At 40.2% G+C, this 130581-nt stretch overlaps 1 protein-coding gene across 3 annotated transcripts; it reads left to right on the top strand.

The window, feature by feature from the left end:
- Nucleotides 1-9826: 9826 nt before the first annotated feature.
- BMPR2 (bone morphogenetic protein receptor type 2) lies at nt 9827-114362 on the top strand. Of its 3 annotated transcripts, XM_061456088.1 has the most exons (14): nt 9827-10898; nt 65087-65260; nt 66273-66452; nt 92944-93054; nt 93594-93685; nt 95726-95956; nt 99812-99926; nt 102522-102682; nt 104417-104564; nt 105516-105652; nt 109309-109481; nt 110554-111833; nt 113192-113272; nt 113535-113668. In XM_061456088.1, the coding sequence occupies exons 1-13, from the start codon at nt 10823-10825 to the stop codon at nt 113239-113241; spliced, it is 2928 nt and encodes a 975-aa protein (XP_061312072.1). In that variant the 5' UTR covers nt 9827-10822; the 3' UTR covers nt 113242-113272; nt 113535-113668. The 3 variants fall into 3 exon arrangements, with proteins under 3 accessions (XP_061312072.1, XP_061312065.1, XP_061312055.1); XM_061456081.1 differs by lacking the exon at nt 113192-113272 and having other exon boundaries at nt 113538-114362; XM_061456071.1 differs by lacking the exon at nt 113192-113272 and having other exon boundaries at nt 9829-10898; nt 113535-114362.
- Nucleotides 114363-130581: the final 16219 nt, after the last annotated feature.

Here is a 130581-nt window from a genome sequence, read left to right as displayed (position 1 = left end):
GGGGGCATTTGAAGCAGGGTTTTGTGCTCAGCAGCCCTCTGCCCAGCTCTGCCCTCTCCTACTGGGTGGGCAGGGAGCCCTGGCCCAGTGCTGCGCCATTCAGGGGTGTGACCAAATGGCTGGGAGGGCTTAGAGGTGCTCATGTTTTCTGCGTGCTGGGGTGGCCCAAGGCAGCGTGTGCCCTGTGAGCCCACACCCTGCCCAAGGACCGTGCGCATGGACATGACCCTAAGGGGGAAGCTGAGGGAGAGCTGAGGGCTCGTCACCCTTAGGACAAGCTGCTGCCTTGGGGGTGAAGGTGAGGCTGAAACCATTGGAAGGGGCTGTGGAAGTTGCTGGGGAGGGTGAAGGCTGTGAGAGAGGTGGGCTGGGATCAGAGGAGGGGAGGATGGGGCCTGCTTCAAAGGGGGTTCATGGGACACTGGAGTGGGGATTGCTCGGTGGCCAGAGAGAGTTGGGGGATGACTGACAGGGCTGCCAGCAGGTCACATCTGCATGCTGTCCTCCCTGCTGCTTTTTCCATCCTACACCTCTGTGGCATGCCCTGTCTTCAGCCCTTCCAGGCAGATAGCTCCATTGACAGCCTCATATCCCAGGTAATTTGAAAGGTCTGCTCTTCACTATTGCTACCCTGACTTCCCTTCGCAGGTACAGATGGGAGATCCCCTGGAGAGGACTCCCAGGCAGGCAGACCAGCACCTTCTTGTTAAGGCAAAATTGTGGGATTCCTGCTCTACTCTCATTTGCTTATACCTCTGATGGGAGCACTGGTGGGGACAGTGTCTCACAGCAACTCTACTACTGTACAAATACCTGTCTCCCAGTACAATGATAACCTACAGGGAGGTTTGGTCACAGATATTAAAGGTCTGAGTTTAGCATCCTCCTTTTTATTAAGCAGTAAATGCAAATTCCAACCCTCTCCTGTAAATTCTGACCTCCTCCTTTCCCTCCCTAGCTCCCCTCTTTCCTACCTACAACTTTTCTCCTCTTTCTGTGCCACATTTACTTCTGTGTCTGTGCTTCTGCCTGCCCTCACTTCACACCCCTTCCACTGTGAATACGAGAGCTTCAGCAATGTCATGGGGGCAGAGGTACAGGGGGGATGGTTTTTCCTTTGCTGAACCCAGGACATTTTTGCTAAGTGAAAGCTCTCCAAGGTTGAGGGGATGGTTCAAGTAAATGAATAGAAAAGTGAAAGTGAAAACAATGTTAGAGAGGAGAAGCCCTGCTCAGATGCTGATTTTACCAAGCTCAGTGAGGGGCAGGGGAAAGGCAGGGAGGGGAAAAGCAACATGCAAAACATGGCAGGTATTTTGTGTCAAATAGTGGTGGTGGGGGGGGGGAGGTGAAAGGGAAAAATTCCTTCAGACTTACGAAACATAAAGTACCTCATGTGGCATTTCCTTCTGCACGATTGTTCCTCCTGCTTTGGATGAACTTTCATCTGTAGAAAAACTACAAACGCTTTGCTATAGAAACAAAGCACAATCTTCCCGTTAGCAGTCTCTGCCACTTGTCCCTCCATTCTCATTTATGTCTGCACCTTTGAATGTAAAACTTCAAGCAGAGATTGTTTCACAGAGGCCGAGGGCTGTCTGTGCCCCCCAAGCCACATATGCAACACTTGCACAGCCCATTTTGTGCTCTGGTAATGGCTTCTTGCAGCCTGGTTCTCATTTGTGAATCAAAGCTCTTTAGACCTCTGCAATTTCAAATGACCATAGCTCGTGTGGGGTGAAGGGAGCAACTGTGCCCTCAATGCTTACCATGTGCCTGAGCAGCTCAGTATTGCTGCCAGCGGCTGGCATTAGTGGTCTGGTCTGAATCACTTCAACAAGAGGATTTCTGATGATGTTACGGGGAAGCAGTTAGCTGGGTTTATGTTTCCAAATGGATCCATGAGAGTCAAGCAGGCCGTGCAGAGATACTGACTCATTTCTTGGTCTGAAGGAACATTTTTCACAGACAAAAATAAGTTTCAAAATTGTCAGGCACCAGATGTCATGTTAGAGGCAGAAGCATAAGGGACAGGAATCTCCTGTTTGGTTAGGAAAAGGTAATCATTTTATCTTTCTCCAGGTGATGCTCCTGAAGTTGGATCCACGCAGAAGAGTGCTGAGCAGGCACACTCTGAGCAGCACCTTCCTCTGGGAATGATGGCTCCGAGAGAGGTCAGACCTCTGCCATCAGGCTTGCAGTGGCAGCAAGCCCGAAGTTAAAAGATGCTTCAGGTCTAACTCTAGTCCCACTGTTTTTTGCCTTTGCAAGAGAAGACAAAAGCTTCCCAAGAAGAAGCTCTGCTGTTCGGTTCATATTTGATGCATCCTCTCTCATTGTAAAGGGGAACTTGGTAAGAAGCCTGAACAAAGCTTTTCCCCTGACACCACTGCTGACTCCTTGAAAAGGAAATAGTGAGAAACCAAGGAGCCAGGTAACAGCAAAGGCTGAGGGTTGCACTGTCCCTGCTGAAAGACATGAAGAGAAGGGGATATGTACCCTCTTATGCTGAATGACTGCCCAAACCAGCAGCCTCAGAGAACCATGGCTGCAAAGGAGCTGCCAAAAATAGGATGAAAAAAGGTAGGAAACAAATGCAACTCTGACTGTGCCCTTGTCCCCACCAGTCATGCAGGCTTGGCAGGCAGCAACAAAGTCAGAGCCATTCAAGGTATACGATGTGTTCTCAGGGGAGTGGAATAACACTGAGGCTTCACACCTCCAGGGCCTGGTGTCACCCAGGGGCAAATGGTGCCACTGCTACCACCACTCAGGATGTTTGGAGAGCAGTTAAATGCATGGCTGGTTGGCCACTGGAATTTGTCTTTTAAAATAACAAGTAATGCCTGCATTTTGTAGACACTGCTTCTCTCCTTTGGATGAACATCTGGCATTTGTCACACTGGTGTGAAGTTCAAGGATGGTTAGCGATGAGCACACACACAGGCTGCTTCCTCCAGACCTCCACCAAGGCTTTATCAGAGGCTTTCATTTTGTTCTCATTTTTACTAGCTTCCTGCTAGAGTATTGAGCCAATTGGAGAAATATTTTTAGGTCTAATCATCTGTGAGAAATCAAAGAACTGAGAGAAAAAGGTGGCTTTGAAAACCAACCGCGCTTGCACTGCCAATGAGCTCGTGAAGTGAGTGATTAAAAAATACCCCGAACAACAACAGGGTAAAAAAAAGCCCATCCAAAAACAAGGAAAAAGGAAGGTATGAGTAGGAGGAGAGTGTTGGCGATTCTAGGAGCTCTGTTCCCAGCTGCCTGTCGTGAGTGTGAGAAGGCTCAGGTAGCTCTCAGGAATGAAACCCTGCAGGTCTGTGCGATGACATACCCCTCTGCCATGGACCAGAAGATGATTCCAACACAGTTCATTACATTTCTATTTCTGACTAAGTCCATTGTTGGATTTAATGAATAAGTGATGTTTTGAGCTGGTAAACACCCTGCAGCAAATTTCCCATTTTATGTAGTGATGAACAAGCCAAAAGATTCAGGCAAGCTGTAAGTGGCCTTTAACATATGATTTCAGACTTAATTCAAAGTGGGAGGTGATCCTCAGAGCTAGCTTGAAAGTTTCTCTCACCTCCACCCCCAAAATGCAGATAAGGTTTTCACAGACTAAGCAGTGTTATCTCTAAAACAAGACGGTGACTGCTACAAATGTTGTTGGTAGTTCATTATCACAGGGAAATATCATGTATTATGAAATGTAAAAATGTCTGTTAACTATTTCACTGCAAACCCTTTTAGATACAAAATATTTCCTTTGTGTGTTTATCTCACAGTATGCACCTTACTCTTCCTGTTCCCTGAGAAGGCCAGCTTGGATAGGGCTTTGGATAGCAACCTGGTCTAGTGGAAGGTGTCCCTGCCAATGGCAGTGGGGCTGGAACTGGATAGTCTTTACGGTCCCATCCAACCCAAAATGTTCTGTGATTCTATGAGTACTGAATGCTTACCTGTCCCACACTTACCTGCTTCCATTTCCAGGCTTGACCCTCACATCTTTGATCATGCAATTACAGGCTTCCCATAGGAAACCACTCACTATACCAAAACCAGGAAATGTGAGACCGGCGCAAAAGAAAAGAACTTTAGTATCAAAACAAATCTATCCAGGGACTGCCACAAAAGCAGTGCATTTAATTTTTGCATTAAATGAATTAAAAGTCTCCCATCAAAAGGTAAACAGCTTCCACAAAACTTCTCTTTTGATATAGCATAAGCATGTCAAGGACTATCATTACTTCATTGCAAAGTATGGTTCACCTTGCAGTAGACTACACAGCAACATGGCAGAGTTAGAAAATCCCAGGTCTGAAAACACTTACTAGCTCATACTCACAAACGCTGATTTTTTTCAAAGGCTTGACAGTTGTGCTGTTTTCTGTGCTTCAGAGACAAAGAAAAATGAAGTGATAACAGCCCTCAGATGGACTTTTATGAGTCTAAAGGCCAAAAGTAATGTCTGGCACAGATTATTTAACTGGACTAAAGGAGAAAAGAATTCCCTCTGAGGCAGGGAATTCAATTTACCGTTTCCTTAAGGCTGTTGGTAGAAATGGGAGCGTGAGAGCTTGCTCTGGTATGTGATGCCACAGGAGGTTTTGCCAGTCTTGCATGTTGGCAGGGCAGACTGACCTGACGCCATAGATAGCGCTTTTCCTGCCTGTCAGAAAGAACAGAAAGGAATTGACTTTCCATCACAAAGGACTCTTCCAGGGCTTCAGTCACAGTTTGGTGTCTCTTTGTCCTTCTTTTGCAGAACCTGTCTTCCCAAGATGAAACCAAGCCCTGGAAAAGGACCAGAAACTGACAGTAATTCAGACAAGGTGAAAATGATGGTGGTTGGTTGTGGGAAGGCTCTGAAGGGCAGGGTGTCTTTCCCTATTCCCAAGGAAACATGTGCATACTGAAGAAAGGTACTTCTGGGTGCAGATTGCTTCCAAAGTCCCTGGAGGATTTACCATCTTTCTTTCTGTGTACCATGTGCCCACTTCCCTGTAACTATGGTCTTTCCACAGCCACCCTCACTATCCTGACCTCTAACTCCAACGGGACTTACAGGGGTGTGTTAATGTCTCTGTGCAACACCCCAGATTGGACACTGATGGGAAAATCTATATAAAATAAGTAACTGAATACTTCCGAGGGTAACGACATCTGCGTGTGATTACTTGTTTGGCTGCACTAGCTGAAGCGTTAGCTGCTAACTCAGCAGACTAAGTTGACAGGACTGTCTTTTCAGTTCGTTCTGGCTGCAGTTCAGGTTGTTAATAATAATCTAGAGAGCTATATAAGGCTCGGATGCTGGCTATCAGAAACCACCTTTCTCTCCATGCACTGTTACAGGAGGTGAGATTGGGGAGATGATCTTGCTGACAGTTCCCTAATTTAGCAATGAGTGGCAAGCATGTGCAGTAGAGACCTGTACCAAATCCATTATTTATTAAGCTGTTACTTAAGATACAGAATAGGTGCATTTATTTGTAGGAAAGTCTGCAAACATCTTGATTGCTGTTCTAACATATGTTTATGCATCAGAGTTAATGCTATGGAGATGCTTTGTTTTTAAACTGGGAACAAAATATCCCCTAAAAGCTAAACATCAGGCCACGTTATTATCCTTTTTCCCCAGTGCTTGTGAGAGTGCTGGGAGAACACTCGGCCAAGCTGATGGGCAGCCAAATATAATTTATGGCTTGTTTTAAACTGATTTGTTAACTTCATGAAAGGCCCTGTCAAAAAGAGCAGTCCCCTGAGCCCTAACGATGATAATAGCTATATTGCATCAGCGCTGAAAAACTCTTGGATAACAGTGAACCTATCCTGAGAAATCTTCTTAAAGTGCCTGAACATTGCATTTTCTAAAAAGAAATGCGGCTAAAGCTATTGTTTGGTAGTTCATTTTTGTCGTCTTCATCCTTTGTTGTTTTTATTTTCCACTCACTGGAATACTCTCCTGGAAGCATGAAGAGTTTTCCATGTTCCAGCTAATTAAAAATAAAGATGCATATTGTTTAGAGGAGATGCTAACAATAATATCTTTAATTTCACTTATGTACAGAGTTGAATTTGCAAGTGGGATCAACATGTTTGCGTCTGCATCAGTATGACTGACAGCAGGAAACATCTCAGATGCCTATCAGCCTTATTTCTCATCTCAGTGTCTCGCTTAGGCACACTGTGTGCTGTGTGTGGCTGTGTTGTTCCAAGCTCCCTTATGCAAGAGCAAGACACATGTGCCCTGACATGGACTTGGTGCACATCACACTCACATCTTAGGTGCTTGCGCTACCATACCCCAGCTCTTCTGCCACTGTCCTCCTTGCCCCTGTCCCATGACTGCCCTCCTGGCCCAGTCTTGCCCCTGCCTGGCTGCGACAACAGGTAACACAGCTGCAAAAGAGCATCAACTCTGTCAAGTCTTCTCTCCTCATTCCACTTTTTAACAGTTTTGTCTTCATTGAGTTCAGTTTTGTTTTTTCACTGGATGAAGTTCTTCCTGGTGGAACTGCAGTGCTTCAGCCAGAATATTTTCTTTTAAAATTTGGTAATAGATACATAGAATGGTTTGGGTTGGAAAGTACCTTAAGATCATCTAGTCCAACCTGACTGCTATGGGCAGGGATGCCTTGCACTACACCATGTTACCCAAGGCTCTGTCCAGCCTGGCCTTGAACACTGCCAGGGATGGAGCATTTACTACTTCTTTGGGCAACCCCTTCTAGGGCCTCACCATCCTCACAGTAAAGAACTTCTTCCTTATATCTAAACTAAACTTCTCCTGTTTAAGTTGAAACCCACTGCCTCTTGTCCCATTGCTACAATCCGTGATGAAGAGTCCTTCTCCAGCATCTTTGTAGGCCTACAATCCCTGATTTTACAGGTCTTCTCATCTCTCCCCTACTCTTACCTGAACCCATGCCCCATTTACTCCAGTGCAGCTCTGCAAGTTTTCATGATCCTGAGTATTTTTCTGACTTGAAATAGTCTTGACATTGCTAAATATTAGGCTAGTGAAATCCTAGCTTACAGATAAAATGATAGAATTATAAATATGCTCTTGTCCAAGCACATAACAATGACTGAGTCTGAATGTGACAGTTTAGATGTCTGGTTTCCTCCCACCACCGTGGGAAAAGGAAGCTGCTTCTGTGCTTAGACAGCAGCGATTACTTCCTACATCTGTGTGGTGAAGAGGGGGTCAGCCCCTCCTCGGCTCTGCAGCTCCAGAGAAACAGGGGTGCAGTGGCTCTGGCTCTGCAACCTGGCACCTATGTGTGTCCAGGGGCCCTTTGCAGACACACACTGGCCCTTGAAGGCTTTCAGTTACAAAGCTTAAAATAGGTTAGGGAAGGAGGAGAAAGAAAGTCTTGCAAACTGCTGGGACTGCAAGACTGGGAGATCAGCCCAAGCTCAGGCAAAGCAAGTCCACAGCCCTATGGCCTTCACAAGGGTGTTTTCTTGATCAGGGTCTGTGTTTTTGTGAAACTGAGGGAAAATAATTGTATAAAAATGGCATGTCCTGTTCCTCCTTTCTAGGAAAGCACAGAACAAAAATACAATCCAGTTTGCAGACAGTGAGAAAAAAAAAACAACCCAACTATGTATTTTAAGGCAGAATTTCTGTTTTGTACAATTTCTTGTGGAGAAGAATTCCCAGTATTAATAAACGAGCCCAAACTGGAACCATTAAAACAAGTGAGACTTCTGTCATTTACTTCAGGCTTAGCAGGTTTTGATACACGTCATAAACAATTACAGTAATTTTCTTTTACCATCTAAACAGTGAAAGTGCTGTGCAACCCACACAGCTAGGTTCTTGTTTTCTGTGAGCAAAGTAGATCTCGCTTCCTTTCTTGGTAGGTACAGCTGGGCAGAAGTTGCATAGTTCGATGTCTTTGCTGAACCAGGAAAGAACACTGGATTTTGGACCCACAAAAAATACTCAATGTTGGGGTTTTTTTCCTCTCTTGGAGGTAAACTATTGTTTGTTGTTCATTGTGCTTATTTTTTCTCTTTTAAAGGTTATTTTTTGACCGTTTGCGTTCCACAAACATCAGGAAGGATACTGTGGTTAACATGTGGTTGCAGTGCTGGAAAGGGGCAATACAAATTACAATCTCAGATTCTATGTTTTATTGTCTCTCACCAATAATCACATTAGACCTGCACAGACTGAATGTAAAGATATTGTAACAAACTTTTAAAGCATTTTATAACAATCAGCCACATAAACTCAGTTTGAATGTTGAACTGCGTCTACAGGCAAAACATCACAATGACAAAAAAACCTATTGGAATTTAGTAATTCTATTGATGCAAGAATCACATTACATCTATTTCACCTGTTGTGGCTTGTAAAGAGGAATGGAGTTATGCAGAAACCTTTTATTATCATTAAAATTGTAACTCAGATTTGCAACTACACTATTTTATGTAGTGGCTTTTAATATTCTGAGGATGGAACTGGATTTTTGTGTCCCTTGTACCCCAATCTTGAAAATAGCGTGGGAATTCAGGTATAGGGAAACACTTCCCATAACTGACCCTTTGGAGAAGGCTGAACAGGAAGGTACCTTCTCGTGTGCAGGATATTGTTAAGAAGCTTTTTCTATGCTACACCCAGTGAAACTTGTTTGAAAGAGCCTTGCTAGGCCAGAACATCAGATGCTGCATACCAGTCACAGCTCTTCAATCAGCCAGTCAGCTGCTAGCCTCAATTCTCTCTTTGGTCCTGTGCAATACAGCAAAGGTTAAAGCATAGGAAACGCTCAGCGGGGTAACTTTATCTTTGTTTTGAAATCATATAATCTCTTCAAGAAGCAGATATACCTGGGAGAGTCAGGCAGAGCTGTTTGAGCTGGGGAGACTTGCCTGGGTGCAGTGAGGAGCAGGGATTATTGCCAGTGCTTGTAGTGGAGCTCAGAAGGGATGATCCCAGCAGGGCCAGTCAGGATAGGGCTCGGAACAGCCTGGTCTAGTGGAGGGTGTCAATGCTTGTGGCACGGGGTTGGAATTACGAGATCTTCAAAGGTCCCTTCCAGCCCAAACCATTCTGTGATCACTTGGAGGAGTGGACAAGGCAGCAGCTTTGGGGTTTCTGAAACGAAGGCCACGGTGTCCAAAGGTGATGCAGTCTCGGGGCCTGCAAGGAACTGTTTTGTTGGTTTTTGTTTTTCCTTTTATTTTTTTGTTAAAGGCGGGTTTGTGATCCTGGAGCTCACAATTCCCGGCTGACAGGCTCAGACGTTTATTCCGCAGGCTGCTCGGGGATTGCCGCCCGCGGCCTTCCCGGGAAAGGCTGTCGGGAGCGTTCACTCGTGCCAGGCAGGGGGAGGCCGGGCCTATCTCATTAAGCCACCCCTCGCCTTCGGCTTTCCTACTTATGTCGGTGCCCTCTGCCTTACCGGCACCGGCCCAGCAGGCCGTGGGCCGCCGCCCCCACCCACAATATGGCGCGTCGGGCCGGGTCGAGTCCCCCCACCACCTTGTCCCTGCCAGCCCTTCTGTCCACGAGGGCCCCACTCTACCTACCTGGAGGCCCACCTCTATGGTCAGGGGCGCGGCGGCAGGGGGCGGGCGCTGCCCGGCCCCTCCATGTGACGGCCGCGGCGGGGCGGGGCCTGTCCGGCGGGGGACGCGGCGGGCCGGGCCGGGCTGGCGGTTGGAGCGACTCCCCTTTGTGTCTGGAGCCGACGGGGCCGCTGGTGCTGTTGGGGCGGGCCGGCGGGAGGGGGAGCGAGCCGCGGCGGGGCGGTGGCAGCGGACCTCCGGCCCTCGGCACCCGCCCGCAGCCGGCGACTGGCAGGGGAAGGAGGCGGAGCGGCGCGGAGCTGGCAGCGCGGAGGGGCTGAGCCTTTCCTCGGGCGAGCGGAGACTTGAGGGGTTAGAGGAGGCCGGGCTAGGCCGGGGGGCTGCCTGGCGCTGTGGAAACTCGGGGAGGGAGGCGGAGGAGCGGGAACGCCGTCCCCCGACGCGGGGAAGGGCCTCGGCCGCGCTCCCGCCCGCGGAGGGCAGCCGGGTGCCCTCGCAGCTGGAGTCGCCGAGGAGGGGCCTCGCTCCCGCAGCCCCGCGATCCGGGCCCCACCTTTGTCGGGGTGACCGGCGGTGGCGTCGCTTCTGTGGCGGGGGGCGCGCGGTGGAGCCCGCCCGGCGCGGGAGGCAGATGGGCCGGGATGCAGGCGCAGCACTCGCCGTGAGAGCGGATCCGATCGCGCCTCGCCTCGGAGGGACTGAGGGTATCGCCGCCGCCTTCCCGGGAGCGTGAGGCAGAGAGCAGGGGCGGTGAGAAGACAGAGACCTTTAACGGGATGGGACGCGGCTTTACCGTGAGCCCGTAGAGCCTGTCGTGACCGTGCCCCGGTCAGCCGGCGAGGGCTGCTCTGACTGACATTGCTGTAGACGCGGGCTCGCGTCTGGATATGTTTCCTCCTCAACCGGGCTGTTTCTTCGATATCGTGAAGCTGCGTGGGAAATAAGCCTGGTTCCCAGTTCGGTCGGGAGCGTGCAGCCGTTCCCCGGCGGGGGGACATGCCTCGGGGCTGGGAGGCAGGAGCAGGCGCTTCCCCTGGGTCCGCGGAGCCGTGCCGACTCCCCAGGCATGAAGGCAGGCGGGTGTAATGGAGTAAGAGCGAAGACGGCTCCTCTCATCTGCCATTTGCCTTTCCAGACGGGATTGTAAACCGAGAGAGTTGAGGAAGGCTGTGCGAAAGAAGGAGGAAATTCCTCTCGTCGGGTTCCCACCCCCCCTTTCTTTTATTTCTTTTAATTTTTTTCCCTCGTCCTGCCTCGAACCTCGGCTTCCCCAGGTATGACTGCTTCACTGCAGCACCTTGTGCTGGTGCTCCTGCTCTCCAGTGCCACCCTGCTGCTCAGCACTGCGGCTGGTAAGTAGCCAGTGGGTGTAACGAACTGGCCATTTTGGCAGAGGGAGATGGGGGTGGGGTCGGCTGGTATTCGGGCACATCTGGGTCTCCTTATAAAGTGGTGTGCATCTATTCCAGCCCGATAAAGTTTTCGAAATCCCGGTATATGTTAAGCGTCTCGGAGAATAAAACCTGCTTTATTGTGTAAATGACCCGCATTCAAGACGTATGCTTTGCCTAAATCTGCATCTCTTGTCTAAGAACTTATTTCAATTTTGGAAAAATACATAATCTTTTTGTTTTGCATACCTCGCCCTTTGTAAGGTAATGCAGGAATTTTTAATATATATTTTAATCGTCAGCAGAACTGTGCCCGTTTTGCTGTGGGATCTTTGGGCACAGCCATTTTTAATTTTATCACCATTGGTGCTTTTAGGGGCCTTAAACATGTGCTGCAGTTTTATACCATTTCCTTTTCTTGGAAGAGGGATCTGAAGCAGAAATGTGGGTATTCCTATCACAATTATAGAACGGTAATACAAGACTCCATTGAGGAATGTTGAAAGGTCTTGAAGAGTATTCTTTTTCTAAAAAAGAAGTTGGAAGCATGCATGTTAAGAGCGTCCTTATTCATATTTTTGGACACTCTAGCCTATTTTTAATTTTGCTCGGAAGCTCAGTGTCGGCTATGTAGGATGTTTGGCCGTGATACTGCAGGAGAGATGTGTATTTGTCTGGCATCCTTTGGTTTTCTGTCATGGTGACAAGATTAGCATGTTGGAGCCTTCTGAGTGTTACCCAGCTTTGTTAGGCACTAATACCGATTGCTCTTTAAAGTGTGAATTTCCCAGCAGTTTTGGGAGACTCTTAGGACTTTCGTGTCTTTTTACTAATCGGGATCTAATTTTTTTTTTAGTGTTATTTTTGTAATCTAATGTGCATAATTCATAAATGAATCTTTGTAAGAAAATTGCTGCATCTTGCTAAGATGACCCACCAAGCTGATGGCAGTTTCCATCAGTGAGGTCTTAAACTGGAATTATTTGTCAAAGTTGAAGATACTTGGTGTCATTAGGAAAATCCTGTAAATTATACATGTTTAGGCAGTTTCTTCATCCCTCTGACTGGATAGTTCCTGATTTTCTTGCTTTGCTTTTTAAGAGGTTTCTCTCAGGAAGATATTTAAATGAAAAGATTGATGCTGCCTGTATCATCCTGACCTTTGACTGCCATTATTTTAGTCGGATGTCTGCAGCGTCTCTCTGTGGTAGTTTCTGTGGAGTGGTTTCTTTTTTTCTTTTTTTTTTATTTCCTTTTTTTTCCCTTTTTTTTCCTGGAGGAAGGGACTTTTGAAGGTCAAAAATCTCAGGATTAAAGCACATATTAATTAAAATGCTCAGTATCTCAACTCTTCTTTCAGATATGATTTTTAACAAGTGTAGGCTTTTTTTCCCCTTTGTGAAAAGTCTGGTGAGTTAGTGATTTCTCTGCCCTGCTGGAGAAGGGTTTCTAAAGGAGCAAGTAGGGATTTGAACCAGGCCAAGGGCTGGGCAGGTGTGGTACGAGCCCATTTGCACGATTTTGACAATCCACCTCAATCCTGACCTGGCAACAGTATTCTTGGTGCTTCAGTTCTGGTTTTCCCTTGTTAAAAGGGTATTAATGATGCCAGCTTGTTTGTTGTTTTGTGACTAGGAATGTAATTTCCCACTATGATTTATTTCTTAATTGTTAAATTTTAACAATCCACATGTTAAAAAAGCCTTGCTCATAATCCTCTGTAAAAGTAATTACACGAATGATTTAAGCTTTAGTTAAAGTAACTAATGGTTGATTTTAAGTTTACACTGTATTTCAGAAAAAAATATGTCTATACATGGGGAAGCTACACTAATGTGTAATTCTGCCCTTTTATGTTCATGAAAGAGCCAACACTCTTTCTTCTCTTCCCCTCCCCCAGAGTATGAACTATATGCTCCCATCAGAGTGAAAATGCTGCCTTTGTAGCTTTGAAACCCCCTACCAATTCTTACTTCTGATTAGTGAATGGATACTGTATCTCAGCAGTGTATAGAATTGAGTGTTTATAAATGCAAAGTCATGACATCAGAGGGGAAAGTATTTTCATAACAGGTTTGTAAATTTCTGTCTGGAGGAGAATATCTGGACCTCCCTGGGGAGAGAGCTCCACGAAGACCTGGGCTTATTATGGGCAGGAAAGGAAAGATGATGACAAAAAAAAAATCTGAACAGTGAGGCTTAGATGACAGTTTGACTCATAATCTGGAATAGAAATGAAGAAAAAGAAGGTGGTTCTTCCTTCACATTTGTAATTGAAGATGCAATAAAGAACTAGCTCTGGATTCAGAATTATTTCATGATTATTAAGGGGGAAGTATTATTGGCTTCCTCCATAAAATCCAGGTCTTAATAAGTATCTGGTAGCTCTGTACTTAGATCATATATTAGGTTTTGTAAAGAGAAACACTACAGTGAGAATATTTTACCAATACTAATTTTAGGTAAAAATTTGAGGGGGTTAAAAAATTATATTGGGGGAAAAAAAAGGTGTGTGCTACTTTGTTCTTTATTTTTCAAATTACTTGAAATGCCTCTTTCTAGATATTCCTTTTAAAACTATGAGACATATTTACATGCCCTTATATTTTAGAGGATTCATATTAATTCAGTGTTACTTGTACCTGAGGGTTGTACCTGAAGCGATGGTTGGTGAACCTTTCAGCTGTTTCCCAGTATTGCTAAAGAATTTTGTTTGGGTGTTTGTGTAGACTTGATATTAAAGATACAATCTTTCCCTGCTTCACTCGATTGCCTTGTGTGATATGCAGTACTAAACCACTTTTCCTTCTTTATACATACCCAGGGTAGACAGCATTCCATTGTCTAATGTGTAAATTGTTTGCGGAAAGTATGAAGTGAAAATTAAAGCAAACAGAATATGCTTTTATGTTTGGGAATCTTTTCATAAGTCTCTATCTGCGTGGCTCAGCAGGGCCTCAAGATTTTCAGTGTGAATGGAATTAGATAGAGGTTGAAGTATTTTTTTTAATGATATTTTAATTATTAATTGAAATGAGTGAACTGAAGCATCTTTATCCAATTCTGTCTTGCCACTTAAAGTTACTTTCGTATCTCAACATAATTAATTTGAAATATGAATTGTGTGACATGAGGGAAAGCCTCCTTTGGCTATTCAACTAGGATTTTCTAGTTCACCGTTTTGAATTAGTAATTGACTTTTTGTATCTTGCATATTAAACAGGGTTGTTGGGGGCTTTTTTTAACCGCACCCCAGTTTCTGCTTCTCATTCAGATGTAATATAAAATTTAAACTTGTTTTTCTGTTTGACTTGGGAGCTGTCTCAGAAATACTAGCCTAGCAGATGGAAACAGACTGTTTGCTTGAGGAACACGACTGGTATGCTTAATGGATAACCACACATACAAGTGCAGCCTGTATGCCAGACTAGGGCTTCGTTAACTGTGTGGTTGTGTAAAGAAATAGTGTGGCTCTGAAAGCGCAGGATTCTGCACAGAGCCATTTACCCCACTGAGAAGAGCCTTTTTTCCATTAGGTAAACCAGCCTGTATGAACCTCTCTGATATTTCATCTAAGCTCTTCCAGTTTCCAAGCAAACCTCCGTACTTCTGTACTGCACTGTGCAGTGTAGGCACAACCTGTGAGGAAGTGGAAGCTACACTTATCCAATGGCCAAGGAGCCCAAATTTCAAGCCCTGACACATGGCACAGGTACCTCTCTTCAGTATGAATGGTTTTACCCTCAAAAGAATCAGGGTTGGCTAAATTGTCAGCCTATGCTTCTCTGATGAAGGAAGGCAAAATTCACTTCACCTTGGACAAAAAGGGAAGCAGAGCTGTGTTTCTTATAATTCTTATGGTGAACTTTGTATAAAGTGGTTGTTTTGATAACATCTCTCTAGCATGTATTATGATCTCTAAAAAACCTTCTGTTGACCATTACACCATTGTGCCCCCGCCTTTTTATGTTCCTAAAGTATTTCTCAATAGTCTGTATAGTTGGTGCCATTGTTTGCTTGGCAGTTGCCACCTTCCCCTGCTTTTCTCCCCAGAGGAATGAGAATGTTGGTACGTTAGGTTTCTTCGGTTTCTTCAGAAATGTTTTATTGCTACCAATAGAGTGCGTGGCTTACTGTCACTGGAGCTGTATTGTGTTTTGGACTCAGTCTGGCTGCACCATGAATATGTGCTGTCATTTTCAGAGCAGAATCTAATTTCCCCAGCCAGGGCTGTAAATGATGTGTAAAGTTTCATTTGGAACAAAGTGTTTATGCCCTGAATAAAACAGCCTTGGTGTTGGGTATGACTGGCATCTGTGCATAGCTTACAAGCAGTTTTAAGCATTTATTTTATTAAGCTTGTAGACTTGGTGGAACTGCTCACTGCTTGAATTTGAATTAAAAGTAAGTGAAATGGAAGAACTGTTCTCCAAACACAAACGTTTCAGTACTCAAACTGATTTTTGTGGGGTCCTTTTTTTCTGGTTGATACTGTTCTGGGCTTGTTTTTTCTTTCTCTGAACCATAAATTCACAGAAGTGTAAGACTGGAAGTGATTTCTGTTTCCTCTGTGGTCTGGTTGCATAAGTACAGATAACAGTGTTTGCCTAACATCTCTAAAATCTCCAGTGAAGAGGGATTTCGCGGTCTGTCTAGGTAGTTTGTCCTGTTATAGTGCTTAATGATCATGTTTTTCATAATACAACAGTAGTAGGGTTTTTTTTTTCCCTTCTATTCTAATGCTAGATTGTTTAAGATACACCTAAAGTAATATGTGGCAATGCATCTGGACACGTAGTGTGGAGTACACACGCAGACACTTGGCAGGGAACATCAGTCTGATAAGTTTGTGTGTTGAAGGCTAGTGTCTCAAACTTGGCTATAGGAATTTGCAGTGGGAAGCTTGAGGTGATGATCAATGCTTTAAAATGAAATTTTTGCAATTTAAAAACTTGTGCTCTTCCTAAAATTTTGATTACTGACGGTACCCTCCTGCTGGTGGTTGCAGAGCTGGAAGCTGGTCTGAGCGGCAGGAGTGGAGTCTGATAGCTGAGGTTGGTCTGGGTGTGTGACCAGGAGGAAGAAAGGCTAGCAAGACAGGAGAGATTGGAAAGGATGAAGGATTCAATCTGGCTTGCAGTGGGATGAAAACCAAGGCGTGTTAGAGAGCCAGAGAGAGATAGTGTGTTAACTTTGTCAGACTTCTTTGCAGTTATGTGGTGGAATGAAGCTTTTGTGCTGGGGGAAAGAAAGAAAGAATAGTTGTGGGTAGCAGTTTTGGAGATTTTTGTGTTCTGTCTTATGAGAATGAATGAGACCTCTAGTCATTTAGATAAGGCCTTCATTCTTCTTGTTTTGCTTCATTCTCCTGAGTTTGGAAACCACAAGGTCTTTGGGTGGTGATGGCATTTTATTCCAAGTCATCATTCTTGGGTTTGCAGCAAAATCACATATTTTGTTTTGAAGTGTCTACCTTCTGCAACTTTCAGTACTTTGTGTTTTTTCTTTTGTTTCTTATTTCTGTGAGAGAGGAAGGGAAAAAATAGGCACTTTGGACACAGAAGACTGTCATTGCCATCTGTGAACCCTTCCATCTCCACCGTTAACTTTTGAATCTGCTGGCCAATTTCTGCCATATGTGAAAGATGCTATCTTTCACATCTCTCCAGAGATTAATTTGCTACTGTTTTAATGCAAATTAGGAACTGAATAGAGGAGACCATTTCAAGGTAGAGGTTTCCCAAGGGGGAAACAGAGCAGAACTCAGACCAGGTAATTCCCTTTGCTTAGAAGTGGCTGCCAGGGATCCTGGCAAGTATGCTGGTGCATACACTGCTCTGGACAAGGCACAGTATATTTAGTCTTCTGTTCACTTTGCGTGCCGCAAGAGATTTCGGGGAGAACTGGGCATCCCTTCTGTGCGATGGGTGGGAGTTGGGTAAGAAGTATGGGAGAAGGGGCACATTTATAGGCAATAGCCTGCTGGGTGTGGAACAGCTAATGTTTCTGAGACGAGGTAGTGGGCAATCTTTTAAACTGAACTTCCAAAACAATGTGCAAATCACTTTACTGGATGGCTGTCATCCATTTACGACTTCACAGTGTGTATGAGTAACTTGGAGTTTATGGTATGCGTTATTTTTCACACTTTCAAAACTGGATTTAATTGACTATCGTGATATAAACTTACTTTAGTTCAGATATCCCATACATTAAAGTTCCTTATGATCTTCTTTCAGCAGTGGTGTAATATACGCTTTTCCTGTGGTCCCTTTGACTGTTTTGTTACATACTGTATTTGCTTGAATCTGTGAGGCGCATTAAAATAATTTTATTATTTGTGTTAAGCAGTACTAGTGGAAAGGCAACCTTCTGGGTTGGAGTAAATGGCAGACAGTGACACAGCTAGTGGTATAGTGAACCTCTGAGCTGCTGTACTGTTACCAGCAAGCGGGTTAGGTAGCTGCACAGCAGCTTACTATTACATTTAGCCAAAAGCTGATACTCCATTTATACTCCTTGTTCTGCTATATATACTTTTCTGTTTTGAGTTGTAAGCAGAATGAGAAAATATGGTAAGAGGCTTTTTTTTTGAGATGCCTGTAAGTATAGTATGTCATATATGTTAATTGGGCTCCTTAAGTTATACAGGAGAGAATGCAGTACTTAATATCAAAGTATCTGGTGTTGGCAGTGTCATCTGCAGCTCATCATTCATGACATGAAGTACATTTCCCTCTGCATAAGTCACAAAGGTCAGCTTCACCTGGTGTGAGAAGTGTTAACGTAGTTCAGTGACAAGAATGACTGACTAAACATATTCTGCTCCTCTTGCTTTTGCCTTATCAGACTTAGTTTGGCTTGGTTTCTGTTAAAAGTGAAATGATTTATTTCTGCAATCAGAGGGCATGGGTACAAATATTTGGAGCAAAACTCCTAGACCATCCTTACTGGAGAATCTTACTTAGGTTTTCCAAGAAGTGAAACTAATCCACAATCCATTGCTATTTTGAAATTTGTGAAGAGTTGACAAACATCTGAAGAAAAATAATGGGTCGTGTTACTGTTCCAGCTATTTTCTATAGTAATGATTATATTAAATGATCTTACAGGGGTCTGTTTAGTTGTCCACTTCTAAAAGATGTTTGCCTTTGTTAGTCATGGTGTGGTTCTATTGTAGTTAGTTTGTTTCTTAATCTACTTGAAAATGAATCCTTCCTTCTGATGCTATCCTTCAGAGAGAAGTCAATAAATCTGTTGGGGGCTTTGTGTTCCTGTGCCTTCTAAGTTGCAAAAATCTTTGTGTGGTCATGCTATGCAGTTGAACTTTGCCAGTCCTTTTGTTTGTTTAAAACCTAAACAGTAGACGTTATTTTTCTGTATTTATTTGCAGGCAAGGGAACTTCTTAACTGAAGATTAGGTAGGTTTGTGATCACCAGTTATTAAATATAAATTGTCATTAGATTTAGCTGTCTGATACATGATATGTAGAGCCAATATAGTAATCTGAAGAAAACTAAGACTGTAGTAGGGAAATTACAGCACCTATCTTCTTAGTTAGAGTGTGGTGCTGCCATATATATGCAAAGCAGGCACTTAGCCCAAGAACAATCTTTCTGTATGAAAATAATTTCAGTTGCAATCACAGAAGGATAAAAGGAACCTTGTAATGAAGTTTGTCTGGATGCCACCATGGTGTTGGTGTCTTATGTCTGCATGTTTAAAGTTCCTTGCCTTTATTTCTAGCTGTAATGGCCTAGGTCTGGGAGCTGCAGCTGAAGCAGCTGCCATGATTGAAATAGCCAAACAGGCTTGGGCTGTGCCAGCTGTAACAGGAGACAAGCGCTGGGTCCAGGGCACACACTCCTGTCTCACAGGGCTTGCTGCTGGTATTTGAGTAGGACTCGGCTGAGAAGTGGAAGAACTTGTTCCAGCCTTTTGCGCTATTCTTACTCTGCTTTGCAGGCTGGGATGAGTGACTCAGTGAATCTAAATGAGTGAAAAAAAGATGTGGAAACAGTAGTGTAAATCATTCCTCATGCCCACTGTAGCAGTGTTTGGATCTCTCTCTAAACTTTTTTTTATATAGAACATAATGCAAATCCCTAATTCTAGTGTGTGTTGCATAGATACAGTGAAGATGACTTGTGATACATATGTGTGTATGTATACATGTGTGAGCATACCAATCTGCCTCACTGTTAAAGCCTAATATTTTAATATTAGCAAATTAGCTGTTTGCCTGGTGTTCTCAATTTCCAAGAAGTCCTTATAAACAGCTTATTTTGTGTGACTGGTAAACTTTATACTTATTAATTACATCCAGATTCTACCAGAACCTGTTAAATAATTTCTCTTTTAGTTATACGAAGATGAATCTGGCCTAATTAAATTTTAGTTAAATTTAGTCTGTAGTAGTTAATGCTGTTGCAGCAGAACACAATTATTTGGCCACAGTTGTTTAACATTGTTTTAGCTAAGAATTCAAAATCTAGTCAATGTTTTTTTCCTGATTTTTTTTTTTTTTTTTCCCAGTACAAACTTAGAGTATCTTAAATGGCAAATAGAGAGACTTTCTTTGCTTTTATTGTTTCCTGTCAGAGAAGTAGTACCATTAATGAAGCTGTCAGCAAATTTAGCTTCCCTTATTTTAAGAAGTAGTGGAATAGAATGTTTGTGTGCAAAACAAATGAAACCCTAATTACTATTTTACTTTTCTGTATGCAGACTATATAATGCTACCCAGAATTGAAGATGCAGCCTTTGGGCACAGGAATATGCAGTCCACATGTGACACAACATAGTAAATGAATTAAAAATGGGGAGAAAGTGTGTAAAATAAGGAAGAATAGTGATACAATAATAATATAATAAATCCATGGTTTCACTTTGAGAATGCTAGAATTCTTTTTTTTCTCCCTTTCCCATGTGCAGAAAAGAAAAAATAAAAAGGCAGTGAGGTCCTAAAGTTCAAAGACACTTGAATAATAACTAGTGCTACAATATATGAGACTAGCAAGCATATTCTTAGCATAAGTCGCTTCGCTGAGGAAATCTAGAGGAGTTAAAGACGGAATGCAGTAAAAGGGATGTCAGATTGGGTCCTGCTGAGGAATGGAAGGGTTAAATGTGAAAGCAGCTATTCAGATGTCATGTACTTTGAAGCAGTCATCAAAACAAAGTCCTTCATCTTGAAGCAAGCGTATGTCTGCAAAAGAAGGCAGATACTGTCAAAGTGATATCATGGACAACAACTTGATTTTCTCAGCTGGTTTCAGAAGGGTGGGAGAAGGGTTAGTAACAAAAGAGCTGAGCTGAGAACATAATAAGGTATGCAGAGGAATAAAGAATGGGCTTTTAACATGGTGTAAGCAAAACTGTGAAAAGAGTCGGTGATCCAATAATCGGGGAAGAAGAGAGGCAGAAAAGTCAAAAAGCACCACGGTTAGTTAAGATTCTTATTAAAATTGGGGAACCAGTTGAGAAGAATGGTGAATTATGTGTAGCACACAGAGCAATTTGCGTGACACTTACTTCTTCTGTATGTTCTGATAAAGAAGGAAGCTTGCACTAGCTGAGAAAGCATCTGGAATTGCCAGTAAATCCAGAATATGTCCCCAGGAATTGTGTCTGAACTGCATGGTGCGTAGCTAGTATCTGTCAAAATAGCAGCACGAATTTGCACTCGAACTTCTGGGAGTGTTTTGAAACCAATGAAAACTAAAATTTTAACTTAAAAAAAACCATGTGGCAAATAATGCAGAATTTTACTTAGTGTATTTTCATACAAAGAACCTGAATAATCCACAGTTGTACTCACTGAAATAAGAATTTGTGAAGAATCAGTGCTTTTTATGATTTCATCTCCTTGCATTTGGTTAGATTTAACCTTCCATAAAATTGTTATTAAATATTTGTGAAAATCAGTGCAGTGTCTTAGGTAATGCTTAGTGTAAGTGATTGAATGGCTATGGAGTTTTACAAATAGTACTTAAGTGTTAACGTTGCTTTACTGCTAACAAGAAGAGATACAGCTCCTCTTTGCTGGCAGGTTTCATGTATTTGTCGTGCATATCGTATCTTTTCTGCCAACTTCAAATCTTAAAATGTAGTTAAACCCATGTTTTTCAGACACCAGGGTTTGACGTACATTTAATGACGCTGTTATATATCACTTCCAGTCTTCCTGCAATATGTTCATGCATATAATGCAAAATAAAAACCAAACAAAAGACATCGACAGCCTTTAGCCAGGCTTCTAATTAAAGTTAATTGTAAATACTGAACTTCTTACTGTCTCAGCTAACTTATTTCCTGTATCTGATTACTGAGGGGAAAATGAAAATTTAGGTGAATGTTCTGTATTTAAATGGAAATATACACAAGTCACTTTTCCCTTTCTGTGCTGACATGATGCCAGTTATGAGCCTCTCAGCATTGCTTTTCTCACATGTTTTTGTCTACATGCTGTAAGCTTAAAACCAGAATCAGTGTGGGACAATGAAGTTCAGTACAGTTCTATTTTCAAATGCTTATTATACAAGATACTGGTGAAATCTCGCCACCCTTTTTTAGTATCCAAGTGCTTGGAGTACTTTATTCATTTGTACAGATTTACATTTCGGGTGTTTTAGTGAGACTGTCAGAGAAGTAAACCTATTGCAATGTCCCCGCTTCTGCAGACAAAAGTAGACATCTTGGCTGGATGTTTACCAGTGTTATTACAGGACAAGATATTTGTGTCTTGATTCTTTTCCTAGATTTGCCCACCCTTCTCTACCCTTGGGTTTATTACTCTTTATAGGATGGTTAGAATAAGGATGTAATGAATTTACCTTTATGTTACCAACATGTTGCTTTCAGCATGTAATTGCAACCAGTTAAAAATAATCTAGGAATGTCATATACACACTGTTATTACTTCTAGCTGAAATGTATAATAACAAATTAGGATGACGTATGCGATGGAATCTGATAGTAAATTCCTTTGTGGCAATTACATAAAGCAGTTAGTTTCAGCTCTTAATTGATAACACCAGGGCTTGCTTCACTTCACTTCCGTGAGGTGTGGGAATACAAGGTGCAGAGGTAACTGCATTCCATCAAGTTTCAGTCTAGACAGGCACTAGAGCATCATTCATCCTGTACCAAACAAGGAAGGCTAATCACCTTCTTAAAAGTGACCTTGCAGCTAAAGAATGTGCTGTGGTGGGCACATAGAAAGGCAAGTCAAGAGCTCGATGCGATCACCAGCACTAGTTAGTAGAGTTAAGGGTCCTGACTTGCCAGGATGCTGGCTGGATTGCAGAATGTTGATTTCTTCTCATTTCATGGGGGAGTTGGTTTTGAAAGGAATTGTTTAATGAAGTGCTGTGAAGTTAATTATATTTGATTGAAGGAAAAGCTTGTTATCTGGTTGAGGTGGGAGGAAGTTTAAAGTACACTTTTATAGCTATAAGTATTAGGAAACACTATTAGAGACTCCTCTCCCTCCTTTAACTGAAGAGTAGTAGTGAGCTTTGATTGTACAAATGACATTTCCAAGGAAAGGGCTTGTTTTTTTTAAAGGGGATGTGTCACTTCTGAGACATGTAAAGATTGAAAGGTAAAGTGTGATGTAGCACAAGCTGAGCCCAGTTTAATTAGTTCTGAGGGATTTGTTAGCTTGATTTCTCTGTAGACACTACCAGCATTAGGTGGGGAGAACTTCCAAGGGGAAGAATTGTGGAGCTATTGAAGAAAGTGTGGAAAGGTATTTTCAAGTTTCCTTGGGGATATGAGAACAAGCAGTGAGTGGCAGGTGCCCCTGATAGCACAGGAGGCACAAGCAGTGAGATGCATCTTGACAGTTTGAGGATAAATGTTAAGAACTCATGAACAAAGAGATGGAACAGGATCAGTTCAGATGGAAACTTAATAGCCTGTCAGCTGCTTTGCTTTGATTGCCTGTGTGCATGCTTCTAACCTGCAATAAGTGTAAGATAGCTATTGGAAAGAAGTTGGGAGTGTACACCTGCAATGTTGCTGCAATAAAAGTAAATTCCCACTTTAAGTTGAGGTTTTATATTACCTGGCTTTGTGGACTTTGCTCCTTCTCCCTCCCTTATCAGTTGTTCTGCTTGAACAGGAGAGGATAGTCCTTCTGCAGTTGAAGATCCAAGTGGATCTTAGAGAAGGGAAGCCTCAAGTGCCAAGGATGGGCATGATTCTTTAGTTTTGTTTTCACTAGGAAAGCCAGAATTACCCAAAACCAGAGCATTAAAAGCAAACATGGAACAAATTACATATAATAATGATTTTTTTTTTTTTAATTTTATATATCTTACATGTCAGACCTTAATTCAGCTGCTTTGTGCATAATTTTGACAGTTCTCAAAGTATTTTTCTCTGCAGGATCTCTGCCTCATTTGTGGAAAAAGGGACAATTTCAAGTTCTTGCAGAGCGTAGACTTTTGCAGTTGCAGATTTTCCTGCTTCTCTCTTCCCCTTGGATGCTGTATCTCCTAATTCAGAAGTGGTTCTTCATGTGTGCTTTTTTCATTATGTTCTTCCTCCTTCATTTTTACTTATTCCCCTTACTCCAGTGATCATAAAAATACATTTTTATTTCCATTTTAACACTGCTGTCTTAGCGCATTTCTTCATTTTAATGAAATGAGTTGTATCATGTTACTAAAGAGAGATCTTTGATAAGTGCTTAGATCAACTGGGATGCGTACAAGAAGTGGAGAAGACTGAAGTTTATTCTTCCCTAAAGGAATGCTTAGCTTTCCGCACTCTTCTGACACACTCTCTAAAAGTGGGGCCCTTTTATTTTTCTGCCTTTGTTGTCTTGCAGAACACAAACTCTGAGAATCATGATAGACAGATGACAGATCTTCTGTGAATGTATAATCGTTTCTGGGGAAAATGCGGTGGGGTGAGATTAGAGGCAGCAAAGGGCAGTTGCTGCATACATAAACTTGGCTCAGTATAGCCCATGAGAGGTGGCTCATCTACTGAACTTCTTTTAGACGTGCATGAGCTTGAGTGAATAATTGAGGAAGTGATTTTAGATACATATTTAAATAATGCTTTCGGAAGACTCATATGGAGTTTTGGTTAGGATTAGGGGAGGGGGACAATTAGGGTAAAATTGTGCAAAAATCGGGCTATTCCAAGTCTTTGGGGAATATACAGGTTCCATGCCACAGATTTCCAAACTGTTTCTCTTACAGTGCATTTTATTAGAGGGCTCCAGGGCTTCTCAAAGGCAAGCTGGTAATACAGTTTTTTCACTATGTGTAGAAGAAAAGCATAATCGTTCTCAGCGTTGTCAACTACTGTATGGCAGGGAAGTGAGGGTGTGACAGTTCAAAACCAAAATCAACAGATCCCCTTGGGAGATCCGTATCTAGTTATTAGTGTGATAGCAGATACCTTTCCTTGTAGTTCTGCTAGAATTATTTTGAATTCTCATCTTTGTGTTTAGAATTGTATTGTGCAAGACTGATGAGATCAGCTTTGAAAGTTAGCTTAGAATGGCTGTAGCCTTTGCTTGCTCTGCCCTTCCTAGCCTTCCGGTTTTTATTCACCAAATGTATACAAATGTGAATAGAAAGACTGTCCTCATCTCAAATGTCTCCATCTGAGGAAAAAAGAGTTCCTCTTTCCTGTCACATACCTGGCATATGGTAGCATTTGTCCAGTTCTGCTAAGGAGCGCAGAATGTTTCTTTTAGCATATGATAATAAACCTCTCATAGCTTTAAAATAAAAAGAATTAAGATGGAGTCAGAGTTAACTAGGTCTTCAGCAGTGATACTTCTAGGGAGAAGCTCTTAAATTCCTCTAATGATCCACCAAATACTTGCTTTTGGTCATCAGGAGCTGACAAATCATACAGTGCTGCCTGTCTCTACAGATTTCTGTACTTGAGTTAAATTGTTTCAAGTGCAAATGATCACACCAAGTAGCTGTGCTTAAGGAGCACTGTCAAAATAAGTTTATGCCAGAGCTGCGTCCTCTTTGTACTTACTAGTGTAAGCATCAGCAGCATTGAACACCAGCAGTCTAAATCTGGATCCTCTGGCTGGCCTGCTGGTTCGTGTTCGGGGCCTTACCTAACTCAGGCTTGTTATTTCTTTGTGGAACAGAAGTAGATGTGTTCAAAGGTAAAGTTGCCTGCTACCCTTCAGGGCAGAAGTTAGTTTGGAAGTAGTATTCAGCTTTTGCTTTGAACCTGTGAAAATATTGAAGACGGTGCATTGTTGCAAGTGGCAAGTCCAGATACTTTGTAGAAGCAGCTGAGGGAAAAGGAAATAGTTCTGGCTGCTACATAAGATGAAGAAAGGAAATGGGAGCCTCCCTCAAGTGCAGCCACTAAGCAAAATAGTTAAAAATAGCTGCTTTTCCCTTCTAAGCAATTATCTAAGTTGCCATAAATGTTGTTGATTCCTGGGAGCTGGAGACAAGTCTTGTTCCTTGGATTTTCTGTTCTGAGGCACCAGTTGTGTTTTGAGAACTTGTGCTGCGCAAACGGCTGGTTGTTGCAGTATGGATATTTAAAAGAGAATATCACTAGGGCCTAACTGTGATTGTAATGAAAAGCAGCAGAGTAGTTACAAACTATGTAGACAGTGGATGGAAGGAGGACCATAGTGAAATGATGTATTTTGCTGTTGCTAACTTGCCACCAGCAAAGAGGTGGCATGCTAACTGGCTCCTGATCTGTTGTTACCCACTTCACTGTTTTGGGTTTCTTTCATTGTGATCCCAAACTGATGTTTTTCAAACGAAAGCTGGTTATGATTGCATAGTACTTGGAGAGAAGAGTTGTGAAAAGTGGTGATTTTATTGCAAAACACACAGTTATTAGATATACCAATTTTTAAATGGAATTTTGTTTTCAGAATGTTTAGAAATGCATTTGTTAATTTCTTACCAGCGTTAACTGCTCTGTTTCAATTCTATACAAATAGTTTCAAAGAAAAAAACATTTTCATTTGAAATATATTTTGGAGTGGTTTACCTTGCATTTTACTTCACTGCTGTTTGAATTCTGCTTAGTTAAACTGATTTTTTTTTTATCATCATTCCTGACCTCTCAATTGCTTTGACTTGTTACCCCAAGCAGGTCACAGATTCCAAATGTCGGTTCTTTTGTATCATCCCCTAATCCTTTTTGTCTGTTTGATTGAGCTGCTCCTGTGAAGTTTAATAAATAGCTAAGACGGCTGAACAAGTGACTAATAGGTTTTTTTAGTGATGTGTACAATTGCCCAACTATGTGAATGCATTTTAATGATTCAGCAAAACCGTGGTGCTTATTTGGTAGGTACATGGAAGATGTTCCTTATTTAAGATGAAAGTGAATTTCTAATCTTAAGATGCACCTATATTTAAATGAGCAAATCCAAGTGTCTGTACTTTGAAATGCTTGCACTGCATTTCTTAGAAGCAGCAGTAGACTAGAACATTCTCTATGTAACCTTTTCTTTTGACAGTGAGTATCCTTGTTTTTTTTTATTGCGAGAAGTAACAAAGTGTAGGGGGCCCGCGCACATTGCTGAAATCTCATTACTCTTATTTCCCTTTTTCATCTTTGTGATTTTCCTTTGTGTGTTTTCACTTTTTTTTTTCTCTCTCCTGTCAAATGTTCTCCAAGTGCCTGTTCTGCCTGCGCAGGAGAAAAGTAATTTGAGCCTTAGCATTATCCAGCTATGTTGCTGGAATGTTTTGCTGTCTGATACTAGTAGATGTAAAATTACTTGCAGCTCTGCCTAGCCTGTAGATTTTTAAGAAACTTTTAGACAAAGGACATTTAAACAAGTATGTGAAACTCTAAGAGTGTTTGGTGAATTTTAAACTGCACATACTCTGATGAAACTTCAAGGTAATTGTAGCTACTTTTTTCTTGTAATCAACTGATTTCCATTCCCTTCCTATTTCTTAACAGCCATTATTTTTGCTGATACTGACCTTGGTAAGTTTTCTTAAGGCTCGTTTTGTGTGAGAGAGGGAGAGCAGGGTGATTTTGGTCTTAAAATTAGTGACATTGGAATTAGGAGACAACTTTTTAAGCCATCTTTAGACAGCTGGAATTTTTAGCTTCAAAATTCCAAAGAGGAGGATGTAGTTGTCCAACATTACGCTATTGCCATATTAAAACCATTATGAATGGACTATGGACACTGAACTATAGTTCTTTTACTGTGGGAGAAATTTGCTAATTAGGTGCAGATTTCAAACTGTAGTAATGAAAAAGTACAGTAGAACTAAAAATATTGAAATCTGTTGCATACAAATGAATAGTGGATGAAGATAGAAGAATGTATGTTATAGTACTGGCTCATAGATGAGGGGAGATGTGTAACAAAAGGTTATTTCAGTAATTTACTGCTTTGAAGCACAAGAAATGTGCAAGAATAATGATAATGTAATTGGAGATAAACTTTTTTCCTTCCTAATTTTCCTCTGTGGATGAATGCTGAAGATCTAGGCACTAGACTGGTGTGAAGAAAGTTCTCCTCATAAGAACTATGCAATAATGACCTCTTTAACCATATGAAACAACCCCCAAACACCAAGTTTGAGTTAGTTGCTGGAAAAGGTTGAACAGACAAGGGTTGTTTCCTGCTTCAAGTCCTTGTAGATTTCTTGCTAAATCTAAGCAGTTAACTTTTGATGGTAGCCTGACATGTGCACACAGTTTGTACATAATTACCTGTCTCTGCCATAGTATGAACATGTTCCTTCTTTCAGCTCTGTTTTCCTTGTACGTAGTTTTTGTTTGCTATGAAACACAAGAATCTGCAGAGAACCATTTACAGAATCACAGGATGGTTGGGGTCAGAAGGGACCTCTGGAGATCATCTAGTCCAACCTCCTTGCTAAAGCAGGTTCACCTAGAGCAGGTTGCACAGGATTGTGTCCAAGCATGTTCTGAGGATCTCCAGAGAAGGAGTATCCACAACTGCTCTGGGCAGCCTGTTGCAGTGCGCCATCAGCTTCAAAGTAAAGAAGTTTTTCCTCGTATTCAGATGGGACTTCCTATGTTTCAGTTGGTGCTCGTTGCCCCTTATCCTGTCTTTGGGCACCACTGACAAGAGCTTGCGCCTTCCTGTTAACACCCGCCCTTTACATATTTGACCTGCTGGTCACAGTCTTCTTAATGCAGCCCATTGGCCTTCTTGGCCTCAAGGGCACATGGCTGGCTCATGGAAAACTTGTTGTCTTCCAGGACCCCCAGGTTCTTTTCTGCAGAGCTGCTTTGTAATAGGTCAACCCCTAAGCTGTACTGGTGCATGGGGTTATTCCTCCTCAGGTGCAACTCCCTACCTACACTTGCCTTTGAACTGCTTTAGGTTCCTCTCTGCATTTACTGAATAAAATTGTATCTTATAATTTTTGTTTCTTGATGTAATTCACTAAATACTGCTGAATACAAATATAAGCTAGCTGAAGTAGCTAAATTGTCTCTTGAAATCAGACATTTGAAGCATTGGGATCTCTCTGCTCAGTTAAATATTCAGACTCCATGTGGTCCTTTCTCATGTGAAAGATTAAGCCTTGCCAGGGATGGGCACTTTCTTGATAAAACATCTGTAAGCTTTTGTTTCCTTTCAAACAAATATTCCCTGCTAGTGCTATCCTCACGGATTCTCCAGAATAATAGAATTCTTAGTCGCTGTTATTCTGAGTGCCAGATAAGAAGCAGGGAATATATCCTGGTGAGATGGGACTGTGTTACCTACTAATTTTTCTGATGAGGAATTGAGGCACAAAGTATGGTTTACCTCAGATTGTCTTTGGTGAAATGGTGCTTGAGTTCTGCCATTCCAGGCTTATCCTGTAGCCAGTGCATAATTCTTGTGTCCCCAGTTCTGCCCAAATTATTTCATCCTGTGGGATAAGAAGTTACTTTAGTTTCATTTGGAAATTACTGCTCGTCTTGTTGGGAAATTGTTTGGTTCCACAAATGTGCACAGCTAGAAACTACAGAGCCTGTACATGTTTGCAAAGACTTTCTCCCCGGTAGTGTTGCACCTTCTTCCTTAATGCTGATTCTCCTTATACCACATTTCATATTAGTTCTTTGGATGAATTAGAGGAGCATTTAATGATCTTAACGTTTTGAGATTTAAGTCCAAGGATTAACAGGAAAGAGATGACCAAGAGTTCTAAGGAAGAAGAGAGGAAAAACTGAGAAATCAGACTTACAGGCTGTCTTGCATCCAGGTAGCCTGGTGAGAGCTCTCACAAGCTGCCTGCAATAAGGGTATGGAAGCAATTAATTCCAAAGGAAAAAAAAAATAGAAGAGAAAAACCTTAAACCTTTATATATTGAACACAAGTTACCATTTTAGAAAAAAATTGCTGCGTGCTTTGAACCTAGCAGTTGATTTCCTACTGTTTTTTTTGATGCAGTAATATTTTGTCCTAAGCACAACATTGTGACCAGAATCACAGAATAAATGCCGGGGACCTAGAGGGTGAGAGAAGTTAAAAAAAAAAGGCAAGCTGGCTCTACAGAGCAGAGTTACTCTTAAGTATAGACATTTATATACTTTTATATATGTATAAAAATATATAAAAGAATATATATAAATATATACACTTATATATATAAAAATATATATTCTTTAGCATAGGCATTTCCAATCTCTCTTTGCTCTGTTTTAGTTGCATCTTTTCCATGCCTTTTGATCTTTGCATTTGGTTTTGACCTCCTTTGTTTTGCCACTTCTCCGAGCAGTGGCACCACTGCTGCTTTCTCCACTGGCCTATGTTCTGTCTTCTCTCTGCTTTTCACATACTCTTAATATTTTGGTTTCTTCCTGTTTTGTGTGCTTCCCTGGCAAGAGCAGGGAGCTTAGGAGGGAGTCGTGCTTTTAGTTCCAGTTCTAGAGAGTAGGTGCTTGGTGCTGGAGGAGGAGCTGAACGTAAGGTAACCTCAGCTCACTCATAAAGCAGCTGAGCACATTTTTACCTGCCTATGGAAGAAGCACGTGCGAGAACCCAATGTCCTAGAGAGACTATAGAGCATGTTCAGTGCTGCTGGTTTGTGAAAAATGGAGTTTCCAAACTAGCAGCCTCCTGTGAAGTTTTTCGGAGGCCTGTAATTTTGGTACTTTGTCAAGAAAATGAGCAATCCTCCCTCTATTCCCCTTCCACTTCCCCAGAAGAAAAAAAAGAGCTAGCCCGCAAACCAACCAGGAGCCACACCCGTGGTAGAGGCAGCTCGTCTGCCACTTCTTAAATTCAGCTTCTTCCAGTTTTAGAACTTGTCAACAGAATACTTTCAAAAAGTATTTTAATACAGACTTTGCAAGCTGTTTTCTTTTCTAGTCTTATTCTCAGGCGTGACAGCAGCATTTTAGCAGACTCTGTTTTTTACTTCTGTGTAAAACAGTAGAACACTTGCTGCATGAAATCTGTGTCCACACTGATAGTTTGGGAAATGTCTTAAGCAACCAAAAATAGAGTTCTTCTGAGATGTGTCAGATCCTTAATTACAGGCAGAATTCCAGGCTTGCTTATAATAAATGTAATTATTCCCTCCCCTCTCAATTTAAATTAGAAGTAAGTAAATATAAATAACGTCAACCCAACTGTCCCTCAGTGCTGCCCTTAATTGGCTAACATTGAAAAGATGGTTAGCAGTGCAATTAGTTGAGAAGAAGTCCTAAAACTTGAATTTCAGGTTATATATATGAGCTTACTGAGCTGAAACAATGTGAAGATAAACTAGAACACGAATACTTGTGGTGATGGTCAGTTTAACAAAACCAAATCATGATAAAAGGCCAATGACAAATCAGACCTGGCGTGTTAATGCAAATATGTGTAACCTATTTGATGTGAATTGCCATCAGGTCTTCCAGTGTTTTGCAATTTTGATAAAAACTTTTCTTCTGCTTGAATTTGTTTTGTAACATTTGTAATAAATTTTCTAAAAATCCCAAACAAACAAATCCAAAACAATGCTCGGTAAAATAATTTCATGGTGTTTGCAGGGAGAGATCTGTAACTCCTGACAAAAATCTTTTTGAAGATAAGCAAGCACTCTGTTATCTAATGATAGAGAATTCACATCGCTGCTGTGTTCTGCAACTTGTCCTCACTCCTGGTGCTTCTCAAAGAAGTCACTGGCTGTGACTGCTCTGTCTTGCTTTCTGTTCTCTAAGCAGAAGGACATGTATTTAGGGAGGTGTTTGTAATGGATCGATTTGCAAGTTACACATATTTGTGCAGAGCATAAACTTCTTCAGAGCTGCACGTGCTCTGTGAGTTTTACAGTTTTGCTTGCAAATAACAACCTTACATCCCAGTGGAGGGAGATTTTTGCATTCTCTCTCTGGGACTGCTCCAGTGACACGAACTGTATTTGATGACTAGTTTTACATGTGAAAGATGTTAAAAGGCCTGTACAGGAGGAGTAAAAGTTTGTCATAATTCCTTTTGTGAAGACAGTTTTTAATGGCTTATGCAGGTGAAGGTGTGTGGTTGGCTGGTGTGGATGAGGTACCTACTTGCCCCTCCATATTTTTAAGAGCCTGCATGTGGCAGTTTAGTTTTCCAAGAGGTTTGATGTTTCTTAATTGACTTGAGCCTGTCTTCTCTGGGTACGGGACATGATGGCTCTTAGAAGGAATGCGAGAGACTGGCTCAAAGATATGGGGAAAAATCATTGTGGAGTGTCCCCTCCCCTTGCTTTATCAGTGTACTCCATTTGAAGCTTACAGTAGCTGTGTTGAAGTATTTACTCTTCTTGCAGGGGAGTTTCATCCCCATCTTGATGAAACATATTTGGGGGTTCCTGCAGCAAGCAGAGACCTGCTCAGAGCCTGCCAGACCCTGCCTATGGGCCACTGACAGGGCTTTGGCTGCTGGGAGAATTCTGGTAAGTGGTTATTTTGACACTCATGTTTTATATTCCCTGATACTGCAGTTCCAGTCACTGCTTATGATGAAATCATGTAACCAGTAAATTATTTGCAGAGGCAGGGCTAGATTGGCAGAGGTGTCCTCATTGTGAAGTGAAAGCTCCCTAAAGCATCGAAACAATAGAGAGTAGAATTGGAGCAGAATTTAAATGAAGTAAAGATTTTGTGGCAGCCAGCCAGAAGGCCAGATTGGGTTTTCTGTAGTACTGGCTGGGTTTGTCTTCATAATCTGATAATGAAGCCCTGGAAGCTTGTAGAGCTTTCTGCTTTTGTCTATAAGGTGGCTAAAATGTGTGATTGTTATAGCATCTTCTAATAATTGCTGCTATGGTTTTGCATATCAAGAACTTGGAAGACATTCACAGATCCTCTTAAGTAATATTAGCAAGGCTGGGAGGCAAGGTCGCTTCGAGTCAAGCTCCTTCAGAAACTGGGTATGCTGACCACTCTTCATATGGCTGAAGTAATATGTTTGAAACAACTACACCAACAAAACTACAGTCTCGCCTCTCCGCCTCCAAACCTGTTCCCACCCTGTGCACCCTGGGCAGAAACCTTACTGAGAACAGACTTGTTAGGAGATTAAAAAGTTGTGTTGTGACTCTCATGCGTGGATTACATGGGCCTCCCAAGAGCCCTGCTCAGTCCCTATCTACATCTGAACAGAACATGAGGCAGAGGTAGGTAGCTGTCTTAGACTGGTATAAGGGAGAAACCCAGCAGAAGAAACAACTGTATTTTAAGGGAAATTACAGAAGAACCTCAATTTCGGTATCTCATTCTTGCTGCTTTCAAATATTCAGTTACCAGCAACTTCAGTTTGTTACCTAGTATTATCTGTACTGGCTTTAGGTATGTCAGTACATCTTTATAAACAGTCTGTGGAAGTTTCTAGGTTTGCAATTGAAGTTAACTTCGAGATCAAATGTTTAATAGTATTTATTACTATAACTTACTTGTCTGTTTTTACAGGTTTACAGAGATTATGGGTATGATGCACTTTCAGAAGTTTTGTGAATCTGAGAGAAATTAATTTTGAAGGTAGATTCCCCCCTTCCTTCCCTAAAATGGCTACTGAATCCTGCAAACAAACTCTTCCGGACCTCTCTGTGAACAGTATAGATAATATATAGCATAGTATATATACAGATAGTATATATAAACTCTATAAACAGTAAGAGGTATCTTGCCTTGTTTTCTAACCCTTAACTGTTTAGTGTGGTTTCTTCATGATTGCATTAAAAGCAAGCCATTATTCCACACAAAACAGTTGTCATCAGAGCTAGTATATATACCACTGAAAGAGTATTTTTTCTGACTTGTCATGGCTTATATTTTAGGTAAGACTAGACAGTAAATTTTTGAACAGTTCTATGTAACTTATCCTTCTGTGAATGAATTAACTTTGTCATACTTAACAGCTCCATCAGAGCAGTGTTCATGGAATGTACAAAATAGTGCATCATAGCTAGAAAACACTGTAAATCCTTACAGCTACAGATAGTCATCTGGTGAGACACAATCTCTGCATTTCAGTGTCTGAGAAATGTAACCTTTGTTTCTAATGGTCTTGTAGAAGATAGGGCAAAATGAAAACTTCAGGACTGATACATAAGCTAGGCAGCTAACTGGAAGCAAAGGTTATTTTTTGACTTGTCATTAACCTGTTGTAGAATGGTGCTTGCTGGGGTCAGTGCTAGCATCGTAGTTTGCAAAAGATGTTACACTGTTACCGTTCATACCATTTTTGTTTTAGTGAGCAGTTTGGGTTGGTAGAGCACTGTTCATTGTTACCTTGAAAATCAAGCAGCTCATGAGATAGTCTGTTCCTCTATTCCAGTATGCAGTTCTAGCTGTACTTACTCTAGCTGCCCGTCTTTCAGGTAGATCAGTTTTATCCAAAAATATGTTTCTCTCCTCCCTCCCCCCCCCCCCTTATTTTTCCCCATTTCAGGGCAAATAGAAGTAATTTCTCTATGGATATGTATTTAATGTGGATTTAAATATGTAACCATGAATATAGAACTTGATTTTTTCATAGGATTGATTTCTTTTTTTTTTTAGGAATTGTCTGCAAGTAATGATAGCTGAGATTTGGTCAGTAGGTGCCCTTTGAGGTATTGAGAGGCAGAAGAGTACTTACAGTTCTTTTCTTACTTGTCCCCAGTTATTTGTTGCATTCTGGCAAGGGTCTTCAGGAGCCAAAAGAGACTGCAGTTCCCGGAGCTGATGATTTAGTTATCCTTCTACAGCAGTAATTCATTAGGATATCTGTTTCTCCCAGCTTCTTTCCTTCTCATAGCTATGTATTCCTTTGTCTCGCTTGTACTCATCTGGAACCCCTCATTAAGCAGCTTTAGGTCACTAACCTGGCAGAAACTTTGTGTGTTCGTGGGGCTACTGACCTAGTTTTCTGCCAGACTGGTGAGTTACAGCAGCTCGTGGGCGCTCCTGCTGTGGGTCAGCTCCAACTCTTGTTAAATAGTGAGAGTGTGCAGTGCTTTTGTACCCTGCTTTGAAATATTCCATGTTACTGGCAATTATTCTGAGAGAGAAATTCGGCTCTGCGTGTTCACTGTATTTATTCAGGAACTTTGGGGCTGTTAGATGTTGAAACAGTATCTGTGTATGCACTTGGATTCTGCAAGTGGCTCAGTTCCTTAATAATAACACACATCTATATACTATTTTAGGTTTAAAGAGCCTGTGACTCTTCCTTCTGCTGCAGAATGTACTGTATTTCTTCTTTCACGTTCTTGGACCAAAGTTTCATAGCTGCCTATATAAACTCCTTAAAATACACATCAGACTGATGGACATAACTTATATCTGTTTGTAAAGCGTGATTCTTCTGGATATGAGGTGAATGATTGTAACAATGTAGAGTATTATATTATAAATGAACGCTTCAAATGTGAAACTTTATTTAGAATCTTGTAAAATAATTCAGTATTTGTAATGTGCAAAGTAGTTTACAAGGTGTAAGCAGATGAAAGAAATGCATAGTGTGCAAGATCCAGGGGTTAGTTAAGTTCATAAGGTACAAATGTTTAAAGCTTAAAGAAGAAGGTGCATCAGCTGCTCTGCATTTTTCCTGTAACAGCAGATCTTCAAATCTGAATTTCCTTCATCTGTGGTTACAGTCATCTGCCTTCCAAGGTGAAGTATCCGCCTGCTTATCTTTTCATGTTTTAATAACCATTTACATTAGGTAGATTGGAAAGATGTTCTGAGTGATCAAACACCTTTTTATCTTTCATTATTGCCAAGTTCATTCTCATAAAACTAAGGTTATTTTTGTTGTGATACAGTGCAATTGTCTTGGTAATCTGTCTTTATACATCAGCTCTGTTTGAAACTCTCCCTCTCTGCATTGCCTTTACCTTATCTTAGAGGAAGACCTGAGATGTTTGCATTGGACTACAGCACAAGTAGTCTTGGATTTCATGGCTTGTGTATAAGGAAAGTCAAGTCTGATTATTGGAACACTTGAAATTCCAAAGTCCCCTGGTATTTGTCCAGGTCATTAGGAATGAAGTTACTCAAGGTCAGCACAAAGAAGGAAGTAACAGATTTACTGCTAAGAAATGGCTTGGAAATATCTGTGCAAAGTAATTACACCAGGAAACTGTATGAGAGTAGGAAGTCTGAAAAGGCCAAAAACTGGTGAGTTACAAGACTTGGGGAGAATCCAGGCACCTGTGACTAGCAGGACCCATCACTGTTTGTTTTTTTTTCTCTTCAACTTGAATAATTGTTGCCCAATAATCCGCATCTAATTTTAGGTATTTTGGTGTGGATTTGTTTTCTTTCCCCCCACAAATTTTTGTTTTCAATCACATAATTATGAAAAATTTCTCTACTTTTTACTTGGCTTTTAGGGGTTTCTAGAGGATTGTCAGAGATGAGTGTAAAATGGTTTTCAGGAGGGAAATTGCATTGCAAGTAAATAATCCTATTAAATTTTAATGCAGAGAGTGTATGGGTGTCTAATTTCTATGGGACAGCTTCTATCATTCATAGTTACTGAAATAATGAATGTTTTCTCTGTAGTTTATTTAAAGGGATTTTCAGAGAACTGCTTTGCATATTCTGTCAAAGTATATGCAAATTGACTACCCATAAGTCCATTCACTGAGCTATCAAAAATGTATTAAAGCACTTCAAAAGAATTGAGCCAAGTGAAGGGTTTTTTTTTCTCCTAAAGTGCTATCAGTAACCTAGCAGACTCTTCCTATTTCTCCTTTCTTAAAGGAATTTGGAATGTCTTCATCTATTGTTTAGAGGTACTTGGAAATAGGTTGACATGAAATAGGTGGTGTTGCCTTTCAGCTCCACAGAGGTCGAAGAATGAAATGCTGCGGAATTTACTTTGCAAAGGTTTAGTAATTTTACTTTTGTTTGTACCATTCTGTACTGTAATCAGCACAAAGGTTGCAGTTTAAACATCTATAAAATTCCCATAAAACCAACTCTGACAATTAAGTCAATGCTTTTAAGAGTAACTTCCCCATGAAAAAGTTCTTGATTTTTAATTCTTGGGAATGTGGATGGTATCACATAGTGGGATACTGAAACAATCAGCTAACAGTGACAGTTCACTCTGTTCTCTAACACTCCTGTCAGCGTTTGGTGAGCACAGGTTTCTATTTCAGTGATCTGACCGCTGACTCCACAGTATTGGTTTCTTTGCATTTGTAGAATTGTTATTAGCATGTTTGATCTGCTTTTGAAGGAAGCACTTAGGCTGGGGTGGCAATTGAAGTGGATATAAACCTTGACCTGCGAGGAAGCACCTTTCTTGACTTCCACCTGCCTTCAGCATGTCCCGTTAGGCAGCCGGCCTCACCTTCTCTCCCCTCCTGGCACCAGTGCTTCAGTGTGTAGTGAGACCCTTCGGAGATCTGAATATTCAAAACTAACCTCCCCCTGCTCCCCCAGTTTGTTCTTCCCCCAGATTGTCTCTCTGAATTGATTCCCTGTGCAGTTTCATGAGTGTCGGCGCTGGTTCAAGAGAAAAGGCAGTAAGTAAGGGAGGGGAAAAGCTGAAATGGTGCTAATCCTACTTCAGTTTGGTTTAAGAGGCAGTGTAATGGCCTCAGGAGAGAAAGAGAGAATTATTCCTGGATTACTGAATAACAGGGTTGTCTAGATTTATTGAGCAGCTGATGAGAAAAACTCTTTGTCTAACCACAAGTGGTCCATGGAGCACTAGAGAGTCAGTAGTTCAGAACTGATGTGTAAAAACCATATTAAACAATTTAAAACTGCATTGCCTCAATTAAAAGCTTGGCTTGAGAGTGGATGTTTTGGGAACTTGATGTCTAAAGAGAGAGATTTTTTTTTCATCTTCTCCTCATTGGTAGTTTCCTTGATTTATAGGAGAAGGAGGCTTGTTTAGGGCACTGTATTGTGCTTTTCGGTGAGCTTTGGGACAAGGGAAAAGGAACTGAATAGGTTTGAGCTGGTTGTGTATGATATACTGGCTTAAGATCTTTTGAATTTCTGGAGTGATTTTTTTTATTTTAATAAACTCTGCTTCTGTCACTGGATAAATAGCAAGTGGTGTGAATGCATCCGTATTGGTTTTTCTTGGTTTTTACCCTGTCGTTTTATTTTAAAATACCCATTTCTACTTGAGAAGCATTGCTTTGTGATGCACCCTAGCCCTTCTCTTTTGTTTCATGTGGGCCTCCCTAGAATGCTTATATGCTAATCCCTGGCAGCAGGAGGGTAAAGGCTTTTTAAACTTTTCAGTTTTCTGAGCCTTTGGTTACTTAAGATAATAAGAAAATGTAAATAATAAAGGTATGTAAATGATGTGCATAATTACTTGCTAAGAAGTATACTGCAGATATAAAGTGACTATTAGACTACTAATAATAAAGCGGGAGAGATAAGTAAAGATAGTAGGAGGCATTGGAACAACAAACTTGCAGAGCTCTGTCGAACTTTCTAGCTCTACTGAATTGTATTTGATGTCTTTTAAAAGTGTTAGGTGATGAAAAAAGCTGTTCTAAAAAGCTGCTTGTTTAAATCAAATGGTCAGTTAAATTTTATATAAGCTTATACTTAACCTATTTATAATTTAAAGATTTCCTGCTGGAGAAGATCGTTCTGACTCTTATTTTTTCCTTCCTCCCCCTCCCCCTTCATCTGTTGCTCCTTTTTGGATTATTTGGTAAAGTGATAGCTGCCTTATGGGCACAAGCTGTTACTCTGCGGTTTTGCATCATGTTTGGATAAGCTGTAAGCATTACATGGAGAAGAATGTGCAAGTAATATCTTAAAACCCTGAGATTTTAAGAAAGTCATTTGCATGTGTACAAAGAAAATAAGGGACTAATACAGACTTACTTGATTTTTAGAGATACTGGTGTGAAATAGAAAAAGGTGAAGGAAATAAGGACTATTGTCTAATCACTGTATTTATGATCTATTACGAACTTGCCTAAATATCGTGTTCAAAATCATAATTCCTTGGGGCACATACAGTGGAAACTTAACAAATCCTTAATGTTAAGCACAAAGGTAAGGATATGCTTATGTTCTGCTGAATACTTGTCTTGAATGTTAAGCCGAACTAAGACGTTTATCTTGTGTTCATAAAAAATGGCTGGGTTTTGCATAAAGTCAGATTTTTCTTGGTACTTAATTGTGCCTGCATAAAGTAATGCTTTATAATGGACTTTTATACAGTTGGAGAAGTATTTTTATTTTTAATATGACATGGTAAACGCATGTTTTTGGTAGTGAATTACAGACATTTTTAACAGCAGCTTACATGTACTAAGGCTATAATTGTCTATTGCAACCCTAGAAAAAGATGTCTGTCTTTTCAAGATAGAAAGAGGTCATTGCTAGCAAAATGTTTTATTGTTGTTGTTTTTAATGTAAGCTGCATTTCATGCCATTGCTTTCCTGAAAAGAACATTGATTAATGAAATTAAAGGGTATTGATTTGCAATTAAAATTTTAGATTGCTTGACATCCATATTTGCAGTTTAGTTGGATAGAGCCTATTGCTGCCTTTCTATGAAAGTTGTGATTTGCTAGAATTGATTTCTTTTTAAAGATGGTGATACACATGTGCAGGATATAATAGGATGATAAAAATGAGAAATACTCTATGTATATCTGTGGAAGAAAACTTCTAGAGATTTTTCCACACAAAATGCTGTAATCTCAGAGAGTCCTGAGCTGTTGATGTTCAGAAAACTGTACCGGAAAATATTATATGTTTGTGTGTCTTAACATCTGAAACTGGTCAGTATTGGAAGTCATCCAAAAAACATATGCAGTGTAAGTATAGGGTTTCAAAAAATACTCTGTTACTGGCACCAAGTGAATAGCTGGAGGGAAACTAATATAACAGCCTGAAACCTTTTCATACCCTGAGCAGTCAGCTAGCTGAAATGCGTTTTAACCAGTGGGATAATCCTTGTAAATTATATGCATTGGGTCACTGGGAAAAACCTTCTGTCTCCTGCTGAAAATAAAGGTCTTCTGATTATTTTGACCATACGTTAGGAATGCTGAGCCGTCAGTGCTGCACGTTTTCCCTGTCTACTTCCTGTTAAACGTTACACAATGGATTCATGCTACAAAAGAGTGGCGATGCAAATAAATAAGTGCAATTTTCAAAAGCACACAGTTGCCTTGTGAAGAATGAAGACATGGAAGGTGAATGGTCTTAACCTCAAGCCTCAGCCACTGTGGTTCTTTGGTGTGTTGTCACGTAGGCACTGGGTGCCATCCTGCCTGCAGTGGGGGAGGTCCAGTTTCCTCGCAGCTCCTTCGCTCTGCTGCTGCTGATCCTGCTGCTTTTCTGCTTCATTACCCTGATGTGGGCATTGTTGATGCCTTTTCACTCTCAGTCCCTCAGTCTGATTCAAAGGCTACTTTAGTGTATCTAAAGGAAAAGGTCTTTCACCTCCTTCTCTCTCAAAATATAGCCTGCATAGCAAATATTCAGTGGTGTGAGTATGGAACTTTGTTCAGCTGCACCGTTACAAAGGCAGATTTAAATGAAATCCGGACTAAAATTTTAGTCCAGTTTGGTGAGAAAATGATAAATGGAATAACAGGCTTTTCATGGTAGCAGCTTGCTAAATTAAAGGTTGCTGGATATTGTTAAGAAGAGCTAAGATTTTCGTCTCCTCCATGCTGTTAATTATGCAGAATCAGTGTCTCTTCTCAGATATCCTTACATACAAATCCTTATTTTTGCATGTCATAGGTGTTAATTTGTATATATTTAATAATCTAAAATAAACCAAGTGAAATTATGATGTTAGTGCACACCTTTTCTGCAATACTGTGTGGTGAGTTGCTAATTCAAGTTAAAATTAGCGACATCTAATACACTAAATCATTAGCAATATCTGATACGCTAGAACCACATAAATGTGGTTTTACATTTCAGCTGATAGCAGTGTTATGCACGAGCTGAAATATAATTTATGATTAATGTAGGAATAGATTGTCACAGCAGTGGAACCTAGACAGTGCTTTACCACTTTGGGTGGATGGACCTGTTATCTGCTGCCTTTCTGTGTTGTTTCTCTCGAACCCTTTGCCGTCCCTTCTTGTACTCTTATTCATGCTTCTTCGTTCGTTGTCTGGATTTCCCAAACCCTGTTTGTGCAGTTACTGCTGTTTTTAATTAAATGTTTTGCCCTTGCAAAAATTACCCAAATGCAGTGCTTCACTTGAGAACGTGCTATGAAATGCCTTTCATAAGAAGAAAAGTTGTCTTGCCAAGTGTCAGTTGGGAGAAATCTACATCCCTTTTCCATCTCTCCCAGCAGTGGGGAGACATTAGGCTTTATCTAAATCATTTATATTGACTTCACTTCGTGCTTGTAAAAGCTCATTCACGTCTTTTATTAGGTACAGTCTCTTGCTGTATTTATGTAATAACAATGTGAAACACATGAATCTGGTTCCCTTGTTCAGCTGTACATGATCAGGCAGCAACCCTCTCCCTTACCTTTGGGAAAGGCTTGCTCCATTTGGACAGGGCTTGCCTGGGTGGGGAGAGTAGTGCCAGTCCTAACCTAGGATTTACTTGGTATGTTCATTAGATATTCCAAACAGAATGTCTTTTAATGTAAGCTTTGAAGAGTAAGTGCCTTCGCTAAATACAGTATACTTACTGCACATATATAATTTATCTGTGTAAAACAAAAATCTTGGGCTGAGAACTGCTTTCAACATGGGATGGAAGAAGGAAATACCAGTGGTAAAGGGAGTAAACTTCTTACATGTTAGTTTTGGACTTGGACAGTGCTGGCATTCAGCCCTAGGAGATGGGATTGTTAGTTCATTGCTGTTAATTTGCTAACCTTAAACTTTTCAGGTGGAATTTAGCTGCCAGTGGGATCTGAATGCATGGTTTCACTCAGGGTACCTCCTGTGTGCAAGTGATCTTTTGAAAGGAAATATTTTAGGCCTTATTAGCAAGGATTTAGGTTATACCCTGTAATGTGATAGTAGGTCAAACTCAAATTACAATTTTAATAATGTTTGCAACTTAATGTAGAGAAAAGTGATACTTTTTATTAAAAAAAATAACCCCCTAACCCAAACAGGAAAAGGTCCCTCCATAACTAAATGAGGAAGAGCACTTTCTGTGTGTTGTTAATTATATTCTGCCTTTTTTAACTTGAGCTGAATGTAGAGCAGCTGGGAAGCAGAGATACTGCTATTGTATACTTAGATTGTAGTCAGTCAGAAAAGGAAATCATGCAAAATACACGTGTGAAGTATGAAAATTATTGTAATTTAAAAAATGTGGCAGAATGAGTGGTCATTACATTCTGAAGCAAATTCTGTCAAGTGGTGTCACTGATGTGTTACTGTGGTATTTCTTTAGTTGAGAACTTTGGTACTTGTTCAAAGGAAGAATCTCCTCCTGTGTTGTAGAACTTGGCTCCTGTCATAGTGATTTTTCTTACTAGTGATGCTTAGAAAATAAATCAGAATTTAACTACTACTAATATATATATGTATTAATTTCCAAATACTAAATATGTAGCTGGATTTCTAACAATTTAAATTAGAAGGGCTAAGGACTTCTTTTGAATCAAATGTTAGCTGGCTTGAATGGCATTATATGTAAACTTTGTTAATTATTGTGATGTTTTAGCACTCGCTCTTCTTGGGGAAGAGCCGAAATGATATTGGATTAGCGGGGACATACGATATTCCAGAATGCCTGTTTGTCCCTTTATTTTGGGAGTAAAAGCTGTGCTGTCAGGCGCAGCTTTGCCCGCTGTTCTTGTCTATTTGATGAAGGCTGTTTGCGGTGCTGGAGAGGCGTCTGCAGTGCCAGGGAGTTGCCAGGACCTCATTAAGTGCAGCTTGGACCAGAGCCAGGCATTCAGGGCAGGGGAGCCTCGGCGTTTTCTCTTGCAGTAAAGAGAAGCAGTTCAGAAAGGGAGGGGAAGAAAGAAAAGGCTGCTTCACCCATCAACTGCTGTGTTTTATATTGCTAAAGGGGTTAGCTAAGTTCTTGGAAATAAACTTTAGGCCGTAACTTCTGTTGTCTGCTGTGAAAATTGAATGTGTTCCCTCCTGTCCCTCGCTTCTCTCCTTTGCGTGAGACACAGTAACAGTAACAGGATGTTCAAAGGTCTCTGTACTCTTAGTAGAAGTGACTGCTCTTGTGCTGTATTCTAAATCAGTTGAGAAATAATCTATGTTACAAATGTAAACATTGCCACCTCAGAAAAATATGATGTAGTTTTCACATTTCTTCTGTTTTGTGAGCTGTAAATTATTTCCTAAAAAGAAATATTTCAGTCCATTCATTTTCTTAAATTAGAAATTATTGAAATAATTTCTATAAGGCATAAAGCTGTCTTTTCACTAGTATTGAAAGTATAGTCTTTATATCAGTTATAGCAAAAACTTCAAGTAATTTGTCACTTTTCTGTAATGCTCAGTAGCTGAGGCGTGGTGTTCCAGGAGATGACAAAACTTGAGCACCTTTCTGAAGAGAAGTTCTGCTACCCAGAAGGATTTTCAGCTCTGTTGCCAATTTTTCCTTCTGCATTTACTCTGTGATTTTGAACCGGATAAGATGTAAGAGTTTCTAAAAAACACAGTAGGTCTGAGAAGCACCAATATAAAAAGCTTTTCGTTTAAGTGCTACCTGGCTGAATGTTTTCAACCTGTGCCCTGAGATATCTAAGACAACCCAGCATAATTTAGTGCAGCTGAGCCATTGTAATGTGAATTGGTTTCAGCAGTGGATTGGATGAGTGGGTTACACGGGTGTGTCTGGATCTGTCTCTTCTTTCTCTTGTATTTTACCCCAAAGTGCCCAAAAAACTTGCAGGGAGGGTGGCAGAGAGAAGCATGAAAATGAGTTACAACCTGCTGCCAGTTTGCTCATCTTAGCTGACTTGTTCTGCAGATTTGCAAAACCAACTCTTTTCCAGACTTTTCTTTAGAAGTTACACTCTCCTCATCAGTTTAGCAGTTTATTTAGGAAAGTGATGGCATTCTTAGCACAGCTGGGGAAACCTCTTCTACCTGAGAAATAAATGGTGGCTTTTGTTGATGGTTGTACTGGGTATCTGGCAAAATTTATACAGTGCTGCTCTCTGTTTTGAGAACAGAACCTGATAATGAGTCAGAATATTCATAAAACCAACCCATGGCCCCTCAGACTCCCCAGGATTTGCGATTTCAGCAAAACCCCTTTGTGGAGATGCAGTAGACAGACTGTCATGCAATTTACTGGTTGAGGCCTGTAGTTAGGTTTTTGTATAGCAGGGAGTAGGTTTTGAAGGTATTTGTTACTGTTTTTCAGACGCTGGGATTATTTAAGTTCATGGAAATGCTATTGAATGAGATAAATTGTAGTGAAGGAGACTATATGGTGAAACACTGCTGTTTGTACAGCTGCAGATCGGCTAATAGGGACATAAAGAAGCAGGCCAGAGTGGGGATCTGAAAAGTCCTATATTGTCTGAAAACTGCCTGTATCCTTAGTTAGCTGAGCTGACTATGAAGGAGGGAGGCAGCCTGTCCCATACTATGTTGTTAATCACTTTCTTGGGAGCAGGGCAAAGCAAGCAGCAGTACTGCTGAGTGGTTACAGTTAGCTTTTAAAACAACAATTTGTTTTACAATGCAGATAAATTGCCTGTGTTGTCTGAAAGAAAATGTGCTTCTTGTTTGCTTTTTCAAAGGGATTTAGCATTACTGTAAGGATTGCACAAACTGATACTGAGTCAGTGCAGTGGTACTGGCTTTCGCTTGTATGTCTTAGGAATACGGGGAGAAAGAAGAGAGGAATGAACACTGTGTGTGTCAGCTGGCATGTCTCTTTGGTAGTTTAGAAGGTTGTAGCTTTCCTTGACATGATGTAAATCATGCTGCAAGGCCTCAGAGCCATTTTTTGTGACTTGGGGACCTCATGCTGGTGCTGCATGCCATCTTTATACCTAAAAGTAGCTGGGATAGTTAGAAGGAAGTACTTTCATTAAATTTCATTAAAGCACTTTGTGCTTTTTTCCCCAAATATCCACAAGTGAGAAATTATTTCCTTGAACATGTTTAGATAGCCCAAAAAGAAAAAAAAAAGTTTTAAAGATTCTGTATAATTACGAGCTGAATCATCCCTAGTTAAAGTTAGGCAGACACATATATGTGGCATTTTTCTCTGCCTTGATGGCATGCCAGAACTGTGTAATCAAATTTGCATGTCTGGATTTGCGTTTAGTAACTAAAGCTCCATGTATGTAATTTAGAAAATAGTTTTTGTTTAGATACTCTAATCTTAAACCATTAGATAATGGTTTAAAAAATGCTTCTTGATATTCTTCTTGGTCTCTCTTAGTTGCTTGCAGGTTAAATATTGGTACTGCTTGAACTTTTTCTCAGACCTGAACTTCGTTACATAGGACATGCATTGGAAATTGCAGACACTCCCTCACTTATGGGGTTTAAAAATGAAAAATTACTATTCATGAAAAATGATTAGATGTTCCTTCTTACACATTTGTCAAATGACAGTGGCAACTTAAACCTTTTTCTCGCACTTTTCCACACTAGTGACTGTCAGATTCCTCCCTGCAATAGATGGACTTCATAGGGACTCCAGGTAATTGGCAGCTGAGATTATGTTGACTGTTAAGATCCAGGGCTCTAGAACGGAAATAAAGATGTGCATTCTATCTGGTACTTTTCCAATATGGCCTGGACAGCACTGGCTAATAACTTGGCCTGTGTTTCCCTCCATTATTTATTTTCTTTTCAGAAAGAGAATGCATACTGTCCCCATTTTCCTATTCTTGATTTCTTTGGGAGGTGTGCCAAAGAAGCATGAGTATTTGGGGTCAGCTAGGAAATGGTTTTTCTTCCACTCATAAGAACTAAGCCATCTGTCAGCTATAGCAGAAACTTGCGATAAGAACTAGAGACAGCATTCTTTGATGTATTGGTATTTGTTTTCATTTTTGTGAATTGGAGGACAAAGGGCTGAATCTCCAGGGCGTAATGATGTTACTAGTACATAACCATAGTGCTATTTGAAAATCAAGGCTTGCAAGAATCCTGTAAACGCTGACTTCTGTACTGCCATAAGCAATGGTAAACTGCTTGCCTTTCCTTGCACAACACTCGTTCAGGTCAGGAAGGTGCAATAAACATTGGAAGTTTATCTTGGAATTGAGGAATGGCTTCTGCAAACTCAATCAGGGATTAGACAAGAGCTGGATAAATGTCTTCTTAATTATTTTTCAGAGTAGGGGCAAAGCCAGAGAATTTATCAGGAGTTTTCATTGTTTTTTTCTTCTATGTGTTTTTGGCAGTGGGAATACAATGGAGAACTGATGCATTTTGATGGAATATTAATTTTTCCTTGAACATTATGATAGCAGTTATAATTCGTAGTGGCACTGAAATGACCTTGTGGTTGTTCTTGCCTCCACAATGCTGAATTTCATGCCGAACAGTGGAACCAATGACAAAAATTCACAATGATCTGTCACACATCACTGGTTTGCTGTTTAAAAGCTATAAACCAATGTGATATCTTTATTCCAGTCTTTATTCCAGTCCTGTGTCTCTTCCAGGTTGATAGGCAGCAGGTATAGTGAAAATGTTACATAATACTCTGGATGTGTAGTGAGTTAAAGAGCTGAGCTACGAGAGAAATCTCCTGTGGAGGGTGGAATTCTGACTCTGCCGTAGTATGTGGCAAAACTGCCACTGGCTTTAATGAGGTCAACCCTTGGGCTGTAAAGGGACTTGAATAAATACCTTGCGTAATTTCTTTTCTTGTTCTGGTGATATTTCACAGGCATTTCGGTGCAGACGTCAAGATACTGATTGGTTTATTTGTTTTCAGAACTGCAAAAATAGGTGAATTTATCCTTAGTCTGTGTGGTCTTTTCAAGAGCAAATTCTGTGGCAGATGTCCCTGCTAGTCTTTGGAGGCTTTGTAGGAGAGAGAGGCTCCTTGTAAAAAGCAAGATAGACATGGCATTTTGTTCCATCTGGAATCTGAGTGTGTTGCATCAAGGAAGCTTCAAGAGCTGCAGTTGCTATAGTGATGCTTGCAGTGATGTTTTTCAGTGCTTATTTGCTTTGAACACGTACAAAAAGTAAAGCTTAAGAAAATAAAAATTGACAGCCTCAGAATCATTTAGCTTTAAATGGTGGCTTGCGTGGACTCTTTTAAATCAATTTATGCATATGAAGAAAACTGTATAAAATGTAAAGAATGTCTGTTCTGTTCATCCTACTGCCAAGAGTAAGTTTCGGTTTTTAATAGACAAGATTCTTGATTTTTTAAGATGCTTGTGTCAGCGTATGCTTCAGCAGAAGGCGATGGGGGTTTGAATGTGTAGATCCCATAGGATTCCGTTGTTTGTAATGCTTTATAAGCAGACGCTGCTGTGAGAAGCTTATGTCTGATTTTAGATTAAAACACAGCAAGACACTGCATGTTGCACTGCTTCCTTTTCCTCCCCTGTTCCACTGCAACTGGTCTTGGTTGGGAAGCCAGTTGGCTCTGCTGAAGAGGAGGAGAGGGACCACCACAGTGTTTCTCAGCTTCTGCCCTGACATCTTCTCTGGCTCTAATGCTGCTATTTAGCACTTGACTGGAATTTAACAACTTCCATACAATTTAAGTAAAGTGTGAATAGTTACATGTGTGTACTAAGAAGTTATAGAAGTGAGAAATGTGGATTAGATCTGGTGATGGGACAAGCTCTGGCAGAATTGGGAGCATCATGCTTGCCAGACGTCCTCTGAGAGCTGCTGTGCTGGTATTAAGTAGGAGGCTCTTTTAAGTAATCTTTTCTTTCAGTTGTAAAATCTCCTGTGTCTAATAAGCACCTTTTCTTCCATTGGAGCAATTCTGGTGTCTCTGGCCTTTACCCAGCATGCTTTCATTGAACTCTTAAGAAATTAGTATCCATGAGGTCTTTATTTTTCTGTCAAATTTGGTTGAAAATAGCAAGTGGGAAGTGTTTTATGAGCTTTTTGCTCTCCTGCCATCTGGTGTCTCTGGGTTATAGAGCAGACCTGGTTAAGAAGAGGACTGCCAAATTTTTTGGGCAGGTTAGAAACAAACCAGTACAGGAGGAATCTCCATTGCCATCATTCTTGCTCCAGTGCTGTGCCCATCTGCTGGTTAACTCACATGGGCCCAAGCTCTTCTGGTTTTCTTTGTGGATTTGGCTAGCAAGGGTCTTCTACAGCGTGTGCTTGTGCCAGTCCTATTACTGTAGCCCTGCAAGGTCTCTCGAATGTCCTCACCTTCTTTCCTCCTAACTCTGGAGTTACACAACTGCTATCCCATGAAATGAATGAATTATTTCCCCTGGATAAGGACTTTGAGAGGCACTTTGTAGTAATAGGCAAGATGACAGTAACTAGGGTATTCTTCATCTTTCTTACTATATTTGATACACACTGAGATGCATGCATGAGTTGGTTCCTGTCTCTGTTTATAGTCAGAATAAAGACACAGTGTAATGACTTGGGTCAAGAAATGCCAAAGTGTGGCGGTCAGGTCAGAGAATGAAGAATTGTGAAGAAGCAATGGACCTGCATATTGTGTCAGCGTAGTGCATGTGTTAGTATGGGGGTTTCACTGGTATATTTTGAATGGTTAAAGAAAGGGGAACTAATTTCTTCACTGTGGACATTTATTTTGGGTTGAGATCAATTTCAGCGTAAGTATGGATGAAGAGAGTGACGGTGGTACCTGACAGCTGCTCATAGGTGCTGTACATACAGACTGACCTAGAAAAAGGTGTATTGGTGCTTATGGGAGAAACTGGCTTCTGCTGTCAAATGCATCATGGGGGAATTAGGCAAGGAAGTGATAAGCAGATTGAAATAAATCAGTGAGAGACTGAATGCTGTAGGACTTTGAAAGGCAAGACGGGAAGTACAATGAAGTTAAGTATTAAGGGGAGAAATAGCAAGACAGAGAACCTTACTGCTTGAGGGATGCAAAAGGGACATCAGAGGGAACATAAAAATCAACTCTGCCCTGGAGGAAACCTACCTATGTCTTTAAATGTTTTGGGACAGATTCTGCACTCACTGTTTCAGTAGCTTTCTGAGTTCAAATACTATCATTATAATGATGGTATTTTACAAGTAAACTCAGTGTATTCAGAGATTGCTGAATTTCATCGTACTTGTCTGTATTTTTCAGTTACAAGTTAATTTTGCAAAGCCTGTGAACAGTCATGTCTTGTTAACATTCTGTAATGTTGAAGATAACCTCGAACCTGATTTTCATATAGAAAAAACAGTTCCTTTTGTTTAGGACTTTATTTACATTTTTCCTTTGCTTCCTTATTTGGCTTTGTGTTGAATTGGAAGAACTTCAGCTGAAGGGAATGGTGGCTGTCTGCTGAAAGACTTACTTCAGACATAGAGAAATCAATGAATGATTTCTCTACTCATTGGGTAGAGAAGGCTTAGTCATGACTGAATTAAATTCCTCTTTTCTTCATCGCTGGAACGCTCCTTTCCGTTTGCAACTGGTGATCACTGGCTTGTCGTCACTGACGGCAACAGTTGCACATTTTTCCTGTTGGAGTTTATTCATTTGCCTTTGCTGTTACCCTACAAAGATAACCTGGTGTGGATTTTTGTTTTCTTGTTTTGTGTTCTGTTCTTTTTACAGAGAAGAGACTTGCATGCCTGCTAACATTTTCATTATTTTACTCCCAAATTTGCATTGATACCTGTGTCACACATCCTTACGGTCCAGTGCTCTCAGAGAGCATTTATATCATACTAGTTAGAGGTGGGGGGGACAGGAGAAAGGATTAATGAAGTAGACCATGAGCTGCTATTTTACTTCCGTTGTGAAGTCCAACTGATTCTGATTTTGAGAGCATCATCACTTTAATTTCTGTTAGTTTTTTCTGGTCCGTGAATAATACAGTGACTGGGTAACATTAAAACCCACATCAGTCAAAGTATTTCCTGTTTTCTTGTCCTCATAGTCCTTGGCAACCTGCAACTATCATTTAGAAAAAACAAGATGTAATGGAAAATAAAGCTTTTAAAAATAAAGAAGCCAAAGATGGTGTGGATGAACTTGGGTGTAGGCCCTCTTAGCAATCGTTAGTTGAGTTGATGGATAGGGAGGAGGATTTCAAGAGCTTTTGTATAGGGGTGAAAAAAGCTTGCAAATCTGAGAGGTTTACCTTTCAGTATTATGAGATAGAGACAGCAAGCAAGATTTGGAGAGTAACCATATTGTAAACAAAGAAGCTGAGGATAAAACTATAGTAAGCTTCTTTTCTTTAACAACTCTGCCTCATTCAGACACAGCATTTGAAAACTGTGAATGGGTGGTGTTTCATCTTCTACAGAGGATGTTCAAAGACCTTTAAATCCCTGGAAGGTGAGGGAAAGAAGGCAAACTAGAGAAGAAGCAAGTAGGGGAGGAATAATGTATCTAATCTAAAAGCTTTCTGGAAAGCCATGTTTTGAATAACGTGCATATTTATGCTTCTGTACTTACCCCTAGGCAGTTGGTCCTCTCTTGAGTGGCTGTGAAATTCTGATTTTGGCTTCCTCTTAGAGAGGCCATATCAATAGCTAGGAACTACAATCAAGATGATCCTGTTTTTCTCCCTGTACAGGAATCCTAGGATCCAACATATAATTTCAAATGACGTAGACCAAGCCAGTGTTAGTCAAACCAAACCATATGCAGCAAAAAATACCACGTCCATGGTTCTTATAATGAGATACAGCCTCTACTCTGTCTGCTGAAATTACTTCTTTTGCCAGCTACTAGAGGGGTGACCTCAATTGCTTACTAGTCTTGGGTTTGCTTCAGCATCATCTGAAAGGAGTGGTTTTACCGGATGAATGAATCACTACTATTATTTCCTTCCACATCTGAATTTTCTTTATAGTTAATAAATCTTGAATTTCCTATATCATATATCAAGTTAGAGTGATGCAAACATTCTCCCATTACCAGTAGCGCAACTTGTAAAGGTATTGAAAGAAGACAATGCTGAAGTATTAGTAGATGCTAGTAGAAAACTAAAGATGTTTCCTGTTTTTTTTTGTTAGCAGTGCTGTAAACACTTCACTCTCTTGTTAAATGCTGCGTTCTGCTCCTTTCCTGTTTGGTAGTAGCTCAGTCTCCAGTCAGAAAAATAATTCTTTCTCATAGCCTTAAGAAGGAAAGTGTTTGGGAAAAACAAACAATTTGAACACTCTCTATTATTAAAGACACTGCTTTTATTGAGGGCTATTGGAAGTTTATTTTTTTGTGAATTCTTCTACACATGAACTGAAAAGCTATTTGAAAATATTTTTAATATAAACCTGTAACTTCTAAATTGTTCAATTTTTCTCTTTCCATGGTTTTATCCTAGCATCTGATAAGATGTAAATTTTGGCATGGGTTTAGTTTTAGTAAGACTTGGAGAGAGGACCGAAAAGTCCAACCTTCGCTGCTCAGTATCCTTAGCTCTGAATGGCAGGCAGTCTTCTGTAATTCTCTTCACTTCTTCATTTCATCAGCTTTTACTGTAAATGTAGTTTATAACTCAAGATTTTCTAAAACTTCAATGTGATTTATATTCCATAAGTTTCTTAATTTTTCTTTGTTTCATAAATAAAATGAGTTAATATATTATCCTGCTATACCCTTCTCTCTGGCAACAGTGGAGTATTCCTGAAAGCACTTTCCAAGTAAGCTAGCTGTCTACTGTCTATGATAATCAGCTGTAATGGCACATAGGCAGCTGGTTTGCTAATCCTTTGATTGCAGTATTAGTTTGTCTCAGAGGCTGAAAACCTGTCTGATCCTGCAAACGTGTTTAGTGAATATTGTAGAATAAATCATATCTTGCCTTAAGACTCTAAAACACATATTCATGTTATGAGTTGTGTATTTTCGCTATGCTCCTGGGTTTTTCCCTTTCTTGATATCTGTTTACGTTAAAAGAAAAAGCCCACATGCCCGTTCTAAAACTGTTCAGCAAAAAAAAATTGAACTTAAATTCGTTTAACATTGGCAGGATTTGTCTTCTAATCACTAGAAATTGTTCTTATCTGGCTTATCACCATGTCAAGTAATTCAGGCATGGATCAGGATCTCTTATTTAGGGAAAGATTGCAAGTAAGATTTGCCCTATACAAATCTATTTAAAAGAATGGAAAACACACTTTTTATCTATGTGTATCATATCTAAAATGCCCAGTATTCTGTACAACACTGTATTTTTGAAAGAAACGTTACTTTAATAATGCATGTGCGAACAGGAGCTTTTCCATGTTAAAATTTAATTTTCATAAATTAGAGCCAGTTTGCTAGAAAATAAGTACTTGAGTTAATAAACCTGATCTGAATTCCTTTAACTTGCTATTTAAATGTTTACTGCAAGCTATATTACTTTCTATTGATTCTAGTTGAAATTAGATTTACTTTATTTAGTTCATAAATGATACTGTGTCAGCTACAACTGAGAATGTTTCTTGATCATAAGGGTGTTTTTTTTTTTCTCCAGACACCTAAACCAGCTCGCTACTATTTGTTCAGTGTCCCTGTAATAAATGCACGTAACACTTTGTGCTTTTGAAAGACAAAGTATTTCACAAAAGGCGAAAGCGCAGAGGAAAAAGCCTTTTTACTAGTAAATTCTGCCATTGTGAAGCCTCTATTTTTTTTTTTTCTTTGTTGGATGAGATTTGTCTTTGTTCCTTCCTTATTATTCCCAAATGTCAAGATGCTATTTATGCTTATTTCCTGCCATTGAAGCATGTCTAATTCAGAAAAAAGTGTGAACTCAAAATCATGAGAGTAAAGTGTACAGGGGGAAGCCCCCTGTGCACTGTGATTTTGTTCTCACCCCTGGAACAGCTGGTTGGTGGGTTAGGCTTGCTAGTGACCTGAAGAACCTGATGTTTTCTGCTCATACTACCTGTTTTGTCTTGTGAGATGTTTTAACCTGTGCTATCTGGCATATATATATTGGGTGAGGAGTTAAGATGGTCTTCCAAGCATAATTGTAGTCATCATCTTCACTTGTGTGATGCAAAATGTTAAGCAAGTTGATTACAAGTCTTTGCTTTGAGTGTCTGTATTTTGGGAGTGCCCTTTTCCATGTTTCCTGTCATTAACATCAACAAAGATAATTAAAAACAATCTTGTACTGTTTAAAATTACTTTTTTTTTTTGTTTGTTTCCTTGTCCCCATAAGTTTGTTTCTTTGGTGTGACGTAGTGTACTTCAGTACATGAAAGCCAGTCGTTGAAACACGCGTGTTCAGTAATCTGGGCTTGTCTGCATGTATTAACCATACCCTTTTTAACTGAATACGTTTAGAAACCAGAGGTTAATGAAAAGCTTGTCTTGACTAGACACTGATTTTTCTGACTATACAAAGTTTGCAGGAGTTAGCTTGTATCACCTTCTTAGCTGATGAAGTTAGTTTTGGTGCAACAAAGATTTAAATGGGAAAGAATGAATGGAGAAAAAGATATTAATTGATTTTTCAATAGTCCAATGCTTTGTCCATAGATTTCTAACCATTTAAAGCACTGTACCACCAAGAAATACATGAACAGTAACCTCTGTTCAGTGAGCTGATAGCCTTGAAGTCTAACAGAAGCAAAAGTCAACATTTTCTGGTTTTGCTCAGTGCAACAAACATCCGTAAATACCTTTAGCTCACAATTCTTTCCATACTTTCTTTCTGTTATAGAACACAGTGTAGGATTGTTTGAAGTAGGTCACAAGTTCTTGCAGCAGCAGCCAATCTCTTACTGGTCCTTGATAATACTCTGTCCTCTGCATGAATTGGCTTTTACCTTACGTTGGCTAAATTAAGGTGCCTAGGGAGCTGTTGTGTTAACTGTGCTCTTGACTCAAGATGACTATGGTTTGTGGGATATTGTGGCATACCATTAAATACCTTGATGATAAAGGCTTAAGATGGTTTTGGAACTTAAATGTATATTCTTTGAGGCATTCTGAAAAGGCGAGAGGCCCAACACCCTCATGAATTGTGTCAGGATGGAAGCTAGTTCCTGCCTTTTGCTCCTTTTTAGTCATTTTTTTTTCAGAGTTTAAGGTTCCCAAGCCAAATAAATTATGCTTCTGCAGGCATTCAAAAGATAATAGAATGTATATTACTGATGGTAAAACATGATTATGATTTTGGAACTTAATTTCCTTGCAGCTTCAGATCAGAGAATGTTTGCCAGTTTTCAAACATTGCAGCATATTGCCAGTAGTATAAGCTTCCTAAAAATGTTTATGAGAACAATTTTTGTAATATACTGTAAAGGACAGGCTGTATGGGTGCTATCTTTCCTGAAATCTAAGCTACTGAAGAGTTTTCAAGAAAACATACACAGTAGAAATGGTATCCCTGCTTGCTAGAAAAGGGAGTGTGTTACATGTGTTAGGGGAATATCCAGTAACAAGACATTTTTCAAGGGAATCTAAAGTAGACTCTGAAATAACAAATTTTGCTCTGGGAAGTTTGTTACATCTGAGTTCGGGAGAGAAATACCACATCACTAATTCGCTTTACTTTTGCTTTTGCTGGAGTTTCCTGTGTTATTCCATGCAGATACTTCACTTTGACAGCCCAGATAAACAAAAGCCAGACGCTCATACCCAGAAAAAAAGGTCCCTGAACTCCAGTCTAGGGCAAAGATAAAGAATTTGGGCTTTTCCAGTTCTGTGAATAGACACTGGCCTCTGGAAAAGATTATGTGTGACTAAGGCTGTGATGACTTCTGTTCTGACATAATTGCTAAACAGTAACATGAGCATCCTTATTTTTCTCTGAAAGGAGATGCAGTTGTTAAGGAAGTGAATAAATAAAAATAAAACCTATTGGAAAAATGCTAAGTTTGTTTAAATCCTGCTGTATGCATACTCATGCTTTCAGAAGGTTAAATGTAGGCTTGGATTTTTCCGGGAGACCTGGTGAAGTTGAATCTCCAAAATCCCAACGAGTCAGTGAAAGCCAGTTCTTTCTTGCCTTATGTTTTACCAGAAATCTGGGCTTAAATGACCTTTAGTTTGAATTGGAGTAGTAGTTAAATAAAGTGGAAGATGTACTTTAAAGCTGGCTTGCAAACTAATTTTTGTGGCAAATGTATAATTTTCTTTTGCCCAACATGTGAGTCTGTGAGTGGATTCTTTCTGATCTGATTCAACTATGTGTAAAGACTGCAGTTCCTGTTTGCTCGTGGGGTCAAATAGCAATAATTTCATCTTGAGACAAGCAAACGGTGCAAACTGGACAGTGATCTGAAGCTGCAGAGATGCTTTCTGCCGTGTGAATCCACACAGAAAATACTCTCCTTTAACTTTATTAAAATAGTAGAAGTTCTAAGGTTATTGCACAAAGCCAGCATTTGGAGTCTAGAGTAGATGGGTTTTATACTTTGTATTCCACTAGCATATTTAGGTTAGATTCTCCCTTAAGTAAGTGTTAAACATATTCCATGGTTTGACACTTTTATGATATTTAATGGTTTAATAATTTAAGTTTTATGCTAATTTACTTCTGGTTTCCAGTATTGCACTTCACAGCTTTTTCAGAAGGCTCTTTAAGTATGCTTGGACCTTTACATTTCCACAGAGGACATGGTGACTGGATTTTCCTTTGATATGGAATGTGAAGGGTTTGGAAATGGCTGTAAGTTGAAGTCTGATGACAAAGATGAGCACTTTAGCGTCAACAAAGTGAATGTTAAAATGACATGACATTTTACTATTTTTTACAACATTAAAACCCCCTAAACCTGCTGTAATCTCTTGCTGCAAAGCCTTTCGCTGTTTCTTAAGTGAAAAGTTGCGTGATAAAATATGTCTTGCGTAATCGTTGAACTAAGATAATGTTATCATTTTTTTAACAAACCAGAGCGAGGTTTTCACTACTAGTAAGTGATATATTTAGAAATTTCATACTGGACAGATTGATAACCTTCCTCTACTCCCTGTTTGTTACACAGAGTTTGTATAATGCTGTATTGTTAAAAATCAATGGTAATTTAGCATAGGGGGAAAAGGTGGAAGGAAGAAACCTGCTGAGCTAGACAGACTTACACAATAAAAACAAATGTCATTTTGGACATTCTGGAGGAAATCTTGTAAGGCAGGAGAAGAAGCTCTGATTAAGGACCAAAGTAGAGGTAGTCAAAGGTCAGCTTGTTAGGGCTCTAATTGAGGCTTTAGGACACTTGGCTTTAATTCTGTAGTTTGTCCTTCTCCGACCCTGGCTTAGTCATTGAGATATACCCTCATTACAGATTCAGCTTGAACCTCTTCCCTTATCGGCTGAAAAATGCTTTATCCTCTTGATGTAAACCATGAACCAGTATTAACTCTGTTGGTTCAAATTTGCTTGGAATTCTTGAATTTTGTGTGGGCAGGCTTAAGGCCAGAACAAAGATGTTGCTAGCTGTCTTGCCGCTACATCTTGTGCTCTTGATTATGGGATAATGAGTGACTCTGGTGAGGCTTGCACAGTGAGGTGGTCTGGTTGTCCTCTGAAACGTTTAGAAGGTTGTGGAAGTAAGGCAGTGACACAGTTGATGGGTGATAAGCTCAGGTATTTTTGCACAAAATCTGACAGTGTTTGGGGACTACGTAATCTGTCAGCTGCTAGCAGTAAATCTCTGCCATTCTGCTGCATTCCTGCATGGCTCCTCTCACTTAAGCTGGGCTCTTCTAAAGTAATGCTTCCTTTGAGCATAAATTTGGGGGAAAGGAGAACAAGGCCTTCACTAAAGAACTGGAGTTGACTCTTTACTTTATGGCCACTCCATACCTCTCTATTTACGTTAATTCCAAATTTTAAATTCCTGGTGCGGTGGGTGCATTGGGCAGGGGCATGTAACACTATTGGCTGTGAGGTGGCCATGTGTTGGTGGCCCTGTGGCAGTGAGGATGTGCTGAGAGGGTCAGCACATCCAAGGTGGGCCCAAGAGGAGGCCATGGACCATGTACCACAGTGGTGCAAGGCAGCGGTGCCTGGGTGGGAAGTGTCAGCCTCATGCACAGCATGCGAGATACAACACAGCTGCTATGTGATCTAGTTCTGTTTTATTCGTTTAGTGCTAACAGAGCACTGGTACTTCAGAATGAAGCTGAAACACCAACATTCCAAAGTACTGTTGAAGAATACACAGTAGGAAAAGGTGGGTGTCTCTGTCGCTGTTGGTAGTGTTTATCAGTAGACAGCAGTGTGTTAGAAAGGGAGTAAGGAGAGAAAAGAGATTTCAGATTTACTTGCTTCCTTAAAGAAAACAACTCAAGTATATCCATGTACAGAAAAAAAAGATAATTAAATTTTCAAGTCTCATGCTATTTTGATAGCAAGAGGTCTTGTAATGATTATAAAGTATTTAGTCAGCTGCATGTGCAGTCAGTCACTTTGAAATGGCTATCGATACTAAAAATCGTTTTAGTTTTGGCACTAGTTCTAAATCAAAGCCTGGGTCTGTGTCATTGTCAGCTTTTGAAACTGTGGTGTTACACAGCAAAAGCAGACAAAACCAAAATCTTTATCAATGAAGGCTAAGGACATGCAGTACTGTGAACAGATTATTCCAGACTTTAACACTGGGTGTCAATTGTAAGGGTTTTATTGTCAAAATATGTTTTGCAGTATATCTAGAGGAACATGATATGTCTTAAAATGTAGGAGTTGTTTAATGATCGTGAGATGAAATAAACAACTTTTTATTAGAAGGAGAGGAAAGCTTATCACAGATGTAAATTTCTGAAGCATTTTTCTTTACATTCTTCCTGCCTTCCTGGACATTCGCACTGTATTCTGTCATGCAAATTTCCATTCCTTCTTATCTATGTCTTTATTAATTTTGTGGTTGAGTTTGTGGAGCCCACCTGGAGGACTTCAGCCATAGGAGTTTGCTGTAAAGCAATAGGTTGTGAGGTCTGCCTGACTAAGGGTTCCCTGGCTGTTTGTTGCACTGTGCTTCTCCTGACTCCTTGCTCAAAAAGTCTCATAGCGATTTCTGGTTGGTTGGTTTAGACCTTCAGGCTCTCATCCTTAAGCTGACAATGTATTTCTCTTCCTGACCAATCAGTGCAGATCTCTGCTGAGCAGTTGTTGGGTCAAACGCACTAGAAAGCAGAGTACTAGAAGTGTAAATACATGGAAGATTACCAGCAGTTTAGTTTTTTCCTCCCACTGTAAGTTAGTATTCATTATGGTCTGTCTCTAAAAGACTGACTTTCAAAAGACGCCTGTTTGTGATACATGTTTATATAAGTGTATAGGCATTTAGAAATTTTTGTAATTAAAGCCTATGAGGAGAAGATGAAAAAAGCAGCAGAGTGCTTGCAAAGTGACAATTTCTTCAAGATTCTGTTTCTCTGTGCATCACACCAGAATTTGGCTATTAGTAGTTGAAAGGCTATACTCAAAGGAGCCTCCTGATGTGCATTACTTCAATCGCCGCCTTTTAAGAGTTTGCATTATGAAGACACGTGCTATCTCATAACCCTGCCTCGAGGGTGATGATGTTTCCCTGTATTGTGTAAATAAAAGAACTCCACAGAGAGCTGACAAGGCCAAAAGAAAACAGGTTTTGTGTCTATGGTTCTTCCGATGAAAATCTCACTAATTGAAAGAACAAGTTACAGGTAGAAAAACCTTGAATTTTTAAAAAAAACAGTTGCAGCCTAATGAGGTTCCCAGTTAAATGTATGGGGCCTGGATTTAAAGAAGTCCCATTACAGGCAAACAAATGCTCAGAGACCTCTTTCAGTTCTTGCTTTTTTTTTTTCAAGTCTTCACCTCTATGGTCATGAAGGCAGTTGGATAATTACCAATATGGTACCTATGGATGTGGTCTGTGATGCTAGCAAGTCTGTTCTTGTAGTTTATGTGCAAGTTTGTCTTTTGACTGATATCTTGGATTCTTTTATTCATGAATATTGTGTCACAAATGTACTGCCTGGCAGTAATCGTAAAGTCACAAATGTTTATTTGCTTGTTATTTTTAATTCCAAGAATTAGAATAATTCTTCGTAGCATTTGGGTAACATTTGAGTCCCTTTTCCTTCCATTTCCCCTCCCTTTGCACTTGATGCAAATTCCGTGTACTGCGTTGAATAGGTGTACGGTCAGGAAGCGTCGATTAAGTACTGATGGAACTGACTTCCTATGCTATTAATGAAAACATGACTCACATTCTAAGGATTTGCAGTTGGATTCCTGTAACTTTTGTTATTTCTGTTGTAATTGTTTTCTGTAATTATGTTTTCCTAGAACACAAAGCAATCATTAGAGACCTGGTATGTAAAAAGCAGTAACAGCATATTTATTTGTTTAAACCCATCCTAGTACAGATGAATTGTATATTCATAGCACACAAGATTTCTAATACAAGCAGTAAATGCATGGGTAATTTTCTTCTGATCTTTTCTGTCCAGAAATATCTTTAGTGGAGAATGAAGGCAAATACTCATATAGTAAACATATCTCAGGGTGGGTTTTGTAGTGAACCACTAAACATATCCACAGTTTGGTTATCTGTGTGAATCACTTCTCTGTTCCTGAGCAGTTGGAAATAGCAGAAGGGTTACAGGGAGAAAATATCGATAACATCATTCAGGTATTTTTCTTATAATAACTTGTTTTTTCAGCTTTTTTGTTGACTGTAGAACTGCTAAATGCCAGGATTGTAATTGTATCAAAACCTGAGCTCTATGCCAACAGGAAATTCCTGAGGTCCTGGGGCTTTTTCTTGAGGCTGTGTAGTGGCATGGGATGAACTCCATGCCCCCCAGAGCACTGCAGCAGTAAGAGTAAGGCACAGGATGGACCTGGGAAGCTACGAGCAATTCCCAGTTCCTTTATGATTTCAGGAAAGTAATTTAATGTAGTCTGTTTCCCCATCCTCCTTTCGGAATATGACATTAAGGTTTCACAACCTGCTTCAAGCTATGTTAATGTGCATGTGGTGATTGGGCACACCAGTAATGGCAGCCAAGCAGGAAAGCTAAGAATGTTCAATGTTTGTTAGATTGCTTCCTGAAGCACCCACACTCAGTTGTAATGCTGCTCATGTATTAAGCATATTTTTGAAACTGGAAAGTAAAGTGTATTTTTATATAAATATAGGTATAAAATGAGGTGAGTTCAATAAACCTCATGTTGTAGACGAGGCCCTTAGTGCCATGGGTTAGTGGTGGCCTTGGCAGTGCTGGGGTAAGGGTTGGATTGGTTGATCTTAAAGGTCTTTTCCAACTTGGTTGATTCTATGATTCTGTGATTCTGTGTTTTCCTGGTTTATGATAGGGAAGTGAAGAGCTTGCCCCACTCCTGCTGTTTTTTCTGTTGGTAGAACTTCTGGGAATGGTGCCTTCCCTTCTTGCCTTTGTTGGAAATCTCTGCTAGATGAGAGGACAGAAGTTTGAGTTAATTTCATTATGTTTTGATTGAATTGTTTTGACATAGTTTCTCTGGTACACAAGTTCAAGAGGAATGGAAAATGGGCATTTCATTATAAGACCTTCATGATTTGTTTACTTCTTGTCCTTTTCAGTGTCAGCCTGTCTGTTCCTACTACGGCTGTCTGTAGTAGCAAACTTTTCAGTGGTGTGTGACATGTAAGCCTTCAATTGTCATTTGCTTGTTCCAGCATCTTTCTCGTCTTTCATTAAAGGTGAATTAGAAAAGACCTGAATGTATAATCAGTTCTATGTCGTGAACAAATACAGTTCATTATGAAATTTACCTCATAAAGGTAATAAAAGTACCAAAAGTCCTTCTCGTATGTTGTGAAAGAAATAATAAAGAGATGTTTTGCAGTTTTGGAGGTAGCCTTTAATATGACTTTCTCCTTTTCACAGTCATGATTTTCATACTTCTAAAATTACGCTTCTGTCACACACTGATTTAATCAGATAATTGCATTTAAATACAGTAAACTCTCCAGAGCTGTCCCTACCTCACTCCACCAAAAAAAAGGTCATTGTTGCTCATTTGATTCAACAGGCCTAGTCTTTGGGGGAATACATGCATCTTTGGCAGTTTTTCTGTTTGTTGTGCTTTAGACCTTTAGAGTTATTATAGACTTGCGCATCTGTAGAGAAAGTCCAAATTAATTTTAATGATTTCACTGCAGTTATTTTTGTGATGCTTAACTTGTGCAGGAATAATGAGATGGATAGCTTGGAAGGACATGTAAAAGAGTTGAAACGTGATTTCTTTTAGGAAGAGCAGGGCTCTGAAAGTACTTCAGTCTTGCAGCAGATGTCCTGTGCTGCCGCTTATTTTGGTGCTAGGTTTTGGTTTTGTTTGTATGCTGGGACATTGCATGTCTGGGCAAGTATACTGAATAGCTTGATCTGGAAATGGCTTCTGCATTTTCACAGTTTGGATTTAAACTGCTGGTACATCTTGGGCCTGTGAAATCTGTAAGGAAGGGACTGCTTCATAGTGACCACCTCTTCATGGGTCCTTAATATCTGGGGAGCATTGTCTGCAGGGGCTTTGCCCGTCATTTTTCTGACATGAGTAATAAATGAATTGAATATATCAAATGGATCAGCCCAAGAGCCTCAGTTCTCATAGGATAAATAAGTTGTGTATTTTAATTGTTCATGTTCTTCAATAAAGGTCTTAACATTAAGGTATTTCCCTGGGTTGTATCTGTTTGAACTGCAGGCAAACAAGAGGATCCAGTAGTTCCAGTCTTACCCTACTATTTCTTCTGTCTTGGAGGTAAAAAATACCATGTAGCCCAGCTGAGGAATACATTTTTTCTGTATAATTACTACATGTTGAGTATCTTGAGACCTCTGTCCTGCAGGAATCGCAGAATAGTTGAGGTTGGAAGGGACCTCTAGAGGTCATCTTGTTCAAACCCCTACTCAGGCTGGGTCACTTGGAGCCAGTTGCCCAGGTCCATGTCCAGATGGCTTAAAGGATGGAGTTTTTGGAAGAAGCAGCTTTGGAATTGGTTCCAGCTAAGTTACTGTAGAGAGCATTAATAGCTGCCCTTGCACATCACAGATGCAGAGCTCCCAAGGGACAGGTAGCTGTATTTCAGCTCTGAATGCACCATCATAGCTGTTAGCTCCCATAATGACTGAAAACGGAATTAAGAGGTCATCCATGAGGAGCACATGTAAATATAAATGAGCAACTGTATTTTGCCTGAAGGATAACATTTCTGTTAGAATAGGTAACACTTGGAACAGTCACCCCAGCACTTCAGTGTGTTTTTGTAATAGTATCTCCATTTCTTTTGGGGAAGGTTTAGGGTATACTCATGTATGCTGGAGGTTGCTTTCAAGGCCTGACTTAGAAGTATTCCAGTGCTACAAGCTTTTAGAGCTGATTAGTTTCCACTGCCTGGAAGAAGGGAACCTTACTGCCAGATTCCCAGAGCAGGAATGTGCCAAAGTCATGCAAAGAAATTGAAGCAGCTCGTCTATTCTGTTGTTCTTCAAGAGAGTTTCTGGACGTCTGAATGCCCTACCCAATTTTCTTCGGCATTACAGCTTCAACAGTGAACTTACAGAGGCCATAGAGAAAAATAAAGTAGCTTTTGTTACGTGTCCCCTGTTCTCCAGATGTTCCATGCCATCAGGGAAGGGGCAGGGGTCAGCAGAGTATTGCAGTGGGTACTGCTCCCACAGGGGTTGCGCTACTCTAAGTTATAATCGAAGCAGGAATGTGCAGTGATCAGCATGAAAACTCTAGTTGTTGGGTGAGTAACCTTTATATTTTGTTGGAAAAGTTTCCCACTGAGATCATCTGACATTAAATTGTGGCAAGTTAACTTGCATTTTTATCAGTTTGCTAGAAAACTGATACAGACAGGCACTCAGGTGGTGAGCAGTGGCTGTTGTACTTTCTCATGCTTGACCCTTCCTCCCCTCTGCAGGTATTCTTACAGGGCAATACATGTTTTTACATCAGAAAAGCCTTTGGTAGGAACTGCTATTTTCTGTAGTGTATGGTTGGACAGCAGCTAGCACAAGTCGACAGCTTTTCTTTTTTGAAGTGACTGCTGCATGTTCTTGCCTCCTAACCTTGATCATAAGTGATTTATAGAAAGCTGAGGAGACAAGAAAAGTAGGCAATTAAAGCTGTCTGTGTCTCTGGAGCACAGACATGTTACTTATAACTGCATTGCTGAGAAGAGAGCAGAAACAAGAGGTTTCTTTGCTTTTTCTTCTGTTAATCCAGAGGTTAAAAGACTTTATTAATTTATTGAGGTATTATGAAAGTAGACTTGCCTGGAATTGCTTTTTAATTTACTATTCTTTTTTAACCACAGTTTTTTGATAAGGAAACCAAATCTGTTTGGTTGTTCTATAAATTCTGGACTTCTTAAATTCATTTTCACAATAAAGGGCTTATCTTGCAGCAGTTTGAGCATTCTGTAAACAACCAACATCTCAGATGACCTTAGTCCCACTCAGCTATCACACACAACTGATTTAAACCCCTTTATAATGTCCCTAAGAGGAGATGCGTTGTATTTCACAAGGCTGTGTAATTCTGTCCTGTTCTCTCTTGAAAATTTCTGTTCTGTGATAATTTTTTTCTCCTTTTGATTTTCAAAAAGTTAGTCGGCTCCAGTCCCCTTACAGCACTGGAGTATTGTCCTTTCATACATTGTTTCTTGGCCAGTCCCATGTCATGGAGCAGAGAATGCAGGACAGATGCTTCACGCCTGGCATACTCAGCTGTTCCTGAGAATAAAACTACTACGTGCGACTGGCAAGTACTGCTTGAGGCAGCATATGCTAGCTGTTAATGTGTGACCTTTTTGTCCGCAGTAACTCGACTAACTCTATTCATTTAGAAAGAAAAAAAATTAGATATGAAATTTAGGTAACTGAGTTTCTGAACGTCAGGCCACTGCTTTATCATAAATGTATTTATCACTTCAAAATTCTAGTTCCAGATGTAAAGTGTTAATTGTGCACTGACTAGTGCGCAGAGAGGTGTGTGAGTAGGTAGCATGGACTGCTGGCCAGGTTATTGGAGTACATGGAACAGCAAAGTGATTGAATTACAGTGGCTTAAGAAGTTCCTGTCTCCTCAGCTGAGAGTTTTACCACCACTGAGCCGATACACAGCTCAGCTGATCACACATATACCCTGGCTAGGTTATGCTATTTTAATTACTGCTTCCACAGAGTAAACTGGGAGTAACTGACAGACTGCTTTTCTGGATGCTGCAGCTCTCTGTGGTTGTCTTGGCGTGAAAGAATTATGGATTTTGACTCCTTAATGAATAGTAACAGCCATAGAAGTGAGACATTTATGAGTCTTCTGGTTTGTCTTTCTGTTGCCCAATCACTGTGCAGGTGTCACAGTGAAACAGCATTTTTTTTTTTTTTTTTTTTCAGAAAGCCTGCCTTGCGGAAAGATGGCTTCTTTGGGGCCAGTGCTGCAGAATGATCAAATAGATAAATCCTCCTTGGGGAGGTATTTATATACAGACCATACCTTTAATAATTTACAGTTACGTATGCTGTAGTTTTAAGTTCAAAATCTGCTTTCCCAAAAGGCCAGTCTATTCCACCTTGCGTCTTTTTGTTACCAGTGCTTTTATGGGAGTTAAGGAACTGGATTAAATCTAGTAGCTGAGATACAGAATACAAATTCTTACTGTGGATGGAGTTATACTACTGGATAATACTTACTAAATGCCTAGCTTTCCATGCATTTTATAAAATCATTCAAGGGAAGAATGAAGATATTCTGTACCAATGTAGGATTTATTTATCTTGGACTTGATGCCTTTCTGAAGAATTTCTTGTTTGAATGTGTTTACTCTTACTAAAGAAATGCTGACAGAGGCGTATTGGCATGTGTGAGTCCTTTCATTGAAGTGATACGAACAAAAATGTGTAACCACGTAGGTAAAACATACGAGCTCTTAAGATAGGAAATTTGTGAAGTGTACTGATTAAATGTTCTTGTACAAATCGGAATATTTTTGGGAGTGGTTTTGGTTTTGTTTAAAAAAAACCCAAACCCAATCATTTTTTGAGATGATAACGTGTATTTATTTTTGTACTCACTTTGTATGTTTTGTGATGTTCCTGCTGGACATTCCACAGGGAGACTTTACGTGGGAGCATTGTTCCTGTTTACAGGCAGTATTTCCTGGAACTGCTAGTCAGTCATATGGGTTTTACTCTGCTGTTGGTATTTCTGTTGGTGGTCATTAATGAAGTTGTGTCAAAGAGCTCAAACTGATAGGTTGAAGATGTAGCAAAAAGAGATGGGTCAACAGAAGGAGTGGAGAAACCCCTCTGTATTAGATAGGCATGGGGTTGCATGGCAGTCTGAGAAAGATCATCTTGGTTTAGGATCTGGAAACAATTAAAGCATGTGGTTGCTGAATAAACCAGGTAACAGTTGCTTGACTTACGCTTGAGAACGAATGATGCAGACTGTGCAGTGAAATTTTTATGCTTCACCTGTGAACTTCAAACACTTGCACATTCATTTGAAACATTTGCTAAAGTTTGGGGGTTTTTGTCCTCTTTATGAAAGTAACTTCAGGATAGACCTTATTTTTATTTCTGACTGTTGGAGTACAGATTAAAGAATGGATAAATGTAATTCAGGGTGATTTTGAATATGTATTTTCAGAAGAGCTTATTCATACTTTTATTAAGTTAATATTTTATGCAGAAAATCACTGACAAAAATATGTTCCTTTCTTTGTCTAAAGCTACTCAGAGTGAGGAGCGTCTGTGTGCATTTAAGGACCCTTATCAGCAGGACCATGGAATCAGTGAGAGCCGAATCTCCCAGGAAAATGGCACAATTTTGTGCATGAAAGGTAGTACCTGCTACGGACTGTGGGAAAAAACACGAGAAGGAGACATACATCTTGTAAAACAAGGTATGTAACATTTCAGTGTAAGTGCAGTAGCTTTGCTGGTCTTTTCACTTGTTTGTGATCTAGCCAGCTGATACAAAGATGCATAGCTGCAAAAGTAGAGATTTTGCTTGTGCCTTGTACAAACATATAATTTTAAACTTCCTATTTAGCAACACCCTCCCTGCTGTTCTGCAGGGAGGGATGAAAGGTCTTGCCTTCAGAAATGGGTTTTGATTGCCATTTTCAGAGACACTGTTCTTGGTTACTTGGATAAGAGTTAGTGTAGTATAAGGCTTAATGAAAACTGGTTTTTACCAGTGCAAAGATCCTATGCAGTTGTACTCATTACTGTTGTTCCTTGTTTAATCTGTTGAAAGAAGCAGTCTGACTGCTCACCTCTGCCCCCATGCTGCCTCTTTTCTTTCCAGGCATTTGTGCATAAATGATGCTTACCCGCCATTGACCATACTTGGGCAGAAACAGTTGCTGCAGGGATAAAGAGCCTGCATCAACCAAGAAATAAGTTGTGATCCTGTAGAAGAGTCCAGTAATGCTGGCAATGAGGAAGGACAGAGTTTTCAGAAATGACGCAAGAAGCAGCAAAATATAGATGCATTCTTGTGGCTTAACTTTAAGGAGGGAGCTAGGTCACAATTTCATTTAGATGGTGGGCCAGAAGCTGGTAGTATTGTCTGTGGTATCAGAGAAATGGGGAATGGCATACTTCTGCTTAGAGACTTAAGAATTCAGGTTTTGACCTATTGAGGCTGACAGCTGGACACCTCTGATACTGACTTTCAGTACTGCCCATAGTTCTTCCCCTTTGCTGTGGTGAACTGTGAAACAAATTCTTCAGGTTTTGGTTTAAAAGGTGGTAGTGAAGTCAGACAAGCAAATTATAACAGTTTTCACCCCACTCTAACATTTAATCAAATAATGGATGGGTTTCTAGAGGTGTGTTTAATTGTCCATGCAACAGGGTTAATTTTATGCCTCCTCTAAAAAGAATTCTTTAATGTGCCTCTTCTTGCAGGTTGCTGGTCTCATATAGGAGACCCACAAGAGTGTCACTTTGAGGAGTGTATAGTTACAACCACCCCTTCCTTGATTCAGAATGGAACGTACCGCTTCTGCTGCTGCAGTACAGACTTGTGTAATGTCAACTTCACAGAAAATTTTCCACCTCCTGACCCTACTGATACAACACCTTACAGTAAGTCAAATGTTTCCATCGCTGTCATTTCATGGTTTAAATAATTTAGAGAAAGATCCTTCTTTCATGGTACCGTAAAATGTGAAGCGCGCCTTTTTCATTTCTATGCAATGGAAATGGCAAACAGAACAGTTTTCTCCATGTGAAGTTTATCACATTTATATATTCCACAGTGCTCTGCAAAGACTGAGTTAAATGCTTACAGAAGAATTATTTGTATAGGCAGCTACTGAATGCAGATTACATTTCCCAGAATGGTCTCTAATCTAGGGTGCTTTGGTATTTGGATGCCCAATTTCAGAAGCCTGTGGGGATATTCAGAAGGATTCAGACTTGTGTTAAAAAACAGGCTGGTAAGTTCATTAACATTATGGTACCTTTGAAAAGTCTGGCCTGTCTATTCAGTCATGCTCCACAGATAGCTCTGAGCGGTGGAACCGGTTTTATATCAGGCTGTTGAGATTCTCTCCAAAGTCTTACAGTGCTTTGAAATCTGACTTCTTTCTTTTGCATATCTCTGGTAGAGATTAACTTTGGTATAAAATTCACAGAGCACTAGTTTGAGCAATGTAGTTTTCTTCCAGATTAGATTATCTGCTAAATCATGTATTATAAAATCAACTTGGCAAATGGATCCAAATCAAGGGATCACATCCCTTAAACTCCTATAACAGAAGCAAGATAGTGACTAGAAGACACAATGTTATGCTGTGTTCTAAGAATTCAGAACCTGTAAAGAAGCTGAGTTAGTGGCCTAATTTAAACATTTGGATAGCCTTTTGGAAATAAAAATTGTGAAAGAAATTGAATAAAGGCAGGTATGTAAATAGAGGTTCAGTTGTTTCTGTATGGTGAGAGTTCTTTATTGATGGAAAGTGTATTGTGAACTGAAGATGTCTTTAATTTGATAGTGGCTATAGCTATAGGATGCAGGAAGAATAGTTTGTGTTTAGGAATGATATTATTTGAATTAACTTTAACATAGTGAAGATACTGGTGCTTTCAAAAATAGCTGTAGGATGGAGTCCTTGTAAGCAATTTTAGTCAAAATGAGGGCTTGGCATTTTAAAAAGAAAACAAAAGAAAGCAACCTTTTACTGGGGAAGTGTGTACATATAAATGGGTAAAGAATGTTGATAAGAAATGGTGCCTTTTGACTGATAGTATTATTTGTAGAACCGGTAAACAATCACCACTTGGAGTCAGTGCCTGAGCACTGTGCAATGCAGAACAGACTCTACTTGGTAATAGTCATCTGGTCCCCAAATGTGACTGGAGTTAGTGCTGGGCAGGGGATTTAGGCAGGAGGGGAAAAAAGGTGTAAAGATAATTCCTTGTCCTTTTTTATTTCCTCAAAATAGGAAGCCAAAGTTCCCACAAAATTGACTTGTCCTCATGCTTCTCTAAGGGCTGAAATTAATTCAGTTATTGGCTGATAAGATCTTCAACTGATTTTTAAGTGGAATTTTTAATACTGAAAGATCTAACTTGACTTGCAAAGTGGTGGTGGAAATTAAACTTGTAACATAGTCCTTAATTCACCCAGCTGTAATTGAGTGCTGCTGCATACATTTCTACTGACTCAAACTGTTCTGTGTTACTGTGTCTCCTTCCATTTTCATAATACACAAATTTGGCTTTAGGCACAAGCATAAGCAAAGTAGGTTGCTGCCTAGAACAGTTGTCTGTCTGCTTTGGCTAGGTTAAGAGATGGAGATTGGCCATTCCAGCAGCAAGCATAGCCTCATTTACCACTCTGGTGTTTTATTTGTAAAGCTCTACTACTGCTGCATTTGACAGATGAGGCTGCTCCTGGCAGCGTACATGCCGTACATATGCAGCACTTGTGGAGGTAGAGGAAGTTCTAGGAAGCTGGAAGGGTGAAAAAGAGGGAGGCCGTGGCACACAGACCCCTGCAACATTGCTGGCCCCTGTTTCAGGCACTGGAGTCTCCATGGTCCCTTTCGACTCCTTCAGAACCCATTTTGGTACTGTAAGGTTTAGTTTTGCCATCTCGACATTAAGGACAGAATTCTTGCTTTGGCAAAGTTCAGTTTTCATGGAATTGTTGGGAAGCTTTGAATTACCTGTAGATGCCTTACTTGAGCGCACTTCCAGCCTTTCTGTTAAGGTTGTCAGAATGCTTTAAGGACACTAGTAAGTTTAGCTGTACAGGCTGTGTCAATCTATATTACTGTATCTTTTAGATTATTAAATATATTATTAATTAGATTATAAATGCGTAGTTTGTGAATGGCAAAGTAAGGCACATGGCCTCCCAGAGTTGTATGTATGATCCTGTAGATTTCAGAGCAGGTGTATGGTTGGTTATGCGAAACCTGATGAATTCAGCTGACAGATACTAAGCCTTTGTAAAGGTTTCTCTGCAGATTTGCAGTAAAATAACCCAGAATAAAAGTTCCTGGAACAACAAGTGGAAATGGGGCTGTATTTTAAAAACTAACAGAACCTGAGCACACTGCTGATGAACCTGGTCAATTTAAACTTAATTCTTAAGGAAAATTGTAAGTGTTCTTTTAAAAGTATTTCCTTGCAGCTTTATGAAGGATCTGTAGAAACAGCAAAATACTGTGTGGCCTCTTGTGCTAAATCCATCTGGAAAAATAATGGAGGAATAAACAAAGTATTTTATACACAAAACCGAAAGACTGTAGGACAGTTAACAGTCGTGTATTGAAAAATGTAGCTAGATTAGAAATGATTCAAAAAGAATAAAAGTAAGTTAATTAAGATCTTAATACATTTTAGATATAACAAATTGTTGTCATAAAATACAACAATTCTTCTCTTTAATGTTACACTTAATTTTTATGTCATTATTGTCTTCCAGGATGTCAAGACATGTTTAGCTCAAAACCGTATCTGTGTAGAATGGAGTATATTTTGATTGTTGAAGTTCATATTTGGTCAGGGCATGAATATAAAAAATCCATCCTATCTTGTAGCAAAACTTCATAAAAATGAAAAATAAAATGAAAGACAAAGAGGTTGTTAAAACCATGGATTTGATCCTTACTGCTTCTTAATGTGCAGCTGGTAATTTAAAGCAATCGTACATCTGAGTAGTCATAATATTCTTCTATCTTAAAGATAATTGTGGCAGATTTAAGTAGTTTTTGGTTGCTAGTCCCTCCAGCTAGAATTTTGTAAATGTTGTAGGATGGGGCATATTCTAGAACCCACAGGCTGGAGGTATTAAAAATGCAAAGGTTCAGATAGCTTGTTTCCTGATGCCAGGAGAAGTAGAGGTTGGAGAATGGTCGTTATTTCTGATCTGAAGATTTGCCTGTGGAGTTTGGAGCTACTGAAATGTGGAAGTTAAAACAACCTCTCATTCTCAACCTAACCTTGCACTTCTGGTGAAAAATATACTTTGTTATTCTTTGCTAGTAACTCGTGGATGGATGAATTGTTTGTCCATCTTCTATTTTCATGAAAAAAGAAAAAGAGAAAAAGTTAATCTTAACTTCAGCCAGGATGTGTATATACCCCTTAACCCAAAATAAAAAGGGCCAACTATGGCTTCATGGGTAAACATTTTGAGATGCCAGGGATATGGAGCATTTACCACTTCTCTGGGCAACCTGTTCCAGAGCCTCGCCACCCTCACAGTAAAGAACTTCCTCCTTGTGTCTAACCTGAACTTCACCTGTTTCAGTTTAAACCCATTGCCCCTTGGCCTGTCACTACAGTCTCTGAAGAGTCCCTCTCCAGCATCCTCGTAGGCCCCCTTCAGATACTGGAAGGCTGTGTTCAAGGACAGGTTGGACAGAGCCTTGGGCAACATGGTCTAGGGTGAGGCAACCTTGCCCATGACAGGGGGGGTTGGAACTTGATGGTCTTAAGGTCCTTTCCAACCCTAACCATTCTGTGATTCTGTGTGTGTTTACTCTACTACCTTGGTCAAATACTTATTTCAAGACTTAATAAATATCTGCCTCTTACGTCTACAAAATGCTTCGTAAATTCTGAGACTGTGAAGACTAATTCATTAGTTCTACAATCACTTGCAATGGCCATTTAAATAGAATTTAAGTAGCTAAACAGGTAAATGATCTCCCTCGTTGGTCATAGATTGTGGTAATGAAACATGCGTGTTAAAATAACATCAAGATGAAAGCAACAAAGCCATTTTTAATTATTTTTTTCCTCCAGGCTGCATTCCTGGCACTGCAGATAAATTAATCTTGCAGCAACTGAGTGTTGAGAATATATTTTTGTGTGACAGGTGATGTATTTGCATGATATATGGAAAAAATCCTTGGCAGCGACAATTGATGTAGGGTTTTCTCCTCAGAGCAACAAATGGTGACTGCAATTTTTAGAGGATTTAGGGAACTTATATTAAATAAGCGCACTGAGGTTTGGATATAAAGAAGCTGCTTCATACAGCAGAGGAAGTTGGTTTTCTTTATTCTAAAACACTGATAGATGGGTTTATCTTTCAGTGTATCATCCGGGCCAGTGTTTTACAATGTATGTATGTAAAACACTGGTTTATCCTTCAGTGTATCATCCTGGCCTTTCTTTACCAGCCTTCTTGCTACGTATACAAAATAGGTCTATAAAAGTCTGTCTTTAAGTGCTCACCGAATTCTCTGGAAACTTTGAGGAAAGCTACCATTAAAAAAGAAAAAAAAGGGGGGTAATTATTAATATATGTGGCTGAGTCAGGTTAATTAAGGTAGTAATACACAGTTTTCAAGTAACAATTGCTTCTGAGAGGCAGCAGTTGGATTCATGTTGTTGTGGGCACATGGCCCAATCTAACTCCCACTGAAGTTGAATGAGATCATGTCAAGCTAATTTTGGAAGGTTGTAACCCTGCTCTCACTCTCAGTTGTTATCTTGAACTGCTTTTTTCTGGAGAGCAGCATCCAATATTAATTTATATTTGAAATGCATTTACTTCAGCTGAGTTCTGCTTGGAGTACCTCATCAGCCCCAGGTTTGAGCTGGTCCTTCATTTCTGGTCTGCCTATGCTAAGAAAATTCTAGGTAAATAAACATTTTCCCTTATTTGTGCTACTTTTTTCAGGTGATTTTGATACATAGCAAAGGGGAAATTACAAATCTTTGCAAGGTGACAGATCTGTCTTGAAAGATTGAGGCAGGGCTGATCCACGCAAGGGTTATAACTCGTACCCGTGAAATGAAAGGGAGTCAGTCAGGCACATCTCTTCAGTGAAGAAATAAGGAATTATATGTCATTAATGTGCCATAACTATATTACCATGCAGGGAAGGAAATGCTGAGACAATTCTTGCAACCAAGGAAAGGTAATAGTATTGTGAGTTAATGTAGGGAAGAAAAAGCAGATATGAAAATTGTTGCAGGGAGCAAACAAAGTATTAAAGCAATTAGCATAGAAGGCTATATAGAAACTCAAGCGATGAAAGCCTTAGTTTCTGTAGAATTAGTGGAAGGGTTTGCAAGTCACCCAACTAGTAGTGGTTGTTGAGTAACTTCAGTTCAGTGATGCTCATTAGAAATACATCTGTCAAAAGCAGAATCTCTTAAAGGATTGTTGTTAACAGCGCTTAACGTCTTAACTTCTAACACATCATAGTCTCCTGAGATTAATCTTGCATCTTTATTGAATTTAAAAGTAAAGCTTTGATGTGCACTTGGAGTCTGAATATTAAATGTTAGCTGGGAAGGCAAAGCCTATATGGATAGAAAACTGGACATGTACAATTTTCTCTTACAGAAATATTTAATCAGGAAGGTGAAATTGGAATGTTTTACCTGAACTGAGATTGAAATGTTTTGGAAATGTTTGGAAATGTTTTCAAATTGGTTATGCACCAAACCCACAAAATGCTAAAAACTGGGTTAAATAAAATAATAACAAACATGTTTATTTGAAAAAGGAGAACCATTTCAAATAACATTTTTACTAAAATAAACCTTGGGGTTTTATGAGTACATTCCCTGTTGCTTTGTCAAACTGCTGTTCGAGTGCACTTGGTAGGAGAGGTGTACAAGGTAACTGCAGAGCTGTGCCAACAGAGATTAGTACTGTGTTATAACCCAGAGGTCTGAGAACAAGGGCCTTTGCAAAGTTCCATCAAAAATCTATTGGAATCTGAAAAAGAGCTTTTTGGATGCAAGGGGGGGAATTTCGTCTTTATCTTGACATTGCAGTAGTGTGTCTGTGAAGTGCTAGAGCTGTAACTACTCTTTGTTTCAGAGGGCTAAAAATATTTTACTTTTAGAGTCCTTAGGGTTCTCAAATCTTAAAGTAGATGTGAACATAACTTTTAGCATATTTGATAGGATTGTCTGATCTGCATCTTTGTCATCTCTGAAGTGTCCTGCATACTTGTAGTACTACGCAGCAAATATTCGAGTTGAAGGTCTAGAATGAAGACAGGAAACATCCGTATTCTGAAATATAATAAGTGATTTTTGCCACCTTCAGTAATAGCAAAAACATACATTTTAAGCCAACTAATATCTGCAAATAGGTGATTTGCAGTTCTTGAGGCACTAATTTGCATCTCTGCTGGCAGTCAGTTGCTTATAGTTCGTATGTTTTATGCACTTCTGAAAGGATAATGATCTACAAATATCTTGGGGTAATACAAACATAGTAAATATACTTTTTCCATTTACTGGGAATGCTGAGTATTGTCTGATTTTCATATTGTTGTATAATAAATTCATTGCATAATTAGCAGATATCTGTTCTGACAGTGCACAATATGGCTTTATTATGAAGGCTGTACAGACACAAGGCAAAAGTAGATTGACTCAGAAGAATGGGTCTTTTTGAGAATGCATTAGTGGAAAATTGGGCTGAAAATAAAAAAGGTAGTAGATGAGGAATTGTTTCGCCTCATCTCAAGGCAAAACGGAGACAGACAAGGATGCTATGCTTTCTATGTCTTTACTCACATGCTTCAATATGCAGTGTATAATGTATACAATATCAATATTATTCTAGACAAATCCTACACTGCTATTTGACAACCCCAAATCTGAGAGATAGGTAGGAGCTCTCTGGAAGGGAGATTGGCATAGCAATATACTTTCTGGGGACATTCTATGTCAGCAGGTTTTCTGATGTAGAAGTAGCAATAGGCTTCTAATAACTCTTCCGCACATACCAAAACTTTAATGCTAGGTGCTGTAAATCTTAACACTTTAGAATGAGTTAAGACTACACCACCATGGAAGCATTTCTCCTTTGAAGACTTGCAAATGTGGCTAGGTAACTCTCCTCAACAAAGTATACTGACTGAATTAGCCAAGATACTGTACATTGTAGTCATTACCAAAAAGATTTGAAACGCTCTTTATGTTTTGTGAATGTGCTACTTGTCTCTCTCTCTGTGCTTTATCAAACATTTATTTTCAGATCAGGTTTGTCCATGTCCCCCTCTCCCTCTCTTGTCAGGCTAAAGGATTCCTGCTGTGAGCAGAAGTGGCGAAAATGGCTGTGCTCAGAGTCCTCTACTGCTGCAGCCCCTGTCAGAGGGCATTCGCTTCAGCATGTTACAGCTGTATCTTCCCAGGCAGCCTGGAGGTTGCTGGGAAAGCTGCTCCTCACAATCTCCTTTCTCCTGCAGTGTGACTCTAGTAGCATTCCTCGTATTTGATTTTTAGCATGGCTCTACTCTGGTTTTCTTTAATAATATTGGAATGAATGGAGTTAAGATTAGAAGGAACAAGAAGTCTGCACAGTTTGGTTATAAAGCACTGCTAGGTGCTGCCAGATACTACTAATAAATTTCCCCCCTCATCATTGATTTTTGTCTGTCCCTGGTACAGTAGTGGTGAGAACAGTCTTTGTCCACAGACTACTGACATAGTAAGAGGCAGGCTAGGGACTGGAACTCAGGAGATTGCTTATAAATACTGGGTCTGATATTGGTTGTTCAGTACTATTAATCTAATCTGTGCAGAGTAGTGTTTAGATCATGGAAAACCTGTCATGTCTTTCTTGCTCCTTAAGTAAGCAAGCAAGCCTCAGTAAGCCTCATTTGTTTCTGTCCTGTGCACTAAGCTTGCTGACAAAAATCTAATCCTATATTATGGTTTTGTCCAGTATATTTTACCCCTTTGATTTTTGGAACAGGTACAATTTAGGAAGAAAGCTTTAGCTTCTTGGCATCTGCCATACATTTAGAATAGCCTCCTGTTAGCCCAGCTGGTTTGCAGTCTTACCCAAGTTGCATCCATAGCTCAGCACAATGGAACTCGGCCTCCTCAGAGGAGACTGGAAGTCCAGACAGGCGATTAAATTAAAAGATGTTGGCTCTTCAGAGCTGGTCATTAATCACTGCTCCTTTTTGAGTCTTTTTCAGTAAAATTGTTTTCTTTGTCTGGACAATAATTGTGATCCTGAAAATCCAGTACATTACTTAACATCGATTTGTGGCTCCTTCTTTTATGCTATAGCATACAGTGCGTTTTTAGACAGGACACTGTCAGGAGATACAACACCAATTGTATTTCAATCTGGCGCAGTCTTAGTAGCTATAGGTAAATAAAGCGTTTGGGTTTTAGCAATGTGATAAGTTGTTTCTAAGGACACTTAAATTAGATTTAGACAAAGTGTTTGAACAGCTGGAATAATGTTGTTTAGATGTCAGGCAGCTCCTGCAGAGGCTGGTGCAGAGCAGGCTGTGGGCAGAGATAGCCACATTTCCCCCAGGCCAGGGAACAGGAGCTGCCAGGCAGCACCATGTCGGTCCGGCTGCTGGGTCAGGTCTGGGTAGTGGGTGCTAAAGTCAAAGGCTGAACTCAAGGACTGTATATGTGCACTAAATGATTGTTCTTTACGTGATTTGATTTCTTTTTTATTACTTGTACAACTGTACTGTTGGAATATTTTCTATTGGGAGTATAGAAAAGGTTAGGAGCTCTACTTGATACAAGCTCTAGTTGGTCTCTTTCTTCCCATATATCAGACAAAATATCTGCGTGTGGATGGATACTGGGGATCAGGGTTTTAAGTTTGTTTTGCTTACAAGGAAAGACTTACGTCTTTTTTTATTAATAAAGTGAATGGCAAATTCAGGTAAGTGCCTCAGGTGTTTGAACTGTGTACCTGTGACTAACTGTAATTCTGAATGTGAAGTTTCATTAACTAGGCATCTAGATTCAGACGTGTCATCCTTGAGTATAGATGTCTCCATTATTTCTGAAGAACTGAGCTGTCAGGGCTGTTTTGAAATCATAGTGATCTGAGGTGATCTTTTGACTTTGTGGCTAACAGAAACCATGTGCTTAAAAGCAAAGACTTCGTAGAGCATCCAGGAGACCAATGCAGATAGGAAAACATCACCTTAGTGTTCTCCTGGTCATGTAACTCCTGATTATACATCAGTTGCAGGTGTAACTTCTGTTATTGCTGTCCAAATAGGAGAGGATGATAGTGTATTCACTAAAATCTTAATGAAGATTCCCATGGATATAATTGCACTATTGAAAGGCCTTCATGCAAACAGAGATTTGAGTTGGTACCGAAAGTCTGCTTACATTTGCATGGATTATAAAAGTTTACTGTTGCTCGAGGGCAGATAAGGGTGAGGAAAATTCCTGAAAATCTTGTAATGAGATTTGTAACTACTGCTGTATGCTTGTACTGAGTCTTTCTTTCTGTTGTTTCATTTTTAGCTTGAAGTTTTTGTGATGTTACTGGTCCTAATCACATTGCAGTTTTGTTTTCTTTCTGTGATAGGTTTGTGAAGGTTCCTTCTTTATATACAGAGATAGCTGCTGTTAATGTATACCATTCATTATTATTATTTTTACTGGTTTATATTTAATAAATAAAATGAACAGTAATGTGTTGCTATGGATACCAATACGTAAGCATTGGAGTTGGGAGGCTAAGTGTTGTCTATTTTTGTGTGTGACAGCGACTTTCCCTTGTTGCAGTTCTCATTAGGACTGAATTTGTGATGGGAAATCTGACTTTTAATGCCACCTTTTAGGAATCTGCAGAAGGTTTTGTTTGAGGTGTGTGTGTATATATATGTATATATTCAAGCTTCTGTGCTTTCAGTATAAGAATAGGTATGGATCTTTCCAGTTACTGTGTCATCAGATTTATGTGGATAATCCATGCATTTCTTTCTCAGAAGTCAGGTTTTATTATCATTTTTTTATTTTGGATACTAAGATATTTATTTTCTTACCACAGTTAAAAAATTGAAAGAAATCGGTATATTCATTAGCCTTAAAATCTAACTTATAAAGTTGTGCCTTATTTCAGTTAATTTGTATCATGTATTTCTGTACAAAATTAATTAATGGAAAAACATTTGCTGTGTCTAAAGAGGAGAAGTTAGAAATTCAATCTCTAAGGGCAAGGAAAGATTGAAAGAGGCAAATGTGAAGACTTTCTGTTGTCTTAGCTTTTTTGCTTGTGCGTTAGCTTTTTTCTTCTTTTAGAAGTAGAAAGTGATTTTTGACATTTTCTTAGAGGTCTGAGGAAGGACTTCTTTTTCTCCGACACCAGATACCAAGTTTCATTGAGACTGAATAGAGTTTGTGATTCAGCTCTTTTAAATCCCTTTGAAGGTTCCAGTGAGGTGGATTCAGTGTTGCAGCACTACAGGTTTATGCATTTATTTTTAAGTTTGAGCCCACAAAATATTGCATGTATGTTTCTTGGTACTGGGCCAATTATTCCCTAGAAGTTCATGAAGTATCTATAGATGACATTAGACAGCTTTTGACTTTAGCCTGGAGTTTTGCCTTCCTTTCAACTGGCTGCATGATGCTTGTTTAGAAACCGCTTGCAGGCTTGTAAATACTTTCTTAGAATAGCAAAAAATTCCCTGTTCCAGACATTCACATTGACTTTAAAACTATATATGCTTTGAGCAAGGTTAAGGTATCCATGCATCCTATATAAAAGCACTTCTCACTTTTGTAACACTTGGACAGGAAATATAAGTGTTGGAGCTGTGGCAGTGAAAGGGTTTGCTTTGAGGTTTTTTTCCCCTATGCCAAATCAAACAGTTCATCTTTGAGTGATGGTTCAGAGCCCTCTCTATGGATCTCTCCACAAACTGGATGCATGTATGTGAGAATACATGGCTGGTATGTAATCTAGACAGCTGGACCAGCTATATGGAGCCACAAAGATCATTGTTGCTTTGTTGTGGTCCTATTTCTACTGTTGAAACATGAACTCATGTGAAAGTAGTGATGTGGGATGCAGAAATAGGACTTTAGACCCCAATGAATTAGTACGAATGTAATAAAGCACAAGCAAAGGTTTTATACAGGTATTCATTTGACATGAGAGTTTAAAAAAAACCAAACATGCCAACACACACAACCCCAAAAGAAACAAAACCCCCAAACCACCCCCCCCCCCCCCCCCCCCGCAAAAAAAAAACAGACAAAATAACCTCTGGGGTGTAGAAAATACCCACTTTCGCGCCAACATGAGCTCCTGAAAGCAGACATCTAAACTGCAGCAAATATAAATTGGTTATATTCTACCTGCTGTTCTGTTTTCCTCCATTTCTGTTCTCTGAGGATATTATTGCAGTGAGTAAGGCAAAATGGGTGATGGTGACTGAGGCACAGTGAATTACACTTATCAACGTTCTTCCTTTGAATGCAGGTCCAGACGCTACTGCTTTGCAGTGCTTTGGGAAAGCAGAGAAAACTTGGTGAAAGCTTATTGCGAAATAAAGCATGGAAACCACCAGAAGTGGTAGATGAATAGTGACAGGGGGAATATATGGAAGATATTTAAACTGGGCTTTGAAAATGATTTTTAATGATCCTGAAGAATAACTCGAGCTTCTCTACTTCCATCAGCACTGTCAGCAAATCAGTCGTGCACTTGTTAGCTGTGCAGATGAAACCACAAGCATCCACCACCACACGTAGGTCTGGGTGAGCTGAGCGCTCTAAACACCTATGTTAAAACACTCCCAGCTGCAGAGCCATTCATAGCATCTTTGGAGCAAACTAAATGTGTGTGGGTGAAATAAATACAGACTGTAACCCAAAGCATTACACATCCCCTGAGCGCTGTGCCAGGAGCTCCGGGACGGATGCTGGCCACAGGCATCGCAGCTCATGCAAACAGTGCTCGTAGAGGGACACTCACAATGAGAGGGCGCTGAGGAAGATGTGGGCTAACCCTGCTCAGCTTTGGAGGGTTAAATAGGAGATGAGTTCTGTCTAGCACTAAGAGAATAGTTAGTATCTAATAGCAATCGGAGAGAGTGCATCAAGGGAAATGTTTTAAACTGACTTGAGATCTCAGCTGTATAGCTCAGGTATGCTACCATTAGTTTTCTTGGTTTTATGTAGTTAAATGAGATTTTTTAAAATTTTTTGTCATTTTATTACAACAGAAAATGTCAAGCTTTACTGCAGGGAGAAAGCTTTTACAATAGTCTTGGAATGTTAGATATCTGTTACAAAGACAATAATAATTAAACTTTGCTAATGGGGAAAACTCATAAACTGTGAATCCTTAATTTCACAGAATATTCCAGAAAAGACCAAATGAAATAACATACCAAATATATCAGTCTGAATAGCTTCTCCCCTCTGCTGAACTTGACTACACTGAACTTGACTACACTGAATACAATCTGCAGAAGACTGTGCAGAGTAGGAAGTGGAGGTGAGCACATTTAGTAGGAGTCTGGCTGTGTGGTCACCATGTTATGTTTGCTGTGGAACAGAAGTTTCCTATAGTATGGAGGAGTGCAGTGCTAAATATTTAATTAGCTGAGCTCAAACGTCACCTTAAATGTTCATCAAAAGACATGTTCATTTCATGCTTGCATGCTTACATGCTAACTTGTGAGTTGAAAGGTGAGCATAAACTGGTACATTTGGAGATTATAGCATGCTGTGTAAGAGCTGAAGTGATCGCTTTTAGTCATTTACAGTTTCTACTTGAGCAGGACTGGCTGAATAGCCTAGCATGTTCAGTGCCACAGTGGTGCCTGAAGCATGTCATGAATTTCTTCACTGCTTTAATGTATTTGTAATCATTGTAATGGATTTTGTCAGTAGCAGCGTCTTATTCCCAAAAGTGCCATTGGCACAATGCTGTTATGGCAGAGCCTTTGAACTGAGATTGGAAAGCAGGCTTCTCCATTCACTCTACATTATTATTAAATGAAATAGTGACCAGCTAGGTGCTGCTAGCTTTAGGTTTTTTCTTCTGGAGAAGCAAATATGTACTTTCAAATGCCTTTTGAAATTTGAATATCAGTGTACAGCTGTAATGTAGCTATATTCTGTTTGGTGGAAATGTGCTCAAGGAATTGACAACTTGCTGCATTATTGCAGTGAACTGGGCTCCTGACAGACCTTTCCTGGATTTGAAATCTTGCAGAAAAGGGAAGTTCAGGAAGAAAACCAGAAAGTATATTTTGTAAGCATCATAGAAATCATAGAACACTTGGATCTCCTTTTTGAAAGGGCAGACTGGGAAACAGAATTCTTGCGTAAAACAACAGTGGGATGGTACCTGTTCAGAGGCATAACTGATGTGATTACCTGCCAATTGTTAGAAGGGGTAAGCAAAGAAACAGAAGGATTTAATCATAGTGCAGCTGAAAGTGTCGAGTTGATTGAATCTTCCCTTTCAAATGGCAATTACAAATCCTCATTTTCATCCTGATTATGCATTTTCACTTTAATAGAGCTTATAGAATTGCATGTTCCTAAATATGATTTCTTTTAAGAGAAGTGTGAGAATGATGGGCAAAAAAATTCAGAAGACTCGTAATGGGAGTGATTTAAATTTTAGGTGACCAAAGATGTATTGAAAGTGAGCAAGTTTCACAGTGTCTTTGCTGAAATCTAGACTGGCTTTAAAGGTGTCCAGCTGGGAACCAGAAGAGTAGTTTGGAAGCAGTGGCTATGACTGTTTGTATTTTGTGATGTGTTAAAGCAGGAACACCTGTCAGGAAGGAGTCAGCCTCAAGTTTAATTTCACTTTGTTGTTTCACAAAAAAGATTTCTATTTGTTTAATGGGACTTGAGGTTTTTGCCATTCGTTTAACAGGATTTCATGGTACGCTCAGCCTTTGAGTAAATCAGATGGACAGAAGGCGTTTTTGTATTCATTTTGTAAAAGGCTGCTTTTCCCATTCTAATTTCTGTATAGTATTTGTGTAAATAAGTGCCCAGTCTCAGTCTTACAGTTTAATCGTACAGTGTCATTAAAACAGCTGGAACCAGTAGTCAGGGCTGTGACAATTCCAGGGCCTCATGAAAGAAAATTCTTAATTACATTGAAAATACAGTTACAGAAACTGTATCATTGAATATGCCAAAGTTTTGTTCAATCTGTGAGCTTAATCTGGCAGTCATACAGATTCTGGCATCATTAGCAAATCAGTTCCACGGGATTATGAAACATGTCCCCGTGACCTGTTCAGATTTGTGTTGCAATATTTATTCCTGGCTTGAAACAAGTTTGTTACTGTAGGGCAGACAGAACATGTTAGACAAGTGAAGTCAGCTGTATTTCTCGTATACCCACGGTGTAACGCAAATTGATAGCTTTGATACCAGCCTTCGTACTTGATTGATGTATATTTGTTTTGGCAGGGGTGCTGCCTTAGATACCGTCCTTCCTCCCCTCCCATGGTCTCCCCCGTTGGCTTTCATGCGCAATTCCCTGCTCAGCATAACCGCAGTTGTGCAGCACAGCTGTCAGGGCACCGCTGGGCTGGAACAGGCCCCTGGGAGTAGGAGGCAAGGGATGCTGGAGCTGGCACTCTTCTGCTACAAGAAATGAACATCAAACGATGTCTGCATTTCATCTGAAATCAAGCACTTAGATCTGTAGAAGGATTTTGCATAAGTGCAAACTAAGGATTACCATTTATCGTTATTGCCTTTTTCATCTTCATGTTATTTTAAAATAATCAGAATAACCTTTGAAGTTAGGGAAGGTACTGTTTTTCCCATTATATAATGCCTAACATAAAGCACAAAGAAACAAAATAACCTACCTAAAATCAGGCTACTCTATATCAGAGCCAGAAGCAGAACACAAGTTTCTCTTTGCTTTATATTTCAAGTTCTGCAAAACTTTTCTTTAGGAAAAAAAGAATTGCATATCTAACATACGTGCTTGTGTGCCTTCATACAAAATGCTCTTGTCTGTTTGAAGGTCACTGCAGCTGATGCCTTGGAAACAGAAGCTGTGTGTCAGTGGAGACTGATTGATCTTGCTGGGGTACTCCTGAGGTTAAAGCCTTTCTCCTCACCTGACCATTCTCACTGTTTCAGCTTCAACCCTGCTGAAGGCTGGCCATGCCTTTGTCTCTGGACTGCTCTGTTGGGCTTATCAGGTTTCCACAGCCTTTTCTGTCCTTTATTCCGTTCTACTTAGCGATGTCCCTGAATATCTGCATCTTGTATCTGGGAAGTATTTATGAGCAGGAGGTTCTTCTAGCCCAGAAACCACCTCAGTCTGCATTTAAGCAAGGATAGGGATAGAGGAAAACCCCCCTTTCTCTAAGGTCTCTCAGGAAGGAAAGACGGCTTTCAGCAGGAGCCAGGAGTGGTTCAGCTGCTCCACTGACCTCTTCCACTCACTGGCATAGATATAGGGGATTGCAGCAGAGGGAGAGTAGTGCCTTCAGTGATGGCACTCTGCTGGATGGGAGTGAGAAAGACCAAGAGACATTGATGCTGACTGAATCTTGAGGAAAAGCAAGGGAAGGTACTATTCACTGTGTTCCTCAGCTGGCCCCGAGTTCCAGCTTTCTGTTTCATCACTCAGTTCCTTCTAACAATAATTTTGTCTGAGAAATACCTGGTAACATGTTAGAGGGTGGAGAAATGTAAGGATTATTGTTATCTTAAAGTTACAAAAGTGTTTTAAAATATTTCTGAAGCCCAGAAAGGATAATCTGATAGAAGTTAGAAATTATATGGCCATGTAGAGAAGATGATTGAGAAATATGGGAGGGCATGGGTGAGAATTAATGGGAAAAGGGGACATGTACTGCATGTACTTTCATGTTGGACTTTGTCCTTCTAAACCATGGTAGGAAGAGCTAGAGCAGATGCAGACCTTTTGGAATGTCATGGGTGTTATTTGAATTGGCATTAGCCAGACAAACACAGTCTTCAGTAACCATGAATGTTTCTAAAATGTCAGACAGGTTTAGCTCACAGCTCTGTCGCACATGCCTTTGGGTTTAAAATTAAAAACCTTTTACGTACAAAAATGTGCATTATACTCAGTTGTACCAAAAGTGTAGAAAAACATTCTTCAACTAAAGAAGTAGGAAGAGCTAAGTTTTAATGCTAAGTATTTGCTGCACTCGAGGATTACACTTGAGGATTATAGTATTAAGCTGATTTAGGACATTAGATCTGAAGGACTGGGACATAAACCGCAAGTGTAATGAAAAGTTTTGCCAGAACTCATTCTTACCGTGTTTGTCTTGGTCTTGGGCTTTTGCTTGAACAGGTTAGCTGCCTAAGTTTGCACTAAAATTTGGCTTTTGTTGCATTTTTAGGGAAATGACTTGGAAATAAGCACCCTATATAATCATGTCCATTAAATCAGTTAATTTTTCATCATCTGTTGCTGAGGTTGATAGGAAAAAACTACTCCTGACCCTCAGTCAGAGGTGTGCAGCTTCATTGAGAGGACATCATTCCTCAGTGTCCCGGAGCACAGGAGCAGGCAGCACAGAGCCGGGGGTCAGGAGCAGCGTTGCACCTCTGTGCCGCAGCTGGCTCCAATGGCTGTAAGCAGAGACACCCGGAGCTCCTCCAGGGTGCACCCAGCAAGCACCTGCTGGGACAGGCCCAGCCACCCCACGCTGCTTGAGCTTGGCTCAGCCTTCCCTCCGAGGAAACTGCTGGCAAGAAGGGGACGTGTGTTTGCAGGAGTGAGAGGAGCACCACCGGTTGGTAGACAACATCGCTGGGCTTCAGAGCTCTTGAAGGCACAAAGAAATGCATGTGGGATCAGAGCTGCCTTTTCTAAAGGATTTGAGACCTTTGGGGGAAGTGTGGGTGTGGGGTTGTTTGGTCACCTGTGTGAAAATAGGCATTTCAGTCTTTTGATGTAATTTTTTAGCTCTATTTTTTTGTGCCAGGGAACATTACAAACATGAACTATTTAGCTATTGAACCTGTTGGATTTAAAATAACTTAAAATAGCTTTAAAGAGACTTTCTCAAGTAATCCCTTTCCCCACAAGCCCCCAGTTGCAGCAAATGCATTTTTTGATCAAGTGTGTTTAGAAAGGCTGGAAGAATGCCATAAGGTTAAAGCCAGTGTTACTGGTTCGTTTGGTAAGGAGGAGGTCCCTTTTGTCCAAGACCAATATAAATGGGATAATGTAAATGGGAGGTTTTTTCCAGCTTTTTTATTAGGAAACGTTTTTTTTCTGACTGTTTTATTTCAGTATCGAAGATGTCCTCCATATGTGGTTAAGTGCTCAAATTAGATTTCCATTAAGCTTGAAGGCAAGGTTGAGGTGTACTAAAATGCAGTTTGCCTGTAGAAGCAGGGAGTTTATTTTATCTCTGTAGTAACCAAGTATTTATTGGCATGTAGGAAACTTCAGGAAGATAATCTAAATTGGGTTTTGGTTTTGAATTGCTATTTGTTTTATATCATGATTATAAGGGTCTATTCAGTAGTGTTAGAAATGTCGCTGAAGATGTTGAAACACACAAGAAATGGCAGAAGGAGAAATCGTGTTGGGTTTTTATCAGCTGAGGAATTAATCAAGTACAAATGTGACAAGCTGCTAATTCACCTCTCTGTATCTAGTCATCAAAGAAGGAGCCGTTGAGGATTGCACAACCCAGTTCTCTGCCAAAGAAATCGCCACATATGCTTAATTTTTAAGTTTAATCTATCAGTGCAGCCTTCAGTTTTCAAAACAAACAAAAAAGGCAAAGCCAGCCTGCCTCTGTATCAGGTGTTTGATGGCAGCTGGTACCCCAGAGGAGGACTGGGGTGTCAAAAGGGATTCCACCCCTTGGACCACCAGGCTGCAGGGGCAGAGGGAGTCCTTCTCTTCAGGACAAAGCCCAGAAAGCTCAAATCCAAACTGCATTTTCTGGCAGCAGATTTGAAAGAGAGATCTGCCCCCTAAAGCTCTGCCATCACGAGTGACTGACTCCTGGCTGTAGCAGGATTCCTCTGGAGCATGTTATGGAAAACAAATTTTACAGGCCAAGCTGCATGATGTTTTGAGGCATTCTCTGAGGAGGCAGCCAGGATGGATCTGTGCTGCATCTTTGCCAGGTCATGATGTTACTGCAAGTTTCGTGAGTCTGGTGCTGTCTTACAGCCCAGGTTCCATACAGCAATGTGATTAGAAATTTGGCTCTGCGGATGTGTTGAAAGACGTGAAAAGAGGTGTCATAAAGTTCATGACAATACATATATAAAATTTTATATTAAAAAAAATTAAATCAGTTAGATATGATTATGCTAAATGCAAAGTGGAAACATATTGGTGACTGTTTAAATTTCTTCAAATAATAGTATGATTGGAACTAAATGCAATTTTTCTGCTTCACCTAAGCCAATAGACTAGAAACTGGGGATTTGCTTTTAAGTCCAGGGAAAACATCCGTTTTCAGTTATGAGAGAAAATTGCCTTAGGGTTACTGGTCGGTAGGATTATTTTGTAAAAGAATGTTGCACCGTCTCCCCTCAAAAAATACAGTTCCCATTGTGCTTTTCATCTGCCCAAGCATCGGGTGCTCAGTCCTCTTCCATAGAAGAATTTCTTGCTAAATACACTGTAGATTCAGGTGCCTCCAAAAATTGCATGTGAAATACTGTTCCTTACCTGAGCTTTGGTTTAAGTATTGAAGGTGGTCGCGTTGATAGGTATCAGATATTTACATTTGATACTATCTTGTTACAAAATGGGCACATAGATTTTTAATTTAATTAATAATTTGTCAGGCGCTTACGGAAGACTCAGCCTCACTTGAAATGGACAGGCTCATAAATAAGAATTAGGATAAGGGTTGTTTTGAAACACACACGTATAAAAGCTGAGGTGAACAGCAAAAACAGTTTAGGCGACGCTATTTTTTTGTTTCATTGCTCTCAGGGTATGCATAGGTTTAATGGAACTTACAATTAATTGTAAAGGTCTGTAGAATATAACTGTAAGGAATTCAAGCCGTGTAGTTGCAGCTTAACTAAAACTGTGGGTTTAAATGCACATGGTTAAATTGGTGTAGAGAGCTATCTGATTGGGATTCTTGTTGCGTTTATGAAAGGCCATAACTTATGTCCATGGTATCTAAAAGGCTACTAACATATTTCTCATTGCAAGTTCTCTGGTTTGGTGTTTTTTTCTTTCACATCTTGTTCCCTGCACTAAATGAATTTAAGATTTACATTGAATGGTTTGAGTTATTTTGGTATAGTGTTTGTATTGGAGGCTTTCTTGTCAGTGGCTCTAGCATGATGAAGACTAAACAGTCTTACTGCAGGACATTGGATCAGGAATGAGGTAGCAGTCAGTTGGTTGGAAAGAAATGTTGATCACTCTCCAGGAAAGAAGAGAAAAAAGACCTGATGAGGTGTTTTGGTTTGGTTGGAATGTGCTGCTAGAACGCAGTAAGGGTTGAGGGCTTACTTTACACTGTGGAATATTCCTAGGACATGTTTGATACAAACTATGTGTAGACAGAACAGATAAACAGATTGTGACTGAGATCTGTGGGCTCTTGGAAAGGATGGCGAATTGTATATATTTTCCAAGGACTGAGATCTTATTGCTGGCATGAAAGTTGTGCAGGGCCACTGTGAAAAGAAATGCGACTTTAAACACAAGTAGAATTAATTATACTTGAAAAGTCTCTTTTCCAATCTGCAGAGCATATTTGCAGTCATCTGCAGCTGAAGGCCATATTGCCCCCACACTTCAGCCTTCCATCTCACGCTGTGCTGGTGGTGACTGAACTGTATGGTTTTCCTCATCCTTCTGATCTTATCCTCAGTATCATTGAGATTCCTTAATGGAAAAGCAACTTCTGCAACAGATTGACAATGAACATATTGAATCTATCACATCAAAGAAATAGTTGTAGAATGGCGTGAAGACTCTGCTTCTTTTTAAAGCTGATCTGTATGGGCAGATCTTTGAACCCCCTGTAATTTTACTGACTTTGATCAGAGTCCATACAGCTGTAGTTGTTTTGAAGAATCAGATGTTGCTGTTGTGCTGTGAAGGTTAAAGGATGGTGTTAAAGGATGGTCCTTGCCGTACTTGTTGAAGACTAACATTGCTACTTGGTTATGTGGCAATATAAATAACTACTAACATTTTTGGTCCCTATCAGCTGTAAGACCACTCGGTCTCTGATATATTGGTACCAGGAATTCATTGGGAACATGGATAATTACTTTTAAAATTGATTTTCATTATATAGAATAATGGTATGTTTCTCTAAAATGTTGTTATACAATGCTTATCTGAACTTAAATACACACATGGGTTTTGTAGAATTATTTACTACTGTGTGACAGATACACACATACACAGCTGTGAGTCATTTACATGAAGAGTAGGCAGATTTCTGAAAACAGAATAAAAAGCTTTAATAGCAATATAGAGATCTGGTAGAAATTTGTGTCAAATGTCCTTTATTATATGATTACTCCCATATAAATATATAGCATTGAAACAACATTTCAAAGCCTAAGGTTTCATATTCAAACATTTGAAGATCAGAAGGAAACAACATAATTGCTTGCGCAGTTTTATGGCCATCTTCTTGTGTGTGTGTTGTGATACAGCCTTTAATTACACAATCAAGTTTTTCCCTATGGGATTCCTAGTTTTCAACATGACTGACACTCCCTGCCTTTTTTCATGGCTGTCTTCAGATGTCACATCTTAACAGTGACCTCTGCAGTTTCCCAGGGGGCTCTTTGGCCATCGTCATGTAGCACCTTTGATACAGTAGTAAAGAAGAGTTTTCACAACAGCTTTTATCTGCTATAAGGAGGAGACTTGCCTTCCTTCTCAGTTCCTATTCCATTCACTTCATAGCTTGTTATTTTAGTAATAGTATCAGGGGCAACACTCTGCTGAATGGTGAATTAGGAAATGTGAAAACTCTGCATGGGTTCCTCACAGTTCATCAACCAGGCTGGAATATTTTAGTGTCACAGCACAGGCTTTGGTGCTGGAACCGGCACAAGTAGCTCTGGTAGTGGTGGGTTAGTTGATGCTTTCTTTGAAGTGGTCCCAGACAGGACATATATTAGGGTGGAGGGAGCTAAGGGGTAGCTGTCCACAGGTTTCGTTGTATTTGCAGATGGGAAGGGAAGATACAGGAATCACGCATCCTCTTTCAGGCTCCCAGGGAGTTGTTCTTTATGTTTACAGACCCTTTGGCACTGACCATTGTTACTTGGCTTTGCCTCAGTTTTCTTTGATTTCTCAAAATGTTCTTTGGTAATAGGATAGATGCTGATGTTTAAGTACAGAAACAAGGAGCATGCAGAAGAGGATTTCACTTTTGAAATTTAAATTACAGAGAAATAAGCTTTTTCAAGCATAGGCACAGATTGGAATACTTTTGCATTAATTAATATCACAAGCTTAATGTTTATAATGGGAAACTTAATTTGAAGGGAAAATATTATTCCTCCTGATGCCATTACCACTGTCAGTGTTCTTCGTTCTGTCATTCCTGGGGAAGGTTAGGAAGGCAGCAGTAGACAACCTCTATGTGTGGCAAATGGAAGCTTAATTTAAAAAGATTCAATTTATCGAAGACATTGTTTAAGTGTTTGGAAATCAAAGGCAGTGATGCCTGAGAAAGGAGAGAGAAATCTCTCTGTGGTAGAAGTGCTTGCAGAGAGTATCTGAAGCGTAGGGCTGGGTTCAGACGGATGCCTCACTTCTAACCAGGTACTAGAAGCAATCCCCTTCACTGTCTGCTCTGAAAGATGTTCTCAATTATTTGTGTATACCTTTGGCAAAATTCTCTCCATATACAGGAGCTGTTGTACTCAGGGTTTTGGGAGCCAAAACCAAGCTCTTTATTCGTGGTGAGGTCAGGATGCTTCTGGGGATGGTGGCTTGTTGGTTACCAACTGCTCCTCAGCCAGGAGGTCGTCTCTGTTCTAATGAGATGTGCTTTGTTTCTTTTTCTTACAGTAGAATAAAAGGAAAAGGCAAAAAGACTGTTACACTATTTGCTGTGACGCTTCTTTGTGATAGGATCAGTGGACTTGAGGGAAATGTTGACTAGTATCAGAATTACTGGCAGAAATGTTTCAAGGTAAAGTGTGTACATGCTGGGTGCCTTTTAAATGGCATCCTCACACTGCTGCTTGAAAAGTTGCTAACCCTGTAAGCATCCAAGTGAGATAAGAGGTTGGCTCGTGCGGTATTTTGGGCCTTACAATAGTTTCTGTTAGTTTTAATTTTTTGTTTGATAGATTTTAGTTTTAGATCAGGGAGCCTAAGTGGAAGTTGGGAATAAAAACCTCACATATAAATAGCAGTGAAACAAGCAACTACACTAACCTCTGCTTTCAGTTACAGGAACTTACACTTGAGGAAGCTTAGCTGATATCTTCTGTGTACAAGCAAAGGTAGAATTTGGGTCAGCAGTCAACTCCTTAATCATTGGATTTTCTAGAGTCTGTAGCTAATTCTGCTCAGCGTATGCTATTGCTTTTTTAATGCTGTATATTGGTTATGGAATAGTAGTGAGATATCAGTGTTCCTGGTCTGAAATTTGAAGCCAGTGTTGGACAGATTGGGTTTTGTTCAGTTTGTGTTTGTCACTAAATAAATACCCAAATACTGGTAATGATCTCAAAAACTCAAATGAGCTTGTTGAATAGTAGTTGTGAATGTTTGAAGTCAGTTTGTAATACGACATGAAAGAATACTGAAGCTGTAGAGTAGGTGTCTTGTCATTGTAAATAAACATCAAAAGCAGAGTCCGCTGATTTGGGGATGGGGTTGTTAAGAGTTTCAGATCAACAAAGTCTTCCTTCAGAAAATGTTGTTTGTGCTCTGTGGTGTGCCTGGAGCTACTGATAGGAAGTGTAATATCAAATAAATTTTCATATTAATTACCTAATCTACAGGAGTCACGGTTGTTTCAGGCAGCACTAGAAGTTCATGGAAGACAACATGGAAAGAGATGTGTATACATATGTATTATACATGCTTATTTTTAAAACACCCCATGTAAAGGTCAGTAATTTCTTCTGTTGACCCACACTGATGTGCCTGTGGGTGAGTTAAAATGCATCTTCAAATAATACCAAGCGAATACAGGTTATGTGCTTATGTATATAGAAAATATGTATTATTTTACTTAAAAGGAGATGAAAGATGAAATGTTAACTTCTGCAGATGCCTTGAGAGCTCTGTCTAGTTTTGGCTTTGCTAGCATTTCTCATCTAGGAATTTAAAGGCAAGTTAGCAGCTGATGTAAAAGGCTAAAGATTAAATGTATCCAAAGAAAGAGATGGTTTGGAAAGATTAATAATTAAGAGTCTTGCTCACCTTTGGAAGTTTTTATAACTGGGTCTTTAAGTGTCATGTCCTTTTTGTTCTATTTAAGAAAGATTGACAACATCAAAAGTTGTCAATTATACAAAGCATAAAGGACATATAGAAATAATACTTTTTGTGGGGTTTGGGGGGCCATCTGGGCTTTTTGTCATTGTGTTTGTTTCATGCATTTCTTTTTATGCAAATTTTTAAGTAGAAGATACAGGAAATGAGTAGCCATCATATGCAGCATTTTAGCCACTCGTTGTTCTGAGCTGCACGTTACCACTCCATAGAGGTATTCAGTTACCCTTATTAAGAAATCTGTCTTTATTCTTACATTTCTAAGTGCTGTTCAACAATCTGACAATAGTAACTCACACTGTATGACTGATCTGGCTGTTGGAACATTGACATTAATGTCAAATGTTCATAAGAATTTGGAATTTGCTCAAGAAAAGCCAATGTAAGATTTGTTAAGAAACAACTTTGCTTAAAAAAACAAAAACAGTCCTTCCTGTGGAAGGCCAGGGATGTTGTTTGAGGTTACCTGGTGGCTGCACAGCTCCCACTTAAAGGGAAAAAGCCTCCTGAGGGATTGATCCATCAAGGAACAAGAAGGCAACTGTGCTGTTTCTCTGCATGTTTTTCTTCTGCTGATCAACACAAAAAGTTGTTATTTGGAGATTTTCTAGTAGCTCTCCAGCCTGCATAATGCCACCATTCATGAGCTTCTAACAGGAGAAAGAGCAAATGTGCCAATGCAGCCAGAGCTGCTAAAATAGTCCCTTGCTCAAGATGGCCATGATAGGAGTGGAGGAACAGCAGAATCCTGTTCCAGGGTAGAGGAGCATCCTCATGATGGAAGCATGTTATTAACCTTTTAATTGTGAGAAGAATGAAGTAGAGCAGTCAAACATAGGCATTAGATAGCATTTGGCAAACAGTGGTGGAAATGGTTACTGTATAATTAGCAGCGGGAAGGCTGTAAGTGGCTGCACCCTAGTTGCGTGGTCAAATTAAATACAGCTGAGGTTACAGCAAAAAGCTCAGCCCCTCAAAACCTGCATTTTCTTCATACGTGCCACTATCTTGAACTGATGAAAGACCCACCACGTGTAATGTGTTTTAGAAGATAAGCCAATAAAATGTAAATTCCATTGATAAAAGCATTAAAGTAAAAATTGGGATTTCTCTGTCAGCAGTTGTTCAGCTTCTTACACTTGTGCAGTATTTCATATAGCTTTGTATGACATAAGTTTCCTTTGTGATATTGTGAGTTTTAATATATATGTGTGTATGTTTTGAATTCATAATTTAGGTGAGAACCGTAACGTGTGTTTTTTAATCGCCTTGCGGTAGGAGTCGCAACGCTTACTCCCCAGTACAGCGCTCTATGACAACAGCTTATTTTCTCAGTGAAACTTAATTTACCCAGACCCAGTAGTGATGGTATTTCTTTTGATGGAACAAATTTAAATGTGATGGTGCCATGATTATCACAAGCTCCCTCTTATTTAAATCAATTTATCAAAAATGAGCTGCATGTTATTTTTGCTGGGTGATTTTTCAGATACCTTTATCACTGAAACTCCCTCTGGTATTTGTTTTACCAGCTTTTTCTTATTTCTTCTTACCATTATGGTTATGTAAAAATGGATGTTGTTTTCTTTTAAATTTGCTTTCTCTTCTTGCCTGGTTCTCTTGTGTCTGTCCACACTGGGAATTGGAATAAATGAATCATGTTTAATTCCTTCTAAATGCAGTTCAAGCAGAGCAAATTTGTCAGTTTATTCAGGTAGCGTAGACTGGGAAAAATGGTGTTGCAGTCTCACCTAAAAATTTGCCTGATGTTTAAGCCTTGTGTGCATTTTTTGTTTTGTGGTTTTAGCATAGTTAGGTCTTATTAAAGTCTTTTAAGAAGTACTTTCAGCAACATATAAGACAAGTTTAAACACAGATCCCAAACTTGGTTCTGAAGCCAAAGTAAATGAGTCTTGTAGTGCCACATTCCAGTGATTCTGACATCAGAGGAATATCTGCGGTAATCCATTTTTATATTAAAGTGGCTGGATTTTTATATGCCTACACAAAGCAAGGCTGGGGTCTGACATAGAATCATAGAGTGGTTTGAGTTGGAAGGGACCTTAAAGATCATCTAGTTCTGGAGAAGCATGGAGATAAGCATTCAAGACACTAACAAGTTTTTTCATGAAAACTTTTCCCCCCCTATGGAGAATAAAAAAGGTAACTCAAGATATTTACATTTTGACAAAAATTGAATGTTATTTTGAAAAAGGCTCGATAAAACTAGTTATTTTGTTTAGTGTTTTATTGTTGTTTCAGGTTTCCTGACACTCTGCTGCAGTGGAGATACCTCTGCATTTTTGTGAATTAAGGAGTGAGAATTATGCTAAAATTGAGCACTGACCCAAAACAAAACCCCAGAGTATTTTGAAATATTTATACAAATGGATTATTTGCCTAATAAATGTTGTAGGTATTTGAATACAAAATGTTCAGTTTTCATCACATTTGCAGCATTAGCCGCAAACTTTCTTGAGATTTTTCATTCTGGTAAAAACAATCATAAAAATCTCCTTGTAAAGGCTACAAACCTGGTTCATACCAGGAAAACTGGGTTCAGGCACTGATTGCAGAGCCAGGACTGCATCAACTTGGCCTTGTATGGCTGCGCTGAACTTAGCCAGCTAGAAAGAAGATTCACATTCTGCTGTTGGTGCCTCTCGCTATGGTGGCAAGGGAAGACTGGGAAAAGCTGCCAATGTATGTGTGCTCAGCTGCGTTTGAGCTGATAGCTCTTTTGCCATCCTTAGATTTTAAGAGAAAATAGAGTTTAGCGCAGTCTCTTACAATCCAGAGTACAATTCCCCCCTCCCCATTGCTGTAATAACAGTGACATGTTTTGTAGTGCTGATTCTTTCAAACTTACAATTAAAGAGTATTTATCTTGTTTTCTTTCAGATTCTTCTCATTCTTTTCATCGAGATGAGACTATAGTTATTGCCCTTGCATCTGTGTCTGTACTGGCTGTTTTGATTGCTGCTCTGTTCTTTGGATACAGGATGCTTGCAGGTTGGGTTTGACTTTTCTTTGATTATTCCTTTTTTTTAATTGTTCTTTTGACTATTTCTCAAAGCTATGCTTACATCTTCTGCTCTCCCCAGACCCTATGATATGCTTGTACATAATGCTTCCCTTTCTCCTCTCTCACACTTTATGGTGATACCCCATTCACATGGTGATACCCCATTCATATGGTGATATGGAGAGATTTATCATTTCTCCACTGGCATTTTGGGAGCCATTTTTCTTCAGAAAGACCTCTGCTCCACACAGCTTAAGTAAGGTTGTAAACATGCTTTAGAGTTAATTTCCAGTGACATTCAATTATCAAAATAGTTGCATAGCAGATAGCCTTAAGTTTGTAGCTTTCGGCACCTTCACTGCTGCTTTTACTGACTCTGAGACGATTTTACAGGATTCCCTTTTACATATTATGTCCTTGCCTAAAATGTGTATGTCTTCCAAGTCCCAGGTAAGTTGTATTGTTTTCACTTGTAGCATGGCAAAGAAAGGAAACTGTCTGATTCTCTCCCCATGCCCTTCCATAGGAGACCGTAAACAAGGTTTGCACAGTATGAATATGATGGAGGCAGCAGCATCAGAGCCCTCATTGGATCTGGATAATCTAAAGTTGTTGGAGGTAAATGTTCAATTCTGTTACTTAATCTTCATTTTTATTCAGTGTAACACTATTGGTCATACCACTTCCCAGATACAGTTACGGAAATAAATGCATCAGTGCTCTTGTAATGTTTTCTTCTAACTCACATTTGAAAGATGAAATTAGAAGACAAAAGAAAAGGAAAGGTTACCACAGTTACATTTTGCCTGCTTTTGCTGGTAATTTTGTTGGTGTTGGCTAGAACATGTTCTACCTTGAGAAGACAATACTGAACACTGGGAGGTAATGGAGGAAATTGGAACGTGCTGTATTTCAGCATTGCGTCAAAAGATCAATCTTTTTGTTTGACACAGATGGCTTTAAGTACAGTATCCTACCACAGTCATTTGAAATGCTTTAGTAACACTACTGGAATATAGAATTTACTGCAGGTAGGCAGTATATTGCAGTAGTGGTGTGTTTATGTATAGTCATTCTTCACAGTAGGGTACTCTCTATCTCCATGGCAACTAGAGGCCAACTAGAACTTTCTACTCAGCTTGGTATGAGACATATCATTGTACAACAGCAAAATGTTATGCTCTCAATTGGTATGCTTGATAGAACTTACAGAATGTTTAAAAGCTTTTAGCCAGAAAATTAATTGGTAACATGACTGAGAGAGATTCAGAGTATGGTGCTTTCCTTTGCCCACTAGAAATCACACCTGGAGATGCAGACTGCAAGCATTCAGTATGGTCTGGGCTAATGGTGACGGCAGACTAATCAGGAAAGAAGCTTGGGTGCCTTGGGCCATCAAAGAAGTACTTGAGGCAGAATTCACAAGAGTATAACAATGCCTGTTGTAAATGTGTGCAAAGCCCCAGGTGAAATCACTCATGCTGGTATGCAGTCTTGGAAAAAGCAGCTGCTTTGTTGGTGGAAAGATCTGCTATGAGATCTCCTGTCCTTTTAAATCCAAAGGAGCTGGCTGATTCCTCACCCCCAGTCATAGGGTGTTGCAGAACAAATTGTCTTAACCTGTGCTTGCCTTTTCACATCTCTGTGGGTAGAATACATTCTGGGTTTGTACCTTGAAGTGATTTGCTGCTGCTTTGCAATCCACTGACATGGAAGGATTGAGAAATGGAAAGTCTGTCTGGTAAAGGATGCTTTCCTGTTGAAAACTTTCCCATTGGACAATTCTATCATCCTTAGAAACATTACTTCCGTAATCCCTTCTGATTTCCATTTGTTCTCCATTTGTAAGTATTTAAGATAGTAAAAAGATACTGGTCCGTGAAATCCTTACAGTTTCATGTCTAGGTCTTCCTGAACTGAATATTATTTGAATCAAATAAGTGTTTAAATTCTTATGTAGTTAGAATTTGTTGAGTATTAGAAACCAGGATTCTTCTGAAGGTGGTCCTACGTTTTGGTTTAGAGAAGAGATTGAATCTTTCTTCAGTTGCTATGGAGACAGGAAAGGCCATTCTCTGAAGACTGTCTAACATAGTGGGGGCTAGAATAAGAATTCACAGGTAGTAAAAAACTAATTATTCCTTTCTTTTAAAAACTCTCTACCTCTTTTTGTATCTGTTTTCACTACAAATGCATACGCTTTTATTACTGACCTAAAAGGTACACCTTATAAAGCTATCCTAAACATAAAATATTCATCTTAATGTCTGTGATCTCTGCAGTTAATTAAAATTGATCATGTAAAAACTATAAATGTAAGCAAAGTTTAAGAAGAGAATTAGCAGCACAAAACACATGGATTTTATTGATTCTGTATATAAAACTGTTGAATAGCTTATGTATGATTTATTCACTGGGTATTCAGACTATAGATCAATTTAGTAAGATCTAAGTTGACCTGTGCTGATGTTTCCAATTCCAAAATAGCTTTTATGACAGTAATTCCATTCTAGTTTTCAATGCAAAACATTCACTATACTCACTGTTGTTTCTAGTGTCTGTCGGTATAAAAGTTGGTGTACAGTCTTTTTAGAGTGAAAACTTGGGGTTTGTCTTCATTTGTTGTTTAGTGAACTACTTATTTACATCTATTTGCAGCTGATTGGCCGGGGGCGGTATGGAGCGGTGTACAAAGGTTCCCTAGATGAACGTCCAGTTGCTGTCAAAGTCTTTTCTTTTGCCAATCGTCAGAACTTTGTCAATGAGAGAAACATTTACAGGATTCCACTGATGGAACATGACAACATTGCCCGCTTCATTGTGGGGGATGAGAGATTCACTGCAGATGGCCGCATGGAATATTTATTGGTGATGGAATATTACCCCAATGTAAGTGCTTCAAAGAAATCGATTGGATTGGTTTAGATTCCTAAGAATAGCCATATATAAATACTGATATACTTCAGTATTTGCCAGTGCTTTTCATTGCTGCTTCTTGCACAGTAATGTAAAAATAATCCATACAAATTACAATTTTAATGAACCTTAGGGTGGTTTATTGTAATACCCTTTAAGATTTCCCAGTCAGTTCAACCAAATGTAGTCTGACAAAATCTTAGATTTAGTATTTGCTCTTGGTTATGGTGCAGGTTTCTTCAGTCAACTGCAATATTCAGGTATAGAATCTGAAGAGTTATTTTTACTTAAACATTATTTAATTTAAAACTTTGTCTTAATATTAAGACATTATATCTGTTATGGTAGTTACAGTCTCAGTAGCTACTGAGTAAATGGTGGGTTGTTTGTTTTTTTTACAAAGAAACACAATAGGTTGTTAAACTAGCTTGTGGCACTGTAAATCATGTTGTCTTTTTAGCCTGTTATCTTCCTTAAAGCTTTCTGTGGCATACCATGTTTATTTAGCTGTACCATATATTGATGATGTAGGACACGTCTTGAGAAGGCAGCCTTACTTTCCAGAACCATATCTTCATGAACCATATGTTCAGATCTCCTTAGCTACCTGATGAATGCTTACATCCCGCAAATTCATGGATTTGAGTTCTTAACACTGTGTGTGTGTGTGTGTGCACAAATAGAAACAAAATGCTTTAAAAAAATCTAGCATAAATGTGAATCGCTTTCATGAAAAATCATAAAAGTAATGTATATGGGTGCTATGTGTATGAAAAAGCAAATAATTTGTCTTGTATATGGGAAGAACTTTAACTGTTCAGTTAAAGAATGTTGGTCTCAAGTAAAGGAACTCATATTCCTCCAGTGTGTAAAGGTGATGGCTGAAGCCTGATTTGTTATGAGGACAGTAGGACAAAAACTACTTATTCAAGTAGCAAAAAGAAGCAGAACAGTAATAAATAGCAGTAATACCAGCCAGTCTTAGGCTCTAAGTATGTGCTTGTGTTGAAAGTTAAATGCATAAGTGTACTTAAATATCTAAATATGTATGCAAATTTAAGGCAACAGCGCTTCACAAATATATGAAGGGTACCTTAACTGAAACTTCTAAGTGAGAACACACTTGGATCATGACAGCCTGTAAGAGATGGGCATCTACAGAAAGATTTCAGAAACTGGAAATGACCATAGAAGCAGCTCAGTTTTGCAAAAGCACACCAATATTGGCCTGCTCTGGCAGAATAAGCTTATTGTCAACTAATATTCCGCTCCTGGAGGGGCATGGCATGACTGTCTTAACAGGTGATCTGGTTTTGCTGTTTTCTTGAATGAAAGGGGTTTCAGCTGAAATGTAATTTGATCGCAAATTGTGTCTTGTTGCTAATATAAACAGGAAACGTTAATGATCTGATTACATGCGCAGATGACTCTTCTAACATCATATTATCAGGTTCTTTCTCAATATGGTATTAAGAACAGCAAGATTAGTCTAAAATCAATCCACTAGTGGCTTGGAAGTCATTGGAAAAAGTTCACAGCAGGTGTAATTAATGCACAGTGTGATCCTTAATTCAGGGAGCAGATGTTCTGCTGTGTGTGGCACTAACAGCAGAGAAGGAAGCCTGCTGTGGCAGCACTACTAAAAAGAAATTGCACTGTTCAAACTGAAGCCATAAATCTTGTTTCAAGAAAGAGTAACCCATACAAGACGTGCAGGTGAAATACTCCCCATCCAAACCATCATTCTCCCTTGAAATACTTTCCTTCTTAGAAATAGGAACACACAAGCCTGAACATTTTCACACAGAAAATTGCTTGTGGTGTTGCCTTGGTGAAAGCAAAACAGATAGGTTTGACCCAAATTGTGTTATTATCCAAACATATCTTGAGACAAAAAAAAAGTTAGTGAGCAAGTAATAAAAGGAAAGATACATGTATTTGTCAGCCAACGTGCTGTTCTGATAGTACTCTGAGGTGTGGCAGGTGAATAAGCAGAGAGTAAGTTGCAAGGGATGACCTGGTAGGAAATATGGAATGGTCACAGAATTGTCCCCCCAGTAGTCAGACATTCATGTCTTTTTAGAACAACAGAAAAACTGTTGGAAAAGACATAGAATCTTATGACTGTTAAAACCATCAAAAGTTTGTTTGTATCAAAAGTTATAATCAGAACACATGTCCACCATTTAACATGTAACTCATGACTCTGACAAGAATAATCTTAACTGCAGATATGTATCTCTCTAAATCTTGAATACAGCTTTTCCTGATTGTCATATTGAACTTCACCAAAAGCATAAAATCACAGCCCTCAGCTAGTTTAAAAATACCTGGTGGCTAGCGTGCTCTGCAGCAGAAAGATCTTGAAGTTGGTTTGACATCATCATGCAGTGATTGATTTCCAGTCACACCATGACAACAGTTCTGTAGCCTCTCAGAATGGGCTAGAATCTCAGCCCACTAAGCCAAGAAAATCTCTTACTGCACCCAAGTTGCTGGCAGTGAGAGGCTAATAAAAGTTTTTATATTTCTTAAAAAGCTTTAAACAATAAGGATAAAAAAAGTAAAATTCCTTATTTCTAGGTGGATCCTCAGGGTTTTTTTTAATTACCAAAACCTCTTTGAGATTCATGTAACAGAATTTTAAACAATGATAAAAATGCTTGTGTAAAGCTGTATGAGTGACATTTGTTCTGTGTTTTCACCAAGGAGGTTACCTGTTGGTGGGTTCCTTCTTCTGCACAGGCTAAGCCTGCAAAGCTGTAACTCTGGTAATTTCATTAAGGAGTGTTATGAACTTGGTTTTAGTTTTAGCATTGGATTAAAATGTCTAATGCCTTGATCACTTTAAATTGTGGTGTTGGTGTGCCTCTATCTGAACTGTGCATGTGTTACACACCTGAATGTCAGCTCCAAGTGGCACACACCAGACTTTACATTTGTAAACCAAATGTTACATAGCTAATTTTTTAATAAAGTGGTTTTAGTTGTAGCTATGGTAATGTTACACATTGGTGCATTTTTAAACTTACAGATTTAAACAGGCAAAACCAGGGTAGTTTGTAGTTATAAATATATTGTACTATGTATGCAGAGTCAACTGGATGGCTTGTTCTTCATGCATGGGGATTTAGTTTGTTTAAACCGAGTATATTGTCATTGGGGACTATGTGCATAAAAACTGCTCAAAGGTATTATAGATGGACAGGATCTGGCTCTTGTTTCAGATAGCAGTCTCTGCTTCTAGAAGACCATCATTGACACCCATCCTTCTGGTTTTCTTGGAGATTCCACCACAAATTACTAAAAAATCTCCCATTTTCCACATTTAACTTCTTCAGTGTCTCCTATTCTGAAATGCCTGTGAGTTGTTAGGGTTTTTTGATACAAAAATAGTTTATAGCAGGGAAGATACCAGTGAGAGATGTTGAATATTCTATAAGTGCTATTGGCTTAAAGGCCACTATGTAGTAATTCAGGCTGTTACGTCTGCAGTTAACTAGTTCTCTTGTTCAGTAGAAGTTTTTCAGAACAACAGATCCAAATGCATGCTTTGCTTTGGGTTTATAATTAATATTGCTGTTCCTAAAGGCAATCCCTGTTATTTGTGGTAAATTTTCTGTTCCACTTTAGATAAACCAAATGGTAGTACTAGCAATTAATGAAACGTTGGTCCTGTCTTGTGATTTAGAACATCCGGTTAAATACAGGAGCAGCTGCAGGATTACACCTTACAGGAGCAATGGATGAAACTGATTCTCATAAAGACTCTGAGTTATTCAACTGGACAATGTTTTTAATCCTTTGTTTTGTTCTGGGTATTTTTAGGGTTCTTTGTGCAAATATTTGAGTCTCCACACAAGTGACTGGGTGAGCTCTTGTCGTCTGGCACACTCTATAACTAGAGGCTTGGCGTATCTGCACACGGAGCTACCTCGAGGAGGTAAGGCCAGGAAGGGTGCCAAGATGTTCAAGATACTCTTTTTCTTTCTGTCAGGTAATAGATGCCTGCATTTCTTTTTTCTCTGTTACAGTGTGGTGAGTAGGGGATGGTGAATGCAAATAGAGATTACTCAGAACTTCTGATATGTTCTTTCCTTCTGAACAATCCCATGCTGTGGGCTCTGTCTGTGATGCTTGTATGAAAACATGGAGTAAGAGCTAGCAGAGCCCTAGAGAAAGGCAAGAGGAGGAGGCAGAGTTGTGCAGTGCTGCTGTATCATGGCAACAGATTACTGAAGACCTGAAGCGCTGGATGTCTGTCTAGCAGAGAGCAAACAGATGGGGTGTTCTGTTTGTGTTTGCAGTTCAGACGCATATCACCAAAGCAATTTTTAGTTTGTGTATGAACTATATATATACACAAAGAGAAATAATTAAATCTTCTAACTCCACTGTAGTTTATCACATCTTGATTTTTGTCTAAGGGTGTGGGCCTAGTCTTTGCTGTGTGCAAACAATACTGCTGGACTTTCAGTGTTTTATTAGAGCACTGGATGTGACAGCATATTGATTTATACATTGATTTCTCTGCTTGCATGCTTCAGCCAGCATTTCAGCAGCTGAAGTATCATGATTATAAAGCAGATATACTGAGATCTGTGATTTATCAGGCTGTGGAATATGGCCTGGCACTGAAGCATTAGCTTCTTGGCAGTAAATAAAAAGATGATGTCATTAATTCTACATGAAGGTGCTAATGTTTGGATTAAAACCCCAAACTATGTATCTCAAATGTTAAGCGTCAACTCTAGCAAAGAATGACAACTGAAGAGGCTGTTAAATGTGCGACGCTGAGAACATCTAAATCAGTATTCCCAGGAGCCACTGAAACTGGAGCTATCATCTTCATCATTTAAAAATGAGCAGACAGGTGTGTCCATTAGTAGCCAGAAAATGTGTAAATCTTCCGTCTTAAAGAAGAGACAGCCATAGGCTGGTCTGTCAATGCTAGGAGGGAACTCATGGAGTAGAATAAATTCCACAGTAAAACTGGTTCTATACTGCTGGCTGCTTTACCAACAAAATAAATTGCATATAAACTAGGAACAATTGAGATTATTCTTTGGAAAAGATCAAATGCCTTGCAAGATGGATGTGTTCAGCCTCTCTGGAATAATATTCACAGAATCACAGAATCCTAGGGGTTGGAAGGGACCTCAAAAGATCATCTAGTCCAACCCTCCTGCAAGAGCAGGGTAACCTAGAGTACATCACACAGGAACTTGTCCAGGCGGGCCTTGAATATCTCCAACGTAGGAGACTCCACAACCCCCCTGGGCAACCTGTTCCAGTGCTCTGTCACTCTCACAGTAAAGAAATTTTTCCTGATGTTCACATGGAACCTCCTATGCTCCAGTTTACACCCATTGCCCCTTGTCCTATCACTGGACATCACTGAAAAAAACCTAGCTGCATCATCCTGGCACTCACCCTTTACGTATTTGTAAACATTGATGAGGTCACCCCTCAGTCTCCTCTTCTCCAAGCTAAAGAGTCCCAGCTCCCTCAGCCTCTCCTCATACGGGAGATGTTCCACTCCCTTAATCATCTTCGTTGCCCTGCGCTGGACTCTCTCCAGCAGGTCCCTGTCCTTCTTGAACTGAGGGGCCCAGAACTGGACACAGTATTCCAGATGCGGCCTCACCAAGGCAGAGTAGAGGGGGAGGAGAACCTCTCTTGACCTACTAACCACACCCTTTCTAATGCACCCTAGGATGCCATTGGCCTTCTTGGCCACAAGGGCACATTGCTGGCTCATGGTCATCCTGCTATCCACCAGGACCCCCAGGTCCCTTTCCCCTTCACTACTGTCCAGCAGGTCAGGCCCCAGCCTGTACTGGTACATGGGGTTGTTCTTCCCCGGATGCAGGACTCTACACTTGCCCTTGTTGAATTTCATCAAGTTCCTCTCCGCCCAACTCTCCAGCCTGTCCAGGTCTCGCTGAATGGCAACACAGCCCTCTGGTGTGTCAGCCACTCCTCCCAGCTTAGTATCATCAGCAAACTTGCTGAGGGTACACTCAGTTCCCTCATCCAGGTCGTTGATGAAAATACTAAACAGCACTGGTCCCAGCACCGACCCCTGAGGGGGGGTCTAAGCATCTTCTGAATAGGTGCCAATTCCAATCATAATGTAAATAGTTGGGGCTGTATTTGACACAGGAGTTGTGGATATGAGAGAGAGCATTTGGAATGGCTGTCAGGGCTGTGGCAGCAGGTCTGTGTTCAAGTACACGATGTCTCCCCTGCCGAAATTATGCCGAAATATCCTTGGAAAGGAGTTTCTTGGCAAACACTGAAACTATATATAGCATTAGCCTAATACAATGTATAGCTACAGTGAAACCCCGAATGCCAGTCAGTTTTCTATAGCTAGCATGCTGTGGAGCTCATTATAAAGAAACAAAAATGTTAGCTTTCTAAAAGATGTTGATTTTCTGTTTGTAATAGCCGAGTAGACATAATGAGGTGTTCTCATTTTGCCGAACAGTAGAACTGCTCAAATAGTAACAAGCACTTCCGTATGTCCAAATAGACCATTACAAGCCTGCAATATCCCATCGTGACTTGAACAGCCGTAATGTCCTGGTGAAGAATGATGGAACATGTGTAATTAGTGATTTTGGGCTCTCCATGAAGCTGACTGGAAACAGACTGGTACGCCCAGGTGAGGAGGATAATGCAGCCATTAGTGAGGTAAGTACAAATGAGGATAAAGAAAGAAAAATTATAGTAACATTGAGAAATAGTTGGGTTTGTTGTTACAAGGTGAACGTTAAGGTGGTACAATTTCAGTAAGGAGAAATAGTTGCAATATGGGTAAGAAGTGGCTAAAACCTTGATAGAAAGAATCTGGTTTTATTCTCAGACCACTCAAAACTAAATCTAGCATTTTGAAAGGTGATAGACTGTCAGTCAGCCCTGGAGGCTGAACTTTTCTGTGTGAGATGCAAAAAGATGCAAGGTAGGTTTGGTTGCCATATTGCTTGCAGTGATGTGGTACAGGTCCCTTCAGTCTTATACTGGAAGTATCAACCAAAGACCAAACGTTCTTTGGTGGTTTTGGTGTTAATGTTTCTGAGATGGTGACATACTGCACTTTACATCCTGCAGCCATTCCTCTGTGTGTCATCTGCAGTTTTCTGGACCTGGGAGAGTAAGTGCGTGTAGAAAGATATGGACCAGCTGAGAAAGAACAGAGACAATATAACAGGGAGTACTTGAAAGAGTAGCTTCTGGGAAAAGATGAAAGAATGAGGGTTGTTTAGGGAAGTAAAGACAAGAGACAGGTCTTCAAATATGTAAACAGCTGCTATGAGAAAGGAAAAAACTATTTGCATTCAGTGTGGATAGGACAAGAGGTAATGGCAGTATGTTGCAGAAAGAAAAAAATTAGGTTAGTTATGAAGAAATCTTTCTAATCGATAGAAGGCAGCCAAGGTCTGGAATGGACTGCTGAGGTAGGTTATATAGAATTTGCATCATTTTAGGCATTTAAGGAACAGATTGGGGAAACATCTGCTAGGAGTGGGTTAGAATGGATTCTGGGCAGAAAGAAGAAATTGATTTCTTAGGCTTCTGTGATGTGCTGATTCAGAGAGTGGGGGGTTTGTAGTTTTCTTTTTTTGTATAAGCATAAATACACTGACACCTGAATATAGGCTACGGAAATACAGTGAGACTCTTAAACAAATAATGGTTCAGCGTATTTGTTGGTTTTGTGCTTTTACAGAAAATGCTTACATTCCATTCAAAGAATGTGTTTTTCCAGTGCTAATCACCTTCCCTTAGAAAACAGGTGCTACATTAACAATACCTAATGCACAGGTCCTCTTTACAGATCTCCCCTGATCAGTACAGATCTACTGAACAAAGAAACAGGGAAACCACTGTTTGAAATGGAGGGGTATGGAATAGTCCCATGACAAAATACTGTCCTACAAGTACTGATGAGTGATTGCTCTAATCTAACATATGTCATATTGGAAATGATAATAAAAGCTGCAAGGCTTTTAATAGCCTTTGACTGTGGAAGATGTAGGGGAGAGCCTTGCTGACAGTCCAGGGATATAGAGAATAAGTTCCTTGTTCAGCATCCTCTTCCATTATGATCCATACCTTGGTGTTAACAGAGTAATTTCAGGGAAAAGAAACATTTCTGTTATATCATATAACTGAAGAGAACATTGAGTAAGGGACAAAATTGTTTTGGTACATGCAAATAAAGTGATAGAGTAGGAGAAGGGACTTATTATGACTCAGCTCCTGATAAGAGTCTAGAAACTGGGGACATTGATTAGAACAGGACTGCATTTTCTTTGAGTGTAGAAACTATCAAAAAAGTGGGATAGTTAAAAAATATAAATCCCAATAATAAATTGAATTTGGAAATCACTGCCTGATTAAGAGCTTTGATTTTCTGTTTTCCAGGTTGGTACAATCCGCTATATGGCCCCAGAAGTTCTTGAAGGAGCAGTGAACTTGAGGGATTGTGAATCTGCATTGAAACAAGTAGATATGTATGCGCTAGGCCTTATCTACTGGGAGATATTTATGAGATGTACAGACCTCTTCCCAGGTAACTAAATGAAATGGAAAACCGCACAATACTAGAAAGTGGTACTAGCAACCAAAGCTACTCCCTTGCCATGGCTTTCTAAAGGGAAGAAGGGAAATAATGTTCTCAATTGTTTTTGCCATTAAGTCGGTGCCATCTAGCGTTCAAGATGATTGTTCTCGATAGAGAGTAATTGAGTGTGGAGCACAGTTCATGCTCAAAAGACTTTAAATTCCCTGTTTAAGCAGTTTGCAGGCCTCATGGTAAGTATAATTTGAACATTATTATCAAGCGTTTACAAACACTGAGAGCTGGGCTTATGGCAAGGGCAGTACTTCCAGTTCTTGAAACTGATAAAAGTGCCTAAAGTGACTTTCAGACTTCCCTCATGAAAGAATAGATGGGAAAGTTCTGTGATTTAATGTAGCCTTTATTCAGTCATGCTTTTATTTCTGCTAGTGACATTCAAAACTCAGGGAAATCCTGCATACCTATAACATAAAAGAAGAGGAAGTAGTCTTTTAAAATGTAACACAAGATTGTATCACAACCAGCACCTTCTTCCCAAGATAGAGCATATAGAACTAGTTTGACATGCAGCATTCTCTCTGTAGTAGAACAGCTGCAGTTTCTGTGGACAGATCTTTCATCTCACTGGGCTTCCTCTGAAATGAAGTACGTTAATACAGTCAGTAGTGACATTGCACAGAAATTAGGTGTCATCCTCAGGCTCTTGAGACATTCTGAATGTGCCACTCAGCCAGCAGAGTTTGGAGATGTTATCCTCAGAGACATTGCTGAACAATGCTTAATTCTTGCAATTAAATCACCTGAGTTTTTTTGAAGTTAGACTTTGAGGGAAAGTGGAGAACATTTCAATAGACAACAACTTTGATACTGGGTTTCATCAGCTGAAAGCCCTTGCTCTGCCTTTTATCAGTGATTTTTTTTCTTCCTTTCTTTTGCTAACAGGGGAATCTGTGCCAGAGTACCAGATGGCTTTCCAGACAGAAGTCGGAAACCATCCCACTTTTGAAGATATGCAAGTCTTGGTGTCTAGAGAGAAGCAAAGACCAAAATTCCCAGAAGCATGGAAAGAGAACAGCCTGGTGAGATAGAATCTTTTCAAAGAAACAATCATTAGGGTGTAGTCATTTCTTAAAAGCAATTTTTTAATACATTCTTTCCTTTGAATTATTGTTAGTAATTAAGGATTGGGAGCTGCTTGTGTCTGGACCTAGTGGATATTCAATTCTGTTTTAGAAAAGCCACTCACATGAAAGCTACATTTCTTTTAAGAAAAAATACTTTGGTTATTATCGGATACTGGAGTGCGATACACAAAAGACAACTTGTTATATTAATTGTTAGACAGTGTCTGTAGTATTATACACGAAGTGCCCATATGTTCTCTGTGTGCTGGATGAGAAACATAAAAGCATTTTCTGCCTTTGACATCTTATAAACTAATAATACCCTAAAGTAGTTGGCAAAAAATGTAAATATCCTCTTCCAGAACTAACATCTATACACACTGTAATGCTTTCTCTGAAGTTGTATAATCTTCAGAGTTTGCAGAGGCTACAGCTTCTAGCAATCATTTCATTATAACTACATTAGGAATTTTATATGGCTTCACTTGATCTGCAATTTTTCTTTTCAAGACTATAAACATAGTGATGTTGTTTTGCATTAGTATAGCTGTGGCTTAGAGCCCTGCTTGCTGCTGCAGGCCAACAAGTTATGGCAAGTCAGAACTCTGGTAAGAGTCTGTGTGCTTGCTTTCATCTGCAGCAAAGGTGAGGTAATGCGAATGCTCTTAGTGGGGGGGGGTGCTTGTCTTTTATTAAAAGCAAAGTGAAATGCAAAACAGTTACTACTGGGCTCCACCTGATACATGCTAACTTGTTTAAGCTAAATTAGTTGGATTGCGAGTATGAAAACAATATAGTTGACTCTTACTTTAAATGATACTTTTATTTATTCCCTTACTGAAATTACACCCTGCAATCTTCAGAGACTTTGCTAGTTGATAAGTATGTAGCTACTGTGCAGATAATGGGGAGCCTAAGGCCTCATCTGTGCTGGTACTTGTAAATATGTATGAAACAGTTTTCAGAGAGGAGCATAGCCTCCAGTATTAGCAGTGGTGTAAAACATGTTGTAACTGAGTTGAGAGCTTCATAGAGGAGTTCTTTCATGACACAGTTTTGGCCAGCTGGTCTCGGTTGGGGGAAGAGAGAAAAAACAATCCACACCCAAACTCTATGGGAAATCAAGCAGCAACTGTTTTAACTATGGCCATGTTGGCAAATGCAGTGTTGGAAGAACCAAGCTCGACAGCTGGTTTTGAAGACAGTTATGACTAAAACAGTTCAAGGAGGTTTGTTTTGTTATGCAGACTACCATTTTAAATGTTAATTACGGCCTAACAAGCTGATAGACTTCAGCACTATTGGGTGATCCCCAGATTTAAACTGTCTCGCACATTCGTTGTGTTGTCACTGATGTTTCTGCAAAAATTAAACATAGTAATTAGTGATGAGGATAATAAGTCCAGCTCTAGGTGTGGATCTGCATCATTGCTTTAAGAGAAAAGAAGAAGAAATAAGCAATCCATAGGTCTCTTATGTGCATCAAGCAACCTACTCCACCCCGTGCTGATCTGGGATAACATCTGAATGAGCACTCTAGGAGACATAATGTAGAAAATAAAGCTTCAAATAGCCTCACCCTGGACCCAAGTCCTAACCTGCTGTATCTAATGCATGGGATGAAAGGCTTCTGTCCATTATTTAAAGCTCTGCTCTCTGTTATAATCTCTGTTGGATTATAACACTTTCATGCAAATTTGTCTATTGGAGAAATTTATTTGTCTTTTTCATTTGAGAAATAAAAATTAATGCTTTATTTTGTAGGTCACATAATTAAGGCACTCAAAAGATGTAGTATCCTAAATTTATGATTACCTATGCAGTCTCAGTTTGCCTCCTGAACATATGCGTTATGATACAGACCTTGATTAGCGGTATTGTTTTTCACAGTATACATCGCCAATCTAAGCAGATGATGTGCATAAAATAATTCAAGGGCTATAAACTGAGTTGAGATGTTAGTAACATTCTTTCATCTGCCAGAGCCAGAGCAGAGCCCAAGCTTGACTTCAAAGGTCAGGACTGAAGGATATTAACAGAGGAAAAGAATAATGTAGATTTCCTGTCCCTTCTATCTTTTTTGAGTACTAAAATTTCTAAATAGTGCATTTTAGGATGGATCTCTTTGAACCTGAAATTAATAGAAAACACGTTACAGTGGTAAATGTGAAGGTCTAGAACTTGACTTCTGTTAACTGTCTGTACAGTCATCACTGTGCTTCTTTCATGATCCTTAAAACATCAAAAGGAAAGGATCTGTTAGAAGAGAGACAATATTCAATTGAGCACTGGCTAAATTTACTGCTGGTGAAACCTGTAGGGGAGAGGGGGCAAGAGGGGAGTTTAGGGTGTTCATTAGATACATTGTAACTGTGACTAAATGAAGTTCTGAAAGCCAAATGAAGGCTTCTTATTCTGGGGGAAAAAATGGATCCAGTACACTATTCTGCCATTGACCCTGAGAATGCTTTTAGACTTGCGTTCCTTAGCTGGGAGGGGTGTAGTTGCTTAGGCCTTCCTTTACCTGCTATGGGAAGGGAGATAAAAGGTTTGCTCGTGTGGGAGCTTATCCCCACCTGTGCAACCATAGCTGCATCACTAAGCAGCAGTGACTTGCCAGATGCAGGCGATGCCAGGAGCCTGTTCTGTGGATTAGGAACTCTTGGCTAGTATGCAGAGCTAGTCCTGGCTTTCACTGCCAGAAGTGGACAAGGCAGTTCTGGCACAGAAGCAGTCAGCAGGACCCACTGAATGCCTTAATGCCCAGCTGGGACTGTGCACAGTCATTGGTGCTGGAGAGGTTAAAGCTTGGCTGTAGATGTGAGATGTTCTGGCAGATCATATTCTATTCCTGGGCCACAGACTGACAGCAGGGGCCAATAAATCTCTGCCTGTTTTTTGTACTCCGGATGCAGTGGAAGCAAGAAGTGTTCATTGCTCGTAATTTCAGTTGTCTCCTCTCCAGGTCTCTGACCATATGGCAGCACATTTTGGAGGTCTTGAGCTCTAATTCTGACTGCACCATTCACCCGCCAGTGTGATCCCAGGAATGTGTGTGTGTTTGTGTTTCTCCGTCTGTAAAAGAAGGGCAGCAATAATATTCTCCCATAGCACAGACAAATTCACTGATATTTATGAGGCATTTGGATGTTACAGTAGTGAACAGAAGAAGAAAAGCATGATGAAATGGGCAAGGCTGTGTTATTTGCATATACAGTGCAGGGAAGCAAGGCAGGGACCATTAGCTGAATTGTGGGGATGACAATTTCCAGAGTATCATCAATCCTTAGTACACAGCTTTCGTAAGGCAGGGAGAGTGAGCTGAGCATGAATTAACCAGAGAGGGCTGGCTGCAGGTTGTATGGACATTGGTGAATGTAGCTTTTCCCAAGTAATTGTCTTCCCAGTTGGTGTGTGTGTGAGGTATGATAATAGTCCTGCATATTTCTGATACTAAGGTAAATTAGTTTTAATTGAGATTGTGTATATTCTGTTTCTCACCAGCTTGTGACTATTTTCATGTGTACAGAATGCTGTCATAAAAAAGTAAATTAGAAGCACAGTATGAAGGGAAAATACAAGATAAAGGGGTTTTATTTGTTTCTTGGCAGGCTGTGAGGTCGCTTAAAGAAACAATTGAAGACTGTTGGGATCAAGATGCTGAAGCTCGACTAACAGCGCAGTGTGCTGAGGAGAGAATGGCGGAACTCATGATGATTTGGGAGAGAAATAAATCAGTCAGTCCAACCGTCAACCCTATGTCAACTGCCATGCAGAATGAGCGGTAAGAAGAGAAAACATTTGGTTTTAGTCAGCAGCAAATGCCCAATGCAATGCTCAGCTCAACTCTAGAAAGGAAGCTAGAGCTAGCTTGGTGTTTCTGCAGGCATGAAGTGGGGGTGTTACGTGAGCTAGTCTACATATGGGTATTGTATGACATAATCCTGAGCACTTGTGTTCTTAAGATCTCCTGTGTGTCCTCAGAATTAAAACACCTTTTATGCAAACACCTGTACTTCTCACAGGGGGGCCTTTTAAACTGGACTTAGGCAAACTGTCTAGACAGGCTTGCAAAGATATGAAGTGACTGAATTCTCTTTAAGGACTTGCTAAATGATGCATAAAACTGCTGTTTAAAGTGTCCTACTCAAAACTGAATTTGCAGGCAATCTGAGCTCAGGAGATCACCGAGTCTCAAGCCTGCAGCTTTTCAATTAAAGAGCTGTGGGGCCATCATTTAAGTCATCATTATTCTGACCCCAGGGAGAGAAGTGCTGTGCCTTGTCTGCTTATGTATGATCCAGAGGGAGTGAGAATTTGCAGAACTGACATTTGTGCTTAATAGTATACACTAGAGATCTGGATTTGAGAGCAATGTTGCTATATATAGCAGAATTTATTGTCTTAAAAAATCTTGCAAATCGCAGAATACCTCAATTGTTGAAATATTAGATTTTTCATTGTTTAGGACCTTGTGACTTTTTCCCAGCATCAGTTTATCCATCTTGTGTGGTTAATTCTTGTTGTCCTCCTTCAGTATCGCTTCTCTGCAGCTAGAGCAGTACCTTAGCAGTGAACTGGACAAACAGCATACTGGACAAATAGAAGAAAATTACTGTTAGCCAGTTTAGTTGTATAAACACCATCCATGACACAATAGCTGTCCTAGTAAAACCGATTTTCTGCTACCCAGGATTTTTCAAGGAAGTTACTGGAACATCTCAGTTTATACTGTATCTGTCCTTAGTTTATGCATGGAAAGAAACAGACATCCAGCTCTCTTAAATGAGAGGCTTTGTAATATGAGGTGATTTTTACGTATATGATCTTACTGTCACTTATTTTTTTTCTTAAAGGAATCTGTCACATCATAGACGTGTATCAAAGATAAGGCCATATCCAGATTACTCTTCCTCTTCCTACATTGAAGATTCAATCCACCACACTGACAGCATAGTGAAGAACATTTCTTCTGAACATTCAATGTCCACTACACCATTGACTTCAGGGGAGAAGAACAGAAACTCCATTAACTATGAGCGGCAGCAAGCGCAAGCTCGCATCCCTAGTCCTGAGACAAGTGTCACCAGTTTGTCCACCAACACAACCACCACCAATACAACTGGCCTCACTCCTAGCACTGGCATGACCACCATATCCGAAATGCCTTATTCGGATGAAACAAACTTACATACCACAAATGTCATGCAGCTGGGTGGGCCCACCCCTGTTTGTCTGCAGTTAACAGAGGAGGACTTAGAGACAAATAAATTGGATCCAAAAGAAGTGGATAAGAACCTGAAAGAAAGCTCTGATGAGAATCTGATGGAACATTCGCTTAAGCAGTTTAGCGGGCCAGATCCACTCAGCAGCACTAGTTCCAGCTTGCTTTATCCACTGATAAAACTTGCAGTAGAGGTGACAGGACAACAGGACTTCACACAGGCTGGCAATGGTCAAGCATGCTTGATTCCGGATGTCCCATCTGCTCAGGTGTATCCTCTACCCAAGCAACAGAACCTTCCGAAGAGGCCTACAAGCCTCCCCCTGAACACCAAAAATTCAACAAAGGAGCCACGATTAAAATTTGGTGGCAAGCACAAATCAAACTTGAAGCAAGTGGAAACAGGCGTTGCCAAGATGAACACTATCAATGCTGCAGAACCTCATGTTGTGACAGTTACCATGAACGGAGTGGCTGGGAGAAGCCACAGCATAAACTCTCATGCTGGCACAACCCAGTATGCCAATGGCACGGTGCCGTCTGGCCAGACCACCAGTTCGGTAGCACAAAGGGCCCAGGAAATCCTCCAGAACCAGTTCAGTGGAGAGGATAGTCGGCTAAATATTAATTCAAGCCCTGATGAGCATGAACCCTTGTTGAGGCGGGAGCAGCAAGTTGGCCATGATGAAGGTGTTCTGGACCGTCTAGTAGACAGGAGAGAGCGACCACTGGATACTGGCAGAACAAATGCCAACAACAACAACAGTAACCCGTGTCCAGTGCAAGACGCAGCTACAGTCAGTGTCCAGAATGTAGTGAGAAATCCTGGGCAGACCCAGACTAGAAGAGCACAGAGGCCTAACTCGCTGGATCTATCAGCCACAAATAGTTTGGATAGCAGTAGTATGCAGTGTAAGTGCCTGCAGGACTTGAACAGTTTCCCTGATGCTTTTTTTACTTAATAGCTACATCTGTCTGGTAGAATAGAAAACACTTCTGCCTCTGCTGTCCCTCCTCAAAGCATACTCACTAAATCCCATAGAAATTTAATTTCTATCAGCACAATTTTCATCTCCTTGGTAAAGTCCTGTTTCCATCAACTCCGGCACGTTAGGTCACTATCTTCCTTCCACATGCATGAAATACATCTGTCTTTTTATAACCTGTCTACTCTGACTGGGAAGGGAGTAATTTCTAACTTTCATTATTCCTTGCAAGGCACCTACCTTGGCAGCTTCAAAGTATATTGAAAAAGCTTCCTATTTGTTCCTTCAGGGGCACATTATATCTCTTTTCCTTATTTCTCGTCATTCTCTTAAGAGTAGCTGGCTCTAAGGTACATTGATTAAAATAGTTTATTATAGTAACTACTGACATGCTTCATTACTTTTAAAGCAACTGATTTGATTGTATTAGCCTAGCCTAGACAGAGGTTCAGGCTTTCTCTGCTTGGCTCCAACAATTCTGTCAATCCTTCATTAGTTCACCATGTACATATTAAAAATTAATCAAAGTAGTTAGAATCGATTTTAATAGACTCCTTCAAAATAACTGCCTTAAGAGTTTTATGGCCAAAGATCTAAGAGGTTACAATGGGGCCCTCCTTTTTATAGTAAGAATGTAACCATGTAGTTCTAGTTTAATTAGGTGCATCCTCCGAGTTTGACTTTGGGCCTGTTGAAGCCGTGGGAAAGGCCTCCTAAGTGTGCATTTTAAAGTGAATTTATTTCCAGTATGCACTGCAGACTCTGAAAAGGTGCTTGCAAACCTCTGACTGTGTTTAGGCAGATGCTGTGATACTACTGAAATAATCTGGGGGGCCAGGCAAGTTCTGAAAGAAAAGGTTTAGAAGGAAACTAGAACAAACCTTTCAAGAAATGTAGTTGGATATTCAGCAGTGAAATGTTTAAGCATTCCTTTTAAGTAAGAAACCTTAATTTTTGTCTTACCATGTTGAACTGACATCTGATTGAAGTAAAGAAAACAGATTATTGCAGTAACTTTCTTTGATTAAAGGTTATATGAAGTAAAAGGGGGTTTTAACAATCAGATTTTTACTGCTAAAATTTTATCATGATTGAAGTTAAGTTTTGCAACCCAGCATACCAAATCCTGACATGATCTTAACAGAGAATGGACCATTTTGTCTTCAGGTAAAATGCTTTGCCAGGTGAAGTAGGATATGGGGACCTATGGTTTGGTTATACGATAAGAAGTTTAGTCTTTGCCATCTTGTCCTAGCGACAATTTTTTTGTACCTCCCATTACAGGTAATATAAGATACTATGATTGCAAAAGCCCCTCAAATGTCAAATGCTGATTCTGCTGTTTGATGCCAATGTGCAGTCAAGGTAACACAAATTACTTCAGTGAAGTAATTTCTGACAGAGAACAGAATCTGACCCCTTGTTTCAGTGGCAGCTACTGTAGATGATGTATGTATCATGTCTCTGCCACCCGGTTGCTTTTGTGTGATAAGATTTTGTTCTGTTCTTCTGTTCTGCATGAGTAACAACCCTGAACTCTCCAGTCGGATCTTCCTTGTAATGCTGTTTTCTACTCTGTTCTTGTTTTCTGTTTGGGTTTTCTTTTATTTCTATCTCGTCCCTTCAGTAGGCGACTCCTCGCAGGACGGCAAATCGGGCTCAGGAGAAAAGATCAAGAAACGTGTGAAAACTCCATACTCCCTGAAGCGGTGGCGTCCTTCCACGTGGGTCATCTCCACCGAGCCGCTGCACTGCGAGGTCAACAACAACGGCAGCGACCAGGCTGTCCACTCCAAATCCAGCACCGCCGTTTACCTTGCAGAAGGAGGCGCTGCCACCACAATGGTGTCTAAGGACGCAGGGGTGAACTGCCTGTGAAATACTTCAAAAGCCGGCAAATGACCTTTTTTTTTGCATTATTTGAAACAACCATGCGGAAGACATTTTAATAAACTGCTTTCTCCTCCTGTCAGCAGCCCCCTCCCAAGGACTCGCTTTAAATAGATTTCAGCTATGCAGAAAATTTTTAGCTTATGCTTCCATATAATTTTTTTTGGTTGTTGTTTTTATTTTTTTGGAACATTTTTGCACTTTTGATTTCGCCTTGCTCGAGTTCAGTCTGTCTGTCCCGACCACGGAATATATATATGTGTGTATCAAATGTGGTCGCAAAATATTTTTTTAAGAAAAAAAGTAACAAAAAAAAGTATTGCTGATAATCAGTTTGGACCAGTTTCTTACGGTCACTAAGATCCGAAGCAGACTATAAGACAGGTTTGACTGCAGTGGTGTCTTGTTTAACCATGTTTTGATTTCTGTGCACAAGCTAGTCTGTATATTTCTATGTTACAAGTGTATTCTTTTTTGAACCCCCTGTTTTTCTTGTGTCATGTTGAAATGTGCAATAGTCTATAGTTCACAGTATGCTTTATTGAAGAGTGTGTTTCTAAAACTGCCACATGTTCCCCTTTTTGTATTTGTTCATTTTTCCCTGACAGCTGAGCAGTCGGCCGGTCATGACAGTGAACTTTGCACACCGTAGCCAGCCTGAAGCAGCTGGCTGTATCACATTGTGCTCTGAGGTGACAATGCATGAATTTTCCCCAACTTAAAAGGGCTTTTAAAAAGAAACAAAAGAAGAAAAATCTGAGCTCAGTACTATACCTTCGATCCTTCCAGGTCAAAATGTGTTCCCTTTATAGTAGTAGGTGCCAGCCTCTGAAGTTCTGAATAACAAAACTTTGAACAAATGTAAGGAAACTGTCAGCCGTTTTTTCCATTTTATCTTGTGTGCAGTTTCACCCCCTTGTATTTATGTAAAACCTGATTTCGATCACTGAAAAATACATTGTATTCAGAAATCTTAATAACTCATACCGAAAAGCTCTGGTGAAGGCAGGTTGTGAGGGGATGATGTATTTTGTTTACAAAGAGGAAAAATCATGAATCCTATTTGGCACAAACCCATTCTGTGGTGAGTCACAAATCTTTCCTCATTTACCTCCTTACAGACAGTCTGGGGTAAAATCAGCCCCATTACTTACGCAGGTAGGTGCAACCTAATTGACTGTTGTTGCTGAGTTGAGTTAAACTTGTCCTCCCTTCCAAGTTCTTAGAACCCCCAATTCATCTTCTTAAAATGTATTGCACGCTTTTAGAGCTCATGGTTCTGAGCTTTTGCGAGGGAGGCTTGGTGTTTCTTCCCTCTGCTTAGACCCTTCTTTCAGCTGTATGCACATCGATTTTTAGGTGTCAGTGAACATGAATGTAAAATCTATTGAGGTAAATTGTTCTTCCACCATCTCAAGTAAATCTTACCCCTTTTTCAGAATGATTGTTTTCACTCTCTTCTAACAGAAATTTAATTTCCTCATTGGTCAGGACCTCCTTCCACCTGAGAAATATTCTTTCTGATAGAGAACATTTCAGTAAGAACTACTTTGATGAAAAAGACGTAACACATGTCAGTCTTTGGTACTGAGTGAAGTTTTACCACTTGATCTGAAAACCGATGCTGTTCAAAGAAAGAAAATCTATTCAGTCAGCCTGCCAAAGTCCTGTGGCAGGATACTGGCAGCAAACAATTGCCTCCCCCAGCCTGTCACCTTTCAGCTGACTGAAACAGATGCTCTGTGCTTTCAAGCTCATTTGTTTCCTTGCTGTTACATTATTTTTTCCCCGGAGGTAAACTTTGCCAGCCTTGTTCTTCTATATCTGATGATACAACAAGCATAATATATGCCTCGATATATCTGATTCTTGCTGTTTCCCAAAATCCTTTGTTTATGCTTGATTGCTATGATTTTCACTTGTAATGTTTCTTAGATGCTCCTAGATATCTCCAAGAGATAACTCTATAAATCTGTACTTCAGTTAAGTGTAGCTGTAGAAATACAAGCCATGAGACACATTATGGGCTCCCTATGCTCCTGAAGCACCAGTTCAAGTAGTACCTTTCATCTCTGAAGCGTAATGCTGTTATCCATCTGTATAAATACAGAGTCCTATCTCCCCTCTTCAAAAATCCAGCCTTTCTCTGCTTTTACTTTTAATTCATTCCCTGGCTCCCCATCTGCTGCAATCTCGCATCCCAGATGTTGAAAACCTGCCAGTTGCTCAGCTGGGCTTCAAGACCTGAATCACGATTTTTGGCATTCTGTTCAGAATGCTGGCTTTGGTTTTCTTCTCTTTGGCCTTCTTTGAGTCTCCGGTTGAAGTATGGTATGTTGTTCTGTGATGATCATTGTATCATGCATATTGAAGATTCTTCATTCCTTTCCCAATGACTTTTTGCTTTGCCTTGCATGTATCATCCATCAGCATTTCAGAATGTGGGCCGAGAAGCATATTTAGTACACTTAGCTAATTTGCAACACTCTGAGGGAGAAAAGTGATTTTTCTCTGACTACTACTTCATTTTGCTAAGACAGATCTGCACCAGTCTTCTTCTAGCCTTCCTTTTCAGGCCCATCCTTTGTAAGAAATCCAGCTTTATGCTTGATGCAATCAAAGTAATTTTAATACCAGATGAAAATGTTCTGCAGTTTTCCCTTGAACACTCTTAAAGCAAACATAAGAGTTTTTATTCCTTTATCTATTTCTGTCACTTGCTGGAGGGTCTCTGGGATGAATTATAAGTAGTAAAAAGTATTGGCTTTGTAATCTACCATGGATAAATATAATCTGTAACATGATAGAAATATGTATTTTATCACAAAATACAAAACTGAGAAAAACTACTTTTAAAGGTCAGTCAAAACAAGCTCTTAAGTAGGTACCAAAATACTGTGATTCTGCACAGCTAGACGAGATCAGATTAGCAGTTTGGTTTTAATGCTTAATATAGTAATGCCCATTTTTTGTGCTCACAGCACATAATCCACAGATACTTTCTCTGTCAGTTAAATGATATTGAATTGTATCTCATGCCATGAGGACTCATCCTTAACCAAACAAAATACATGTAAGCGAGACTTCTACAGACCAGACACATGAATAGTTGATAAATGTCATCAGGGGAGATGAATATGTTATATTTTTTTGTGGTTTTGGTTTTTTTTGTTTTGTTTTTAAGAGAAATGGATAATGATGAAAGTTGATAATTTTCTATCAATTTCTCATGTATATTGCAGACAAGATAAATATAGCAAAATGAAAATAGAACGATAGTGTAAATACTTATGAATTGTGCCACTGTCAAATAGGCAACAGTAGAATATTTGCTATGGTAATTTATAATGTACGATTCAAGTAAAATGTTAGAGCAAACATTTGTGATGTTTGTATATATAAGCCAAAATCTTACTGGTTTTAGGAAACGATGTGCTAGTAGAAGCCAGAAGAGTTATTAGGTTAATTCATTGTCTCTTTTTCTGTTTCCTATAGTAGAGATCCTCATCAACATAACATGGTTTCTAGAATGTGAATTATAACCGTTTGAACAGACATGCCTCATAGGTCAGATTTATTTTCTTCTAAAATTGATGTTTGTAAGTCAGACTGTCTGTCACACTTTCCCTGAATTCCCTTATAATGCTCCACGGCTTCATGTGCTAAGCAATTCTTACTAACAATGCCTCTCTTGAAAATCCAAGATTAAATTGCACAGCTAAAAGGAGTTCCTAATTTAAAAAACAGTTGATATTGTCATCTTTAGAATATTCTTGGAAACAAAGAACATTTCTGGTTTGCTTTTTTACTGCTGTTCGTTTGTCTTGTTTCCATATAAAATCACCTCATTTTCAGATGCAACACAGTTTTATTATTTTCAATGCAGCAGGGACAAAAGAAACCCAAACCAAACAACAGAAACCCCCACCTTATAAATGCATTTAGAAAGTATGTATCTTCCCACCTGTCAACCTTCTCTAAAAGAAATCTTTAATATTACCTGCCTCAGAAAGAAGTATAAGGAAGTTCTGTATTTGTATGGAATAGATGATTGGGCCAAATTTAGTACTAATGAATTGTTACTTAAAAATCTATGCGTATACATTGTATATGCCATCGTTTCAGTGTTTGGTGCATTCTGCTCCAATATTCCTTTTTTACATGTTAAAAAAAATAGTCTGCTAATATAATATTGCTACATCTATGTTCAGATTTCAGGAAAATATTCAGAAATTCATGGAGATTATGGATTGTGGAAAGTTCAAGCCTAATTAGGGAGAATTTAAAAATTCACATATTTAGTCAACACAGGAGAAATTCGTTTTGCTGTAGTTTTTTTCTTGTATAAAAATAATGGCAGTTCCCATTGTAGAAGCAGGCTGGTTTTAAGTCATAAAAGCTATAACTGCTGAGCACAGTAGCATACACATGACCTGATGTCTGATTGGAAAACTGGGGGCATCTTATCAAAGAAAAGTGAAACAGGCCTGATTAACCTATGACAGTTGGATCATAGACTGGACAGCTTAGTATTCTGCATAAATCTGAATTACTTGAATTTTTCTCTTTAGTCTCCCACTATCCATATTAACAGGTAAATATATTGACCTCCTTGTTTAAATGTTCTTACTACATTTTGTTTGACTTTAAGCCTTTCTTCAGTGAAAAAGCTATACATACTGCAGTTGCAACCAAATACATATTTTTAATGTAAACTCTGTATGTATTTAGATGCATATATATGCTGTGCATAAATTCCAGGATCAAATTCTGAGTTACAGCATCAGATGGTAGCATTGGGAACAAGTATGATATTCTTTTTTGTGTGCCATTTTTTAATTGCCTTTAGTGCATCAGAGTAAAATTGGGCTCAGAGTATGACGTAGAGTCCAGTGGTGCAAGATCTCCGGTGACAAATCATTGATGGTTTAGGTGGAATGGATTTATGAGAGAGAGATGGGAATGCACATGACAAACTTTATCTGAAGCTGAGTAATTTAAGGTACCTCTCTTAGAGATCAAAGGGTAACCCAAAATTCTTAATACATGCTCATTTTTACGAGTTTTTTTAATGTAGTAGCGATAGTTATGTGTGGTTGCCATTTAAACATAGTATTTTAGTCCAATAAACCCAGTTACATTTTAGGCTTCTATATTGTCATATAAAACTGTAGCTGTAGAAACACATCACTTTTTTGATATCCCCCCCCGCCCCCAGTAGGTTCAGTTTTGATGTGAAGTAGTAACAAGTCAGATTTCTCATTTTGAGGTTTCTTCTGTACTGACTAAACTGGTAGCAGAGCTTCTGCTTCTGCAGAGGGCACATTCAGGCACTCCATTGAATCACAATGGGGGTTATGTTTGGCACAAGTGTAGCTGAGGAACTCGACATCTAGGTTCCTGGCGCTTGAGCCGAGCGCTGTTGAAATCAAAGAGGAGGCTGCCATTGACTGCTGGCAGTGGTTTTAAGAATATCTTCTGAGGATTAGCCCTGGGAAAGCTGAAGTGGAATATGGGACCACATGGATGATGTTTTGAGGGGAATGAGCTGATGCATGGGCTCAGGCTGGGTCAGTACCAGTGTCGCTGTGATTCTTGTCAAGAAGGGGAACTGCAACAGTGGGAGTGGAAGGATTCAAGGTAAACCCTTATCTACACCAAAGCCCTTTAATATTGATACGGGCTTCATGCAGGTCTGATTTGGTGACTGCTGCGGTGCGTTACTCGTCTGAATTACTTTTTATGGCCATTCCTATTTATTTCACTGTGGTTTAATATACATATGTGCATAATAAGCAGGAACTAGTGAGAGTTACGTTAACTTATAATGTAATTGTCAGATATTTTAAAAAGCCTGTTGATGAGAAGTAGTGTAAATCTGCAAGTCATTCAGTTGGTTAACTTCAATGCAAAAATCATGTTTCAACAGACACAGTAACTCACAAGTAAGGAAGGACTTCTTCCACTTTCTTGTAGGCTTCTGAAGATAGATTACAGGAGCATACATCCATCAGGGGCATAGTATCTTGCCTGGTGGCTATTTTAAAGCAGAAATAATTAGCCTTTATAACTTCCTTGTTCCAAGGTCTCCCAAAAGTAGCCCAATTTTTGTAGCCCATTCACTTGTTTTTAAGACAGAGTGGAAATGTGAGGTTTATTTGTAGAGCACTTGATTCACTTTTTTTGTGCTTCAGAACTGTATCATGAAGTATCACACTTCAGTCTTGTTTCTTCAAAAGGAAATGTTTCTGTAAAACATCACAAGGACAAGGAAACAGAGACAAGTCCAACTTAGAGCTGACTTTCCTTTGTCATTTTTGTATTTCCTGACTGGTGACTCTTCTCTCTCCTTCACACTGTTGAAATGTATTTAAAATGGTTTGTATGTAATGTTTCTTGTCTGCTTTTTGTCTCTAGAGGAAGGTGTGCTCTATTCACATTTATATAAGCTGGAATCATATTTTACAGTTGCTGTTGATTATTTCCCCCCCCCCCCAGACGCAGTATAAGAGGAAAATGAACATGGCAAAGACTGATTTCTAGGGTTTGGTCTTCTGTAAAAGCTGAAATAAGGAGATGTAAAACTGCCATTTTCCTTGTGAAAGACTGTAAAGAAAGCATTACTTTCTGAGCGAGCTTTTCTGGAGAAGAGGGGGAGAAACCCTAGAATGCAGAGTCTCATCAGAACCCTTTTGTTAACGGGTATTTTTGGTTTTCTCTCAAATGGCTGAGAAAATACCATGTATGAATTTATAAATAATTGCTTTCAGTTACTTCTTTTGTATAAGCTGCCCAATACCCTTGCTATGCTGTATAAGTTGTGTTTCATGGAACAGTGTGAGTATGAAATAAAAAAAGCTAATTTTGGGGTTTTAAATCGTCTGTGGATGCCACTATGAAAGCTGACATTGTTAAAGCCACTACAGAGTTTTCTATGAATACTTGTAAGAATTGCTTTGTTATATATAAACCTAAATAAAGAGATTGTATTGATACAGAGACATTGGATAAGAACATTTAAAAGGCTATTCTTTAGGTCTAAAAGAAAAGGCTTGCTGTAAAATGGTGCATTATTCCATTTATTAAAGATCATATTAATGACAAAAAGCACGTTCTTTTGTGGGTTTTTCATGGTATTATCTGTTACAGAAATGCTGTCAGGAAGGGGAGGAAAGCCCCTGTTGCAGCTGTGTTTTGTTGGTTAAGGATAAGGAACTGCTTCATTACCAAGGGCTGAATAGGACTTTGGGACACCTTTGGCATGTGACAGATCACACACTGCTTTGTGGTCGGAAACTAGTGTGAAATAATTAGGGCTTGTTGCTACATTAATGCAGTGCCTCTGACTGCTTTTTACCCATTTTCACCAGTCAGCCAGTTAAGTTGCTTGTTACTGGCACCTAAATGCAGCGTGGTAGGTGTTTCAAAGCAGTAGGCCATCCATGGCCTCTTGTCATACATTGTCTGCTAAGTGTTTAAATGCAGAAAAACAAAAGGAAGAAGAAAACTAAGAAAGAAAACAGGAGGAAAAGGCATTAAAGTAAATACTTTTTCACTTTTGGTTGGGCTGCACTTGGATTTACGGCAACCCAGCATGTGGAAGGACACAGCAGGCAACAACCTTTGCAGGTGGAATGAGGATTAAAACAGCAACCCGTGTCCTTCCCACACAAACTACTGCAGTCTTTTCCTTCCCCATGAGGAGACAGCGTCACAGCGTTCTTCCAAGTAGGAGCTTCCTCAGCCCAGAGTTGGTGTCCCATCCAACACAACTAGAAGAGATGTAGGTCCCCCTGCAAATTTCCCCCCCCTGACCCAGGAGCTTGCCTGCTCTGCCCTCCGGAAGGTAAGGTGCTGGGAACAGACAGGCCTTTTCTCCACTGCAGCCTCTTTTGTTTTGCTTCCTGGTGTTTTCCAGTGAAGAGTTCTTCCTCTAGGTTCCCTTCTTCCAGTCATGCCTGTGGGGAGCTTCAAGGTGAGTCATTAACTGGAATCACCCCCATACAAACGGTAGATGTGCTGTACCTGTACACAGGTGATGCTGTTCATTTGATCCCATCTTTCTCATCTCCTGTGTGACCACTGGTAAGTGTGAGGGAGTTAGCGTTCCATGGTCTGATTGGCGCTAAGGCAGGCAGCAGGATGCTGAGGCTTTAGAGCATGGATGCTTATCTATGTGAAGAACAGAGGGAAATTAATACAAAATGGCCCTGGGAACTATCACCCCTACTCACTTAAGTTACCTTCCCTTTCTAAACAGCACCAAGCACTGTACTGTGGGACCCCACCGGTTCCAGCACTTTCCATTATGCACAGATTGGCTGGACATATCCTGCATCTCAGTTGCTTCATGGTTTGTATCTCCTCCTTTCTTAATTCCTGTTAATTTATTTTCTATATGAATACTGATGATTTTTTCAAGCAAATAAGAAAGTGGTGCAAGTGTTAGACCTCTGTGGCCAAAGAACTACCTCCAAAATTCAAAGAAAGGAGGGAGACAGAATGTGGATCTTCATTTCTTGCTGGCATTAATAAGGAGGAAGCAACAAACTGAGGCAGAGGGTCTGGTCGAGCATCTGCCTGTATGGTGAATCACCTTAGCCCCAAGAATGAATCTGGCTACAGGGAAGGAACACGACAAGTCTCCCTTCCCCTCTAAGCAGGAGGCAGACTCCATGCTCCAGGGTGGATCTGCAGCTACTTTGGGGGTTTCTGGATTGGAGCTCAGGACAGTTACTGAGAAGGAGCCAGTCCCTCCCTGACAGAGAGCTCTGTGCTGACGTGCAGTGGCTTGCTGTTGGCTCAAGATGGCTGAGCAACACGAGCTCACAGGAAAAGAGACACTGGGTAGCCAGGTCTGATTCCCTACACGTGGGGCTTTAAGGATGGGCCTACAAAGCTCTTTGTATCCAGAGATCTCAGTGATCCCGGTGGGAGACAGAGACCTTTGAAGTCCTCCCAGGAACAGCTCCAAGGAAGTCAGGTTTCCCACAAGGTTGTAGCCAGGGACACCAGGAGTGCTGGGAGCCACAGGAAGCTCTCGTTTCCCTGTGGCACAATAGGCCCATTCATTTCCTGCTGCCCTGCCCTGTGCAGCAGCTCTGCCTCTGGAGCAGGGGAGAAGGTGGTGGCAGCGCTGCAGCAGGTCAGGGAGGAATGCTGACCCCATCAACACAAGAGCGACAGGGAGCTGTGCCCATTCCACCTTCACCAGCGCCCGGGGTGGAGGGGCTGCTGCTGCCAAGGAAGCTGAGAAGGAACTGGGGGGGCAGCCCTGACTAAAGAGGTAGATGTGTCCCCCACCCAGCAAGAGCAGCCAAGTTCTGCCCTGCCCAGCAGATGTGGCTGAGTTGCGTCCTCAGGGCATCTGGGAAGCCTTGACTCAGCTCTGCGTTAACACAGTGTTACTGGTGAGCTTTACCGATGTACTTTGTACCGGGTGCGTGAGCTACTCAGGCATAAGAAACGGTCTCCTCATAGAGTTCCCTGTGTGACCTCATATTCTCACCTCAGCCAGCTCTCTCCTGCAGAAATAACAGCCACTTGTATTCGGCTTTCGCTTTGCTAATGGGAAATGAAAGTAAAACAACAATAATTATATTCCTCTTTGTTCCAGAGCAGTGATGCAGCTGCAGAACGCACTTTGTAGAACACAGCCACGTCAGTCTTCCATTTGTTTCCATTCAGGGCTTTTTCCCCCATTTACTTCTTGCTAATTCTGATGTTATGGAAATTCTCCACGTGCAGGAGATTATAGACATCTGCTCACTGCCATGACCCAAAGCACATTCTGTTGGGTAAGGAGGTTAATTTTCCGCAGACAGGAAAACTCGGCTATACCAAAACGTTTCAATCTGTATAAATTCATCTCTTCGTGTTAGTCTGAAAGGTTGTAATTGTCCACCCAACAGGGAGCAGAAATGTTTTGATTCCTAGAATTTAAATGGCACACTCGGGTCTTCTGCTTTTATGCCAGGGGATCCTCTTCTTTCAGCTCCCAGCACCACAGGAGAAGTCTGTGGGAAATCCACAAGTGGTGATCTGAGCTGAAGTCGTGCTGTGGGGATCACTCATGCCCCTTTTACAAAGACAGCAAATAATGCTGCCTGAGGACAGCTGGGCTGTGCAAGATGATGTAAGGAAAGCACGTTGGTATTTACTATGCAGCATCTGAGCAAATGGCATTTCTAGATGGGGCTTGCATGGGCACTGGGAAAAAGGTAAAGATGCAAATACTGAGAAAGGTTGGAAATGCACGATCCAGGCGCATTTTGATTCCTGATGGGAAGCACAGGAGTTTCCCAAGGCCTTTTGTCACGTTGCAAGCACCTTTTGAGAATGAGGATGTACACCCACTACGGAGCAGGCATGGTTTGGGCATGATGGGCAGTGTCTCAAACACATGAGGTGGATTTGAGGGAAGAGGAAAGATCATGGATGAAGGGTAGGGATATTTGTTTCAGGCATCAGCAACACAGTAGGGCCCAGTACTTGTCTTTGGCCTGATTTCTTTGTTGGTCCTGTAGGGCATTGTGATAAAGAGGGTACAGAGGCGGTACAGCTCATTTTACTGGTGCTGCTGCTTGCATCAGACCTGCAAGCAGCTCCTGAGAACGGTACGGGCTTTTTTGCTTTCCCCTTTCATTTAGTGCAGCCTTTGTTTGTGAGAAGTTCGTGCCATAGACGATCGCATTTCCCAGTCAGAATGACCAGAAATATGGTTTCCATAAGGTACTTTTATGCACATGGAACTGTATGCATAAGAAGTGAGGTTAGTTTGTGCTCTGTTCCTGGTTTTGTTCCTGATGGTTGTTAGCCTGTATTTTTTTTTTTGCAGTGACTGGCATTTTACCAGCCAGCTGTAATGCATTTATATATTTTTAATTATATATAATTATACCTGTTTTCCCAATTTTTTTCTCCCCTTCCCCATCTCCCTCTCCCTTCCCCTTTCCTCTTACTGGAAAGGCAACAATCGAGCCCTGCAGATGTGTTGTAACGAGTAGCTTCTTGCACCTCCGTGCGTCTGGATCGGTGAAAAAGTCAGATCTGACACAAATCACTGTGGCAGGTTGGAGGTCTGACTCTAGCATGTGAGGTCAGTGTTGCTGCTGCACACATTCCTTTCCCTGGTGCAGCCAAGGTGTATACAGGTGGCCAGAGAACCTCCTGCAGGAGGGAGGCCTTACTGGATCTCCACTGAGGTGGAAAGAATTCACTGGGAACCTGCATTTCTGTTGCTATTCCAGGAGGTTTCTTGCAGGACCATTAAAAACACTGAATCAGGCCTCAGAAACAGCCGGCTTAAAAACACTCTTAAGCAGGATAATTTTATTTGTTGTTTGCTTCTGGAAAACCAGAATGCAACTAAATCATGTGTTTGAGCTTCCCCCTGCGATCATGAGTGGTAGAAATGTGTTTTTAAGACATGGGCAAGCGGAAGATCCCATGTGCTTACATGAGCTATGAACTGAGACTGAAAGTGAAACGTGAAGCCTTTGAGCCAAACAGAAGCAAGCAGCGGTATCAGAAAGGCTTGACGTGAGCACTGTGTTAACCCTAGCAGAGCACCCAGCCACAGGAGGTACCCACAGGTTCTCCTGTTGCAGGACAGCAGTGGCCAACAAGCTGCAGGCTTGGGAAGCCTTTCCCTATTGCACTTTGGGGTCCAAGGATTAACTGGTCTCTGCTCCAAGGATGAGAGACAACCTGCAGGCTCACCACTGTACCAGCCACGACTGCTGGAGGTGTCTGCATGCCTCTGCTGAGCAGTGTGAGCCTGACACCCTGCCTGAGCATTGTGTGAGGCCTGGGCTGCTAACAGAAGTAGGGCTTGGGGCTTTGCCCAGCTTTGCTTTCCTCATCTCAGAGATGATATCCACTCTTGCAGTGATGGCTCCCCAGCTATCCTGGAGGCAAAGTAAGCTGAACACCAGATGCAATGCATGAGGACAGGATGAGACAAACTGATGACTGGTTGAGATGTAACCAAACTAGTTAAGAGCTCCCTTGGCACCCATGGCTGAATGCAACAAGGATTCAGAACACTGCTTGATCAGTTCTAAGTGGATGATTTCCCAAATCAGAGAATCCCGTGCTCCCGCTTCATCACACGCCCTGCTAAAGTTAATTAGTTTAACTCCAGGGCTAGTACATGTATGTGGAGAGAAAAGCAAAATCATTTTGTCACTGCTTCTCAGTAGCCATTGTGCTCACGGCCATTGGAATGGCCATGAATAAGCCATGCCAATATACTTCTCACAATCTCTTTAGCTTTTCTAAATGTTATAAAAATAAACGAAAGCAGAACATGATTTTAGGCCTGAATCAGAATGAGCAAACCCTCTTCTTTCCTCTCTTAGGTGAAAAGTATCTACAGTTCTGTGCCTATTCATCGCACATACAGGATGTTTATCATCCTGCAATATGGCCATAAAATCCACATCATTATTGAAATTGATAATGTCAATAACTGAAATAAATCTTTTACAGCATATAATTCCATGTGACTCTATGATTATACTTACAGGACAGAAATTGTGCTGGTGGCTTGTAGGAGCATTCAGTGTTCAATCCTTGTAAATCAAGAGCTTCCTTCCATAGTTTGAACACGTTCTTCCGCTCTGAGACTAGGAATACAGAAATATGTTATATCCCTATACACAGCAAAAATAAAGACAAATCTCTGTATTACATTTGCAAGCTCTGGAAATATGTGCTAAAAATATTAAGGTTTTGGAAGATAATCTTAAAGAAAAATTGCTTGCTTCATGAAAGGAAGGGAAGTTTTATTGTTGGAGGGAGGAATTGCGTGCAAATTATCATCCAGCATCTTTCTTGCAGGATACCTTAGGGAGACTAAACTGTGCCTTGTTTCAATGAACTCAGCCACCTCTCTCAATGTTACCAAACCCACAGATTTAGAAACGTGATGGACAACATGGCTTTTCTGCTGCTCTTCCCTCAGCAGAACCCAGTAACAGCTGCAGTCACTCTCATTTGATGAACCACACATGACTCCAGTTGCCCCTCTCCTTCAGTAGCTGGACACTCAAGGTTATTGCTTAGTGTTGCTGCTGTCATTTAACCTGCGTTCAGAAAACTGGTCTGTATATGTGGGAAAACATAGAATCACAGAATAGTTAGGTTGGAAAGGACCTTAAGATCATCAAGTTCCAACCCCCCTGCCATGGGCAGGGATGCCTCATGTCACAAGTAGGTGAACTTAGCATTGTCTTTTAAAGAAATTAACCTTGTACTTCCCCTAGGTAATTCTGTTCGCCATGAACACGTGCTGGAAACATCTCTCAAGCCTGCAGGTAAGTGTTGCATTGAGGAACTGCGCTGGTTTGTCAGAAATATGTTATCTTAACGCCAGTGAGGCACGGAAGCCTCAGGATGTTATTTATATGACAACTTCTCTCAAAGATTGTGCTTCATAAAATGCAGCAGGAGCGCATTTTGCTTCAAGTTGTCTTTTGCTTATCACATGTAGTTTGATTTATGGCCAAGGTCCCATCTGTTGTTTTTTATTGTTTTAATCTTAATACCTTATTTCAATCTGCTTGCCTGCTCAAATCCCACCAGATATTCTGGAATATTAACTGGGATCTTACAGGTTTTGTGTGAAGCAAATTCCTTTATATTTGTCCTATTTCTCACATGTCTCCCGTTGATGTTGAACACCCCCATAAACAAGCAAAACAAACTCTCTCTGCAGGGGAGAGATAAGAAATGCAATGAAATATCCTGGGGCATAATCTAATGTTTAGATTAGACTCCCAGAATCTCTCGTCTTTCAACCTTCAGTGTTGCGTGCAACAACTGCAGGTAAAAAAAACCAAAACAATTTGGGGCACTAAACTGCTTCTTTACATGTGCTGCTTTGCATTGGTTTAATTTTGGAATAAGACATGAATACATTTGAAGCTACGTGGATCACAGTCATTTTCCATCAGATTTGCTATTATCACCATTACTTTTAACAGTACGTTTTCATATGTATTACTGTGAGCAGTGAGCGGTTCTACTCATTAACTTCCAATGCTTTAGTACAACAAAACTCCATGAGTGTTTGTTGGTTTGATATCCATACAGTGGGATGTGGGCCTGTGAACTTGGCTAAACCTCTTCAAGCTTGTTTCTCTGCTTTTCATTCAGGGTCACTATTTTGACCACTTCCCTGACTTGTTTACATCCCTGTTTTCAGCAGGTTGCACATTTATTCATGCAGCTCTGTGTGGTTTGCTCTGTGTGGTTTATCAGTCAGCCTTTGAGTGCACTCTTGATGTGCTTCTAGTATTTGGATTTATTTGTTTGTATCCTCAGCTTTTACTACACACCGTATTTTAGGAAAGAACCAATCCCTTGCATGTAAGGGGACATCTGCAGTTCCTAATCTCCCAACAAGGACTATGTTACAAAGCAGTACATTTCGGCAGGCCCCTGGTTTAGGTGCTGAGTGCCTCCAGGTCAGTGCGAGGTGGGAATGCTCATCACCTCCTGTGGTGGCACTTCAGCGTGGTAAGTGAGCACATCAGTGACTGTGCAGCTCCCGTGGGCCAATGGAGCTGAAGATGCAGAGACAGATCCTGACTGTAAGAAATGTGTTGCTCAGAGCTAGCCTGGACAGCGTTTGGCAAAGTCTGAAGGTAGTAAGGAGCGTGACAGCTCAAACAAAACCCAGAGCTTGGGAGGTGTGAATTACAAGGAGAGTCTGGGGGGGTATCTGGATCCAAGTTATTTGGGACTGGGGTTTTGATTTAGGTTTATTTGGGTTTTGGGGGGTTGGGTTTTTTTAAAGTAAAAAGTTTCAAAACCATTTTCAAGTTACTCATAATCCTCCTTTAGTTGTCTCCATTATTTCTGTAAGGTGTAGGAGTAAGATCTTGTTGTAACACATTTGTAACAGTTTAAACAAATTAACGTATGAAGTACATTAGGTCTGAGTACATGACTTTACACGTTGAACTTTCACGTCTAGAGCAGTATACGTAAATGCTTTGCTTTTTATTGTCATAACAACTGTGTGGAGCAGTGCCATTTTTGCGGTGTGACAATAATGTGGGAAGTACTATAATTGTCACAGATATCTTCTGCATTCAAAGTCGTGACTTGGCTCCATAACATGCATCATGCAAATAAACCTGAATCAATACCTTTCATTTTTGGCCTCTTCAAAACAGTAACAGGAATCAGAATGCGTTCGGAATATTTAATGCCATAAACATATATTTATGGCACACTGCTTCCAAACAACCACAGTTTTTCTGGGGAGGATAAACTGTCCAAGGGATGAAAGCCTGCTGAGCAATTGCACTGGCACTGGCAGCGGGTGCTGTCAGAGCAGGAGGAACTGCAGAGAGGATTGCATCTTCTGCTCTCCACTGGGAATTGCAGCAATGCTGCAGAGGTTAGCCTGCTGTAGGATAACTGTGTGCAGTCCTGGGCTGCTGTCATGGTGTAACCCAGCAGGCAGCTGAGCAGCACACAGCCACTCGTTCAGTCACACACACACCCCCCCCAATGGGGTGGGGAGACAATCAGAAGGGGGAAAAAGTAAAATCTGTGGGGTGAGACCAAGGCAGCCTAATAGGATGTAAAAGGAAGGGGAAATACTAATAATAATACTAACAACTACTAAAATGATGCACAAGCTTGCTCACCACCTGCTGACTGATGCCCACCCAGTTCCCAAGAAGCAGACTGTCCCAGGTCACCTGATAGAGTGTTTACCTCTATCCTATACCAGCCTATAATTTGGAATATGCATTCTCCAAAACTCCACCTAAGAAAGCTTGTGTCTCCGTTTTGCTAATTGGTAGAGAGGGAATGACCTCCACTGCTGACAGTAGGTAGCCCATGCTGTTTTCTGCCTCTCGGTCATTCCTGGTGAGCAGAACACTCTCCCAGGTATTTCATTAGTCAAGTGGGCTATCTGGGATTTTGATGCTTTGCCACATTGTACCCCCAGTGCTTGTGATGGCTCCAAGGATGTGGCGCTACGTGTGTAATTTATAAGGGAATTTAAGTAAATTGCACACTTAAGAAAGGGCTAGAGTAATGATATGCCAGACTTCTGGTGTCTTCCCTTGACATCACCAGCTTCAGGGGCAGCCCAAGGTCACTCTCAAGTCTGGGCACAGCCTCTTGTAGCCAGTTGTGGTTGGCCCGTCCTGCTACGCTACAGGCCCTATTACTACTATTTAGAGTACCTGTGGGCAAGCATAAAATGCACCCATTCTGTTCTTTTTTTTGCCAGTTTGGTTTCTCACAAATGGCTCTTGACTCTGACAAGAGCTTTAACCTTCAAGGCCTGAGGCAGGCCCATGTGCAGGCATCCTTCAGAAGCGCACGTATATAGTCTTGCTTTTCAGGCTTGTTAAACGTGTGAGCTGGAGCTCTTCAAAGGGGAAGCTGGGGCTTTTTAAGCGAAGCAGACTTCAATCAGAAACAGCGAGGGAGAAAAGAGGAGAGAAAAACACCAACCCCAGGCGTAACCAAGCTGAAGAAAGAACACTATGTAATTCGTTTGTATCATAGCAATGGTATTCAATTGCAACACGCAACTCACAGAGCGATATTGAAAAAGAATGTAAGTTCGGTACCTCAGAACAGGCATTTGCAATACAGAGACGGGATTTACGGACTTCTTCGTGTCTTGGAGGTGCCAAAGTGTATCTACCTTGTATCTAAATAACCCAAACACGTAACTCAAGCCTGCTTCACGCGTGTGCTCCCTTCCCTAGGGTATAAATCAGGTTAAGAGGACGTCATAGTTAGCA

Source organism: Pezoporus flaviventris, unplaced genomic scaffold (genome assembly GCF_033815535.1).
Source record: "Pezoporus flaviventris isolate CSIRO_AGI_PZ_B2104156 unplaced genomic scaffold, CSIRO_AGI_Pfla_v1 ptg000001l, whole genome shotgun sequence".
Taxonomy (NCBI): Eukaryota; Metazoa; Chordata; class Aves; order Psittaciformes; family Psittacidae; genus Pezoporus; species Pezoporus flaviventris.
This window is presented reverse-complemented; position numbering and strand designations above follow the sequence as displayed.

Coding starts and splice junctions, on each gene's coding strand:
- BMPR2 (XM_061456071.1), top strand. CDS start 10,823: ATGACTGCTTCACTGCAGCACCTTGTGCTGGTGCTCCTGCTCTCCAGT. Junction 65,261..66,272: donor CATACATCTTGTAAAACAAG/GTATGTAACATT, acceptor CTCTTCTTGCAG/GTTGCTGGTCTCATATAGGA. Junction 104,565..105,515: donor ATGTACAGACCTCTTCCCAG/GTAACTAAATGA, acceptor TTTTGCTAACAG/GGGAATCTGTGCCAGAGTAC.